The 144179-nt window shown below is 39.7% G+C and overlaps 1 protein-coding gene across 8 annotated transcripts; it reads left to right on the forward strand.

Annotated features, from left to right (window-relative positions):
* Positions 1–7734: 7734 nt before the first annotated feature.
* Positions 7735–68564, forward strand: pbx3b (pre-B-cell leukemia homeobox 3b). 8 transcript variants are annotated; one of them, XM_078789841.1, is made up of 11 exons: positions 7735–9072; positions 9521–9600; positions 55107–55348; positions 57140–57330; positions 58568–58703; positions 59499–59528; positions 62513–62678; positions 63246–63323; positions 63789–63901; positions 64599–64688; positions 67007–68564. In XM_078789841.1, the coding sequence occupies exons 1-11, from the start codon at positions 8825–8827 to the stop codon at positions 67097–67099; spliced, it is 1467 nt and encodes a 488-aa protein (XP_078645967.1). In that variant the 5' UTR covers positions 7735–8824; the 3' UTR covers positions 67100–68564. The 8 variants fall into 8 exon arrangements, with proteins under 8 accessions (XP_078645967.1, XP_057926249.1, XP_057926244.1 ...); XM_058070266.2 differs by having other exon boundaries at positions 9527–9600; XM_058070261.2 differs by lacking the exon at positions 63789–63901.
* Positions 68565–144179: the final 75615 nt, after the last annotated feature.

The raw sequence follows: 144179 nt of genomic DNA on the forward strand, positions 1-144179 counted from the left end.
AACAACACCATAGATCCCCACTTTTCCAGGGTTACTTTTTCAAACCAGGACTTCAATCAAAATTTATAATTTGACATTGTAACACAAGCCATTAAAACCAAACACCATCCTCGCCCATGGTGAAACCAAAAATAAGTAACACCTCTGGAATACACAATGTAACTGCTAAATATGCTGAAAACCTTTAAAAATGCATTTGAACACATATAAATGATGAATGAAAGGGATAAATTAACAATTAAGGTTACTTTTACCTTAATTAAATATGTGAGTCTGCCCAAAGACACGGTACTGTAGCAAGATCTACACAGGCACCACCTTTGTGTTTTGCTATTAATTATTTTTTAATTATGTTGTTTTTCTCACTTTGAGTCTCCTCTTTTCTCTGCGAATTGACCCAAAATGCAACCAAAGAAAGTTGCAAATGTTGGAATTTGATAACGAATTTAAGAAACACTGCTGTACTCAATAAATATATAATAGCAAAACACAAACGTGGTGTCCATGTTGATCTTGCGGCAACATTGTGTCTTTGGCAAAAAATCATGTTTCCAACAAAGGTAAAAGTAACCTTAAATGTTAATTTAGCTTTTTATTCATCATCCAGATTCATTTTTATGAATTTAAGTTGTTTTCAGCATGTAGAATTTTGTAAACTGTGTAATTATAAAACCATAAAAGTTGTTTTTGAGTTAACTTTTAAGATGAACTGGATTCATGCTATTTCTTATGGGGAAAATGTATTTGGTTATTTAGTTGGACATTTGGGTTGATAAGCTCCTATTTAGTTATAAGGTGATGTAAAGAACATGTGCTCACGCAAGTTTCTCTTTGACTACTTTCTCTTCAACTCAAGCTGTACCACTGTAAGGCAAATGAGATGGGTTTTCTACCAATAAAGGGCCTAAATATGGAAAATAATTTTTTAATCCGCAAATTTACAAGATCACAAATGCAGCATTATGGGTGATTCACTGTTTCTTTAGCTACTGTAATGTCAACAAACCACTGTTTTATATAGAAATATATTTCTATATATATATATTTATATATAAGATCAGACTGTAAGGTATTTATGCAATCTGTGGGCTTGCTTTCACCAACATTTTTCATCACCAGCTCAGTTTCCAAGTGAAAAAAAGACAAACATCATCCTCAAACACACAACCAAATATTGGTAGAATAATTTGTGACCCCTTTGTGGACAGTTAAACAGTGTGAAATTATAGACCCTTAACTTATCACTTAATCTGCATTACTCTCGTCACAACAGAGCAAGCCACTCTATCAGTAAATGCTAATCTCCTAATTAACAAGCTAATTAGGCAATTACAGCTTTGCTGAAGGATGGCTAAATGAAATATGACAACACAGTCACTTTGTACAGCACCTGTGGGTCTTTTCAGATGTCACCATGAGAAGCATGATGACAAAGTGTCGTCTCTGCACTACTGCATGCTCATTCCTGTGCCTGCTCAGACTCGTTTCAGTCATCCTCTCCCATTTAATACAGTATACAGTCTGTATGGAAATAGCTTGTCAAGTTATCTTTAGCATTTTGGGTTTTCTTTGTGTGCCACTGACCTGCAGCATTTAAATGAAATTGGTGAATAGTGATGTGGTCTTAGAAATGAGGTGTAAGAAGGAAAAGCTGTAACCACCGAAGGGCACAGGCCCACAGTGAACATTTGAACCGGTAGCGTTGTAGGAGCTGTCGCATACAGAAATAAATTATGTTGACACTTGGCTGAAAACAATAGTGAAGAGGCCTGCAATGCAATGCAATGAAGAATCATGCAATGTAACAGAAGAGAGGAGTAGGCTTTGTACCTTTGAGCCCTCCATGACAGGTATGTGGTGTGACTTGACAGCTCAGTATTTCAATGATAAATGCAGCAGTCTTGGAACTTCTATTCACTAAACTCTAGAGTGCAATGCGCTTGTACTCCATCGTCAAACAAATGAGGCGAAGCACACACAAAGTGCTAAAGACCCAAGAGTACTCTTTTTTTTTTTTTAATCAATGAATAATAATTTGGTTTCATCGAGATTTGCCATTTTTGATGTCTTACTTAATTATACAATCACACGAGCTGACATTTAGATTCATTTAGACAAATGAATAGACTGCACGAGTGCTCAATACTCAAATGACAAATCAAACTGTTTAAAATCCTTGCATAATGTATAATTGATCAAAATGTATTTTCAATAATTATTTCAACAAACAGCCTCACTGTTTGTCCTCAAGTTTGACTTTTTTTACTCCTGCATTACGATGAAATGTCAAAATTGATTGTCCCAAAAGTTTCATTATTTGAAATTCAACCACACATTTCTGGGAAAATGTTCCTTGGAAATATAATGTAACATGGAGTTCACTATCATAAGTGATTTCATGCACGATGCGAACAAATATTGAGAGACTTAAACTAGCTGAGCATCAAAAACATTAACATGTGAGTTTCAATTTTTTTATAACTTTTTTATTGACAATGAATCACCACAAAGTTTGAGTAGTTGTTTTTGATTTAAGTTTTATTATACAATAGGCCTTTATTGATCATTTTTACACTATTGTTAAAACAAGTCTGTTTACTGTCAATGAAGATTTTATGACAGCAACAGTTTGATCCTGAAACAAAATGAGTTCACTTGAAGACGTAATGTCAATCAGCGTCACAGTTGCTGTTGCTTCCTCGATAACAAAATCACTGACAAAATCGTCCGATTTCTTGACACTATATTTTTGTGGACTGATTAAATGTGAATATTTCCACCACATAAAAACTTAAGATTTCAGTTAGGACATCATCTATCTATTGGAGCATCACTATACCAAAATAATAGTGGCCCATGACTACCTGCCAGCCAGGCATGGTTGAAATGTTATATTTTGCACTGTATTATTCATTCATTCATTTTCTACTGCTTATCCTCACAAAGGTCGCAGGGGTGCTGGAGCCTATCCCAGTTGTCTTCAGGCGAGAGGTGGGGTACACCTTGGACTGGTCGCCAGCCAATCACAGGGCGCATATAGACAAACAACCATTCACACTCACATTCATTCCTATATGCAATTTGGAGTCACCAATTTAAAAAATCATAATGAATTAATTTTTTTCTCAGATTTTTTTAAATATCAGTATCAGCAATAATGGCCCTGTATTTTCTTGGATCGATATCAAATCTAGCAGTATCGCACACCAGTACAAAATAAAACAAATTTGTATTAAGCATTAAACACAACAGCAACAACTGCAGTCATGCAGAGAGGAATACAGGAGCTAGTGAAAAAAGGTTTAATACAAAAGACTTCTGTCGAAAAAAAAGGCAAACACAAAAATACAAAAAAGATTGCACTGTCCAGGAACAAAAAGGAAGGGCAAAGCAACAGAAAAAGGGTAACAAAAACCACAGCTTGCAAAAAAGGGCTGCTGAAAACCAAGCAGGTACCTTAGCATGAGCTGAAGTACAATAAACAAGGATGGCAAAGCCAAGCAGGAAAATACTCACAACACGGTAGGTAAGTGACCAGAAAGCTAACAAACGTGGCGAATACAAGGCAGGTTGGCACAGATTGCAAGTGAGTAACAAAGGAAACCCGGTACTGAACTGCTGCCTTCAGCCAGTTTAAGAAGGTCCTGGCACCAATTGACTGCAGGTGTGCACCGACAGCTCCGCCTCTGCAGGGCAGCATGCACTATAAGATAAGGCAGACATCATGGCGCAAATTCCTTTTTTATATGTAAATTGGCCGATCAGATGTTGTCAAATTTTAACACAGAGGTATAGAGTTACATATCTCCGTACGTACTTCTTGATAATAGAGCATAATTGATTTAACCCTTTTATGTTGTTTTTGTGTTTCAGCTTGTCCTCAGAGGTCTGTTGGAGCATCACATTTTCTTGCTTTTGAATCAATACAGCCATGACAATTGAAGTGAAAATTAGGGCTGTCAAAGCTAACACACTAAAAGTGCATTAAAGCAGAAAACTTTTAAATGCCCTATTTGTCTACAAGAGGTCGAAACACCACTCCTGAGTTAGACATCGCTGCAGAAAACGGTCTTATCAATGGTTTAGTAAGAATTGCCCTTTCCTTGGCAAGAATACACTAATTCAACGCTGCCTTTCTGGTTGATTTCATTGAAATATCTTGACAAGCTGTACAATACAGTCACCGTTCCCCACCTTGCGGTTTGTATTTCACAGCTACACAGCTTCACTCGATCATGATCTGATGTTGGCATCTTTCTGTTTGAATGCGGGAACTTTTTGCACATCATTCACAATAAAAAAAAACATGAAAACACATTTCTTTATCTTTTTTGTGCAATGTAGCATGAGAAAACAAGTTAATATGAGCTAGCTAAGAATGGACGTCATGGGAAATACCTAATTTGAAAAAAAACAAAAAACAGCCAACAGCGTTGGCTCACCATTCGTTTCAGTGTCACTCACAGACAGAAGAGTGGATACTTAACTCTCAATTTCAATAACTCACCAAAGACTCACCAAGATTCTCATTTGCTGCCAGCATTTTTACCTGAGGACAAGAGCACACGTCTTGTGTTGGAACATGAAGCCATCCCAATGAGTGCGGACATCATAAGTGTTGTTGCTGTATCGATGATGTTGTTGTTGACGGAACTATGTATGTATATGTTTTAATGCCCTGAGAAAATAAGATTGAGTAGTGTTTTAAATCATCAAAATACAACAAGATACTGCAACTATTACACGTTATCATCAGTGTACGATTTAATGCATGATCACAGCATGTATATCAAACGATGCAACGTTGTTAGAGTGTTTATTTTTAGAGGGTTTTGCTCATATTAACTTATTTTCTCATGTTATAATTAGGGCTGCAACGTTATTTGGATAATTTGATTAACTTTATTACAAAAATTAGTCAAGGATTTTTTTCATGTTTGGAAGAAACCTGCCGATGTCACCCACGCAGAGGACGAAGAATGAAGCGGGTGTTGGAGCTTGAAGATTGGTTAGAAGAAGTTGCAAGGTAATGAAAGAGAAGGAAAAGTAAAAAAAAACAGACAAAAAATGTGTAAACAACAAATGGAACACAGTGACGTGTATCAGTTTCAACAGCATGCTTTGCCATTGCCGCTGTGTGCAAACAATGAAATCCCAGCATTTGCTGGTGTGGCTGATGGATAAAACAACTCTGCGGTAAGATGCACACACCTTTCACAATTGCTACTCGTCGTATTTGAAGCCGCTATGTTGTGTGGAAAAGTTACTTGTTTGGTTGCGCCGTTCGGGCCATAAACACCTTTGCGATAATGTATTTTTCTCATTGACTTAGACGGTCCTCGACCATAATTAAGGCCCTTACTGATGCCGACTGCAGCACAATAACCATCAGACAGCATCTGTGGGAAAAGGTTTTCAAAAACAACAAACAAATTCAAATACCTTGTCTCCTTCAACGACACAAACATGGACATTGAAAGGTGGAAAAATGTTATGCGGAATTATGCGGAATTACTTTAATTTTTCGCCACACTGAGTAGCTCTGCCTCCCTCTTTGTTTCCCTGACCACACTAGGTTTCAAGTGGTGAATAGCCTTTTGCACTTATGCCTTATCCCTTGGTTTAAGGAGAATTGGGACACCACTTGATTCTTGTGAACGCGCAAAGCCAAGGGGTAAGAACAGGGCCAAGGGGTAGAATTGGGATTCAGCCTCAGTCCTATCTTATTTACATATTGTATTGTAACCACTATGCCACCATAGCGACAAGCATTCAAAGCATTATATATAAAAGATACTTTCACAGCAATGTCGGGGCAGAGCAGCGATGGTGATGAAAAAAACAATAAAACGGGCTAAAAAGAACACTTTATACTCATTAAGAAGCCAATTTAAAACAATAATTGAAGGATAAGCGCCAAGGTAATTTACACCTAACATTCTGTGCTTTGAAGCCAAAAAATCTTTATTTTCATGTCATCGGATACCTCTGCATCAGACCAGACACACTAGTTTCAGTCCTTGGTGGTCATGTCAGTGACCCTCTAAGTGCGCAACCGAGCCCACCGTGTGAGGGCTCTGCACTGAATGCACTGAATGGTGGACGTGTTCTGTTGCTAATAATAATGACACTAATAATGTTAATTGGGTCCTGTCCTGTCATCCATCCATTTTCAATACTGCTTATGCTCACTAGGGTAGCAGGGGTATGCTGGAGCCTATCCCAGCTGACTTTGGGCGAGAAGCGTGGTCGCCAGCCAATAGCAGGGCACATATAGACAAGCAGCCATTCACACCATACTCACATTCATACCTATGCATGGAAAATTTGGTGTCACCATTTAACCCAACATGGATGTTTTCGGAATGTGGGAGGAAACCGGAGTACCAGGAAAAAACCCACAGAAGCGCAGGGAGAACATACAAATTCCACAAAGATGCCCGGGCAGAGAATTAAACCCAGGTCTTCCCGATCTCCGTGTGGCCCAATTGCCATCATGACTATAGTGAATTTCTGCAAAGTAGGTTTTATTTATAAATGGAATATTTTTGTATTAGAGCCCTCCAGGCATGCACTAGCAACCCAATATCACCTATGATACCTATTATAATACCTATTATAATATGAATAAATAAGCCATTAAAGACATAAATAAGACTCATGAATATAAAGGCCTCAAGCCAAAATCAGTATGCGACTCTGTAATCAGGAAAAAGCAGAAAGAAACAAACTTGTGTGTGTTGCTATTAATGTGTTCCCTAAGAGAGCTGAGTGGTGGGCGAGCAGGAAGTGCATGTCAGGGGTTTAGTTTAGTTTTAGGGATTACTGTGCCCGGTGACCTGCATAGAATACTACACATCATCACAACGTCTTTAAATGTGTCTGAATATAATATTTGCATTGGAGTTCATTAACTAATTTTTATGCTTGAAAGTGCTTGATTTCGGCAAAAAATCCATAATGTTTTCTTCAAATTGCATATCTTTGGGCTAATAAAAAGCCATACTCTACCACAAAACAGCATAGTTTATTAATTAATATACTTTGGACAAACCGTGATAGGGAAGCTGCAAAATTCAAACTACAAAGTGGTGAGGGACAACTGCACGGAATTAAAATTTCTTAACAAAAGTGAATTTGTTTCCTTTTTTCTTATCCTCTTAATGGAATTAAGAGGAATTTCTGACACTCGGAGAAGCGGTAGGGTTAATTCAGCCTTGCTTCCTCTGATTCTTTTTCAGACATGCTGAATTGTGAATAGACTTATCATTACCATGACAACACAAACCACAATAAAGCATCTTTGATAAAAGTTTCTTATCAAGACAAGGCCTTTTTTTCCAACATGAATTGTCGTTTAAAAACTTATTCCATAATCCAGCCCCAAACAGTCATCTCAATGAAGGGCTGTACAGTATATTTGCTGCCTTGCATCCTGCAGGCCAACAACGTGTCTGCTACCATAGCAACTGCGGAGGAGCACCGAGCAGCGCCGCCTGCTTTGTGCAATTGATGTCGCTCGTAGCAACGACCAATCACAAGTTGCCATCCTTTTTTTTCTGTGCAGGGGCAGTGTGAAGATGGAGGGATTGAGTGGGTGGGCTTTGGGCATCATGCATCTGCCAAGCAATAGGACGCGCGCGTCGTCACTCTTGCTCCTTCTAGACGTGGATTGGTGGAGCCAGCTTGACTTTGCAATCATATAAACATGTCTGCCGCTCGCCTATAGTGTGAGCCAAGCCTCCGCAGGATAGCGCGCTGCTCTACATCAAACTGCATAAAAGTCTCATTATGTATTTGCCTGCCTTGCTTTGCAGAAGTAAATCTTGATTACTGCGCTGGGATATGCACATAGCTGCGCGTGCACGCGCGAGGACACGCACGAGGACGCCTTCCTTCAGAGGCTGTGCTTTCATCACTATAATCAGCAGCCTAACTACTCGCTCGTAACATTTTGGGCTTTTTCGCTGCTCCGTTGAGAAGTGACAGGAGTGTATAGACCCCTCCTCTGCAGGGCGGGGCGTGCATTTTCATTTTCTATTTTTTTTATTTTTTGGCGTGTGTATTTTTTTTGCCTGCTCTGACACGTCTGCACTGAGTGAGTGGCATTGGCACACTGTCAATCGCTCACTATCAAACAACATAAAACACACACAGGCACACGCGCTGCACCTCATAAATTTTAGCAAGGCGAGATATTTTTTAGTTTTTATTTTTGGCGCATTGCTTTAGAACAGCGCTGCATCCTTATTCATTTACAATCCTTGTTGCTTCTTTTTTTTCTAATCAGACATCTGACAACTTTTTGCACATTTTTTATTGTAAAATATTTGGACACTACCACATTTTTAACGTGGGATTCTGCACAAGACTAAGATTTTTTTTTATATATAAGAAGTATTCGCAACGTTGGATATTTTTGCTTCCCCCGAGGAGGATTTTTGTGGACATTTTTGTGAAGAGATGCACCGGAGCGCCAATAAATGAGAGATCACCAAAGGAGCAATTGTGTCCAAAGCCGTCAAATCCAACAGAAAGAGAGAAGACAGATTGGCGTGAAGATTCGTGCCGGATAAGATGGACAACTATCGGCAATTTTGACAGAGAAGTTTTACATTAAATAGTCATATTAATGAAAGATTCTACAAAAGCCGCCTCCCGTTTTGCCAATTTGGACGGCGCGTAAAGAGGAAGCGTCAATTTGGGCACACTCGCCACCAAATTCCTGCTATATTCTTTTTTTCTTTTTTAAACGTGTGTGTTTCGGACCACACTGCCGTGCAACCCTCCTTGTCTCCGACACATGTTCTAGCCCATTTCGTATATGAGTTTTTCAATTTGTGTGGCTCAGTGCACAGACTCTTTAGCGGCTCCGATGGACGATCAAGCCCGCATCATGCAGTCGATCGGCGGTGTCAGTCTGGCCGGCCACTCGGTACAAGGGGGCATGACCCTGCCGCCTCCGCACGGACATGATGGCACGGACGGGGACGGACGCAAACAAGACATTGGCGACATCCTTCATCAAATTATGACCATAACTGATCAAAGCCTGGACGAGGCGCAAGCAAAGTTGGTTGTTTTATATGATTTTGTAACTTGTACTACATCCCCATAGACAACGTTATCATTCTTATTAATACATGCTCCCATGCCGGGGTGCATTTAATGACAATCAGGTGCATTTACTGCCTCATGAAACCTGGAGCACATGTGATAGTTGTCACTGAGGAGACAGCAGATTTTGATTTAAATGTTTTGACTGCTGTGTTCAAAAGTTTGTATGCACACATCATCGGGTTGCCAAACAGTAGTCTAAGTATATGATGGAAAGGTGTATGATTTATGATTTGAAAACACATCACATTTGACCTAAACATGCTCTGACCCATTAGTGTAAAGTGTAAAAAAAAAGGTTATTACTTTGAGCAGCCAAACACCTGCAATTAAATGATACTTAATAATGCATAAGGTAACATATCAGTGAACTTATTTCAATATGTTATCTTGTCTTATACTGAAACAGGAAACATGGACTCAACTGTCACAGAATGAAACCAGCACTCTTCAGCGTTCTCTGCGAAATCAAAGAAAAGACAGGTAAGATTGTTCATACTGTGTTTTCAAGCAGTTAAACCGCATTATATGTAACGGTAGTGCCACAGTGCAATCACACACTTTTGCCTCCCATGACTGCATTTCAGGTTCGAGGCGACCTTTGCCGAGATGAATTAGTCACACTGTTAAATATGACTGTGTCACACAATTCGTATTGTATCTGCAGTATGCATTTTTAATTAAATTTAAAGTTATGTTTCCCTATCATTCACGCCGCAACTGCTTTGATAAAAAAAAATACATTAAAAAAATCAAGTTTTAAATCACACAACATATGCTCTACGCAGTGGACAAAACCTATGCTTTAAAAAGAACGCTGTGAATTTTAAAAATATATTTACATATAAAGGCTTACACGTTTGTTACTCCTACTTGAATCAAGCATTTTTCATTCTTACACAACAAATTTCCACATTTCCAAAATGACTGCAAAAAAAATCATCATACATTATGTATAAACTCTCATCGTGTGTGTGAATGCAATAGTATACCTGAGACTGATACTAATATTGTCACTTGTCACTCAGTTTTCCTTCAAAATATGTTAAATGCCGCTACATTGTATTTTAACCTGTCACTTTATATATAATGTCCATATGCATATTTTAAAGATACACTGGCTATAGACCAAAATACCATTTAATATATAGGCAATTGAAAAGAAAATAGATCATACAGGCAGCGTTGTTGTTACCTTTAACAACTGTTCTTGTAATGACGGTGATTCTGCAAAGGCAATATGATATTTAAACTATTGCTTCTTACATAACTACATTTCTCACGCAAAAGAAGAAATAGGAAGAAGACAATGGTGTGAATTTGGAGTCATTTTAGCAAACCTGATAACTTGTCAGATTTGTGACCTGTGTGCGGTTTATGAGGAAATTGGCTCAGGGGAGATCATAAAAGTTTATGAACTCCCCCCTACTCAGGTGGCGGCCACAGAGGCGCACAGAAGGTCGGTAGTAGTCGAGCCGATGTGTTCAGCTTTGTGTCGGCTCCTAAGACAAAGTAAGAGGGACAGAGGATGCAGCTTACACAATGAAGAAATACTTGTGCTGACTTTTACATTAACTGCAAAAAACTAGATATATTTTTGTACATTTTTACAATTACTACTCAGGTAATGTCATGGACTCAGTGAATTTGCAACTCCAATATAACACAGTATTTTGCATCATGTTTTAACCGAGCCTCAAAAATAGGCAAAAATTACAAAATTGCAGGTGAAAAATTATAGATGCTGATATTGATAGGTTTTCGCATGGAAACAAGTGCATGTATTACAGGGAAGACTGTGTAAGTGTTGGTGTGCGTTTGTGCATGTGCATGGGTAACCTGTGGTTTGGAGTCAGTGACAGAGCTCAGCTGGTGTGGTGGCCTTGTTGACCGCCTTGTTTTTTCAGCACACAGTGCACCTTTCACTGGCCCGTGTAGCATCGCTCAGAGGGATTCCGTAGCCCTTTTCATGTCTCCTCAAATGGCTTGGGGGGGGGCTATGGAAATGGTCTTTAATAGTGAAGCCGAAAGTGAGCGAAGAAAATAATTGTAGTGTAATTGTTATATTGTAGGACCTCGCTGTATACTGCAAATAACGTTTTGGGCTTTTACCTGCACATCGATGTTAAATATACTGGAGTGCAAACTATTTCAAAGCAGCAGTGAGACTCAGTGAGAATTAACTCACATTAAAGACTTTCAGAACTTTCTGGTTTTGTTGAGCTTCAGCATATTTTGGAATTTCTATTGGCCTGGAAGTATTAATTCACTTTGATATGCTAATCAAGCATTACGCAAAAAAAATGACATTAAGTGGCAGCATGAAGTAATTTGCCTGTCACCGAATTGAGTGTTTTTGGGACCACCCACATATACAATTTCTTTGGGTTTGCGTTCATATAAAATACATGTCAGAGGTGTCTTTCAGTCTAATAGTTTGTTTGCTGTAGAAAAGAATGTCCATTTTAAATATGCAATTCTTTTTGGGGGGACAAAGAGCACATTCATGCGATACCTATGGCCCCTTGCTATGCACAGTGAATGCATTCACAGAAAATAGCGTTTTGCATTATTCCTGTGCGCTGGGTTTATTTTAACCTGCTGTCTTGCTTTCATGCTTGGAAGAGTGGCTCACAGCGGCAACAGCAGCGGGAGAGGCAAGAATAACAAAGGTGAAAGATTACCTCCATATGGTATTTCTGACCAGGAAAAGAGAGGTTGTGTTGCAGGACTGCTCTTTGAAGTGAGGTTTAATCAATAGAAAGAGATTACACAGAACTATTACAGGCTAAATCACGGAGCGCCACTGAGAGGCTTAGTCCTCTCCACAGCTCTCTCAGCTGCATCGCGTTGCTTTTGGCTGTGTATTGACTTGTTGTTTTCCTGACCTTTGACTCATCAGGTTCAAAATCAGTTGGGAGGTCTGCAAAGTTAGTGGTGAGATGCTATGCTGCGAATGAAGTGAGGACTGCACGCATAGAATCTTGTCGTGCATGTTTGATGTGCCTTTCACAAACAGCTAAAGATGCTTTCAGGAATGCTTATCGACTCTTACATGCTATATGTGATGTTGAGCAGGGGAGACAGTGTTAACTAAATACAGGCCAGGATGAGGCTGTAATTAACCACAAGCAAGGCAGACTAAAAGCATTACCTGCAGTAAATAGAGTTAGGAGCAAGGAGATAAGCATTTTTGAAATCTACGGGGAACATTAATTTCAATGTTACCTGACAAACTTAATGAGGCTGCTTATTTCAATCAGACGGTCATCATGATCAATGCACATTTTATTATTATTATTGCTTTATTCATTTTTGTGTATGAAACCACATAGCAACAAAATATTGTGGTTTGACTGGTGTTGAAAAAGCTCCAGTGCACTCACAGGAGAGAACAGCAAGCTATTCAGCAGCAAAGACAATTGACTTTGGCTGTTTTTTGTCTCCGGGAGCCCCAATGATGCGGCTGCAGTGACTAGATAGTGTTGTGCCCAATGGCTCACACACAGCTGGGTTCCTGACTGTTTTCAATAGTGGGGCCGCATGTGTTTCCTCCTCTAAAGCGCGATGTGGACACGGGAAGATATGGCTATTATCTACGCAGCTTCCAAACACCCTCCGATTCTCCATCAACAAAAAAAGGAGATGAAGGCAAGCCAGGCAAGGAGAGAGGACACAAAAAACCCAAACAAAACAAAGGATATATCAGTTTCATTTGGAAGGCTAAATGCTTTTGTGTCGTGTATATATAGATGCCTTGCACTGCTACTATCTGCTTTTTGCACAATGATCCAGTGGTGTCTCACCATCTGCACCCATCTTGCACATTTCTCTCTTTCTCCTTTCTTTCTCTCTCTCTCTCTCACCCTCCTCCTCTGTCCCTGGAAGCGTTTTCAGCAGGCTCCTGTGCGATCAACAGCTCATAATTGTTTTTTGCACATACGTTATGCAAATGAGTCTTTATGGCAACTGGCATAACAATTAGCATCCTCCAACAATATTTTAGTAGGTTAATTGCAAAATTTCTGAATTGTACGTCTGAGTTGTTAATTAGGCATGACAGAGGTGGTGAAATAGTTATCTTCAGGCGTTGGCAACCAGCAGAGGCTGTTTGGGATGCAAAAAGGAAGGATTGATTGAAATGAGTTTACAGCAGTTGGTGTGTGGTTGCTACTTATTGTCCTCTTCTTGCTCTATGTTGCTTAAACCAGTATTACCTTCTATAAACCTGAAGCAGAATACTGTGAAAACCCCCACATTAATGATTCTACATGCATGGCCTGGGTAATTTGCAGATTTACTGTCTTTTTCTTTTTTTCAAAAAAACACCTTATTCATCCTAAATTGGTCATAATTTATAAATATGTAGGTAGAATGTACAGCAAACATGTACCATTGCTAACAAAAGACCACAATTTTTACATGTGTATGCTTCACTGAGAATGTTTTTTGGTTAAGCGCTGAGGTTTCACACTTTGTTTGGTCCTTGAATGCACCATAGTTGCTCTGAGACGTGAAAGTGAAACTCAGATTCTGTCATTCCATTGATCATTTTCCATTATCATTCATTAAAATGCATTTAATAAAGTGTGAGGCATATTGAAGAGAAAAGGAGAGGGTTGCGGAGTTAAATTGAATCTTATAATTAGACACTCTTATTGCAAGTGTTGATCTGAAATTGGAGGAGAACATCAAGTCAAGTTAGAAGGAGGGTCTGGAAGGGGAGGAGCACGCTGTGTCAAACATTTTGATCAGCATGTCGCAGATTTCACTGGTGATCCTGGAAAGTAACCTCGGTGAAAGTGGGATCTACTAAGCTCAAAATTTGACTTGGCTTGCTCTGCAAAATGTATATAGTTTTAATCTAATAACATTTAAAAACACTCGGATGCATCTTGGAAATAATTAAAAAGTTTGTGTTTGCATTTTACACAGCTTACAAAAATAAACGACTACCATATCACAGAAAAGTCAAAGGTGGGTTTTTAAAAACACTTCACACACAGGAGGAAAAAAACGTTTATTCAACAATAACCATGACTTATGAGGTGTTATGGCATTGCTTGTTTCCACAGTGTGCATAATATTCCACCAGCTTTCAGCGCTGCCGTTTCACCGAATTTGTTTTAAACATTACACCTCCAGAGTTTCCAGTAGCAGGGTGTTTACACCCGTGTCCTTCAATGGGCGCGCTGCTATGTATCTAATGCCAAGCAGCCAGTTATTAGTGCAAGGAGGGCTTGAGTGAAAGACTGGCGCAAAGCAAGTCCTCTCAGTAATGACTCTGCTATTTATAGGTCCCTATTTCATTAACTCTAGTGTTGTCTCCTGGGACAATAGACACCATGATGTTCATTTACTCTGTACACATTACACGTGGACAACTAAATGACCAATCATTTGTGAGTGTGGGGACGCTGGGAAGAATCTGGCTGTCCTTCGCTGTTGCTCAGCTAGCATGCGTTGGTATGTGTTTTATTTTCTTAAATTCCCTTATTCTTTTCTTTGGTATTGCTGTTGCGTGTGCTCATACACACCGGTGTCCCCCGACAGATGATCCATCTTTGTATGGAGAGCAATGAAAGAATTATAGTTCAAAAGCCATTTATAACACACATCTTTTGATATCAGTCTCTGGTGAAAATACATCACCGCTCTTGTCTAATGTTGTTTCTCCAAAATAGAAAAAAAGGGGAATCCAGTCTATTATTGCTCTCATTTGCAAGCAAGCAAATGAAGACCCTCTCCTCATTGCTCTGCTGTTCAGCGTTTCCTACATTAGAATGATGTATTGAAGGCAGAAATAGGAAAAAGACGGCTATGCAATGAAATTTTAATCAGCGTCTTCTGCCGCTTTAATAAGGCAAATAATTCTTATTGGCTGCTTGTGTTAAGATCTCTAATATTTAATTCATAACAAACCTTGCATTATTCCGTGTTAGCCGAGAGTTAAGCTCCACACTGCTGCCTGCCAGTGGGCAACTGTGGGGAAAATGAAGTGCAGACTGAGCATTTTCCTATATGAGTTCAGGCACACTACTATTAAATTGTTTTGATGTTGTCTCTGAAATAAAATATGCATGCACGGTGCCTTTAATTAACTATTGTACTGGGAGACTGCAATGACCCCAGCCGCTGATCACTGCATAAACACTGACTCGCCTGCCTTTGTAATTTAGCCAGCTGTCAGTAAGGTATGACCATTGGCTGAGCAAACCATCTTTTTTATTATTCTAAGTCCTTGAAGTGCATTTTTGTGTCTCAAGTAATGGAAAGATGGCAATGGGCCAGCAGGCTAGGTGCTGGCTCATGTTACACTGAAACAGCGGGTCCTGTTTTCGTCTCTCGGTGAAATGGCTTAATTGGTGTCAGAGCCCTGGGGATAAAGGCCTCTTGCTCTGAAACACAGCCACACAGGCCCTGTCTTCCCTCAACCAGCAGCAATGACCAGCGTCTGCTGGTGAACGAGCACTAAGCCGTGGCTTAACAATACCAAATGATGTTTGGGATGACAGAAATTAATATGCGCTTGCTCCCAGAAAGCTATGATTAATGACGGTGAACGGGGGAATGCTGTTCCTCTTCTTCCTCCTCCCGGATTGGCTTTGAAATACAAAACAAAAAGGAGAAATAGCTTTTTCTTGCAAAAGTGGAGGTCATCCAGAGTACATTAATGTAGCAAACATGGCACAATGCACAGCAGTAAAGTAATGTTTACAGCTATACGTGCTTGTAATTTGAATGCAGACAATTAAATGTCCTGAATATCACACTGAAAGCATTTTTCATAACATTATGCAAGATGATTTAAAGCGATAATATGGTATACTGGCACACAGGAGGTGTAGGCACTGCCAAGACCAAACAATCCTAATTTGGATCAGCACCAAATTGTAGCCCCCGCTTTCGATACCCACATCATGCAAACTGGATGTTTGTATTTTTTCATTAGTATTCATGCATTATTCACTGAAAAATAAGGAACATGTCTAACAAAACCCTCTTGTGCTGTTAACAAAAAGTTAAAATCCTGGCTACACATCTTTTCTGCACCAAAATATTGTGGTTTCTTCTTTGGCCGAAACCCCATTGCTCGTCAAAGTTTGGTAAAAATCTAACAAATAGTCAGTGGAATCCCAACCTCTTTGGCAGAGTTAACAATGAATTAGTTCTAATTTCAAAATTGGATCCTGTGTTTCACTTAAATGACACACACCCATTGAGGCAGAGCCAAGCGTGTGAACAAAATGGTGGTGTGCCGTTGCCATCATTATGACCTGTATCTGTTGTGTCCTAGGAGGAGACACATGAATATTTAATTGTGTCTGCAAGAGAGATCCCCAGACCCTTCTGTTCATTTCTTACTTTCTCTAATGTGCCCCCCCGGGTCCTTCCTCACAAAGTAATGGTGGATTAAAATGATATGAATTGCAATGTAAGGAATTTCTAAAGGCATTTATCTCTGCAAAATGCAGTTTAAAATTCACATGTTAAATTTCGACAACCGCTATTCTCCCGAATTGGTGTGTGCGCCTCATGCTGGCTTCTTGAAGTAAGCACTCCCTCTGTCCCAGCATGATTGATGTGCATTAAGCGTGCACTTTTTACATCACGGCGCTCCGGAAGATGATGTGGGTGCAAGGATATGACTTAAACAGTGAATGAGTCACCTCCTTTATTGATCCATTGTAGTGCAGGTGCTCCGTGAAGATGGTTGTCAGCTTTGACCGCCTGTGTAAGCGATAGTATGCCGACAGTGAGCTCTCGTCCTCTTCATGGCTGCATTTGTTTGATGAAAGACCCTCAGCTATGGTCCTGTTCACTCATGTCGTCTTACATTTGCAGGAGGGAGACCAATGAGACCTTCCTGAGGCTTGTTTTTGCTCTCTTAATGCAATTAAGTAAAAGCTTTGCATGTGAATGGAATCAGTTGTTCAGGGGCAGGAGGTGTGGTTCCTCTCCTGTAAATATTCAACATTAGATGTTAAATTTTGTTTATATATGTGTGTGTGTGTGTGTGTGTTGGCAGGCTGATAGGCTAATGTGTGAAGGTGAAGTGTGTGATGCTTGGAGATGCCTATGTAAGTATGCAGAGCACGACAAGCCTCTCCCGGGTGCTGAAGGAGAGCATGGAGTGGCAGAGTTAATTTATTTAATGACTGAGCGTCTTATATCTTCCAAGCCCTGATTAGAATCCATGCTTGATGAGGGAAGCGATAGAAGGGTTTGCACTGCCCCCAGGCCCTCACACGCACGGTCTTGGTGTGCTTTTTTTTTTTTTTCATACCCACCCCCTTCATGCACTTTTTTCTCAAGATGAAAAGAAGAAAGCAAGTCTGAGAACTTTCCAACTTTGAGATTCTGTTTGCAGTCATGCCACACAAATACAGGTACTTTATAAACAAGTATTTTTTCCACAAATGTTTTACAAACGTATGCATTTCCAAAACCTTTTTGTAGATGAGAACGCCTGTGTGCTTTTGTCTTTGGCTTGTATGCACCACAATCTCCTAAATTGAGATTTCATTCAAAGTAAAGACCAAAATTATTCACACCCTAGACAAATGTATGTATGTATGTGAGACAATTGTGTAGTTTAATCATAATGTTTATTCTTCTTCTTGTTATCATTATTATTATTATTATACCGGGTTCAAATAAACAAAAATTCTAAATCCTGCTAAAACATAATATACACCACAATATGATTTGCTTGTCTTATTGCTATTGTTGTCTTTCAACAATTCCTTTGAACTAGACCGGAGTTACAGATATTCAGATCCTATAATTTAAACATTAAACACCTATAAATAAAACATAGTACAGTATGGATAGAAGAAAGAAAGAGATACCACACTTTAATTCTGCACAATTAAATCCAGCCATTGCTCTTTTTTGTGTGGAGAATACAGGATTGCTTGAATGAACGTTAGTAGTTGTTCTCCAGTCATTTCCTATGACCTGCCTTTGTTGTGCTGATGTTCGGCGTTTGGCGAGTCAGTGAATGCATCTCGTTGTAGCGTGGTGGAGAACGAGGATGTGTAGTTCCGAGGTTGTACGGAGAGACTCATATGTCAATTGGAGATACACACGTATATGATGTTGGAGTTGAACACTGCTGTTGGTGTGTTAAGGTAGCAGTAAAGTTTTTTTAAAAAAGAGTGTCAGCCTGTGTAACTGTGTAACAGAGAAGTGTGGCTTGTCATGTTACACATAAGTTAATTATGGTAAAAAATGCCATGTGATTAATTAAATTAACTTTCTGTATACAGATAAGGTTTTGTAGTAATTATACTTTACCATAAGAATGTGTCTCATTTTCTTTATTTTGATGTTGTTTTTGTCTTTTCGCTAATCGTGGTCTTACTGTTGCAGTTTATAGCTCTACCGGTTGTATTGGCACACACCTGACAGCCTGTAAATGTGTTTTGTGTGGGCAGCATTTAAAAAAAAATGCCATTGGTGTGGACAGGGTTTTTTTGGTACACTGTGAACACAGTCTAAATGTGTATTTGTGCATGTGTGAATTTGCATTTGTGTGTATGTGGGGGTGGGGGTCTGTGATATAGACAAAGTGCTGGTGTGCTGTATGAACGTGGGAAAGCCAAACAGAGTGTGTCACTTTGGCAGCACAGGCTGTCAGCAATGGGAGCTGCAGTTGTAAAAATCATGACCTTCCTCTTTGCCAGCATGTCTCTCACAGAGCCAAACCTCTGCCTTGTAGATCTGGGCTGGCGGTGGGTGGGAATACAAACAGGAGGGAAAAAAACACAGTAAGAACCATAATTGTGAGGGGGCGGGGGTGGTAAAGTAATGAAATACTTCTTTGCGCGATTGTGAATGTGAAGGTGAGGCAGCGAAAGCAAATGGACGGGTGAAGCAGGGGAAAAAAAATACTTCTTTGGTTCTTCTTTTTCGAGGAGCATCATCATCAGTAATATCACACAAAGCAGAAATTATTTCTTCAGGCATTGCTGTCAAGTGTTATTCAAATAACACCAACCTCACATTTGAATAACAGCCGACATTTTGAATTAATTAATCAGACAAGATAGTCTGAGCCTTTTCTCATTAGTCTACAGGTCAGGCTGGGGAAGATGTATGCGCTGGTGATGATATACTTGTCCTTAATAGTGATTTATGGAGATTTTGGATTGTAGTCCATTTGTCAAGGGGCCTGCTAGCTGAAAAATAGGACAATGCATATTTCATTAGCTACTCTTTGATATGTTCTGTGATGCTAAAAGATACAGTCTTGTTGTTTGTCGATGCACCTTCAGTCATTCTATTTGAGCGAGACACACACACACACATGCACACACTCACATACATTTAATCTCCTTTCATAGATTTCTCACATTTAACGTTTCCTATGCAATTAAGCTATAGCTGTAAATTATAACTGTGTCGTACTTTAATTATCACAGTGTAAAAATAGAGTTCCTGTCTTTGGCGGCGTTTCATTAACTCACTCAGTATTCTTTGTCAAGAAGAGAAAAAATGCGCGGAGCTTTGGATTTTATATGCTTTAAACCAGGGGGTTATTAAAATGTTATTTGAATATTGTAGAAAAGTTAAATTATGATTTCATCTGAACACACTTGTTGATTTGCTCCAATATAGCTTGGAGTATTTCAAATGTTTGTTTTCATAGAATAAATATAACCAAAAGGTGAAAGTGTATTTTGGAGTAATGCAGATGTTAATTATCTACTGTCACCTGCCTTCACAGGTTAAATAATAAACAAATGGTTATTTATGTGCTCAGGATGCACACATGCAGACAATGCAGCGTGCATCTGTGATCTGTGGCTAATCTGAGCGTGTGCGCTGCAAGTATGTGCACGCAATTGTCATGAAACTGCGAGCTGTTGCCATTCCGCCGAGCAGCCCACACAAAATGCACCAACAGCGGTGTGACAAAACATTCAAATAAATTGCTGTCAGGCTTCCGTAACAGCAAGTGCAGTGATTTTTATCTGACATGTGGAAGCCCCACACGTGCAGCACTGACACGTAATGTCGAAACACCTGTGAAAGACGGGTGATAAAAATCAGGACATACGCATCCTCTGCATAACAATAGCCATCATTATTTGATATTATTACTCTTCTTTAAAAGTGAGCCCAAGATAGAAAGATATGTATGTGTGTGTGTTTAAGTCTGGAAAATAAATGATCCCCTGTCCTTGTTAGCATAGCTTCAGTACAATGTACAATTCAACTGAATTATGCAGCCTTTTCAACAAGTATAAAACCCGTGTTTATATTTATACAGGATTATTTGTCTGCCAGCGTAAAGGACCATGCATGTTTTTGTTTGCATGTAAACTAATTCCAAGGTTGGGGCATTTATTTATTCTGGTCCAGCATCATTACCCACAAGTGGATTGAGTAGATGACACAAGTGCGCATGTATAACCAAAATAATTACTTTGTTTTTGTGTGTTGAATGCCAAGCTTTCTTTCATTTGTACAATATTTTGGGGCTCACATGTTTGTCATGCTATTATTTGATCTACTCTTTACTGTAAGGGATTCAGCTAATGACTGATAAAGTATAATGGACATAAAATGAGTGAACAAAATAAATTCAAAATCCTTTTTTCCTAAAATTGTCTTAGATACAAAGGAGCCACTGCGGGATGCACCATCTATTCTCTACTGCATTGTTATTTTCTCCCTTATAGGTTCCTAATGAGGAATCAGCCCTCATTATGATTTTAAGGATGAGAGAGGAAAGCTTTTAATTAATGATATGTAAATGGTTCTGAATTGATTATGTTACAATATCAAGAGAGATGGGTAGTAGCTGTGGTGTAATATATTTTAATTAAGAATTAATTAAAAATGATGGCAATTTTATCGAGGCACACAGAAAATAGAAGAATTTTTTTCTCTGTCACAATTAAATCAGTCCCTGATTGAACAAACAGAGCCACTTTATTCGTTGAGGGGTTATATTTGTACATTCCCAAGAAGAGCTGTGTTGAATATTAACAAAAAGGGATGCATTGTGGTTGTCAAGTGTCGTGGTCGACCACAAGCTGGGTTGTGTGGGGTTAATGGTGATTTATCTCATTCCTAATTCATGAGATCCTCCTAGTCTGTGTTGGGTGGATCAATGGTGCCGTGTCGCCCCTTTTGAATTCACCATCTGCAATTAGATTTGTAATATGAAATTATGATGAAGACACAAAGGTGTGTTTTTTTTCCACTTATGGCGTGTGAATGCATGTCTCAAAGGATATCAGCCTATTTATGAGGTTAAAGGATTTGTGTGAAGAAGATGAGTTGTAACTAGACTTGGATCCTCGTTAACCTTTTTAATTGCTGTCGTCTTTTCTTTCATTCATTCTTCAGGGCAGAAGCAAACAGAAGACATTAGCTGCATTAATGGTGTGAGCCACTATTAAAGGGAGCGAGGTCTTTGTTTTCTGCGGTGGCATGCATGCGCTGTGCTAAACTCGGCGATCAATGGCGGAGAGGCTGCTATCACAGGACCTGGAGCAGGCGTAGCTCAGGGGGGGAGGAAGCGGGGGTCCCTGGTGGTTCATTTTGATTGGAGCGCACAGTTTGGTGTTGAAAGGCGAGGGAGAGACAGGCTGTTGGAAGCAAATCCCACCGGATCAGTTAGAGCTTTGCAACAAAAACACCTTGATTCCTGGGAACATTTGCTTTGGAAAAGGGTGAATTTAAATAAACAAGAAAACAGCCAATGCGGTGATCTAAAGCATTCCTGAAGCTTTATGTGTTCACAGAGAGATAGTGTAGCTCATGATTAGAATTCATTTGCAATTCATGTTTCATATCACGGTAAAGAGCAGCAGTGCGGAAGGGAAAATCGAATTCTGTATTGTCGACATAGTGTTTGCTAAAAAGTGCTCCTAAAACAAACAGAACATAAGCCAACAGAAGGTTACTAATGTTATAGGTTCAACGTAGAGTGTGTGTTTGTGTTTGTGCACATGTGTGTGTATGTGTTTGCTGAGGGATTTTATGAGCTAACCAATCTGTTCTGGGTGGCAGGGAGGATGTGCTGCTTGAAATGGAGGGAGTGCAGAAAGGATTATTAGTCCTAGTCCCTCCTCATACCCATGTCACATGTAACGGCTTGGAGGCAACATGAGCATCCTCCACATGCAGGGATGTACACACATGGGGGGAGGGGGGGGGGAGTGTATGCATACATCCATATACAGTATCTTGTGCATGCACACTAATGTTGGGGAGAGCATCTTGTTTTTGACACCTGCAACTAGTTGCAATACATCACTGTCAGAATCATTTTCTCCACCTCTCCACATTTGTCCGTTAGTTACCCATGGAGGCCTTTGTCAAAAAGTTGAGTAGTCTTGGCATTTGCTCCCTAGCGAGAACAGCAAAGTTCTGCTGGGAGCTGTGTAGTGAGTGTCATCACCAGGTTGTACTCGAAGCATCCAGCAGTGACCCATGGACCGCAGAATATGCAAATTTTGTTTTTTTTTTGATGCTCCACTATTCATTCTTACCACTAACCCATCACTGAAACTGAACCCTTGTACACACCCTTGGTTTGATGATATTCCGGGACTTGAATGCTGCAAGGAGCCAACAAATAAGGTAATCTGAATTGGTTGTACCTCTTCCTTGGAGATGAAGTACTGTGCTGAAGGTCCGTTATTACTCCTGGTAGTGGCGAGCGGCCCCAGTTCTGGCCATGACAGAGATGGAAGTAAAATGGGGAGGGGAGGGTCAGCATCTGAACTGAACTGGATGATGGGAGCCAGAACATGAAACAATGCCGGGGGAACGTCTGGTGGGTTCGCTGCACAGAATTACAAGCGAGGGAGCAGGCCTGCTGAGGCAATTACAGCTTAATGGGGTCATTTGGAAGGCAATTGCCAGGGGTTAATGTAGTATGGAGAGATGAGGTGAGATTGAAGTGAAATTTTGGGTTAGAAAATGTGTTCAAATGAAAAGGGAGCAGGCGGACCAGTAGCACGGTGGTTTCGTGGGGGGAACTTGAATGTCCAATCCTGCATGTACTGTACCAGTGAACCTAACACAGAATGAGTGTGTGCATACAGGTGGGTTAACAAAGGCAATACAAATCTTAACATTCTCGACCATTTTGCTCTCACATAAAAATTCAGTCGCTTTTTACATTTTTTCCTTGCAAATGTTATACAATGTCCTACAAAATAGGAGACAGTGTTATAAGTGAATGAGGAAGTTGTAATAGAAAAGCTATATGAGACACCGTAGAGAATGGCTTTAAAAGGTTCATTATACACTGTTGCGTTATCCAGTTCATTACCTTAATTGCCCAACATAATCTGGTGCTGGAAGGCTGCACTGGAGCTTTGGGAAGGAGTCTTTGCCAGGACCCCCTGGCCCTGGTCTCATCTCTCTGATCCCCTGATTTGTAGCTAGCAGACCAATCATGCTAAAGCCAAACTTTGATCAAAGCCAAACTTACTTAAGTTGAGCCATGTGAAATCCCCTGGGAGCTTGCATGTGTGGTGAAGCATAGGAAGCACTCGTGCTGCTGCTGCTGCTGCTGCTTGTGACTGTGCTGGACTATACTACATTAGAGTAGACTTATCATCAGTCCTTGTAAGTCGTACGCATTTATACATGATAATGCTCAAGAAATGAACTTAACCTTCTCTTCTCTGTGGATGGACATTCTTTGAAAGCCCACTTGCTTTATTACACTGGCCTGTGTGAATATGTGTGTGTCTGGCTGTGTAGGCTCCCCTCCCTGCTCCTCTGCACAGGGTTTTGGCCGTGAGCCGGCCACTTCACTGAGGCAGATTTTCTCAGGCTCCCCAAAGGCTATTTTACCAGGATTCCCAGTTGGTCTTTACCCATTAGCAATGTTCCAAATCATTTACAGAAGACTCTATTTGGTTTATGTGGTAATGGATTTATGGCTGACTTTACTGGCATTGAACTGTTCCAAACGTTCACTGTACATTTGGTTTGTTTAGTTTATTCTCATGGATTTGTTTGTTTTAATGTGAAACCGTTTATTTCTCTGCATTTTCTCACAGTGCTTCACTATGTGAAGGTGGTGGAGCATTGTGTCAGTGCTGAAGGGAAAAAAAGGATGATGCAGCTCTGTTGTCATTTTAGAGTGACAAATAGACAGTGGCAGACCATCAGAAAGGGGGAAGAGTGAAATGGTGTCACTGACAAACTGCTATGACCTTTAGGTCCTTTGGCCTCCAAAGTGCACGGCACATACAGCTTTTACCTCCGGACAGCTACAGTGTGAACTTGTTGGCTGGTGGTCCTTCCCTTTGGGTAAAAGCCTTTTCGATAATTCTATAATACTGTTTGCTCACTAATCACTGAAATAATTTACTGTACTCAGATGAGGTACATGCGTTTGATAGAATAGGAACCTAAGAAGATGGGTGGGGTCATTATAAATAGTATATCACTCTGAAAACTTGTACTGCGCTTAAAGCTAGAGCGTATTTCAACCCTCTCACTCGCTTCATGTCACCAAAGCATCCCATCAAAGCCTGTCTGCTTCCTGCGGAAGGTAGAAAAAAAAATCAATGCCGCAATCTTTTCTTTTTGCCTCCTCCAATCCGTAATTGAAATGGAAAATCAAATGAACGGCAAGCAGATAATTGTTTTATCAATATTCCCTGCCTGCCCTACAAGGGTCAGTGCAGAATGATCATGAGTCGGGGATATGACGAGGACAAAATGTGAAATTGAACAGCTAGGAGGCAATAAATCAGCCTTGACAACTAAGAGTGACCAGCATGTAGCTGCAGCACACACTTCTCCCTTCAGAATATGTCCTGAAGCTGCCACGCTAAATAGAGAATATTCATCTCATTATAGCTGCACTTAATATTATTGATATCAAATATCATTCGGGGAGTCAAGGTTACTTGTGCTATAATTGTTGTCGTTCTTGGTACGTGATATTGAGGGTATAATAGAGGGCAAACAATGTGGTCTGCTTATAAAGTGGGAAAAATACATTTGGGAGAGCTGGTCAAGAAGAGTGTGGAACCTAAAAGGTCGAACACAATCCGTTCAAGGATCCTCCAGTTTGTTTTGATTTTTCGAAATCAATTCCAGAATCAAATTATTAACGTCATTCTTTATTAACTATTCAAGCAATTTTAAGTGTCATTATCATAACACCTCAGACCAGGGGTGGGCCAACCTTTTGACTCGCAGGGCACATTGGGTTACATAAATTTGGCGGAGTGGGCGTCCGTATATAGGCGACATTAAACAGAACGACATACTTGCTCACATCAACAGCAAGTTAATGCATCACATAAATCGAAGTGCTAAACATAACACATAACTTATAAATGTTGGTTCCAAATGCCCTTAAGGCATTCTGGGTAGTCCAGCTGCAACAAGAATATGAAATAAACATTGGATATTAAGAGCATGTTAACCCCTCATTCTTTACTTTTCTAACGACCTCCTCAACATATTTTGCAATCTAGCAAAAATGCGACAAAATTTGGCAAAATGTTGGTAGAAACAGGGTACCCAGCATGCCTTGCTGTGAGAATGTTTGTATGCCCACATGGTGCAATAGGCAGCTTATTGCATTTGACTATTTTGGCAACTCAAGTATGCCACAATAGGATTGCAAGTCATGTTGATGATTACAGTTTCCATGTTAAAGATTTAAAAAAAAAAATCAGGAATTTGGAAAGGCGCAGTGGGCCAGATTATGAAGCTTGGCGGGCCTGATGTAGCTGGATGGCCCAAGTTTGCCCAGTCAGTAGCTTTCTAACCGGTATCCGATTGCACCTCATTGCCAATCTGGATTTCAGCAGCAGTTTCATAGACAGTTTTGGTTTTGTTTCTGTAGTTGCACTTTTGTGCTCTTATTCTTCCTTTTTCTGGTTATTGTGTGTTGAGTTCAGTTTTTGGCTTGATGCCAGCGTAAGTTGTAATTAGATGGTTTCTTAGACTGACCGTGGGCAGTAGGCCGATACAGTTTCATTGTCTATGCAACATGCTATGTTTGCAACATTGTTAACCATGTGAGTCTAAACCCAGAGAACTTTATTATCTTTTTGACCTTTTAGTGGTTTTGTGATTTCAGTTTGCACGGACACCTACTGTTCATTTTCCCTGCCTGAACGCATTACAGACTTGTTACCTGCACTTTGAGCCATGCTTCTGCATCATGGTGTCATGCAGTTTACCCAAGCGTAGCAAGCAGTTCTTCCCTCAAACTAATGTCAGGTTACATCTCATGTAATGAATAAAGTAACTATTATACGTCTTTTACTGAGATGTCATAGGATGGGTTTCACAAATAAAAATTTTTTTGTTCAAATAAGGCATATACTGCAATATATCGTGTAAGATATCGAAAAAATGGCACATTTTTTTTTTAAACATGTTAAAAGTCATGACAAATAGCCAACTCAAATAACTATCTCCTACTATCAACAAGTAAGTCAGGTTAGTCTTTTTTTCCCAGGTTAGTCTTAATAAATTAACAAATACGAATCTCATTGGGGCTGCACGGTGGTACGGTTAGCATGTTGGCCACACGGTTTGAATCTCTGTGTGGCGTTTGGATGTTATTCGCTTGCATGCATGGGTTTTCTCCGGGTACACTCCCACATTCCAAAAACATGTATACTAGGTTTAATTGATGACTCTAAAATGTTCATAGGTATGAATGTGGCTATGAATGGTTGTTTGTCTTGTTTGTTGAAAAGAATTTCATACAGACCTCGCAAGCTTGTTGCTGTGTGGAGCATCACAACATCACACATGTGCAAAAAAATATACAGATATGAATGAGTATGTCATTTTTCTGCCAGTATAGGCCTAGTCAGTTCCCAATATCTGAGTTTTCAGAATATGATGCACATTTTAATGTCATTTTAATTTTTAGCCCGACTTTTGACCTACTCTATATCAAATTGACATCTTTCTCATGTTCCTTGTTATATATAACACTCGCCAGATAAACGCCAGATAAAACTGTTGCCAGAGAATTGACATCCTTAATTATACGACGCCCATTTTCATTCGGATGCTCCAGTGTCAAGTAATTGACAAAAATATGGAGCCGACAGGAAAATGTCACAAACAATGAATGGTCACAGCTCGTAGGAAAATCAATGCCAAGGAGGTTGAAGTCAGTCCCGACTGTTATTTGGCAACGTTAAAGGAAAGGTTTATTGTTTTAATGAAGGGAGCTACAGTAATATAACATAATATAGACACAGCAGAAAAGAAAGTTGCTGTCTTTAAGTGTCAGCTATAGTCATGGTCTGAACTTCATGTGGATTTGCTATGCTTTCTTCACTCCCACCTGATATGTGCATCTGTATGGCATTAGAGTGTCTCCCCGTTTGCTTGCAGGGAAGCTGTTGTCACCTTACAAAGCCTCTCACTATAAGAACATGTACGACTGAATATTATATTAGCAGTGCACTTTTACATTTTGAAGATAAGTAAAGAAATTGTTGATGCAATTTGTGTGTATATGAGGTATGTACGATACAAGTTTTGTGCATTTTACAGTGTATATATTTACCCTTGAATGGGGGGGGGGCAATAATTGGCAGAATGTCTTACAAATGGCCAAAGTGATGAAAATCCCCCCTACTTTGTTAGGATTGCAGTTGTAAGCTTTGCACCATATGCTACTTTCCTCTTTAGCTGGGATTATGCCATCATTATTGCTGATAAAAGCTGTTTACTGCCTTGGCTCCAAATCGATGCTCGGGGCGCTCTGAAACTGGCATTCCCTCTCCAGAAGAGTTCATTCCTTGCCAGCTGCTCAGGATTCAACCTCTTTGTTTCAAATTTCACAGTTTTTGTCATGTTTATTTTCTATTTAGCCCCCGTCCCATCTCCACCCTTACAGGTTTCTCCTGCATTAGCATGCGTTTGGAACAATTTGACATTTGGTTGGCTTGCAGCAGATTGAAGGTGTCTCAGACGTAATTGGTGAGAAGATATTTGGACTACATTTCTTGCTGGCTCCAGGAGAAAATGCAGTCAAGAAGCAATAATGCCTGTTTGCTTTCCTGACAAAATGCAATCATAGAATTGAAAAAAAGCTGTGAATTGAGAATGATTGCAAAGGCTCCTCTCTCACAGTGTTAACAATCAATGGCATAATCAGTCACTCCAGTTTCAGCTCGACAGCTGTGTTAAGATAACAACTGGTTCTCACGACTATAGCAACCTCGATGACCTTCTGTGGTTCAAATTAATAACGTAAAACCAACATAAGACAACCACTCCTTAGGTTCCCATGCAGCCAGTGATAAACTACCCTTTTGCCGTACTATCAAAGACCACTCAGAGAAGCCATGCTTCAAGAAATGATCCATAATGACACATTTTTTTCTCTGCTTTTTTAAAACCCAAGCTCCAAGTCCCTTATATATGTCTCCCACTCTTCCTCTGTAGCTCCCTACTACCCAGGGAAATCATGCTGATCAATATTTCCCATTTTGGAGGAACTGCTGCAGACATTCGCATTGGATTTACTGTAGCCCTCTGTTGGACTTTAATCAAGCTATAATTTAGATCTAAGCAAACACAACTATTCATCTATCGGTCTTTGTCTGTCTATCCATCCATCCATCCATTTTAGCTGTGTGTTGTCATATGCATGTGCATTCATAATGTCTTCACAGCACATAAATCGCAGCATGCTATCCCACTACTTCTTAATATTGGTCAAGGACCATTGAACAACACAGCTTAATGCACTCTCAACCATCTTGGTCGTAGCAGGAAGTAGAGAGAGACTGCTGACATGGCTGACAACAGGGAACAAACTCTTGGTGGTTTATTAGTGTGTTTTTGAAAAAGAACACTACGATAGAAGGTATACTATATATACCTTATGAATATAGACCACCCGGTGGATGAGTGGTTAGCATGTTGTCAGGAAGACCTGGACATGTTCTCCCTGTGCGCACCTGAGTTTTCTCAGATTTCCTCCAACATTCCATAAACATGTTAATTTGTGAATCCAAATTGTCCATAGGTATGAATGTGAGTGTGACTGGTCTTGTTTAAATGTGCCCTGCTATTGGCTGGCGGCCATGCCTCTCGCCCTATGTTTGCTGGGATAGGCTCCAGCATACCCCTGTGACCCTAATGAGGATAAGCGACATAGAAGTTGGATGGATTGATATACATTATCATTTATTATATTGAAATTATGTATATACTATAAATTATTTAAAAGACACAGTCCAGGGCAATGATGGAATGTAGTATCCTACACTGGTCAAGACAGTCAGAATTCTTTATTATTATTAAATTGGAGGTGTCAATAGTGTTACTGTAATGTTCTGTGAGACACACAAAGATCAGACTCTGAGCCCCTGATGTCACTTCCTGTCCACCTCTCTTTCAGGTCCCTTAGGGAACACATTCACAATAACACAAACAAGTCTTATTTATGTTTTAAACGGCTTATTTTGTCTACTATATTAGGTAATAGCTAGGAGACCAGGGTTCAATTCCACCCTCGGCCATCTCTGTGTGGAGTTTGCATGTTCTCCCCGTGCATGCGTGGGTTTTCTCCGGGTACTCCGGTTTCCTCCCACGTTCCAAAAACATGCTAGGTTAATTGGTGACTCCAAATTGTCCATAGGTATGAATGTGAGTGTGAATGGTTGTTTGTCTACATGTGCCCTGTGATTGGCTGGCAACCAGTCCAGGGTGTACCCCGCCTCTCGCCTGAAGACAGCTGGGATAAGCTCCAGCACCCCCCGCGTACCCTCGTGAGGAAAAGCGGTAGAAAATGACTGAATGAATATTAGGTAATACCAGAGTAAAAGTGATTATAGGGGTTGATGTGAAATGTCTAATCATGTTAAAAATGTATTTAGAAGGTTATAAACAGGTTTTTATGAGCTAACTACACAAATATTCTATTTATAATTAGGGAATAATCTGTAGCGCTCCTGTAAACACTGTTTCTATCCAATGGATTGATTTAGATGATATCGGAGTGCAAAGCCAAAACAAATCTATCCTACTTTGATTCCCACATCCATGGAGTAAATACAAACTATACTTACATGTCCAAAAGTTATCATGAGAGCATTTGCACTATTTTTTTAGTGACAACTACTGGCCTGTTGTGCATACTAGCTTGGAGCTTTGTGTGAGTAGTGATTGTTTTGACAATTTTTCACTGTTTCTTTTTGTTTTTGTACTTGAAACTTCTCCAAACCATAGCCAACATACCCTCAGTAGATTTCCTCTTGCTTGTGTATGCTGATGAAGTAGAATGCAGAGAGTTGTCGACTCTTCTTCATGGCAGGTGGTGACACAGCGTGTGTGTGGTCCCCATCACAGGTGTGTGCAATTAGCCTGACAGCTAGTTCTGGATCGTCATGAAATACAAGCCTCTGGTGTTTATGTGTATGTGTTTAAGTATCTGCCTTTGCCCACGTAAGTGTGAATGCACATGTGCCTAATAGTCACACACATGTGTAAACGTGCAGACCCACAATTGTTTCACAAAGCGCACAGTGGGTGCAGCAGCATAACAGGATGTTATACACCATATGGGCTCTTGTTGAGAAGGCTGGAGAATCTGGATGTCATTTATTTAGCGCTCCGTAGTGGGAAATGGACTTGGAAGAAAGGAGTGGGTAATGTATTGGAAAATATCCCTTTCAGCACCTCAGCATTACTTGTCATAGGTCAGGCTTAAAACGTAGCTTGATACAGTTATTAACCCTAATCCAGGCATAAACACAAATCCTCCAACATCAGCCCAATTAATAATTAGCATAATTAACATGCATTTTAAACAGGGCTTGGGCTTGTCGTTGCCAAAGCAAGGGTGGAGGTAATTAGGGCTAACGGAGTAGCGCCTAGGGCCCGTACCCGTGGACGTGCTGCAGTCGTTTTCCAGTGTAATTGACAAGTGCAAGACAGGTTCTCTCGGCTTAGAGCGAAACCCCCTATGACAGAATTAATAGTTGACAAAGAGCTCTTAAAGCCCCGGCATTGTTTCTGTCACTTGTTTGGTTTGATGTCACTGTTAGACATTATGAATCAATAGTGTCATATTTAGCAATGTTTATAGCCAGCAACGGTTTATTATTTCATGTGACTGTCATGGACAAATAGTATTTATCATAGTGGTCTATAAATTACGGTAGACAGACTGTTGGTTTACCCAAACCCGCTCTGCTCTTACAGAGCCCATTCCAATGTCCGTGTACATATTTAGAGTAATTTATTTTCTCAGCCGCAGGCCCACATTAACCCTCTGCTTTCCCACACTCCTTGGAGACTTCTTGGGTCTTGACTGTTGAGTCTTCTCTGACACTTGAACATGAGGACGAAAATCTCTTTTGAAATTACTTGTCCTTGTCTTTTTTCTCAGACCCAACATTTTAGTCCTTCACGGATAGACACCTTATTTGATGTTGCCATTGCGTCATCAATTTGTCTAATTTACGCAGAATATATGAATGCTCAGAAAGTGTTGAACTGCAATGCCGTCCACTCAGTCTTCACTTCACAACAGAATCACTGTGTGAGTAATGCTATTTAGCAACAGGACACATTTGCCTTATCTTCTTCCCTATCATTAGTTTTATAACAACCTGACAATGAAACTCTCACTTTACAAACAGAGCTAACCAAACATAGGTACTGTATTAGTAGTGCAGTATCAGCATTGTATACTATAAGCATACATCAGTATTACATTAGAACCCCTGAGGCACCATGGGAGACCATTATGTGTACATTTGGTTTTTAAAAAGCGTATTGAATGAGAATGACACCAGAATCAACATGGTCAAAGTTAGATTTGTGAAAATACAGTTTTACATACTTTTGTGTGTTTTCTATACCCCAAAATGCTGAAATCAAATATATATGTATTTTACAATAAAATTAAATATATGCATTTTACAATAAAATAAAATATATGTATTTTAAAATAAAAATGAAAAAACATGTCTATTGTTAGGATTGTAAATATTGAAAAGATTTGATGCAGTGAAAATTAAAAAAAAACTGTGAAACCTCGGTTTTCAATAGTTAGCTGTTCCAAAAAGTCAAAAACTGAATTGAAAGCGAATGAAACCAAAGCAATCTAAATGATATAAACACCCAAAACTGAGGCTGATTACAAAACTGTGATGAAATTGTGTCCGTAATTGCATTCAAAAACTAATTTATACAGAAACTGAGGTTTCAATGGACAATAGTTCTATTGATTTCTCATCCCAGTTCCCAAACCAGGTCTTTTGGGTGTCTGTATGGAAAGGACCTGATTATTTGAATTGCATGTACTGCACCCTTTGACTGTTTTTCTAACAATAATGAAAACATGAATGTGTGTTGAGTTAAAAATATCCGATATTGACCGACGGTACCATGGACAATAAGGTTCCCGTTCAGCTGGGTGGTCATTACTTGCTCCTGTATGTTAAGGCGGAGGCGTATCCGTTAGAATACTAATTCTCCACTATGATTTGACAGCTGGGGTAGAGAAAGGGCCAAGCGGGCTGCCGCGAAAAGGATTTGAGGGTACTGCAGCGACCAAGTGCTTTGGGCTTGTGTTTTTGGTAAGAGGGAGATTTCATGGTGGAGGGTGCACAGGAAAAAAAAGGGAGGTGCACAACTGACCCCATGCTGTCTTTGCCCCCCGAGCAGAAATGATATAAAAGAAAGATGACATTTGGTGTCCACATTTAACTTGCATTTGCAGTCCACTTGAGAGGTCCAGTATGCGTGACCTACCTTGATTAAGCCTAGGGCTGCCCCGGACTGTACCCTTTTGACTGAAACAAAAAGTGGAGGCTCAGAGGAGAAAGCGCAGCCTGTATAATTGGGCCAAGTAGAGCTGCGGGAGGCAGCCAGTCTCCGCTTTCCCTTTTGTATATTCATGACCCCCCCGACTTGATTGATGGAAGGATAGCATTTGGTGACACTGTCATTTGCAAGTTGAAAAGGTAGTGCTGTGGCTGGAGCGGTGCTGTGGCTGTGCCTTAGAAGGAGCATCGAGAGGAGGCTCATTTCTATGCTGATGATATCCAGCCCCCTCTCATTTTCTTTGTCTCCGTTAGAGGGACATCTGCACACAGCACACAGTTGAAAAAGAAGCAAGTTGAAAATGAAATGGGACGATCAAAACATACATACCCGTGTTCACTCCGCAAACGCACGAGCGGATCAGGATTTTAATCAGTGCAAAAGTTTGCTATTTCATATCTGCATAATTGTGTCTCACATTTCAGAGAAATGGATCCGTTTGGAGTAGATAAGAAATGTTACACGGAAATAGGAGTCACACCAGATGTTTTCTGTTGTTCAGGATTTCCAATAACTAATAAATGGCGCTTTTATATTCACTTTTAAATTCACTTGTACTTTGTCAAGGTCTTTTAGTTTTTTTCCAAAACTTTAATATAGTCCAGTAAAATATTTGATGTATATATATATATATATATATATATATATATATATATATATATATATATCATAATTTATGTATTTATAATATATAATTTATAATAATATATATACAGTCCTCTTGCAACATTGCAGTTCAAATATCACAACTTCACTATATACTGGTTTTGCAAAAATTTATGATATAATTAATCAGGCTGTTCTGTGGTTGAATACTTTCTATTAGTACAAAAAATTAAGTATTCATTCACTCATTCATTTTCTACCGCTTACCCTCATGAGGGTTGCGGGGGTGCTGGAGCCTATCCCAGCTGTCTTCGGGCGAGAGGCGGGGTACACCCTGGACTGGTGGCCAGCCAATCACAGGGCTCATATAGACAAACAACCATTCACACTCACATTCATACCTATGGACAATTTGGAGTAAAAATAAAGTATGCTTAAGCAAATACAAATACAAGGCATTAAGAACACACCTCCAAACTGTGAATGGTTATTTGTCTATAGTATGTGCCCTGCGATTGGCTGGTGACCAGTCCAGGGACTCCAGCATGGTCCCGTGACCCTAATGAGGATAAGCGACATAGGAAACAGATGGATAATAATCAGAATAATGACAATCAGAATAATAACACAGGCTACATTTACAGGCGTAACCCATGCCAGGCTAAAACTTAACTCTATACCCCCGATGTCACTTCCTGTCCTCCAAACATCTGTCTGAATCTGCAGTCAAAATTATTGCTTTACAGGAGACAGTGTTGCTGTCGCTAACAGCCACACTCAGCAGAGACAATTTATAGCACAATGTGAAGTGAGTGTGTGCACCTCCCATCTTTGTACTTTATTTACACCAATTAAGGTGTAAATTTTAATCACCAGGATCAAGGCATATGGGAGACTATAAATGCAAAACGACATAGAGAACTCACTGACTGAGAGAAGGTGACAATAAGTATAGAAGTATCAATTAGTGACGTAATTATGCATTGCATGCTGGGATGTGTCACAGAGGTGGGAGTGTGAAATGTGTGGGGGCTGCAGGTTCTACACAAGCTGCAGGGTTTCACATGATATAACCCCCGCCTACCCGCCACCCACCTTACAACACATTTCCTTTTTCATACCACGGCACAATTAGACAAGTCTCAGGTCTTTACTGAAAAGTCATATTTATCATAGCTAACGGCCCACAGCTGTTTTTTAATGACCCTTAAAGGGGAACTGCACTTTTTTTTGGAACTTTGCCCATCATTCACAATCCTTATGTGAAACATGAACCCATACTTCTTTCCTTTTTCTGTGCATTATGACACCAGAAAACAAGTTAATTTGAGCTAGCTTACAATGCAAAAAAAAAAATTTGAATAAACTTTAACATCAGTATCTTGTCGTATTTTGATTATTTAAAATAGTACGGAAAAGTCTTTTCTCGGTGCATTCACACCCATACTTGTGCTAGTTCCGTCAACAACTACAGCAGCGACAACATTTACGATGTCTGCGAACGGCTGTGTGTAAAAAATGCTGACGGAAAACGAAATTGAGAGCTAGGTATCCACTCTTCCGTCCGTGAATGACGCTGAGTCTAGCGGTCAGCGAGGTGTCTTATTAGTTAGTTGCTATCAATGAGCCGAGGAAAGAAGTTTCGGTAGTGTTTTAAATCATCAAAATATGGTAAGATACTGCAACTTTTGCATGTTATCATCAGTGTACGTGTTAATGCATGATCACAGCATTTTTTTACACGGCTTCATAGTTTAAATAGGGGTATAACAATTACAGCATGTTTCACATAAGGATTGCGAATTACTCAAAAAATTCCTTTTAATGGGAAATTATAAAACTAAAACCAAAATGGCAAAAATACCAAAAAATTGAAGAAAAAGAACATTCATTTTATGAGAATAACTTCAAAAATATTAGGAGAATACAGTTCTAAAAATATCAGAAATAAAGCATAACCTTTCAATTAAAAGTCATAATTTTACAACAATAAAGTCATAATATTATGAGGAAAATGGAAGAACCCAGCTTAAAGGCTTGTATTTCAATGTAAAAGAAATACTCTACTAACTTTCAATGTCATAGTTTATAGTGAAAAACTCAATAGGTGGAAATGGAGACTTCTTCCACTGACTTGAGCTCAAATCTCAGGTAATCTGAATAAACCCAAAATGATCTAAGACTACAGCAATAAAATAAAATATTGCCTTGCCCATGAATCCTTCGGACGTATAAAATAAGACTCGCTCAGCTCAGTAAATTAAATGCAGGCAGCAATAATGCTGATCACAGAAATTCTGCCAACTAAAGGTCTGGATTTTTGTTATCATGCAGTCTTGTTCTGGAATATGTTCCTCCTTCCGGTGGAGCATGAATTCAGCATGGTGACCCTGTGATGAACTTAGTGACTTTTGATCCCTTATCACCTCAAAAGTCTTTGACAAGTGAAGTATTTAGTGCCGTGTTCCTGAATACGCTGTGGCTATTGGCTGTGGAGGACTGAGTGTTCGATCCAGCAGCCTGGAGCATCCATAGTGTGTTTATACATGCCTTGTATGGCAGCTTTCAGAAGACATTTACCCCATGATTTGCGATGAGCTTATGTGTGAATAATTAATGGCAATTAATCCTTAATTACAGTAATTAGGCAAGTCACAGGAAATTAGGCTGCAGCTGGAGAAGCCCATGTCTAGGAAGGGGAGGATTGGGGCTGGATTTAGTGACAGTAGCTCTGTGGTATTTTTGATGGCGGCCTGTCCTGTTGTGTTTTCTTGCCTGCTGAAGGAACACAACAGCACACACACAAAGCAACAAAACACCCAATAAAGCCCACTGATAAAAGTCACATTAATCTGACCTCCGACCTTATCACCACTTAAAGTTATTCTGTGTCCACAAATGTTAAGAAGCGGCGATCCAATTGAAGAGGTTGTGACTGATGAGCTAACAGTAATTGGTTAATGTTACATATCCAGCATCCCTATTCTCTCTTTTATAAATCTCATTTCTTTGTTTATTGAGTCCCTGCGGCTGCACACTTTAACACCCAGTGTGCTTTTAACACAACTTTATGAATCTGCTGTGCCTGAAAGGGACAGTCCGTGAGATATTTATGTGTACCTCCAATAAAACAATTAGCCTCTTTACAATTATTAAAGGAAACTATAGTCAGCAGAGTTGTTTGCTTTCTGATTTCATTGTTTGGTAATGACTGGACTGATTAGGTGTGTCTGTATGGCAAAGACCGAGAAGAGGAATAGGGAAGAGGCTCGCTGTGTCTCGCTCTGAGCTCATTTGTGCTTCTCCATGCTTGTCTTGATGAATTTCCGCTTCTTTCTGCTCCTGTTGCTTTCAATTACATTCTTATTCACATTCCTAATTGATATGCCAGTCTCAGTAGATGAACCATGGACTTTTTACAGTCCATTTTTCTATTCTTACACCAACATTTCTCCCCTGACAAAATGGAACTATGGATATTGCAGATTTTAGAACTTAAATTATATGTATTGCTTTGCTCAAAGATACCAGGCCACAATATTAGGTCTACATGCCTGCTCAAACATTAGATCCCTTTTTTTAATTCCCCAGCGCTTCCTGCGGTGGCTATTGTCTTTGATGGATGGATGGATGGATGGATAGATGGATAGATGGATAGATGGATAGATGGATATATAGATAGATAGATAGATAGATAGATAGATAGATAGATAGATAGATAGATAGATAGATAGATAGATAGATAGATAGATAGATAGATAGATAGATAGATAGATAGATAGATAGATAGATAGATAGATAGATAGATAGATAGATAGATAGATAGATAGATAGATAGATAGATAGATAGATAGATAGATAGATAGATAGATAGATAGATAGCAGGGCTGTTTAAGATCCCGTTTTAAATGATGACGATGATGTCTGGGTGTGTTTGAGAAATGAGAAAGGTTATCACAAATTATGAGCCTGGTGATGTAATAATATGCACATTAGATGAGCAACTTTACTCCCATCACAGATTTCATTCATTTAATAATATCTTTGATATATTGTGCTGGTGTGTGTATTGTACCAAGTTTTTTTTTTTTTCAGATTGTCATCATTCCGTGCAATGCATAATTTTTCCCTCTCACACAATGACTCTGCAGCTAAGAGGGAATGTAAGTGAGTTGAGGAGGCATCCAACTGTGATATTACATTAACCCATAGTGCTTGGCCATGTCTGTTAGTGGCTGCAGTATAAAGAGAACATGCTCTGCTCTACTATTTAGCCTTCACAAGTGCTATTAGAAATAATGAGGATTTATAGGAAGAGAAAGGGACACACTCCTGGTTCTTCCTGAACGGCAGACCAAATTTCACCCCCACCAAAAATCGGTGATGCATACACAACTACACAAATAGGCTAAGTGTATGCATTGCATAGTTAATAATACACATCCACTACCTTTGATTTTTATTGTCATCTAAAACAAGCTGAAAAAAATGCATTTTGACTTTGTAATGTGCTCATATTTGTTTTAATCAGAGCTCACCGGGCATGTTATACAACTCAGCGATGAAATAACCAATGTATGCTGTCATATTCAGAGGCCCTTAGTTTTCCTTTATGTGTAACATGAGCATGGAGACGCTGAATACCAGCAGGTCCCTTACTAGTCGAGGTGGATGCTGTTACAATGACAAGGTCAGCATGTTCTACAGGCCCGGCAAATTACATTCCTCTCCATAAGTAATATAAATGAGCTTGTGTTAGTCGTAAACTCACAGTGTGTTGCCTGCAAGCTAAAGGGTAACTACACAAGTGAAACACCTCCAAATCTCCTCTTGAGCAGGTCCGACTAAACATGGATGTCTGCAGGATGAAGGATGGTGCCCCCTGCTTAAATTGTATCTGTACATAGAGACGATTTTAAATAACAGGTGCAGTAAAAAAGAAATATACACTATATGTACATCTTTCCTAAATTAATACAATACCAATTCAGCTATAGCACCAGCACATAGCTAAAGGATTTAATGTAAAAAGCTTTAAGCGGGTTGTAGCAGTAGTTTGTGTTGATTGGAGCATTCTTATATTTACCCTGGTGTTTACTTGCACTGATAATTAATTATTAATGCTCATGCATTGCGAGGTTACAGCGATATGGCGCTCAAGCTTTCCAAGCACAGTCCATAAATGAACAGCCAACATAGTGAGAGGGGCTTCAAAGGGGCTCTCTGAAATGTTTCAGGCTCTCATGGAGGAGGCTTATTATTACAGTTGAAATGTTTTTCACGCGGCTCCCAGATTCTTTGTGAATGCTATCGCCTGAAAAATTCTGGGTGTTTTTTTTTTTTTTGTCTATATCAAGAGACATGTAAACAAAGAGACAGTAGGCACTTTGCTTTAGTATTGCAGCACTCACAAAACTTGCAAAAATTGTTTGTAAAAGACAGAGTGAAGTATGAAAAAATGCCTTTAAACACAATAAAGCAGATGATGCCATTCAGTGTGGAGTAGAGCCCCGCAGTTCACAAGGGTTCCCTTCCTGACCTGCCAGCAAATGGCAAAAATAGTTAGATTCTCTTTCAATTTCAGATCAACAGTGGCAATGAAATGTTGAAAATATTACATTAGAACCCTCCAGAATCCTCTTTCCTCAATTGCCATTGGTCACGCAGAAGCTAACAAGCTAAATGCACAATCCAGGTTTAGGCATGAAAAATATCCCCTCCACACATATTAAATGCATTTTACATAATGCATTATAAAAATTATACATTTGAAAAATGTATAGGTACTCAATGATTGTGGTAGTATGAGCCTCCCCAGGGTCCGCTGGGTTGTCCTGCTGAGTTGTCAGAGAAGGCATTTTTCCAAAATGCATCTACATAATCAATCATATATTAACCGGTGTTCACTTCCCTGCATGTCTTGGGGCCAGATTTTATATTGTACACTGTATATGTTTCATGTTTCAACAACAACAACGGTGCATTCAAGTCCGCGTGTGAAATCTTGCCAAAAAAACATATTCAGGGAAGCACAAAGACGTAAACGTGTAGAATTTGTGGCCTTTTTAGCAGCTGTTCAAGTATGCTGTACATTTTTACCTGTATTATCATGTATTACAAACAGACTAAAGGTGAATGAGATGTGAGACTGTGAATGCTGAATCGTGAATGTTCAGGTGGACATTTGAGCAGGCATTGACGTTGATGAGCCCCTGTTGTTTCTTTTTGAGGTGTCTTTGTTTACTCTCATACCTTGGTGGTATGTCTGTGGACCTACTAATGGAGGAAGACCTGCAAGGCTATCCCCTGGCCTTTGTTTGACCCCTTTGTGGAGCTGAATTCTTCACATGTTTGCAGGATCAAGTCACTTAATCTGTGGCGTAGACTGGAGCTAAAAAAGGAGTACAGGGAGAACATGGAGGAAGAGGGAGGAGGGAGAAAGGACAGCAGGCAACTGCTCCTCTCCGTCTGCATGCACAGCTAAGACATGCAAGTGACTTAGCTTAAATGTGCACCATTGTTTCATACAAAGCTTAAAATAGACAGAAGCAGTGCAACCGCCAATGTTTTATTACCACTTGCACATTAGCGAACATGGTTCATTAAATACAATGGTACTGTAAGTTACAATTCTGCATCATTGCTCATGTATTGTTGTTGCAGATAAATCCTGTTTCTGCACACCAATATGTCCTATTGGATATGCTTCCTCGCCTTGTAATTGGTTGATGAGAAAAGAATATATAGAATGCACATAATGTATTTGGTAAATTTTTGGAATTCTCTCTCATGTTATTTATCGTCAATTGCCTTGATGAAACAATCCTGAAGTGATGTGAGACCACTGACAAGCTGATGTTCTACCCCTGGCATGAGGCCGCTTTCTCCACTTAATGTCCTCCGAAAAAGTGTTACACACAAGTAGACTATAAGAGTTTCCAGTCTTGACACACGTGACAGTATTTGCATCAATTATGCAGTCTGTGGCTGTGGCAGCTCCAAGTGGGTGAAAGGAGGGGGTCGATGCTAAGGAAAAGTGTTTGTGACAAGATGCAGTGCCAGAATTTGAGATATTCTCTTAAAAATGCATTCTTTAGAAAATAACATTCAAGACCATTTACATGAAAGCAGCTGCGACGGTGAACCTGACAGAGGCAGCAACAAAGTCTATGGAGCGTTTTGACACTAAAGACTTTGCCAAATAGAGTACAGTATAGCAAATGCTCCTTTGTCTCCTCTGTATTCAACTGTATGCTGATTATCTACCATAGCGATGCTGGGGGCCACGCTGACATGAGGGCTGGGTTTGTGAATGTCACCAAAGGAATGAGGCAAATAGTAAAGTAAACCATGTAAAGGCTGGAGTGGAATATAAATGAACAACCTAGGAGGTTATGTTTTAGTGTTTTGCAAAGATATGAATTTCCACAGAACTTTCTGAGGCTTCATATGAAAGCGATGTAAACGTGTATAATTTAGTTATGATCCATGTACGACCTTGGTAGAGATCCTGAATTCCTGTGCAAATAGGTTGACGTGTTTGTTAGAGGGATGCACAGGGACAGCAGCTTAAGACGTCCTCTTCTCTGTCTAACAACCATTTGCTGAAGAGTGTGTGACAAACGCAATTTGCGATTGCCTTTAAAACCACAGCAGTGCAACACAATGGCCGCTCTTTGGCAGAGAGGATAACTTTGAAACAGTGTCCCACTTTCAGCAGACTCCAGCGCAGCATTTTATTTCACTGTGCCCAACCCTATTTCACATCCTCGTTAAACGCACTTCCAAATCTGCTGTGCCATGGTTTCTAGCCGCACATACACATGCGACTTCACACTTGCACACACACTAATGCACAAACACACCTCAGCGGGCCTGTCACTGCCTTTTATCCATTGTCAACCTTCAGCTTTATGGTTTATCTGTAGTGACACTATAGCAAGGTGCTTGACTGCTTTTTGCCAACAGACTGCAACACTTTAACTGTACTTAGTCATGCATCATTATGGCAGGCTCAAAGAAGTGTGCCTGGGAACGCCTGCAGATGGTGGAGGCTGAACCGTTTAAAGAGGGAGGTTCTGAAACAATGATGCCTATTGCATGAGGACACATACAGTATAAGGACACATGAATGTACTGTATGTGTGTACTACAATATATAAAAGAATAATTAAAATGTGCACTCTAGAGAAAATGCGTTTGTAGTGCACTTTGTTTGTTAGACACAATATATGAAATGTACTTGCAAGTCTTTGCTCGAATGAGCCTTTTATGTGTGTATTGATCAGTGATTGTTTACTGCAAGGGGTGCTGACTTTGTGAAATGCAGTCTCCTCTCTGTTCCTTATGGAGATTTAACCCTCTTGCTTTGCCTTTGTTCCCCACTTCAAACCCGCATTGTGCTGAAAATGTGATAACATTACTGTCACTTGTCACTTTCCCTTTATTTCAACACATGACAAAGCTTTTACATTCAGCATGCTGCACCACACGTGGGCATTTTCAACAGATCTTGTCTGCTATTGAAAGATAAACGCTACCTTCATTCAATAGAAGCTCATCCGAGGCTCACATAAAGCTGGCTTCTTCATGCTTTAAGGAAATGAAGAAACCATTAGCACAATATTCAGTCGCTGAGAAAGAGAATCTTATCTTTGTTCCGCATGACCATGCAGAGCCATATTCCTTTTGACATCATTATGTAAAACCAATTTCTCTTTCATATCATTTCCACTGGGCTGCATTACCACATCTATATACTCACTATTCTTTATTACAAAGTAGGTGGCCTCGAGGAATAATACATGCATGTGTTCCCTATGGCATAAAATATGCATATAGGTGCCTCATTTCATCACCAATCTGTGTTATTTCTTTAAAAAAAATCACACAGCCTGCAGCCCTTCTTTAATATTTAATTTGACAACTTTTAAATCTGTCTTTATGTGATGAAGTAATTGTTAGCTGTCGCCATAATGATTGAATTATACAATGCCGCTAAAGTGGCTCAGAGTTTGTAGGCTGTATTATTTGTTTAGCTTCAGCTCCACTGTGCGCTGCAGAGAAATAATATTCCTTTCACATGTTAATTTTCCTGCCGCCTCTATTCATCTCCTTTCCCAGGACACACACAAAGCAAAACTAAGTCAAATATGCATCGTTTCGAACATCAATACTAAAATCGTTTTGTATTGTATCTAAAACACAAAGCTAATATAATTGTACATCCACATTACTACATTCTTTATTGTTCTTTTTTGGTGCCAATTTCTTTGTTTTCTTTCTTTCTGTCAGTCAGTATCAATTTACATTTAAAATGTTAAATTATAGGTAAATGTTAATTTGTAAGTCGCACCTGACAATAAATTGCAGGACCAGCCAAACTATGAAAAATATCCAACTTATAGCCCAGGAAATATGGTAAATATATATAAGTCAAGTAGGTGTACTATAACTATATAACTATCTAACTATATGATATACATCAACATAAACAATTGGCAGTTGGAAACAACTCGAGTTGGAAATGAAGCATACGACATAAAATGGTTTGTATTACAAGTCCAATTGTAAGAACACTCCACAATAACAGTATCAATGATTGTATTACTACAACGAGAGGATTGCCCTTGCTGGCCCACTAGTTTCAAGTTTCATAGACCATTAAAGAAGCTGATCGGGCGTGGCTAAGACAACACGATTCTCAATTATTACCAACTATTCTACCATCAAACTTATTTTGAAGCGGTTCAAGGTGAAGAGACTACATAATGCTGCAATAATGGATATTTGCCACAGATGAATTCACCCTGAAAATCTGGAGGTCTTATACTCCCAGTGTGGAACAGCATGGCACGGGGAGATGTGGTCCTCCCTATGGCCCCGGGCTCCATTTACCTTCTGTATGCCACTCAAGGTTAAATGGATCCCTGTTGTGTTTTTAACAGTGTCCCCTCATGTAAATCATAGTGTCTGAACCCAGAAAAGTAATGTACGGCATATAGAATTGCTAACCTTTGGAAGTGTACAGTCTATCAATTTACTAGATCCTGCTGCATATCTAGTTCAGTATTCCAACTGCAATATTTCAGCAGCAGACCTTTAAATCCCTCCACTGCTGTAATGCTCTTTTAAAGTAGCAAGGGTAAGTGATTTGAATGGTGTTGCCGTGAAGATCCATACACATGCAGCTTTTGCTGACATTCATTTAGAAGCCACTCGGAGCGCTTGCGACTCCAAGTAACAATGCTGAGGGAAAAGTGCCAGCTGAGCTCTACAGTGAATATACCTCTCACCCAGACCGAGGGAAGGGAGATTTATGAAATCCACATGTTTAATACATTTCATTTTGTCCGAGGGATTTGTATTGCTTACCACAGTATTTTAGGTGGGAAACATTCTGTGTAGTCGCAGCTTGTATTGTCTGAGGAGAATAAACCCTGTCCGGCTCTGGCTGCTGAAGATTTGTTTTCTAGTGCCTCCCTTTCCTCACACACATCAATAGTGTATTTTCTCACATATTGCATTTTGTTGCACCGAGGTGTCAGGCGTACACACCTTTAATCTTTAATGCATAATCCCCCCGAAAACCTGCTGCATAAATGAAAAAGATAACCCTTGTATCAATGTGGTGACAGCATATAAGATAGGTAGGTAATTTAATAAAGGATTGGCGCTGGCCTCGGTGTGATATGGTGTGTGACCTCTGTGTATTCATTGTGTAGCACAGAGCGCCAGCTTGGAGACGAGTAGCTCTTCCTAGTCCACAAACCCATGCAGAGAGTCTGTGGTGTCAAACAGAATGCAGCATATGGATTAAAGAGCAGTGAGGGTAGTCAGTGAAATATTTGCTTTCCCAAAGTGTTGACACAGTAAAAGAAAAAAAAAAAAAAAAGGAACCTTGCCTTTGCTTTCCCGTGGTAATCAGGTACAAGTTATTGTGGTGAAGTGTTTGCCTTCCTAATGGTGTTTCCATTTAGCCGCAGTCTGTGTCATCGGCTTCCCATTTGGAGTGTAGGCAGAAAGAAGCTGCCTTCTCCCCGCTAACTGCTGGCCTATTGAGGCTTGGTGTGTAATCCATCTGTGTTTGTTCTGCCTGTGAGAATCAACAAAGAGACAAACCAATGAAGTGAACGAGAGGGAGCAGTCTTGTATAAACATCATAAGTGTGATCATATGATGCAGCTGACCACTAGAAAGCCATAAATATACCTTCTGGAGAGAACTTATTTTGCATGTAAAATGTACTCCAGTGTAATGCTGACAGATATAGCTTGTGACGAGTGGTAGTCAGAACGTATGAGCACACGTTAATGCCGCTGTCAAGCTCAGGTGCCAGACTGAAAATAAGCGGTTCACCTCTGTTTTCATTCAGGAAAGAGCAAGAGACAGCAGCGGCTTTCCCGCTGTATTTATTGACTTGTTTTACTAGGCTGAAACGGGGTGCTTTTAAACGGGTCTGCTCGCTCTTAAGACTCTCTAGACATTTACATTATTCCTGACTGAGTTACACACACTTATAAAGGAGCACTTCCGTAGGGCCGCTTAGATATATGCTCTCCTTCCACCTCTCTTACGTTCATACACACTCATGCACTTTATTGCCCTCTGCACCATTCTAGATTACATTACATTACATTTTCCCTTGTTAGTGCTGTGTATTGCCAACCTTGAAGATTTTGGGTTTTGCAAGTAATTAAACAGCTGGCCTGATTTAGGTTTGAACATAAACAACGACAGCTTGTTTTCACTGCTTCATGAATTGAGAATATTTGACTATAATGCCAAAAAAGGAAGACTTTTTCTCTGTTTGCGCTCAAGTTTATTCAGTAGTATAAAGCGCTGATTTCACGAGGCTCTTAGAATCATCTTTCGCTGACTAATCTGCACAACTGCAGAGGGAGATAATGAATGCCAACACCAAAGTCACAGCCAACACTATGATCCCCCCACCCAGCCTAAACCTCCAGCAGTATTTACATGCTATTTCATTTTAGAATAAACCTCTTTTCTCTCCCACTGTGAAGATATTGAACCCTTTCACCGAGATGTCTTCTTAACCAAAGCTTATTAAAAAGATGGACATCAAAGTTGTGGGTGCCCATTTATCTTATATCCCTTTAATTGGCCACCACAGGCAAAGAACAAGCCAGTCCAAAATAGGAGGTGTTGTGTGGTCGGACCATAGAAGAGAATGTCTCAGAACTCTGAGTGGATTCATTGCCAATGAATCTCCTGCATTGAAAGCACAGCTTTTTTTCTTCTGGGGGAGATGTGATTTCTCAAAAAAACGTAGGAAAATGTACTGTATGCTGAATTAACTCCACACTTATGGTTTGGTTTCTTTTTTCTTGTGCATTCTTATGGCCACAATGTCCTGTTCCTGACCTCCAACTTCACTTGAGCTTGACATCTTTGGAGCCTGACATGAGGCAATACACTCTGAAAAGGTCATGCAGTGTGATCACCGTGAGCCAACTGAGATTACATTTTGAAAACTCCATACTGTGTTGTGTTAACCCTTTTTTAAGGTCCTGTTGCAATTCATATTTCGGAGCATGAGACTATTTCCTAAATGAAACATATAAATATATTATCCCTGCCTACTACGGTGCAACTGCGTTATTTTGATGGCCGTGTTTTTATTTTGCGACAGGATGTATTATGGCATTGTTGCCCGAGTGTTGACGGAAGCTGTGCTTCCCCGACAGTACAAGAAAGAACATCTTGTTTTCACAAATGTTAAAATATGAGAGCAAATTTGGAAATAAGCCAAAATATGTGAGTTTTCTGAGGAAAATGGTAAAGCTCACGGCATGAAATCAGCATTTTATGGTTCATAACAACAGTTGGATCTGGATTATTGTGGAGTTGCCACTTTGGTAGCAATATGGTTGAATATGTACTATTATTAGTCAAACCATGCATGTTAAGGAAATGTTACGTAATTAAGCATTTTCATTGAAAGCTTAATCCCAGACGCAACTTTCTGTCGGTCTCGCTTTCAGTTCCTGTAGAGAAGACAACATGAGTATTATTTTTGTCATGATACAAGTGTAAAGTTTACCACAGGGGTGTTATTTCATGTGTAAGGGGCTCTAATATTGTTAAAAACCATATTTAGACGATCGTAACAGCTCTGACTATGAACATATTTTATATATAAATAAAGAAATCCTATTTTGTGGAAATTCACTTTTTACTGTCGATAAAATGAGGGATTACTGTACTTCAGAGCTGGCTGAGGAAGGATAATTTTTGGGACCAGGAATTTTTTTCTTTAGTTTTTAAAAAGAGAAATCATGTTCCTGTCTCATAGTAACATGTGTTACTGTCTCTGAACAATAACCATAGCTCCTCATCCAACATGCTCAAACAAAAAACTGTTTACAGTTTTTCACTTCCTCACTCTCAAACAGTTGTCATACTTGACTAGAATCATGCAGTATGCTTTCCACTCAAGTGAACAATAAAAACACAAAAACAATGCCATTAATTGCCAACATACAGTAACCAAATGCAATCAAGAACTCACGTTCTCATTAACCTGACACCTAATTATCTGCCTCCAATTTGAATCCTGACAAGCCCTGCCATCTGAACCCTCACTAGGTTGTGTTGTGTCGTGTCAGCACTCGCCAACAGCAGCCAAAGCACCATTAGGTGCCCAGGAAGACAAAGGCGTCTTGAAGCAGAGAGTCTCCCAGCATGAGGGGCCACAATGTTCCTCCCGTTAATGCCTTCCCATCCAATTAAATCTGCAACTGTTAATTATTGTAATTATGAGCATGTGCTCCCAGCTCAGCCCCCCTCCTGCCCTTCTTTCACCACGTGCAGAGACGCTACGGGAGCTGTTGTGTTGCTGCAGCACTGCCTTGTCTCTACTTCAGTGAAATCCAAGCAGGGAATTGGATTCGGAAGGGGACTCGGCACAGGGGTGACATGACATGAGGGGGACTGCATGTTTCATATTTGGTAACAGGACGAGCAAGTCACAGCCAATGGACACACCTCCATTCTCCAGTCAGCCATGAAATAGTTTGTAAAATACAATCAGTGATAATTACCACAAATGTTTTTTTTATTAATAAAATTACCCATTGGTCATGCAGTCTAATGAAATTACATAATAAGTGTTACTTCATTTACTTATAAGAAGGGCATATGATACAAGTTGTATTGTATATTGATATATATCATTACATTTTTCAGGTCTACCTCATTAAGTTGTCTCATCTGTATAGTGCATTGTACTTTTTTATGGTAATAAGAAACTGTTTTGTCAATCTCAGAGAGACGCTTGCAATGAATGTGAACTGATGTGTTGAGTGTAAGGCGAGCTGAAAAAGAGTGGATGGCAGGCCGGCTGCCTGTTAAGTCTGTGCGTGTCTCAGCATCCTCTTTGGCCTGCTTCTGTCACAAGCTGTTGTTGGCTCGGACCTGATCTGCCCACCCACTCCTCGCACTGCACTCTGCAGACCTAGTTGTAACCTGCAACATCAGGCTTTGGATGATTCCAGAAACAAGGCTGTCGTGAAGGTGCGTGCAGCCTAAGACACATGAAGTGGATGTGTTTTTTGTGAGCTTTATCAGTTCTCCCTGAGAATCAGCACATCAAGCTCAGTTGTAACCTCAGTTGCCTCACAGCAGAGTCCTTAACACGCTAGCACGCCGAGCAAAGGCTTTACAATTTAGAGCTGAATTCGTTCCTACAAAAGACACTGGGGGAAAGAGCAGCTCCTTCTGCTTCAGGCAATGCAGCCTTTTCGTGGATACACTGCAAAATCTAAATGATGGACTGTCAACTCTCTTGCAGAAATGCCACTGCAAAGAATCATCTCTGGCAGTAGATCATGGTTGGCTGTATGTTACCAATGACGTTTCTTTGTTTATACGTCCATGTAGTATGCATGCACAAAATACACAACACAAAATATCCAACAGAAAAACAAAGTGCTTAGAAGTTTAATTATTTATCTTGATAATATAGCCATAAACAATGACATTAATAACCTAAATGGCATTTTTTTTCCACACCTCGCCTTTAAAATAGTGCATGCTTGGCTTAGTATCTGGACAAAGTTTTGTCTTGCATATTATGTATGGTTATCTGTGTGTACAAGACCTGCTGTGTGACCTGGTTTCATGCAATCTCCATCTTCTAATTAGGGAGGCTGCAGAAAGGCTGAAACGAAAGGAGGACTGATTAGTTGCCTTGGGGTATTTCATAAGTGGCTTTCAGTGCCACATTTGCATTATTTGCTTGGGGTCTGAATAACAAATCAGCCTACCTTTGCAACAAATTGTGGTAAGCAGCTCAATACTCTAACACATTAAATATACAATTTAATGTCACAAATTTTGATGCCAGGAAAAATACACCAAAATGAAATGCAGTATAACCATCAAGACCCAACAATTGTTTAGATGTTAACTCTATGCTTAAATACATTAGATATTTTTTTAGGTTCCATTTGGATACATATTCTACTTTGAGTTTCTGTGGCTGTAGCTTATTCTTTGACAAGAGGACCTTGTGAACCATGCAAGCCCCATGTTGAAGCCCCATGCCGCATGTGTCCTGTAGGGTCAGTCAGTTTGCTGATCTATGGCAGAGGTCCTGTCCACTCACTTGGCCAGACTCCCCGACCGCTGCGTGCGGCCGCCACCACCAGGCCTGGTCAGCCATCACTGCACCACTTGGCCATTTGCCCACAATGAGTCTTTGAGAGTAGGAAGCAAAGTGGGCACTCAATGTCCAAATATAAACAGACGGAGGTACAAACACATGTGTATTGTGCACATGCAAGTGACAGTAACTGTTGTTTAGACGCCCCCTCCTTTCACCCTAGTTTGTCATGGGTGTCATTTCACAGAAATGTCAGTGCCACCACGGGACAGTGATTAATTTTGGTGTGCTTGGCAAAAACTCTTCAAGATTGTGGTTTGGTTGTTGTCCCTCTCCTTTGTGCCTGCCCCAACTGCCCACATCTTTACTTGTGGGTCACGAGTGGCACCTTACCTCACCTTCAACCATTCCTGCAGACATTTGTTGGGTGGTTAAAGTGGGAGTATTATTATGAAAGCAACCTGACCTGTCTTTTATGACTACTTTTTACCCCTCATCGCACCTAAGCCCACCCCTACCCCCACATGCTGCCTGTTTGCTGTGTATTGGTGGTGTGTGATGGGGAAAGACTTGACCCAGCTCTGGCACTGAAGGGCTGTAACACTTCACTGTCAGCAAAGCTGATTAGCTTATCACTCACTCTGTTGGGAGGAAATACACCATCAATCTAGACAGGGATTCCCCAGTTTAGGTCACATTCCTTCTTGAATCATTTGACAAGTGTGCAACTTACTAAAGGTAGCCATTTATTTTTAGATATTTTACAATGTGCATACTATTATGTCTCGTTTACTGTGATGCCAATGGATGCATTTCACAAATAGGCAGTACAAGTTGCAGAAAAAGTGAGATATTTATTTTAAACATTTTGTCTCAAAAAAAGTCAATAGAAATCATCACTCCTTACTTCCCCTTTGCAGAACCAGCGCTTTCATTGAGAACTGAAGCTGTGACCCTTATTTTGTTATCACGTATGACAGGATGCAGTTTTGTCTGTAGGCTCTTGACGACTGTGTGGTGTGATGGTGAGATGGAGCTGTGTGCAAATTAGAAGTGCCTCCCGAGCTTCATGGCTGCCGTCCTTTTGTTGTGTTGTGCTTGTACATCTATGGACGTCTTATTAAGACCCTCTGTAGCACATACAGTATTTACCATCAAAAGGTGAAACATGGAAATAATTCCATACTGTAAACATACTGAACTAGCAAGCTGGTGAGGAGAACGCCATCATTCTTGGCAGAAAAACAGTACCGATATAAACCAAATTGTAATTGTTATGCCAGTGTTGACCATTATTCATAACATTGGACAATAGTATGCTTCAGAAAGAGTTTATAGAAGGTCCTTTTCTGTTGACAGTGCCTCATGAACAATGTCTACAAGGACATGTGTGGACACTGTAACCTCAGCCCCATCAAAACACCTTTGGGGTCATTTAGAAGACTTGCACCAGGTCTACTATCAGTGACCCCTGATTGCATCAATATTCTCCTGGATGAGTGGACACAGACACACTTCAAAATCTTGTAAAAAAAAAAAACGTTCCCTGCCAGAGATGGGGTGACTTTTTTATTCCAATAGACAGCATTTCTATGCAAAATGAGCCATTTAACTTTATTCATTTTAGCTCACTCAACTGAGACGGTGAAACACAAAGTGGCAAATGTGCTTTGCCTCCCTACAGTGTGGTATCAGGTATGGTAATTACTCTGCCATTAACATTGGGAATAGTTAATGTGTATTAATGTGTTAATGGCATGTTAATTATTGTACATGCAATAGAAACCCCGCAGGCAGTCCCTCAGATTCTTTGTGCCATGTAGATGTAGGCCAAGGTTTAAGAAAAAAAAAACGCTTTTAAGAACATGAGTGAAAGAGAATCCTTATGTTTCATTTGTCAGAACAAAAGATTTTCAGTGGTAATTTGATCCAGCTCCCAGCTTCTGGAGCTGAAAGTCACTGATCCAGGCGCCACGACAAAAGGGATGATGTGAAGTCAAAGGAGACGTTGAACACGGCTGTGGTGACACTGGCCTCTTTGTGAAATGAATACTGTAAGCTCTCTGTAGTCTCTAGTGTGTTGCTTTGGCAGAGGGTTTTAATAACACGGTGGATTAGAAGCCTCCGATCCTGACTGCCAACGTGGAGTTAAAGCTCACCTTGGATGAGCCCCAGTTACAGGCTGGATACACGGTCTCCATCTTCATCCCCCTCCTCCTCCTTCACCGAGACACCTCCCTTCTCACACTGTCTACTGCACGCCTTTAAGAGAGATGACCTTTGCAAATATTGACAGAAAATAAATTCTGTTTCGATTGGTTAGCTTTGGGAGACCTTTCTGGATCAATGCAATTAGATGAACACGGTGTCAATATGTGGCTGGAGCTGTGCACTAAAGGCACAGGCTGGGAGCAGAGCATCAAGAGGTCAGGGTTACGGTAATGAGCAGTATGTCCTGCGGTGGACACACAGTGTGCCATCCAACATATCCACACCGGTCAGACTAGTTTTTCAAAAAAGTACACAAATCTTGACTATATCTGCAAGCGGCAGTAAATTTTCTCATCTATTGTGTGGTGTTTGACGGTGCAGTCATTGCAGCAGAATGAGGTGGAGGACCCCGACGCTGCCCCTTCTCTCCTCAGCAGGCCACATTAACCCAGCAGGGCTCTGCCTTTATGGCTCTCCTGCTCACACTTCAGTGATGAGAGTAAACAAGCAGCGGGCCAAAGGTCATCTAAGCCCAAAGAATAAAGGAGGGCACATGGGAAGAGGCAGTGGGAGAAAAGGAGAGCAGCCCCAGGCAGTGCTCAGATCACTGTCAGGGATTCAAGCAGGGAGTGATGGACGAGACAACAGGCACAAACCGGAAATTATTGTATGGGATTAAAAGCTGCATTGTCTTTATCTCACAAATGTGTTACTTGCTCATATCAGATAGTAACCGTGAAACCTGTAAAAAATGGCTAGAAGAGCTGACTGATAGAGATGGATTCATCATAGTTTCTCCTTTTGTTTCATGCACAGAGGAGAAAAACTCCACCTGTATTGTTTGAATGACAAATGAGGCTGATTAAGGACACGTTAGACTGGTATGAGGATTTCAGATTTGTTCCCCCCTTTACATCATTCAATAATTTCTGGTAATTTAGTGAACCAGCGTCATTGGAGTTCTGTGAAGTAACCAGTGCAGATATGGATTTCTCATCCTCAAGTCGCTTTGGCAAACGGAGTGCACCAAGGTGACACGGCTCATGCACGTTCCCCCGCTCTGAGATAAATCCCACTTTGACTGCGGAGGTGGATTAACACTAACTCTGGTGCCCAAACTTGTTTTAATACCCATATCATCAGACAAAAAAAAGGGATAAAGATTTGAGCAGGCAAGCAACATTTCCGAGGTAGAATTTGACTGTGGCTTTGCAAGTTACTATACAGATTTGTCAACCACACAGCAAATTAAAGATATTATCTGGCTCAAGCCTATTTGGTGAGAACTGGATGATGATGCTGAGCTGAAACTGTGATTTTTGCAATCTTAAGCTTTGCCAACAAAGGTGCAGAGACAGAGACAGATTGCGCTGTTATTTTAAAATAGTTATTCTTCCATTTTTGCTGTTTTTTCTCTCTCCATGCTTTTCACATTTTCTGTGCTTGAACAAGGGACAGACACTTCACCCCTCCAAACGTGTATGTTATGAATGACCTGCCGTCGCTGCTTGTGGCTCAAACACACCCTGGTGGACTCCTGCGGGGCCGCTCGCTTCTCAGCGTAGCCGAGTAATCATTTTTATCCTGCTGATTTCCCAAATAGAAATGGACATGTATGATAAAAATGTCACGGCCACTCCGCATGTCAGCGGACTAACAGGATTACATGTCACTTACTAATGCTGCGCTTTTTCTTTGCTGTGAATGGCCACATTATTACACACGGGAAGTTTCTGCTAATATATGGTGAGAGACAAGTAGGTCTTTATGGTCTGTGATTATTTAGTTTGAATGAAACCAGTGATTTATGCCATTTAGTTGAAAAGCCCTGTAAATTCCCTCAGCTGCATTTCCCTTGGATACAGAGTGAGTGGAGTAAAACTGACAACTGGGTTTGGTGTGGAAATGTACACTGCCTACCAGTTATATTTAATATACCTGACATGAAAAACGTGCCTGGCTACTTACAACCACCCACAGCACAGAGAAAAAGTACAAAGTGCACAGCTTGCCTTGAATCCGAGAGCGAGCGTAAAGACTGAATTAGGAAAATATGAGCCTCAGTGGCAGACAAACCACCAGCTATTAGAGCATGCTGAAATATATCAACATTGGAATCATGTGCCATTTTTGTGTGTGCACAACCTGGAACATCCCCCCCTACAATGAGAGCTTTGGGTGTGAGAGTTGTGCAGATGCAGTGTGATGTGGACGAGGGTTAGTGGAGCAAGCGGCGTATTGTCCACATGGTTGGTTTGGCTGTGCGAGCCTGATGGAGCCTTGTCCAGCATCTCAATGTCTCCAACACAAATAGCCACATTCATCCACTCCTTTCACACCATTACACCTCAAAGACTCAAAGCCAGCCAATCCATAAATAGAGGCAAATTTGTTTTTCACTGACACTGCAGCTCAACAATACATAGGATCATTGGAGGAGTGGATACAGATGGTGTCTCTATTTTGCTTATTTTTGGTTACTTTATAAAGCATAAAAGGGGAATTCAAATATTCTGGCTCGTGTTGACTCCTGTGAGTGGTGTGCAGGGTCAGCCAGTCGGTCTCTGATTGCATGTCTGCTGGCGGACACAATAGAGCAACTAATCTTCTTATTTAGAATCCAGGGGCTATCCATATCTTAATGTAGCTGTGATGAGCTGTTGAAAATCCCAAAATTGCGAGAGTTGAACTAACTGGTAATAAGAACATTTTAGTAGACACTCTGTGTTTACTGCCTGCTTGTTTTATCCAGTACATTTTCTGTTGTTGGCCGCACGGTGGCCACAGTGGTTAGCATGTAGTCAGGAGACCGGGAAGACCTGGGTTTGATTCTCCGCTTGGACATCTCTGTGTGGAGTTTGCATGTTCTCCCCCTGTGTGTATGGGTTTTCTCCTCCCAAATTCCAAATTAGGTTAATTGGCGACTCCAAATTAAAGTCGGAAATGATACCTGCATTGCCAGTGCATCCAAATGTGCATGAATTCTATCTACTGAGTGATTACAACTTGCTGACAGGCTCATGAGACAGAAAACAGCAGGTTTTAATTGCTTGAGAATAATTAATGAATGTTCCACATAGAATTCATCGGGTGCTCGTCCTACTAAGACAACAAACGCTGCAAAATTTAGGGTGCCCATTCAGATCTTCAGAGCAAACAAGGGAAAGGTTAAATAGGAGGTGCACTGCAGAGTTCCTGGCATTCAATGTCAAAAACAAAGACAGTGGAGATGTAGTTCTCTGTTTAGGATCTTTTCACAAAGTAGGAGTGCCACTTCACCATTGAGCATTTGTCAGTTTATGGATGTTGCTGTCATGTCAACCTCCCCGTACACAGTGTGCAGTGCTGTGTGTAAATAAAAGAACAGGCTTAGACATTGGCGACAGGAACACAGCACATTCTCAGAGGCGCTGACGACTTACCTGCGGGGAAAAATCATACCATTGGAGGCTATGTAGACATAATGCGTTTAATTGTTGTCAATAGATCACTCAGGCCTAATCAGTTTCCATTTTGGAAAGATGTTGCCCAATAATAATGCTCGGTGTCAGTTGTCATTGTTTATTGTTGTAGCAATGCAAAACTGATCCTTTATACTGAAGTGTTGTGGTGTTGGGTGGGTGACCTCTCACCAGGGTACATAAAGAAGTGTTATAGAAGTAGTGTTACATGTATATCACTGCATGACTTCGTCTGACAGTCTCTTCCTGTGTCTTTGTTGCTGCAGGTCTCAGTATCCGGGGTGCCCAAGAGGAGGACCCACCAGACCCCCAACTCATGCGTTTAGACAACATGCTGCTGGCAGAGGGCGTGGCAGGACCAGAAAAAGGTGGCGGATCTGCAGCTGCTGCAGCTGCAGCTGCAGCCTCAGGCGGGGCGGCTGACAATTCTATTGAACATTCCGACTACAGAGCTAAGCTCACCCAGATCAGGCAGATCTACCACACAGAGCTGGAGAAATATGAACAGGTAAGGAGTGGTCTCTGCTGTGTGAAGTTTAAGATCATGTGAGCATAAGATGAGGTGATCTGCCATTGTGTGAAAACATTTGCAATTCTAGAAATCGCAGCCTGGTTTGTACTTTTTACTCTGTTCATCCATACATTCATTTTCTATGCCGCTTTATCCTCGTTCGTGTTGCAGGGGTATGCTGGAGCCTATCCCAACTGACTTTGGGCGGAGGGCAGGGCACACCTTGGACTGGCACATATAGACAAACAGTCTTTCACACTCACATTCATACCTAGGGTCAATTTAGAATTGTCAATTAATCTAATATTTTTGGAGTGTGCGAGGAAGGCCCAGAGAAAACATGCAACATGTACACACAGATGTACAATGGAGATTTGATCGAGACGTCTCTGGATATTATGTTAGCTTTTTGGCAGTTGTACATAACTAGTCACTTCTGAACATGGGATGGCAACAGGGTGGCAATGTCATCATTGTTTAAAAGTAGCGTCTTTCCAAAAGGTGACATTGTCAGAAATTCGCTCTCCGAAAGCTGTTTTCGAAAAATACAATTTCAGATCACCCAGAACGTTGTTGCCGTGTGAATGAAACAATAAAAAAATCACAATTTCAACTTGAAAACTTCCTGTGTGAACATGCTCTTACATTGTTTGTGAGCTTTGTTTTGCAACCATGGCTTCATTTCTTATTTCTTCATGAGGATGGAATTTATTGTTGACGCAGCAAACGGACTAGTTTGACATTCTAATTTGAGTTTGTGAAATGAGTGAACCTTAGAGAATACATTTGTATTGTGTAAATTAAATATTACAAGATCACGAGCATGATTCAAGATGGCGGAATTAACAAACGGAATGTTGCTCTATAAATAAACTTGCTTTACTTTTTATAGATAAAAACGTATTTCCATCTGTGATTAAATGTTATTAATTCTGAGTTAACTATGGACAAAATTTGATTAATTGTGATCAAATATTTTAAATGATTGACATGGCGAGTAATCACATGAGTTATTTCACATTTAAGTTTGCTCTAATTATTGTGTTCCATGCTCCACGTATAGCACTATGAATTAACAAGCAATAGCTTTTGCAAGAAGGGGGAGATCACTGTAGAAATAATGCATTAGTGTCTCTGCCACTGTAAGTAATCTGTGCGCTGTGATGCTCTCACCTGACACTTTGATCCTGCCATTAAACACAGAGGCATCACTGTAAAAAAAAAAAAAAGAAAGAAAAGAAACGAAACGAAAATGTAACAGTAATTCCTCATCGAGCCAGAGAGGTAAATTAGTGTAATTTACTCTCTGTGAGTGAAGGTGGGTTGGGTGCAGGGGCATGCACCACTTTGCCTAGAGTGAATGCATCTTTCTTAGGGGTATTTCCAGGTTTTAATTATCTAAATGTAAATACCTAACGAATTTTACTCAGGGTAATGAGCTAAAGTGTGCACTACATAAATGAGTTATTCTAATTAATCATGTATGAACTACTGATTTAACGGAAAGCTGTTTAAATTCCCTCTGCATTAGGGCCAAGCCAAATTGCAAATTGGCATTTATATTCATAGATGACTTCACCTATTATGTCAAAGTAATATATAAACACTGCACTCAGATGAAGCTTTTAACAAGAAGAGCTCGCATATAATGAAGTAATGTCCTTATGAAAAGAAGTGTGCAATTGTAGAGAACAGTCAAAAGGCTTTTTGGTGTTCTAAAGAGCTCCCGCTCTTGTGACATTTACAAAACTGACTTTGGCTGCTTTTGTCTCTGTTTCTACTCGACAGGCATGTAACGAATTCACTACCCATGTGATGAACCTGCTGCGGGAACAGTCTCGCACGCGGCCCATCTCTCCCAAAGAGATTGAGCGCATGGTGGGAATCATCCACCGTAAGTTCAGCTCCATCCAAATGCAACTGAAACAGAGCACCTGCGAGGCTGTCATGATCCTGCGCTCCAGATTTCTTGATGCCAGGTCAGTGCATGTTTTTCTCAAGTTTACTGCTTCTCTTTGCCCCATATAGCCAAACCCAGTGGGTGAGGTTTTTTTTACATTGTGTTGCAGTTTTTTTTTTCCTATCTCTGTCTCACAAGAATTCAGTGGAATTCTTTGAATCCTTCAAAAAGTTATGCACACCATTAGTGCAACTAAACTATTGTCCCTAATCACTGCAGGAGCTTTAGAGCAGGGGTGTCTACTGACACCCCACTGAGGGCTGCATGCAGAAAAATCAAAGGATGCTTGGGGCCACTTTGACATTTTTATCAAAAGTGATCAAACAAAAATAACATTTATAAAGGCTTGGGATACATATTTAATTTCTTCAAACACACCAAACTTTACCATAACAGAAGTAATAAAACCTTAAAGCTACCTAAAAAAGTTTCAACTAAGCAGTACATTTAAACAAAAAGTCAAAAGTAAATTCTTGTCAAAGTGGGCTCTTTCTGGCAGTGTAAACAATTTTGAAATGATTGACATTAAAGTATCCATGCTCCTATACATGACTACTTCCTTCACACCTGAAAATAAACTGACCAAGTCATGTGTAAAACATGTTAAGAGTTACTGTAACCGTTGACAATGCAGTAATGTTTTACCGGGCTTAACACAAATTCCGGCCTACCAATCCAAGTGAAAGCACATTTGCTGCCCACTGCCTGCGCTAGGCGCAGTAAACACGGCGAAAAATAAGCAAATGCTCAAGAACGTGATAAGTAGTGCCCTTGGGAGGGACACGGACCCAGATCTAGTTAGACTTTGCTTGTTCCTGCTGGAGATCCCTGGGGCAGTGGCACTTAAGGAACAATGCTCAACTGTGCATGCCGTGATTTCTATAATGTACCGAGATGCACTCCGACTGGGCTTTGCGCTCCATCACGAAGCCCACCCATCCGCTGCACTAAACTCTGCACATTACACGCTTGGACTGGAAATTGGAGACCAACAGACCAAATTTAACATTGTATGTGTTTAGAGGTTGTGTGTGTGCTTGTCAGTGTATCACTTTGAGCCTGGTCTTCTTTGTCTACAAGAGACTCGAAGCAGGACACAGTATTGTGCTCCTCGGAGCCTCCGAGCCCATTCCTCATCATTTTCAGCATTTATGTGCAAGATTGATTGTGCAATTTGTGTGATCCAAATGGATGAGTTAATGCTGGTCCCACTAATAGGCTCGCCCGGCCTTTCTCTCGTTTTGCTCCCCACTCAGGCGGAAAAGGAGAAACTTCAGCAAGCAGGCGACAGAAATTTTGAATGAGTATTTCTACTCGCACCTAAGCAACCCTTACCCAAGCGAGGAGGCGAAAGAGGAGCTGGCCAAGAAGTGCAGCATCACAGTTTCCCAGGTGGGTAGCACTCATCGAATAGTAGCTGGTGGCTAATAAGGGTTGAGAAGGGGGAAGCCTAGAGGGGCCGTTACTGTGGGTTACACCACCAAGACACGACGTCCTCAGCTAACCTTGACATTGTGACTGCCTAATGATGCTTCAGTCAAGGCTGGTCCCAGTCAGTCATGGCAGGGCCACAGGGAGGGGAGGACCATCATCTTGGCCTCAATCAAGCACTATGCTGTCCTTCCTTAACTGCCCCAACGCCTGCTACCCTGCTATTCGTTCCCCCCTCCCCACAACACTCATTCCCATCCACCACATGCGCTCTCTCCTGCCTGTCACTCACTCAGTCATAAAATGTGAAGAAATCATCAATTTCAGGATAGAAAAAAAAACAGATTTCTGGTGCTTCACAACTATGTAATATGACCTCTCTATATTCTACTAATGCAGTTTTGCTTTTAAAGTCTAAAAGATGCAACTCTCCCACTTGAACAGCATAGCCTCCTTATTAGGTATAAACCTGAAGGCAATATCTTTCACATCTAACCCCCCCCCCCACCCCTCAAGTATTACCGAGCTCGCTCCCATGCTATTTCCTGCTGACTACTATGTCGGCTCTTAACGCAAACACGTAATATCGTTCTATGCTCGTCCTCATGAGGCACAATATCACTGAGGCATTAATCTATACCATAACGATTCATCTGCAGTGTTTTGTTCTGTGTGGGGAGGGGAGTGTTGAGGGGTATATTGAGTGTAGTCATGAAGAGTCAGATACTGTAAAAGCCCATTCTTTTTTGCCTTCAGGGGGTGGGAAGCACCATCACAGTATCTCAGGTATGTCATAACTTCTCCTGATCCACTGTTTTCATTTCTTTGTTATCTCCTTTGTTTATGTATGTAATAGCCACTTCACTGCACAGAACCCCCCCCCCCTCCTCCACACAACTACATTGACTGCTAATGCTATTATAAATTACACTAATAAGTTTGATTATACTTTACATTTTTAAAAGAGTTTAATTCACATCCCACCTTTAAACAGCACAGTTTCATTGACCGTTTTGGTCAGCTCATACTTGACAAGCACACCAATGTTCTCATCATATTTGTGTGTACTTGCTATTTTGCATTGACTATTGTTTGCCACATTGTTTTGTTTGTTGTTTGGCATCAACAGGTTGTGTGGTGTTTTGAACCTCCAATTTTTTTGTTCTATTTATTCCACTAGCCCATGCCCAGTCATATTACACCACTGAAAGATACAGGCACAAATGTAGCGTCACCCCGTCGCAGGCCGCTGTATCGGTCCTCCTGAGAACAAATCAGTCCTTGCAAGAATTAGAATGCCTTTAAAAATTCACTTCAACCCATCACAGGCCCCATTAGTGACTCATTCCTTGAAGAACGGTGACCACAGCAGACATTGTTATTGACTTATTAATGCTTCAGCTCTTTTTAAGTAAGTCTGATGCCCACCCAATTGCCAAGTGCACCCCAAGTATGTTTGCCCTCCCAGCACAACAGCCTGACACAGTCACAGTCCATTGGCAGCTAAATAAGTTGTTGATTACGCAAACAGTTCATCAAGTAAAAACCATCCATCGTGAGTGGTATGCCAATATCAGTCGGCAGTTTTGCTCAATACATCATTGCTGACGAAACACTGTGCATTATTGTTTGCAAGGATGAAATGCAAATGTGAATGACAATGACAATGGTTTCATATTTTCTTTGCATGGTTATTTAAAGGTCCATTGCTGCTGTGGATGTCTAGAAATGTAAAGAATTAAATGAATAGTAATTAGCTGCAAGTCTCGTCATTCATCAGAATCCACTATTCAGATCCCAGTGCATTGAGGGGTCCTTGCCGTGCTCATTATTTATGGATCTTTCATAACTGATGGCATTGCTTCCAGAGAAAAATGAAAATGTTGCATTTGCTTTGAAAGCTCAAGGCTGTCTAAACTGTGGTCACAGACTAATCAAGCATTCCTTTTCATTGACTGTGGAGGATTATTGATTGAAATGGTGTATAACGCAGCTACTCTGCCTGCTACGTGTAGCGGCTCTGTTGTGTTCTTGCAAACAGTCCACATTCACATACACAATCACTGGCTATAAGGCTGCTGATGTCAGGTATTCCAGCGTTAACACCCTAGCTCTGCCCTTACTTATCGGTCGACTGGATGCATGGCCTTCTCCAAGATGAAAGGGAATTAGTTCTATAGATTAGGTTGTGATCCACACCTTGCATTGCTCGATACTAGCCTGACCCGCAGAACCACTAAAGCCGTAGCTCAGGGGGCAGGAGAAAAATATATGTGACATTTAAGGGTTTGCCTCACAATGTGCCTGCTCAGGCTTATATATAGCAGTGGATTCATATTACATGTGATCACAAAAGAACACAAAATGTCTCATGCTATCCATCCATCCATTTCCAATGCCGCTTATCCTGATTAGTGTATGCTGGAGCCTATCCCAGCTGTCTTTGGGCGAGAGGCGGGGTAGACCCTAAATTGCTCACAAAATGGCTCATATTTCATCTTAAGCTGAAACACTGAATGACTTGCGTCCATTAAAATGTGATACAAATTAGAATAGTGCAAGATGACACTTGATGATTAAATGTGTTCACTACAAAAAGTCCCATTTTTGCACGTTTGGTTGAGATACAGACAATGGTGTGAATAAATGATGTGATTTTCACTTTGTGACCCTTCTAAAAACATGTGACGATTACGTCATTACAATCCACTATAAGCAGGTTAAGTAAAAGGGATGATAGCCAGGGCTTTCATTGCTTCCAATTAAACCTTGCTTGTTAGTTTAACCTCTAGGTAAAGCCATCAAACAATTGATGTCAAAGAAACCCTGCTGCCGACAGTGGGTCTCGCCTGAATGGTCATTAATTTTAATTGCTTAGATATTAAAGATTTAGAGCACCGAGATGTGCAGGATAGAAATGATCTGTTGTCCTGAAAATCCAGTTGCTTTTTATGCCACAACATTGGCTGGCTGCTGGGGATATTAAAATTTAAGCGCATGGGTGGAAATTAAATAAAGCGTCATTAGGGGCAGCTGCTCTTTGGCTGGTCCAGCAGTGGGCTGCAAGGCCAGAGAGATAGAGAGGAAGGGGTGGGGGGCTGGGGTGGGGTGGGGTGGGGGCAGCAGCACAGCAATGAGACACTCTAATTTATAGAACCATTAAAAGCACACATCATCTCATCATTATTCTGCTCTTATCGCAGAGCCAGCATCCACACTAAAGATTCATACAACTTTTTAGTGTCTGACTAATGTTAGACATTCACTTCAGTGAAATTTGCATTTCAAACTGCTCTAAATCTTCAATACTCTTCAATATTACTGAACTTTGATCAAGTTTCTTCAAGTCTGTTTAGGGTTATTATTTGTAATAATAAATAATAAATTGCAAAGCACTTATTGTCTGGTATACATTTCTTTAATTCATCAACCCTGTGTGTATTTCACCGAGGGCAGAGGTGTGTTAACAACCAGCCACACACAATAGCGTGAAGAAGTGTCAAAGCAGCAGGGGCCCCTCGTGTTTGGGTTTTGTCAGGAGACGCAGCTGAGAGCATGTCAGGCTCCCATCCATGAGAAGACACAAGTGGCTCCTTATTATGGCTTAATTAGCTTGTGTACCCAGTGGACATTGCTGCAGGGGCTGGGAATTGGGTACTTGATGGACCCAAACATGACATCTTGAAACAGTCACACTGCTCAGTGCACGCTGCTGTGGCTGCTTGACGTCTGACTCCTCTGCTCCTCCCCTCTCTTGCTCTTCCACGCAGGTATCCAACTGGTTCGGCAACAAACGGATCCGCTACAAGAAAAATATCGGAAAGTTTCAAGAGGAGGCCAACCTGTACGCCGCCAAGACTGCTGTAAATGCGGCACACGCTGCAGCCGCTGCAGTGCAGAACAGCCAGGCCAACTCCCCTACTACACCTAACTCTGGTAGGCACTCCTGCATAATAAAGAAAAGAGATGAAAAGAGACCTGCCCTGCACCTCAGGCCTTAACCTGCTGCCTATCTCCCTCCTTGCCTCACTCTCTCATGCACCATTCACACAGGCGAGAGTGACAGGCTCAGCTCCCAGCATGGGGATCACAGTGTCTCCTGTCTATAAGACACTCGGTGCCAAGCAAACTCATGCATAAAGGAAACATTCCTGACTTGTGAACTGAGAATACATGTATTTTTGGAAAAGAACAGAAAAAATATGAATATTGTCATGGGATTTGTTTTCCCTTGACTTCCCTGTCAATCTCCTGTCATTTTATATGTAATGGTATGTAGTCACAAGGAATGGTTGTGTGTTATTTTCTTTAATAAGTGTAAACATAACAGCTGGGAGCAGTTTGACTACACATTTTTATGTGCATTTTAGAGTCATATAACATAAAAAAAAACGATAATGTCTGAAAATGAGACTAGAATGTAGAATGTGCTGAATTTGGACTGGGTTGAGCTTCATCGGGATGTGGTAAGCTTATGAAGTGGTCCCTTTTTCTTGCACCCAGGATTCCAGATGAAAGATGAAGAGTTTCAGCTGGATTCTGCAGAGAGCAAAAACAGTCTTTTAACCAACATGTTTACTGGTACTGGTCTTTTCATAAGCTTCTTATTGTTCTTGTCATTTATCATGTGATACCTTCTGCCAGTGTTAGATTGGGATTAGATGATGTGGAGCAATTGGGAGCTTAAGCGACCAACCACATGTAGAACTGGCCCCTTGTGTTGTGTGATTCTCACTTCATTTGTGCCCATCATGTTGGTAAAAATATCAAATCCTTTTTCAGTCCTCCTGCATATCATCCCCATGTGTTTTTTTATTTGCGCCTTTTGCTTTCCCCCTTCGCTCTGGTACTTGCTTGCTTTATGGGCGTTTTTCCTCACTATATTTGTATGTGTCTGTTTGAGTTGACTTCCATTTATTCAGATATATGTGTGTGTGTGTGTGTGTGTGTGTGTGTGGATGTGAGCTGCGTGTTTGCCTTACTTGTGTGTGTTTTCCTTTTATAGCCCGCTCATGTTATTCAGCTACTTACATCTTCCCTCTCTAGGTTCTTCAGGTTCTTTTAACCTCCCAAACTCTGGGGACATGTTCTTGAGCATGCAGAGTCTGAATGGGGATTCTTACCAAGGGGCACAAGTCGGAGCCAATGTACAGTCACAGGTAGGATCAACAATCAGGGACAGTTCCTCACTGCGGGTGCAGAGGGCTGTCCTTGCCTTGCCTGTGTACTGAGCCATCCACACTGCAGTCTGAAGCAGAAAAAGGTGCTCTTGTGAACAGAGCTCAAATTAGCAAAATGAGGCACTCTGATACCCACAACAGTGTCTTTTGACTTATTTTGCTTTGGATGGAATATATTGGCAGACAAAACATAATTATAACACAATGCAATTAAGATGTCAGGCATCCGATATGAAAGATTCAGTAAATGCATTTGGCTTTGACTTGACCTCTTGGGTTGGTATTGGGTTTTTGGTACCTTGTTTCCCCCCTTTGTTATTGTCCTATATCCTCTTTGTCTCCTTTGTCATATTGTGATATTGTTTGTTGTTGCTGTCTTCCATTATGCACAAAGATGTGCAATTTTGACAATAATATATTATAATTTATGAGAAAGTTAAAACAGTGCAGTTTCAGTTGCAGTGTTACTTTCTTGTTTCAACAAATGATGTAAATCTAAAATAGATTCAATTGTAACTAATAACCAATTGCTAGTTATGCTTAGCACATTTCTTATGGAAGTTTTCTATGTTACTTCATAATAGCTAGTGCCTATCAATTAGCATGTGTTCAGTTAGTGCTGGCCTGCCGCCACACACCAAGTTGAACGACCTGTGCACCTTGTCTCCCCTTTCAGGTGGATACCCTGCGCCATGTTATCAGTCAGACGGCAGGATACAGTGATGCTCTTGGCCGAAACACCATGTACAGTCCACACAGCTTAAATGTGAGTACTGCATCTTGGAATTTTTATGCAATGCAACACTGACATGAGTCAAATCACTGTAGCAACTGGCATTTTTAAGATATGTTTTGTTGCAGGTCTACATGCAAAAATGAACATCTTTGAATAATTTATTTGACTCACTGTTCGATGGAATCAGAACATGTGTGCATGGCTTCTGTTTTGTAGGTTTGCCGAATGTTTTCCCCCAATCTAATCTGATCTAATATTATTATTGCCTGTACCTTTATGCACTCATAAATGTCAACCTTTTGCTTAAAGCTTTAAAGTACAAAAGTAAAAGATGGATTATTTGCTGTGTACAATCAGATGCATTTTCTTCATGTTAATTAAACCATAATAAATGAGTCATTTTCAGCAAGGAAGTGAATTTGTGAATATCCAAAGTATTCAGCAGTAGGAAACTGTAAATGCAAGAAAATGATGCCGCCTGTAACGGCGGCTTTCGGTGTCATTTCGTCTCTGCTGAAGACTTATTACTATAAGCTTTTCAGACATGTCAGCCCCAAGCTAGATCAAGTGTTTTTCACTTTCTCACAAGGTTTCTCACTTCCATGTGCACTGTAGACCTGTGCCTAGTGGCTCAGTGGAGCTTTGCACAATCCTGACTAAAATAGCAAGCGGCACTACTGAGTCAACCCTACATTATGTGGGGGGAAAAAAGGGGAGAATGGAGACCCACATACAAATATTATTCTTCAGGAAGTCATTGTTACACTGCGTCTGTTTTATAACATCAATTCCGGAAATGCTTTATAGACATATTAGCATAGACTAACCTTTAGTGTTGTTGGTGGTGACGTAGACAGAGATCCAGTAAAGGCTAGGTCATGCCTAGAGCGAGGCAAAGTCAGGCAGGCTAAGACTGGCTCTCTTGGCAAAGCCCTGCCTTGTCACTTCCACTCAGCTCCCCCCACCTCAGCCGAGCTGAGACCTCCCTCCTCCTGACTGGCAGAAGAATATGTAGCGACAAGCTGCCGGACATTGCTGAAATCTGCTTAGACACTGATTTGAGGCATCGCTCCCATTGGTTGGGGCGCAAAACAAATTTGTCTTTGCTGATTCCATGGCTCAAAGGCTGGAACAAAACATTGTAACCCATTTTTGGGTAAGGAAGCATTTTGTAAAGAGTAAACAGGTTTTCACAATGGAACCAACATACCGTACTGTGACACAGTGGAATGGTTTGGTCTGGTATAGTTTATTTGATTTAAACATACTTAACAAGTTACATTGACGAACATCACGTTATACAGTTCTACCGAATAGGAGTACAAAGGAACGGTTTATTTAATCCAGACCCTTGGGCATATCTAGTTTTGATAAATCATTCACACTATATATTTTACATAGTGTGTTCAGGTAATGGTAAAATAATTATGTTAGAATAACTAGGAACATTAAATAAAGACATACTAGAGTCAAATCTCACAATTTATGAGTCATTTTTGGATGTTGCTATTGAAGAGCTTTGGTTGATTGTTGATTATTTCATTTTTTTCTCTTATCAAATAAGCAAATCAAATATAATGACATAATATGACAAATCAGTTATTTGAATGTATTCCCCAAAATTGTCTATTAAGTATTTCATATTTAGTACTGGGTGTTATTAAGCTATAAAATTCATGTGTGAATAATAACGTCTGAAGATCATTCTTTTATTTCTCTCTAACTTCCTGTTCCTGTCTCCCTTCTCTCCAGTTGGTCATAACTGAAATGACATCAGTATGCTAATCAGTTGTGAAATTTTAGAATGACAACCACAAACGAATAATTTAAGAGCTGAATAAAGATGTTTTTTTTTTTTACATAGATAATAATGTGACATTGACACATCAGCTATATGCATTATTCTGATGAGTCTTTTTATTTTGATGCACAAACAATTCCAATGTCCCGAACTGTGTGCACATGTACAAATGGAAAAAAAAAATAAAGCATCTTAGGTATAAGGTAGCCACAGTATTAGAAATATAACAAGTATAAGAAATATATTGGGAATTGAACACTGCTGTGAAAGTGTCAAACAAAACAAAACTGGACATTATTTTTATAAAGGCAGTATTTTTGATACAACTCTTGTATTGAATCTTCATAGAAACCAAAGTGAGGGCTGGCTCGCTATTTGTTTTTACTTGAGATGATAACACCCCGCGAGCCCTTTAGCGGCATCGGCTCACAGAGTGTTATCATCTCAATTGAAGCAGTCTGTTGTCATTTTGGGTGTAATATTGTCACGTGTGTCATATTGCTGAAAATGTGATAGTCATCTCTCCCCTCGCCTCTTTGTGTCTCAGACTAATGGGGGGTGGCAAGATGCAACAACTCCGTCTTCTGTAATATCGCTGACAGAGGGACCTGGCAGTGTACACTCCGATACCTCCAATTGATCAACTCTTCATGCATTTGAGTCTCAAGCTGGGCATAGACTCTAACTGGCTGCCCAACTACTGAGGACATACAAAACCTTTTCACGCCACAGTTGTTTTTTTTTTTTTTCCTGTACATTGATAATGTCCGAAAACCAGGCCACATGCGAGGATGCCATTTTCCACCATCAAGAGCCAACATTTCTTGGTTGTCTCAGTGTTTTCTTTGTAAATCAGCTTGTTTGTTGTAGGATTAAGTCAATATCAAACAACCCTCCAATGTTAGTCACTCAGACTTTCATTATATCCTCTGTATTGAAAATGCAGGATGACGTGTATTTTACATGGCATTTTAAATGTCAACAGTATGCACTTACTCTTTTCTTTTCTCTTTTGAAAATTGCTTTTTCTTTGATTTCTTTTAATACGTTAATTAATTGGAACTCAACAGCACCACCGTTGGCAGCTCAACGGCAACATCACACTTACTTGGCTGTATACATTAGTACAAGTCAACGACTATTCAAAGTCTGGAGCATAAACAATTGTAATCAATTGCTTTACCGTAACATGATATCACCCATATTTCATAATGTGATGTTTAGTATGTACATATAAACATTTTTGTACTGCTTGTGGAAATCATCAAATCCCCAACAACAGCTCGTAACTTGCAAAGCCCGATGACACACACACACACACACAACCTTGTACAACACTTAGCTTCAGAGTAATTAAACATCCCACCAATAAATATACAGCTTTATTACCTCATTAGCATTCATACTGATTCTTCCATTCCTGTAGCTTAGAGTGCTCACATACTACCTCTAAACATCATCACCATGTTTTGTTTTGGTTTGTTTTGAGGTTTTTTTCTGTCCAACTTCTGTTTAATTTTTTGACTTATTTTGATGACATCTTGTAACACTGTAAGCCTCTTCATTCTCTATGTAATGTAATGTATATTTTAATCTTTTAATAAAATGCTGTTGCTATATTGCAGCTTAAAAAACACAAAATAAAAAGTGAACATGATAACATTAATACCATGAAGAATAGCGGAGCGAGTACATTGTTGGTCTGTGGCTTTTATGAAGGGGGTGCGATTAAAATTGCGAGAAATTTACAGTAAAACTGTTGTAAATACTGAAATAAAAACATTTTGAATGTTGCTCATCTTATTACTAAATCATACCCAAAAAACAAAGAAAAAAAAAGTCACTATTAAAACTGTAATGCATAGAAGTTTCAGTATTCAGAACTGTATATTTCCAGCTCTGTTCAACAGGGTTCAAACTTCTTTTCTCTTTTTTCTATTGTATGTGATTCTGAAACTGAAAAGTCATGACAAATGATTTGTGGCAGTGATTCTAATGTAATAAACATGTTTAGTGTTGCTTTCTAACCGAACTACACCCTGGACTGAAAAGTCTTCCTTGTGGTAGTTGTGTAATTTCAAACATGAATAAAACCTTTTCTTTCATGACAACATGCTGTTTTTTTTTCTTCACCGGTGGCATAAACTGCCAGTAAATAATAGAAACATACGGTATCCACTCATCCTAATTGGATATTTTTTTAAGTTAGCTCACAACTGAACATTGAAGTAGTTTAATGTCATGGTTTATAATTAGATATGTTTGACATTGGCTTTATCTGATACTGATATCCAATCATGCAGTAGCCATTTTCTCAAACTGCCAGCTCACATCATGTGTAAGGAATGAACACATGCTGTTTTTACTGTTATGCCTCTGGATGTGGTTCACAAGCAAGAGACTACTGCAATATACAATGTAATTGCTAGAAAATGTACCATATTGTTTTAACAATTAAGACAGGTTAGTTTGAGTAAATTCACAAATACGGATCCCATTAAATAATGCTATCAACAATACGATTTGAAAAGCTGCACATTTTTATGTGGTACAAACATCCATATAGGGGCAAAGCAAAGTACAGGGTATGAAACTCTGGACCAGTGGTTCCCAAAGTGGGGTATGTCCATTGCCGTGGAGGGTAATTAAAAAACAATTAGCGCCTAACACACAAACTTACGAGTGCGCCTGAATGACTCAGTGCGAGGAGACCAGCAAGAATGATTACTTTGTACATTAAAGGGGACCTATTATGCTTATTTTGACCTTTGTATTGAGTTGTGGACTCCTATAGAGCAGCTACACACAATAACCAGCACCGAAAGCATGACAAATAAGATTTTGTATGTTCTTTATGAATGGCTTTATGGATCATCAGAACTGATTTTTGTAATACAGTTTGTGAGTGAAGTGCATTTATATAGTTATTACCCAGTATCCACCCGTCAATGTTCTTCCACTTAACCAAAGTCAGGTCGCAGGGGCAGCAGCCTAAGCAGGGAAACCAAACTTCCCTTTCCCTAGTTACTTCATCCAGCTCCTGAAGCGTTCCCAGACTAGTTGAGCATATATTTTTTCGCTATATCTCTAATTTCTTTATTAGAAATGTCAGCCAGCTCAGGGAAATCTGACGCTTTTTTCTTCCATGTTTATCCGTGAGAGCGTATTGAATAGCAACCTGTCCGCTCATTGGTCGGTCAGTGAAACTTCCACTGTTTGGTCCTCATCTAGGGAACAGCGAAAAAAGTTGAACACTCAACTTTCTGGGATTGCGTCGCAAACCAGCGTGTGCGCGATGACATGCACAGTCGTACAATTCAACACCCACTGATTTTGCGTCTTGGCTGGAGAGAGACTGCCAATAGTTGGGAATTTGTGTCTGTTACGGCTCAATCAGCGCAGGCAGCCACACACAGGCTTCTCCTGCCTTCCTTGCGTTCATCCAATCACCATTCAGAACTCAGCCAAGATGCATTCAATGGTCTCTAAAAACGTTTGATTTTTTTTTAAACTCATGACAAAGACTTGTATTTTCCACACTTGGGTGTTAAAAAAATATTCAAGCATTGCAAAGGGAGCCACAACAAAGAGGCGGATAAGCAGCATGCACCGCATACAATCAGACCTTCTGGAATGACATAATGACGCTAGCCGAGGTTCCACTGTACTTCAATATGGTTTTATCAAAGTTAAAGTAAGTGTTAGGACACAATCAGCACAATCAGATTAGAGTAGGATAAATATGGAAAACAAGCACAGTTACTGCTATAACATATCTTCCACTATTCGATTTTACAATTTTTTTTCCATTATTGTCTATTGTCTATTTTGTCTATTATTTTCCTTCTGTACAAAACATTAGCAGCAACATTTAAGTGCTGTTTTCTAATAATGCATGCCCACATACTAAACATTATGAAATATTGAGAGTTTGAGCTCCATTACTGCTCCACTCGGCCATTTGCATTACAGTCTATTAGCACAATTTCCTTTTATAAATAGATATATTATGTACTTCCTCTAGTCTACCAAGTATTTGATTTTAAGTACTACACTCAGCAAAATTGCCCCCAGAACCCTTTAAACAGAGAAGTTACATATTCTGAGATTATGCCTATTAGAGATTTCTTGTAGGTTCATTAAAGATGGCATTTTCTAAGTAAAATGCACTATGAAAAGCATGCATCATTAAATATGGAGATTTAGAATTACATTAGCAATACACACCAAGCATGTGCTGATTAAATTAGAGAAAGATATCATTTATATTATTAAAGTAGAGTTGTTATTAAATTAGATATAAAATGTATTTTTCAGAATTTGATTTATTGCTTATTGGGCATTGTTCACAGGCCCATGTTATAATGTATTACACTAGAGTGGTGCGTATATTGGAATATAAAGGATATAATTGCATCACTGTATTGTTACATATGCAAGAAAGGTTCAAACAAAAATGTATTTAAGTACATATATATTTTTTATACATATATTTATTTATTTATGCAGTAATTACCTTAAGTGATGAATCTGGCTAAGCTTTCTGAGGAAAGCACTTTCCAAAGAGATGTTTCCAGGGTCCACAAAAATGCATTTTTGGCAATAGTATGTAGGTTGTCTATATACGTGTCTACATGAGAATGAATGGTGACCAATCCAGATATATTAAATATTACAAAAAAAAGGAAATCTGCAGCTTTCATCGCATAAAGAAACATAACATGACACTCCAAATAGGACTAAGATATAAAATAGGACATTAAGATAATGGATGTTGCCTCACTGTGCAATAGGGATGTTAATATCACCAAGGTCAATGTTATATGCACAATGTATACAAAGTATACAAAACATTAATACATTATATTTTATTGATATTCCTGATGTTATAAAATGTTATATGACAACTTCCATTTTAATACTGTGGAAGGAACACCCTGAAATGCAATTATAGAAGTGTTGTATCCCAAATCATCAAATCATGCTTAAAATGAAAATACCACAATATATATGGATACAAAATCTCATTCTACCTCTCACAAACTATTTTTTTACTTCACCGCCAAAACCAAGGAAGCTGATTGCTACTGCGCATGCGTAGTATGTGTAGTTTGAAGCTTTTGAAGCTTCTTCATACTGCCTTCAGGGGGTAATAAGTGTTTCAACCATAATTCACTTAAATTATTTTTTCAGGATTAAGCAACACACAATTATTTCTTATAAATAACGAAACACATTATTATATATTTTTTTTACTTAATAAAAAAAAAAACTTAAGACATGTATTTTAAATAAACTGAACACATACATTTTATACAGTGGACAATCCACCTCAGTCACTTTTTTGCGTGTATGGGTCACAGGTTGCTTTGTAATTCTTCAAAACAACACATTTCAGCAAAGCTCCATCTTGTGTAATGCTTCTCGGCTTGCTGTGTGTGATGGGGAGTCATTAGATTTTGGCCTGATTCACTTTGTTCTCTGTCCCTAGCTGCAACATTTATATTTCATATTTTGTGTTTCACACTGTATTTACAGCTGTGTCTTGTTTTCACCATGTGCAGACAATTTAGTCGGATTTGTAATAATACCATGTTTTCTTCTTGCAACTCTCTCCATAGACAGCACACTGCAGATTTTTGACAGGTGCACAGACATTTGCTCAGGAGACAGGGTGAGGAGTATTATTACTGCATTATTTAGTTTTCCTGAAATAAACACACATTGCCTGCCTGGCATGATGTGTGACTATGAAGTCAGCATTATGCTGTGTATGCAACAGCACCCAATTATTACTCACGCCGGCCACCAAGACATCCAGTCCTTTTTATCCCCTCCAACAAGAGGCACTTAGTACTAAGGATTTTCCATCCATACCTTCTCATTTACTCTGTATCTCCCCCTTTTATGACCTTTTTACATTCACCTTGGCTTGTTCTCCTACTTACTATCACCACAGTGGCTCGGGTTGCACTCCACAGTCTGGTTTCAGTATAATAACTTGACACTTCACATTGCATTAGTCTTAGTCCTGACAACAAGGTTATGTGACCTATAGTGTCAGAGAGCATACACCGTACTTGCAAGGAGAAGCTATTTATCAAGACAGCTTTGGGCCACCTATGATTCAGAGCAGAACAAATACAGATCAGTTATAAGCAGGACATACAGTATTTGTCCACAGCCGCGGATAAAAAAAAACAAAAAACATTTGTACTAATTTAAACCCGGGTGGTGTGCCTTATATTACAAATGTAAAGTGAGTGTGTGTATGTGCATGTACTCCGGATAAAAAAAAGTTTAAGATGAGTTGAATTAGTATGGAAAAAGTATTTCCATTTTGCACAGTTGGATCTTGAGGAGGTTCTAAGAAGAGCTTGAACATGCAAAAAGAAGAAACAGGAGTGAGGAAAAACAACAAATAAGCAATTTATTGCAACAAACCATTAACTGAAAAAAATTCCAAAAATAATTCTGGTTAGCACCCTGATTTAAACCATACAATTTTTTTACTCTTACTCTTACAAACCAGAGTCGTTAGGAAGCAGAATGGAAAAAGTACCAGAACCGGAATAATTCAAATTCAAAAGAACCCAACCTTAATTCTGACGGAATTACCACTGCGTCACAAAATTAGAGCTCATGGCCTTAAACTTATGATCCGCTAATGAACAACATTCTTCAGTTTAATGGTTGTTTGCTTCCTCATTTTTTTATTTTTGCTCTTTTGCATTTTGAAGCTGCAACTAGAACCTCCTTAAGATCCAACAGTGCAAAATGTAAAATGTTTCAATTTTGGACCGGAAACTGTCCGTAAAGGAAAACTAGGAATTTTGCATCATCGACAATCTTTGTGTGAGACATGTTTTTTTCTGTGCGTTCTTACTATATAAAAACATATGAAAAGATGCAACTGCAGCAATTACTGCATATAATGGCACAGGCCTATTCCACTTACAAAGGCTGCTATTAAAAAACATCAAAAAACCTTCAACAGTTTATTGTTTTAACATAACATGTAATACAGTATTTTGTTGTACTTTGGTCGTTTAGACCATTCCTTGCTTTAATAAATATAAATTATTTGTGATTGACAGCAAATAAAAATATTTCATCAAAAAAAGTCAGGAAACAAGATCCATAAAGTTGGCAAATTGCTGGAAAATAGAAAACAGGGTGAGGATTGGGACAATGGCTGACTATGAGCCTTGAGGATGTCATTAGGAGACGAGTGACACCACTGGTGCAGAAATGGAAAAATAAGCTGCCCACCGGCATGAAATCATATTTTGCCTTCCATCAGTCACCCGGCCACTGCCGGCCTTCACACATACTATGCATGCAGATTTTGGGTTTCTTGATAACATAGTCACACCTTATTTATCTTGTCTTGTTTATCATGGTTAATTGGATCCAGACCCGACCACGGTAAGCGAATTTCTCTAAAGTAGGATTGATTAGTAATAAACAGAATATAAATAAATAAACAACATAGAAAGCCTGTTTAGGACTTTCTAAATACAGGTGTCAACATCATTGATAAAAACACATGAAATAACACCCCAATAATTACTTTACATTCCTATTTACTCTCTTTGTTTACACATTTTGCAGGCTACGGGACCTCTGCAGGGAAGACTGCTGCTAGCATAGCAAGCTAGTGAGATAACTAGTTAGCCTCTCTAATTTACTTATTGTAAACTTAAGAAAGTGTAAAATGTATATCATATATATACCGCTGTTAGAAGGCCCATAATTGTATTTTTGCCTCACTGACATTATTTTTTTGTCAAGTATTACGATTTCCCATTTTGTTCAACTGCCCTTGAACGCATGTTTTGTATTGTGACTGGCCACACAAAGACACTCATTCCATCTGTTCATTGAACATCTGACATTATCATTCATGAGTGGTGAGTACCTTAGTACTTGTGTTAGTATTTGTGTGAGGCATATTGCTGGGTTGTATCGCAAGTGAACAATGGCAATTGAAAAGAGAAAAGGATGGTTCTGGAGCCGAGTCTAATTTAATAAGCAAAAAAATAATGAACACATTGTCAGAAAATGTCAAGAACGTCAAGCTAGCAGCAGGGTTAGAGGGGAAGGATTGAGCTACACGTCAAATATTTTTACCATTTCCTGGTGGTCCTGGACATAACCTCTGCAAAAAGAATAAAATACAATGCCTTATATGGTCACTATCCACATGTACAACAACACTTTGGTGATCTACTGTACTTAAATATACTATTCTGGGCAACAGGATTAGCATGTCCGCCTCATAGTCAAGAGTTGTATTCCATGACCGAACATGCAAACTCCACACAGAACAGGAGTGAAATGATTATAAAGTATGGTTGAATGAATGATAACTGAGTGCCCTTTAAAGGGCAAAAGAAATATCTGATATATATCCACGCATATACCCACATTATTTATTAATTTGACTTTTTTTTCCTGTGAAATCAGTGGAGTTGCTTCTTTTCAATGTGAACAAGACCTAAGAAAACGTATTTGTCAGAAGATACAGATGCAATACATTCAAATGTGCATTAACTTAAAACCATCAAATCAATGTAATTCATATTTATGTACATACAATTACCAAATCAAACCAGACTTCACCCTTTTCTCAACATTGGACGTGCAATGTGCTTCAGAAATAACACTGTGCGGTCACTACCTTTTATAGCATATGGAATAAACCTCTATCACCCTCCTATGCAGCCTTAGTGAGGGTGTTTATCTGATTCATGTCTCCCCCCCTCCCTCACTGGGTCTGTGGGGTCCAAGTGGGCCCTGTCTGCTTCCTGGTGCTGTCTGGGATTCCAAGGCACCAGGATCATTTTCCCCTCTGTAGCTGTTGTCACTAGCATGGAGCCAGCTAATTCATCTTGCTAATGGCAGGTGGGTCAGTCGGGCGCTGTAATTGTGATTTCCATGTCCTTTCCTTTTTTCTCTCTGTTGCATTTCCTTGATCTAATAAAAAACGACAAAGACCTGTAAGCGACAACATCTCTGTCATCCATCAACATCGTCACCCGTCGTAAATATTACAAATACTAACATTTTTCATTTGTTTTAATTGCTATTTACATTTGGTCATTAGTTTTTGTTGTTCTTTTTTCCTCCCAGATTTGGTGCAGTGACATGGTAATGCATTTCATTTGTGTAACATTTCCCCCCCAGTATCAATATAATGGCGTGTATGCTATTCATAGAGCTAACAGGTATTTTAGGAGTAAGAGTTCCCAGAATGAAGTCAGTCTCTCGGAGCAGTCGGAGTCGCTGGGGCATGAATCTCCAGAGAACGCTAGACGTGGAATGAGCCCGGGCTGATTTGAGTCAGGAGGAAGGTCGTCACCACACAAATGAAAAACATGAGAAGTGGTTCAAGGTCTAATCAAGTCCTCAGACTGCACTCACTGGGAGCAATTAAGTTCCTCCCTCTCGCTCAACATAGGTAACCAGATCCTCCTATTGACATTCTCAATAAAAGGTCATTTATTGTGGATGGACAAAATGATCAGGCTCCATTGCCTCACAACCTTACAACAAATGTAGAACTTGGTAATGAATCGATGTCTTAGCTTTTGACCTGGGATGCAGTGTCATTTACAAAATTGATGAGGACATACAAATCATTGAATTGATTCACATTGAGGAACATTAGCAATCATTTAAAAGTTGGCTTAGCAATGAATGAGTGTCGAGTGTATTTGTGTCTGTGTAATCAACATGCAGGGCTCTTCACCGCATGAATATCAAGACCTTGGCACAGATTCCTCCCAAACTGCTGGAATTCATTACTCGCCTTGCTCGTCTGACACAAATGATGTCCTGCTACTTTTTACAGTTGAACCTATAACCACAATAGTATATAAAGTCATCAAGAAAATATATATTTTTGTTGTGACTGATCATTTTTAAGGCTGCAAGGAGACCCGAGTTCGATTCCACCCTCGGCCATCTCTGTGTGGAGTTTGCATGTTTTCTCTGGGGACTCCAGTTTCTTCCCACATTCCAAAAACATGCTAGGTTAATTGGCGACTCCAAATTGTCCATAGGTATGAATGTGAGTGTGGTATGGATGGTTGTTTGTCTATATGTGCCCTGTGATTGGCTGGGATAGGCTCCAGCACCCTTGTGACCCTTGTGAGGATAAGCATTAGAAAATGAATGAATGATCTTTTTCAAGTACTTAAGCTGACAGCTGTTTTGCCTGGGTTCCACAAGTTGAGATGCATCAATATGTATTATCATCATGATGTAGGACTATGTAAGGCATGTGATTTTACAGTAATTGTCCTAAAAAAATGACAATATTATATTACTAAGTAGCTCGTGTAGATCATGCAACCATTCCACCTGTAAAGCCTTCTGAAAAAAAGCTCCAAAAACCACCACCCACCATTTACATGAATTGTTGGTTGTATTTATTTTTGTATTTCAGAAGAAGGGGGTCGTGGTTATTTTAGCGTTAGGACATAATGGAAAGATTGCAGTCAGATAATGGACACTTCATACTCAACAAGTAGGATCAAAACTAGCAAACTGCTGTCAGTGCTGCACTTGTAAATCACAACACACACACCCAAAGTAGGTGATATTTAAGCTTTCAGGGGTTTAAAAAACAAAAAGCTAATTTGAAGACCTTGTCTCGTTCAAAGCCACAAAACTTCTAGTTTAGACTTTACATCAAACATGGGGCATTGAAAGGTGGAAAAGGTTTTATTCTCTAATGAGAAAAAAATGTAACCCTGACAGTCCAGATGGCTTCCAACGTTACTGACATGACAAGGAGATCCCACCATGTTTTATATCTGGCACAGTAGAGGGGGGGTTCCGTCATGATCTGGGGTGCTTTTTCATTCAGTGGAACACTGGGGTTTTAGGTTGTGCAGGGTCGTCAAACGGCGAAAAGTTATGTGCAGATGTTGCAGCCCTGAGGCTCACAGACTGAGAGCCCTCGTCTGTGTGGTCACAGCTGGGTTTTCCAACAGGACAACGCTGCAGTTCACGATGCTCACTTGATCAAGCGCTTCTTCAGGGAGAACAACATCACTCTTTTGGACCATCCCGCATGTTCCCCTGATTTAAATCACAGAGAGAACATTTGAGGATGGATCTCAAGGGAAGTTTATAAAATGGCAATCTGCTCCAAATGGTGAAGATGGCTTCACGAAGGGCATCATTGTCTGGAACTATGTCCCCAATAGCCTGCTAGAAACACTTGCATCGAGCATGCTCAAACCAATGTTTGAAGTGAGAAGCACTGTAGAGGCACGATTGCTTGGACTTTGTACAGACAGGCTCCTTGACAACCTTATCTGCTTGCTGCAGCTTGCTGCAACTTGCTTCACTTAAAAGACACACACACACACACTGAATGAGCTTGAACCGGTTAGATGCAGACACATACATATCCACCACTGATGGTGGGGTAGGGCAGGGCAGGTGGAGGGTAGGCAAGAATACCATATGGAGCAGTTACTTCGTAGTTTGAGGCTCTCTTACAGTGAATAGACTGAGGCTCACACTTCACTCAAGACTAAAAATACAGAAACATATATCTGGCTGATATCTTCTCTGGAGAAACAAACTCAAATGTTTTAAGCAAATAATAATGCTGGTGTTATTGTAAGCCAGTGAGCTCGCCCTGTGAGGCTAATCTGAAATCTGTTTGATTAAAGAAACAGCCCTGTTTTCCGTCCACATCACATATGTTGTCAAAGGCTGCACTCAGGTCAACCAGGATGAGAATGGTGACTCGGCCGGAGTCAGCAGCAGTGAGAAGGTCATTAGTGATTCTAAGGAGGGCCGTTTCACACCCCACCCTCCTGGACTGTGATCCATTGGTATCACCCACACACTCCCAGACTGGTTCCACTGATAAGTCCTTCTAGTCCAATTTCTCCTCAGTCACTAGGTGTGCCTCAGGGCTCTGTCCTGGGTCCCATACTTTTCATCATTTACTGTACCTCCTCTTCCTTGGTAATATCTTCAGAAGTTCAGAATCTTCATTGTTCAATGCTGATGACACCCAGCTCTCATTCCCACAACACACTGCCAATTGCATGTACAGTAATTCCAGGTGAAAATTAACATTTCAGATTTTAAAAAGATACTAAAGTGACTTTATGACTATGTTCATACTGCAGGTCAATTCCAATTCCTTTGCTCATGTGACCTGTATCTGATTTTTTCATGTCAGTGTGAACGGCACAATCCAAATGTGACTCAGGTCTCATTCATATGTGGATATAAATCCAATATATATGCGATGTGACTGTAGTATAAAAAGGTCAGGACACATTTGTCCGACCTATCCATCGTTCAAGAGGCATGTGTTGCCGTGCTTACCGAGACTTTAAAAGGGTATTTGATGATGTAAGCAGTCATGAAAAGGCATGGTTTATCGTGCAAAACTTGGATAAAGTTACTCCCCAATGTAGGCAAAGTTGTTCTTCTCATCCCGAAATTATTGTAAAAGGTGTTAGCGCCTTCATGCTGTAAATTTGAGTCCGAAATCAAAATTGTGATAATTTTGTCAGCCATATGATCATGTCCTTTGTTTTTTCTTCGCTTGGTTATATTGTAAATCACTGCACCACCTTAAAATTTTCAAGGGTTTAAAATACACCAATAAAGGACTATGATGTATTCTTTATGCTATGATTTGAAATACTGTACACAACTTTTTAAAATTTACCAAACATATGAGGTGAATTTGCATTTAGATCAGATCGGTATCGCCAATACCAGCCTAACTAAATCTATGGTATCACACATTAGTAATGCTCACACTGCAGCAATGTTTACTTCTGTAAACACATGGAAAAGTGAATGATGCTCCGATCTATAAGTTGGACTGAACTTTCAAAGCTTGTGTATATACTTTGATATGATCGAACACTCAGTATAAATCTGATACGAAATTGAAGAGGAAAAAGTAATCTACCTAACAGACATGAATGAAAATACACTCGATATCATATGGGAAAAATACATTTTTAAAGATGTCCACAAACTCTCCAAATTGAGCTCGCATGAACAGTGTCAGATTTTTGCATTGCTAGAATACGGGGATTGTAACATTCCTACCTGCTACTGCAAGGAGGTGCATGGACGGTCAGTGTTGTGTGAAATCCCATGGTGCCTTCTGCCGTTCACCAGCTCGTCTACTACCATCCACCATCCTACATATATTTTGTTGTCTGCTGGCAGGTGGCGATGTCACACACAGGCTAACTGAATCGATAAATGTTTAACATCTTTATGCTTAAATCCAGTGCTTTTTTTCCTAGTATCGGTGCAATCAATTGATTAACTTTTAAACAATGTTAAATCGATATATGTCATCCAGAATGGCAACTTGCTGAACGTCTTTGGATCATTGATACATTGATACGTTGATGTAGTGGATGGATATTTACACCCCAAGTCTCTATATTTCACTGCAATGCATGTTGCCTACTGTACTATACATGTTGTACCTATTCTAGCAAAAAATGTATGAAATAGAATTGCAAATAATAAATTATGAAAATAAACGCATAAGTATACTATACATGTCCACAATCACGTGCTGCATTTGTTTATATTACTGCTTATTTGTTTGTAACCTCCACTCAAATGACTTATTATTGGCAACATGGCATCTTCTGGTCAACGCAGGAACAGTACAACTTGGGAAACCTCATTCTGTCGGAAAGTCACAATTTCCGGTGGACTAATTAAGATGTTAAATCTAATTTCTTCAATCCATACAAAACTGCTTAAAAGGGAGAAGATGTGCTTTTCCGGGAGGCTATTTGTCAGCTGGCAGCTTGCTAAAAGTCTGGCTTCCTCAGAATGTGGTTGCACATAGCCAAGAAATGATAAAAATAATACAGCATATGACCTTGTTAAAACATTTTTTACACTTCTGACTTGCATGGATTAGGCTGCTGGATGGATTTCTGACATTCCTGCTGAAGCTTCTTGAAGCAAGCCTTAGCTTACCATCACCTAGACACAGCCTCATCAATATTCATTTAATGTAATTATTACATCAGGTGTATATCATGTACATCACAGATGAATTGTAATCCATAATGTTATTTAACAAGAACTATTCGTATTAATATCCGCACAAGGTCTACGGTCTTGAAAAGTGAAACAATGAGTCTTTTGAATAAGTAAAGAGATGCTATTCCTAACACATTTATGCTGGCACTATCAGCAATGAATCATGGATGTGGCACGGAAGAGCTGTATTTATCTGAGAACAGGACAGCAACTGGGGAGGGTTATCAGTACTTTCACACGTCTATTGATTCCCATCGAAGTGAGATGTACCATAAAGAAGTAAACATGTGAACAGCAACTGTCACAGAATGTTGGCAACATTTTCATCCACTGATTATTTATAGAGTAATTGCCGCACACCAGTCTGTATGTGAGGTCTTTATTGTTTTATTGTGCACATCAAGTGCTTTGTTCCAATGGCTGCTACAGAAAAGCTCATTTCAGCACAAGGTGTCACGTCCATGCATGCCGTACATGTTCATTGTGCTTACTTGCAAAGTGCCATTCTTATTCATGTCTGAATGGGCATATGCCACACACAGGAGTGTTCACACAGAACTGATTGCGCTGTGAGCACGCACAGTCGGACTAAAGCACCGATGCACTGACTTGACATTTAAAGCAAAGCTCAACACTTCTTGGCTATCTTTGGAAAGTGGTGATGATGATCTTTGCTGTGCTGCTCATCAACAGTGAGAAAGATTGCAATGTACAGCTGTCTGCAGGCCACACTCATTTGACATGTTGACACAGTAGGTCCTTAAAAGTGCATGTGTCAGTAACTTGGAACTAATAGTGCAATGTGTAACTTCAGAAGATTAGCCGGGCAATGACATGAGCCGTGGCTGCTCTGGTGTTTAGAAGCAGTTTTTGAAAAATGTGTGTGGCAGTCGTACGTGAGGTGGGAGAAATGAAGGTAGCACTGACAGCTCTGCAAGAGCGGAAAAGAAGTGAAATATAAGATAGCGATATTTTGATAAAGTAATCATGCTTGGAGAGCAAACCTCAGGCATGGATATCGGCCTTTGGTGATTCCGGAGAGCTCCTCTGAACATGGCAGCATCAGATTTACAAATTGAAAATCATTAATAATTCTAACCAGGACGTGATAAATCTGGAATCACTCCCGATGAACCTGGACACACTTTCATAAATCAAAAAGATTACTTGGAAATTTTTTAAAATCTGACGTCAGGGTGTCAGCCTTACTAATGGTTTTTGTAGATCTCTCGCCGTGATATATCATTAATCTGTGATACATTTGAAGTGTGTTACCGGGGTAATATGGGATTCCTATAAATGCTGGTCTTTGTCAATACACAAGCAAGGATGGCTCTAAGTTGTGTGAGTATGAGGTTATTAGGTTGCTCTGGGCTACAACACTTGATCCAATGTTGACAATACACGGCATATATTAAACTGAATCAGATTTTTCTATGTAATGTGTCAATTTCTTGTCAACAATGTTTGAGTTTCTGAATCGTTCTTTTCTGTTAAACGTAACACCACGGTCATGTATGAAGTTAGCAATAAACAAAGTGTGAGTTTTTTCTGTGTTGTATACATTAATCAGCTTTTGTTTGCATGTGCATCACTTTCCGGATGTGTTGCGTTCAAATTACACACAAATAAATCACACTTTTTTGATAACGTGAACCACTACAGTGCGGCGTGGCGGTCGAGTGGTTAGCACACGGACCTCACAGCTAGGAGACCAGGTTTCCATTCTACCCTCGGCCATCTCTGTGTGGAGTTTGCATGTTCTCCCTGTGCATGTGTGGGTTTTCTCCGGGTACTCCGGTTTCCTCCCACATTCCAAAAACATGCTAGGTTAATTGGCGACTCCAAATTGTCCATAGGTATGAATGTGAGTGTGAATGGTTGTTTGTCTATATGTGCCCTGTTATTGGCTGGCGACCAGTCCAGGGTATACCCCGTCTCTCGCCCGAAGACAGCTGGGATAGGCTCCAGAAAATGAATGAATGAAGATCATACGCTGCAGTGTGAATTTTGCCTACGCCATCACACACAGAAGGACATACGGTATAAAATACAATAAAATAATAGTACTATATTAATAAACTGAATATTTTCATAGTTACAGCACAGAAAACCTTTTTATGACTTTCTAAATATGGTTGTTCCCTTTATTAAAACCCTGTAAATCACTCCTATACATTCCAATTTTTTTTTACACCACATTGTGCAGGCTCCGTGATCACTGTAGAAACATAAGAAACGTCTGGCACTGATAGCATATAGCAAGCTACGGCGCAAACAAGAATCTATTTTCTCTGAATTTAAGAAAGTGTTTCAAACAGAGTGAGGAAGAAGATCACGGTAAGACGCCAAACATGCACCATTCAAAACGGAATGGCCACTCCATGCACTAATGTAATGTAATATTAGTGACCAGAATACTTCATATGACTTGTCTTTCAATATTTTGTGATTAATCACTAGCCAAAGTCAACCACGGGATTGCAGCCATTTATTAATTAATCTTTGGTGAAAGAGGGAGCCATTGTCACGTTCGCGCTTGCGGGCTTTGCGATGCGACCCCAGGATGCAGAGAGCAGGACCAAAAGTGCAGATAAAAGGTTGTTTTTAATGAAGTAATGGCAGCAGCAGCATAACAGGCAGCAACTACCAAACAAGCCAAACCAAAGACAATGAAGCCACAAACGAAAGAGCACACACCTGAACTAAATAGGGAGTGTGAAATTAGAGACAGGTGTGTGAAATGAGTCTGAGAGAAAACGGAAGGGAACAAGAAAGGAAGTAGTTACAAAAATAAGGGCATGGAAAGCGGAACAGAGGCAAAGAAGGAAACTAAAGGAGCTGTCACGAGAGGGTAACGCCCGAATCGTGACAGCCATTGTGCTGTTAAAACGCGATGTAGCAAGGGATGACTGTATTAAGCAATGTTATCCTTCCTCGGCGTTGCTGCAAGCACAAACTGCATTCATTTGTAAATAGTTCTTCAGCAAGACTTATGTTTACTGTCCAAAATTGTTTTTAATTAATGTATGGAAGCATGTTCATAACCACAAATCAATATAAGCCAATCTGGCATAAACACCTGTGCATGCAACTCACCATATTTAAAGAGTGATGGTCATGTTCAGAATACGCTTGTGTGGCATTGTGTATCCACAAAATCCAGATAATATCCATACACTTGTGCATGTGTTGCTAAGACTGTGAGGAGTGCCATTGTAAAGGAGGAGGTGTTGACCGTGATGGCGAACACGCCGCCTCTGTAATCTAAATGTCATTCACTGAAAAGCATCTCCCACACAGTCAATGGATTTCATCTGAACATGTCTCCAAAAGATTCAATTGCTTTTTCTCTCCTGCCCCTTTCACCCTCTGATCTCATTCCTCCTTCCCATGCACTAGTTGCTTATCTTCTGTGATTATAGTCATTATGAAGCAACTGTGTCCGACAGCCTCTGAAGCCAGGTTCTGTTCAGCTAACTGGAGGGTTCTGTGGCTCTGCTAGGCTTATCCGTAAGTTATATCATCCAGAACAGAGAAATTCCATTTCATTATTTCTATTTATCAATTTACTTAAACATGATTTTGTTACTACACAAAGATGGTAAGCTCACCTTGGCAGAGGCTATGTTCTGTCTTGATGGGGGCGCATTCAAGGATGGTGTCAGACAACACAGATGTTCTTTTTATGTTCGAACTGTCTTTCCCTCAGCTCCATCAAGGTTTCAACAGAGGGGGGCGGAGTTTAAATGTGACGGAACAAAACTCATTTTTTGACAATGACCTCAAAGGAGACGGCTGCTTTTGTGTTTGAAGTGGAGGATGTTTGAAGTGTTGAGAAGACAGTAGAGTAGTAGGGCAAGTTCATTGGCGCCTTGCTGCGGGTATGATTATCGGTTGCTATCGGCACAGAGCCCTGGAACAACTGTCAGCATGACATGGGAATAATGATCTTCCTTTTTCAACCGCTGACACCTGAGCAACTCTGACACGTAAATACCTACAGTACTATTATACTTCAGAGAATCAACTTTTTTTCAGCCTTTCTTTTGTTGTACCTATTTTCAATCTGTGTTGAAAATTATTGAAATTTCTGGGGGATATTGTGTGTTTGTTTTTTTTTACGTAAAACTAATTTCTAGGTGTTTATTAAGTGTTGCTGAAGGCTAAATCACACTATCCATTTTTAAAGGGTTCACAAAACTTCAAACCTCGACACAACTAGTTGATCTGGAGCAGTTTTTTCATATGAACAGATTCATTTATTCATTCATTCATTCATTTTCTGCTGTTTATCCTATGCTGGAGCCTATCCCAGCTCTCTTGGGGCGATAAGCGGGATACACCCTGGACTGGTCGCCAGCCAATCACAGGGCACATATAGACAAACAACCATTCACACTCACATTCATACCTATGGACAATTTGGATTTGTCAATTAACCGGGGGTATGCTGGAGCCAAAATCCAAAATTGGCTGCTATGATGAAATAAAACAGTGCAGACTAATGGTTTCAGTTTCATTTAATGCTGACATTTTTCTATAGCTCCTAATATTAGTGACATTTTTACATTCCAAAAACTTTTAATCTGCATTTTATCGGGGCGAGTATATTTTCCTTTCCACTGTACAGTCCTTCTTTAGTCAAGGTATTTCTTTGACTATAATGTCCTTAAATATAAGTTACATTTGCCTAGTAAAACAGACAAGTTAACAGTCCTCCCCATGTGTCTTCCAAGCTTTACATTTAGTCAAGCCTCTGAAATACTCCTTTGCTAACTATTATTGTACATGGGTTGGCAGTCTATAGTCCAGCCGGTAAAATCTTTCAGGAAGGGTCATTAAGGATATTTCATTATCTCCATATTGCCAAGGTCAGGTTGTCCATATATCCACTTTACGGCTGCTGTGGGAATATGCTGCGACTGTAGTATAATAGACCAGAAAATGTCCACACCAGGAATGATGGGAAATCAATATTGGGCCTGGCTCATCAATACAAACCCCATTTTCACAAGCAGGAAGAAGGTACTCAGCTCAGGGAAGGAGAAGAAAACTTGAGAAAAATAGATTAAATCAGAGGTAGAAAATAAAATAACACAGTGTTTTATTGTTTATAAAATGTTTGTTTTCGTAATGTACAATGTGCGGGATCACTTGTCACAGAAGTGGTCTAAACTGGTTTGGCGTGATTTTGTTTTAATCTGCCAGCACTGGATCAGACAGTCCATAAATGTCCCCACACAGAAGTGTAACCACGTTAAAGTAGAAAGAAACATGGCTTGTGACAATGATTTGGCCCATTTGTTACAGCTCTGGCAGCCGGGGGCCTCAATCTGCCTTTGGTTTGTTAGAAGAATGTTGATGCTTTCACTTTATTGCACAGTAATGGCAGAAGAAATGTAGGATGCCGACAAACAAAGGGACGTTTATATCATTGCGATTAGGGAGGATGGGAGGACGTGTAAACCGTTTAATCATTACAAAGACAATTACAGTATCATGCTGTTGTGATGTTGGACATGCAAGCGAATAAACACACACAAATGTAAGCAGAAAAGTGTAAATGATATAACATAGAAAGTAAAATTGTCAGTACATACCAGCTATTTGTTGAATAAACACAGCAGAGAATGTTGTGGTCCAGCATAGAATTCACAATGTACTGTGATGGAGAAAAGCGAAAACAGCCGCTGGTTGTTTAACCAGCCACAAGTAGCCTTGGGTGTTGTTTGTTTATGCAGCGCAGCTTCCACCAAATGAATATTATACTGGTAAATAGATGCTGGAAAAAGATGGTGCGTATTAAATCTTCTCCTTCCTATTATGCAGCCACTGTATCAAAAAAATACTTCAATTTAAGATTTATCATTGCCTTTATTTGATGATAAATTATGATAAGATATTACTCTCAAACACTAGTGTTACTGTAGATACCTTGTTTTTGTGTGAACATTACACATTGTGTGCTGCATGCTAATGGCTTATTGACCATGTATAGTCTAATGAGACCTTGGGTGCAGGGGCAGCCATGATATATGAGGGTGGCAATTGGCCTCTGCTGCACTGATGACCTAATTTCAATATTCAGGGACTTGGGGATAGAAATGACACTTTTCACATTTACGTGCTATGTATTAGCCCCTGGCTTACTGTACCACTGCCCAACTCCAATACATGCATGCTGCAGTGGAGACAGCTTGGCTAGAACAAGTCCACCAAATCACACCATCCATTGCAGACACAGCAAGGTGTAGCAGACGCCGCCAGCGTGCACAAAGCGAAAGGTTTTGACTCATTCTAGGAGTCACCTTCATCTTTTCCATTCAGCTGACTTGATGCATGCATTCAGGAAAAATAAAGCAGGCACAGATTCCAAAAGGGCTCTGTCTTCAGAGATAACCTTGAGGATGTATGGCATTTAGCATTCCTCTCAACCTCAGACATGGCTTCCTGAATGCGGTCATGCCTCCCCTAAAGCACATATTTTGATCCCTGCCCTAATGCTGAGAAACAGTAATACCTTTTCATGCTAAATGGAGGAGTTTCATATTATTGTTCTTAGGGAGGTGGCTTCAAAGTGGAATTTAAAATCTGTCATCGCACGTTAGGGCGAAAGGGGAATGAAGCTCAATGACCTATTTGCATTTCTGTCTGGGAGAGGAGATGAACACAAGCGGCTGGGTGCAGCGGAAGGTTATAAAAATGCCAGCTCACTTATCATTCATTCATCCTTTATTTCGCTTGTATTAGTGAGTCGAGGTGTCATGTTTGGTACGTTGAAACGTTGCGCCAAAGAGATGAGACGCCAGGAGAAATAGGTGTTGTTTTAACCTTGAGCAAACATGAATATATTATGTGCGGTATCCCTCATAGCCCAAGTGATGTGCTCTAACTGTATTCTGGCTATGCTACTGTATATTAAGTGCAGCTTTTACTGCAGACAGGAATATAGGCTGTCAGGCTGCACACAGAGGACAGGTGAGCCGCAGCATGGCAGCTTTGCTCTCTTCCTTGCCAAGAATCATGGGAAAGATGCTATGTAAGCTTTAACCCTAAAATAAGCATCATAGATTGATAGAAAGACCAACAGATGGAAAGATCATTTATTTTTGACACACTCAAGATAGTATACAAGAGTAGATGGGACAGTGTGATGGTCACAACTACTGCTATACATTAAAAGGCTTGCAGTGTGTGTGTGTGTGTGTGTGTGTGTGTGTGTGTGTGACTGTGTGCCACAGGGACAGCGCAGTAGCTCATGGTGCTCCGACAGGTCCACTGTGTGTGGTGTTCTGCAGCATCAGCAGCCGGACAGGGGCCAGACGGTGGATTTATGATGCCAGGGAACGGAAATGACCTGCTTCTGTCATTGGGTGTGTGCCCCATCACGAGAGGCTCTAAACTATATTGGCACAGCGCTGACAGACATGTTTGTCATCCAGTCACTTTTGAAGATACCAAGCAAGGAGTATTACTCCTCTGACAAGCCCTTCCACTCAATCTGTGAGTGTGTGTGCCACCACTTTTGCCACCTCTGTTTATTTGTTTATCTTTTTACTTACAGTGTCTTTAATTTCAATGCATTAAAAATATGCCTCCTCTCTATGGATAGAACATTGTTATATTACAAAATACTATCTATAACCAAGCACAACACTGCAACCTGGAGGCGTCCTATTATCTGGAGTTAAGCATTCCAGGAGACACATAGGTAATAACAGGTGAAAAGGTTAAAAAGGTATACAAATTGATATATAATATTAGGCAGAATTGGAAGTGTGCAGGGCAGGCTCAGAGATCAGAAATCAGAGATCTACTGTATATACGTACCTGTATGCCCTGTGATTGACTGGCAACCAGTCTGTAATGAATGAATGAATAAAAATAAAAATGACTTAAAATAAAGTTGAGTTAATAAATATCACATATGATGAAATACTGTAATTATATTTTTAGCTTGCAATGACAAATCTATACAATAGTAAATAGTTCACTAATGTTGGATATATATATATATATATATATATTACATTTATGTATTTCCACCCTGAATGTGTGAAATGTCTAAATGTCTTAGATCATTATTTAATTAATGTAAATATGTAAATATGTGTGTTTCTCTTGTAAGAAATATCCTCAAACACACCTAAGATGTAGATATTATAAAATGTAAACGCTAACAAACATCTGCAGGTGGCAGCTTCCAACTTTCAAGTAGCAAAGTTTTGCATGAACAGTGACACCTCCTGGCATTCTGGAATAAAAAAGTAGAAATAACACCCAGGAAATAACACCCATACTCACATACGGCATATTGTACCTAAAAAGTAGTTAATGTTATCATGATTTTGTATTAATTTGTGTTCTTGGGTCATCTTCAACTAATGTTAATTTAAAACCTCAAGTGAGCATTATTATATTGGTGAACATAATGTTGGATAGAATTTGTATTGATTGTAGTTAGACTGTATAAACACACTAAAAAGCGATGGTTAAGTCTATATAGAGTGTAGCTTTAAACCGCTCAAGTCCACTTTTGTACTGGAGGAATGAACTTCCTCCACAGGACATCCCTTTCATTTATTAGCGTATTGATGATGATGTTGATCAAACATGTCACTCCAATAAAAATGGCAGAAATCTGATGAATGAGACCACTGAATATACACATCAATGTCATAAACATTACCGGTCCAACTACTTAACTTCAAAATAACAAATAATTAGTTAAGGCATACATGGGCTTGTATATATAATTGTATAAATTGACTTTTACAAGGTAATAGTCGGCATTCACAACAGTATGCAAAGCATACACTAAACTGTATAGTCAATTCTTAACGATTGGATTTGTTTGGGAAAATGATTACATGAGTTTAAAACCGCAAATGCAGTCAGAAAAAGAAATCTTGATAAATCCTAGACAACTTGCACTCTAACCGTAAAACGCACATAAAACTGCAGTGTAAATATTCATCAGTAACCAAAAAACACACTAATCGGGGCATAAACCAAGGTTCCACTGTACTAAGTACAATATGTTGTAGTCTAATAAAAAAAATTTGTATACTTTATGTAAACTCAATATGCTGCAGTGTCCACGTTGTAATCTTTTGTACACCGCGTGTTTTACAAAAATTTCATCACTGCCATCACTGCTGATCTGTTTCTGTCTGCCATCATTCAAACAGATCATCAAAAAATAACAAGTCTTACTCGATCACTATATACACAGTACACACAGAGCGGAATATTAATATATATATATATATATATATATATATATATATATATATATATATATATATATATATATATATATATATATATATATATATATATATTAATAAATATAGCAACATCTGATCAATCCATGTCAATTTTCCACACATTTCTGGTTAAACCACGCCCACTTCTGGTTCGCGCCCCACCTACTCCAAGTACAGATACAAATACTGATATTAGATGGGTGAACAGATACAGAGAGTGATGTACTTGTTCATACCTAATATTTACTGCGACACACATGAGCAGGAGTTTTATTTATGTCTTAAATGGCTGACTTTCTCTGATTATATCAAATGATTTGATAATACGAATGTAAAGGTGAATTTATGGGTTTCATTTTATGTCTAGAGGGCTCTAATGATGTTTAAAGATTAGAAGATTGTAAACATGTTTTATATGCCATATCTGGAACTACTTAACTATGTTGAATGAGGGATTACAGTAAAATCAAGTGCAGTGGAATAATGTCCAAATTACACATATAATCTTTCTAATATTGCACACAGGCAGCAGAATTTATTTCAGTTTTACTCTCCATCCAGTCATTTCACCTCTTTGACCCTCTTTGCTGATTTCGGCATATTAATTAGTTTATTTTGAACATATTTTAAAAGGTAAATAGTGTCAGGCAGTGCAGCACATCAAACTGTGGTACGACATGTCAGAGAGTTTTGAAGAGCGAATTTAACATTAACTCTGTGACCACATGCATATAGAAGCAAGCAGATGATAAAACATACCCGAGTTCAGGTGGGTAAAACAGAGCAAACTGCCAAGTGGATAATAAAAGATGCAGCACTAATTAAATCGCAATTGTATCTTAAATCAATCTTTTCTGGGTGCAAAATGGATGAATGATCCAAAACAACCTTTGTCTGTGGCTGATTCACAAGGCTTAAGGCTTCAGCTCATTTACTACAGTATACGCATACTAATGATTAAATAAATAACAATAAGCTTGTCACCAAATACAGTTTATGTAAAAAATATGTTTCAGAGCATTTTGACAATTTTAGCATGAACTATCTGATCTACTTATGTGACATGCAGAGCAGACACAGACTCTCTTTCACTTTGCACCCGCTTGAACTTCCAAAGATTTCCTCCATCACCCAGCAAACATCCACGCAGCCTTGCCTCACCCATCCATGCTGATGAATATTTTATAAAGATGCAAAGATTTCCTCCTTCTCGGAGTGTAATCAAATGCACACAGAGCTGCAGGGATTTAAAGAAGAGATATAAAGTCACATCTTCAGGAAGAAATCCATTTTTCTCTAGGCTTGCATTCATTTAGGAATCAATGCGGCTCTTCAGAGACTGGCTCTTTGCATCACACACATGCACATGCAACCTTTTTGTTAGTATTCTGATCTTTGAGGGCTTTAAATGCGGGTAGACAGTTGACTGCAGATACTTAGCATTCAAAACACTGTCGTGTAGTTGTGCATAAGTCACACAGCTGATTCAGTCTGAATAAAAACAAAGTAATAATTGTGAAGCATGAGTTTGTAGAAGCCATTATTGCTTAAGACTGATCTCTCAGACAAAAATGATTTTTCTTTGAACTTGATGGATTCAACTGCAGAAGGCTAACTTGGTGTATCACTCATATTTCTTTCTGTCGTCATTATCCCTTTCAAACTATAATTCCACGAGAACATTTGATACCCTTGGAATTATTGGCACAGTCTGCAATCCATTTGGGCCCTCTTGTTATTTTTATTGTCATGTTTGAAATGCTCTAATGCTGAACTGTTTTAATTAGTACTCACTTCATGGAGATCATTGTTCACGCTTGCCTAATTATCTTTAGATGGTCCAAATCGCCATCAAAGGAAACCATTATTCTGCATAGATGGGGAAGCAATGGGATTCTATCTTGGGCCCCGTGACAAGGCTATTACTGCTCTGCTTAAGCTTGGACACGCTAAATAAACACATCAATTTGAGAGGTCTGGAAAGTTAGGGATTGAGTGTAGAGGGAAGTTATCAGCTGCATAGTTGATGATATTGTATGTATATCACAAGTGTGTTTTAGCCGTAAATTGGATTTACTATTACTATTTTCTTGAAGTCCGTTGGACCACAAAGCGTCTTACTGTGGAGAAACCATTACAAAGAAATGCTGTACTTCCATGTCTGCATTTTCCTTCCGAATGGTTGTATTAGAGGGGGGGCATGATTGGTGATTTTTTTTTTTTTTAAGCATGCATCCTCGCCGGCAAGGCTAGTGAATGTGATGGTTTCAGATTTGATTAGGCAGCCCAGGGGCCTCAGCAGTCCAGCTTTGCAATGGGCCGGCAGGGGCCTTGTACAGGCGTCTCATTGCTCACCATGCCTCAGTGGTGATGTACACATCGAGTGTGACCGCCCGTTTGATTTAAACAGCAGTCCAGTCTCGATGTGGGAGTACGTTCACTCAGTGCAATATTGTGGCCCATTCATCCACAAACTGCTGGACATTGGTCACTGCCAAATACAGAGAGCTTGGCATCATATTTATGTTTGGTGAGAGGGATGCAGTGTGAGTGCTGTATGACTGGTGCACATCATTACCTAAGACATAAATAATCGTATATATTTGAACAGATCCTTGGCAGTGTCACAGTTTTCTTAAAATAGCATATTGTTGCCATCAGCTCTGAAGAATGTGGTCTCACCAGCTGAGATACTGAGCTGTCATGTACAGTAGCAATGACCTTTGTAGCCATTTAAAACTAGTTTATGTAATATTACTCATACAGCTATTGTTTTAATTATTCAAAGCAATCAATTACTAATCTTTAAGTGAGCAGTTGATGCTACAGTTTTTTAACTTAAGACATGATGTAATATGCCAACTGGAATGGAAAATTGAAGAATTTGTTCCCTCTTGGCAGCTATAACAATCTCCATTATTCTGGGAAGACGTTCAGCCTTCTCAAGGTTTTCCACACCAAACTCATCCAGCCATGCCTTTACAGACCTTGCTTTATAAACCGGGGCACACATGAATAGATCACAAAGGCACAACATCAATAGTGGTTCCTCGGATCTCCCCATCCCTGGAAAATTATTGACACATTATACCTCGAAATTCAACTGTCCATTAGGTCATATAATATTCGATTTGATCCTAATTTGTCGGAAAAAACATGATTTTGTTGAAAGGTCGCTCTATGGTACATCTGCAAAACCTACTCAGTTTTGTTGCACCTGCGAATATAAATGTGGATATACAATGTTGTTTTCTCCTGGCCACTATCAAAATGGGTCACCCAAGGCCAGAAGTAGCTGATATGGTGTAATTCACACTCGCACAATTCAAAAACATTTTTCAACCCAAAAATAAAAGAACACAACCACCGGCTAGCATATTTTACCAATAGTGTAATAATATCTTTAATAGAAGAGACTGAAGAAAAAAATGTCTATATTTGTCACAACTATGAAGTGAACTGCATAAAAATTGTCGTGAATAATCATCTGACCCAAATACTTGTTTTGATTGGTCACTCATGGCTGTCTGTTATTCGCATACATGTCCATAGCGTGGACACACACACACCAAATCAATTGTAGAGAAGTGACCAATAATGTAGTAGCAATAACCCAAGTCAAATCAGTCTGCAAAAGCAGGCATTCTTATCATGTTTACGCCTCCTACCAGTTCTTGACAATTGCATAATCATAATAATTAATAATAAAAATAAACAGTCAGGAAAGTTGTAGGAACACATTGTTATAAAGTGATGGCAGATAAACAGGCTGAAACGCTGATGTGTGCAGAGCAAGAAACATTTGAAGCTCTCAAAGATCAGAATAAGAAAAAGGGTGCATGTGCATGCAAAGAGCCAGTCTCTCAACCACATATAATTCAGCCTACCTTAATATATATTTTTTTAAATTCTACAGCCTCTGAAACACAATAATGTTAATTTTCCCATGCAGACCCTAAGGCCTTTGCTCTATCCTAAATAAGAAGTTATTTCAGTTCCTAAACGCCAACACAGCCCAATAGTGATTAGCGGCGCTAGTAAGGGCCATAATTTTGTCGGGAACGCATTCTAAAAGGAAAACACAGAGGCAGTGGATATCCTGAGTAGTACTATCATTACAAGGGGTTGAATGAAGTTCATTACCTGCTCTATCCCCTGTCTTACACAGTAGTTGTTTATGGGTGTGTTCACACTTGTCATGTTTGGTTTGGTTAAATTGGACTCTAGCCTGTTGACTGTGCTGCAATGTTTTGTTTGCTTATGTGTGAACGCAATCTTCCCAACACAGGACTGGACAACAGAGGTGGTCTGAAACCACCTGAGAGATGGGTGCTGAGTGAGTGCTGATTGTTACTGGGTCCAGTGAGGTAAGATGTGATTATGTTATTGAGTGCTAATGTGAATATTAACAACCTCAAGTTAATTCAGGCTAGCAAACAGTGAGATATAATGCAGTAATCGAATGCTTTTAATTTGATGTTCCTATGTTAGTTTTACACAATACCTTATATATGATTAATTAGATTGCTACAATGTATGCATTACTACTTTTTGCATCCAGTCCCATCTTCAGGCACAGTAAGCTACAGTGAATGCGCAACAATTCCAGGCTCTACTGTTGTCAAGGAGACTGTCAACCGGTTGCTAGTCTTGTGGTACTCAGTGCATCTCTCTACAATTGATTAATCTAAGGATTTATGGCTGCTTTTAATCAATCCAGGGGGCTTCAATCGTGCTACCGTATCGCCTTTCTCGTCAAACCGAATAAACCAAAATATTAATATTATAGTATAATTGTATAATAACTGTATTATTAATCTATTTTCTGATTCCTATCGTTTTTAACATGTTTTAGGAAATTTTTTACTTTTCCTGATCAAAGGCAAAGTCAAACCCAAGGTAAGGGCACCATGAGCATGGCTTCCAGACTTTGTGCGTAAACCTCGCCTACAGTCTGAGTGCACACTGAGTTGGCTTGTGGCACCTAAATCTGTGTATGTGAGCATGTCGCCAATAATATAATTTTGCAGAAACATTCCATAGATATCAGCTAAGTTCCTGCTATTAAAAAAAACCTAGCAAGAAGATAACTGTTTTCCCAAGTGATGCAAAATATATCTTTTGTACTACAGCTCATCAGTGAAAGACTATATTTTATGTACAGTATGCATCCCCGGGGCTTGTTAATTTTCACAATTAAATCTAGTCTAATTCAAGTAGAGTGCATGCATCTAAAGGAGAGTGTATGCAGATGCAGATGTAGATGTAGGTGTGTGTGCCACAACTGGGAATCAAAAAGCAATGAGGCTGCCAGGTGCATGATGGGGTTTTCACAGTTTTGGACCCGTCATTGCGCTGCCATGATGAAGGCTGACATTTGAAGTATGACATCATGCCAGTGGGCAGCTTCTTTGAGCTCTGTACCAGTGAGGTCACTGGTCTCCTAATGACTTCCTCAGGCTTCATAGCCAGCCTCCATCTATGCAGACCATCAACTCCCCCCCCCCCCTCCACCCGTTGCTTGGCACACCCAACATGGTTTTCTCAGCACTCGCTGTCCTTAATCAAGGAAATCAGGAGATGCAGTCACACAAATATGCAGCAAGTCATTTAATGCATGCCCACTGGGGTCATTTAGGTGAAGCCGAGTGGAAAACGTCCCCTGTTCACGTCCACATGTAGAGCAATTGTGCATGGCTGTTATAGTCACTGGCTGTTTTTCTGTGCAATAATCTCATATTGTCTGTACTTCAGCATGTAGAGCAAGTTCATGAACATGATTTCGTATTGGATCCTCTCATGAACAAGCAATGTCTCCTCAGAGCGCCACCTATTTTTTCTGCATTCTAAGTAATGCACCCCAGACCTAGAGTGATATTTTTTTCTTACAACTGCATCTAAAGGCAGGATGAGAGGCATGTAAATCAGGCAGCCCATGTACTTCTTTAATATTTAACATAGGTTATTAGACAGGGCAAAGATTTGACCCCCAAGCGCTTCTGCACATCACATGAATAACTAATGTTGGCTGATTATGTTAATCAGTTGTACTGCACAGGGAGGAGCAGGATTGCAGCAGTGCTGAAGAGAGGCTATAATCTCAAATGTATCACAAAAACACGCAGCCCGTGCCCATCATTAGCTGGAAAACGCAGCCAATAACTTTGTGGCACACAGTGATTTACACTTCATTTGCTCAGCTTGAATTGAATGCTTTCATATGGGATATTGGAGACAAACATGCTGCATTTGTGATGCTATTGGCTGTGAGCTCTCCGAACATACGTATATGTGCATAATGATCAGCCAAATGGTAGCAATAATATAGTACAGTAATACAGTAAATTTAATCAATGCATTTTTGACAGCATACACAAAAATACCCAAGCTTGGACATCATTTCACTTTGTTTTGTTTTGGGGACTTTTGTCGTCTTTCAGCCCTTTCAGTGGATTTATATGACTTGTCAATTGTTTTTTTGAGTATTCTCTGAGAAAGTATATATATACACCGTATTTTCTGGACTATAAGTCGCACTGGAGTATAAGTCGCATTTTTTGTGAGTAATTTATTTTACAAACTACTTGACCAAAACAGACATTACGTCCTCTTGGAAGGCAAGTTCTAAAAATAAAATAATAGAGAAGAGGCTGAATAGGTGTAAGATACGCTAACACAATGGTTATTCAGCTACACAAAAAGTAAACATGAACAGAAAAGTTGTCCAGTGTTTCATTTATAAGTCGCTCTGGAGTATAAGTCGCAGGAACAGCCAACCTATGAAAAAAAGTACAACTTATAGTCCGGAAAATACGGTATATATTTTTTATATATTATGTGATGTGAGCATTCTGCCCACCAAGCTTCAACATTTTTATCTTATGAGTGAGTGAACTTTAGGTCCGCTCACAGAAAACAGTTACATTTTTTTTTTTCAAAGACAACAACGCTCATTTTAAAGGATTATGAGGCCAGTGTCTGTCGTCTCTCATGTTTGTTTTGAGACAGATAAAAACATGCTCTTGGAAACCCATTTAGAGGGAAGAAGTGGGTTGATCGCAGCTATATTCCAGCCCCATCACCAGACTTGTGTGGTCCCCTACCATAAAGAATTCCAACGACACAATTTTGTGCCATGTGGGGTGAGCTGACAGGGAGTGTTATTAAAGCACAGGGTGCTGACCGCTCTCAAAGTTATTAAAGTGCTGTGAGATTGTGTCTGTGATAGCCCTGCCGGTCGGAGTGTCCTTCACACACAGGTACATTACAGTGGGGATGTGGTCATCACTGGAAGAAGAGTGAGGAGGGAGGGTGAGGAGGAAAAGAGCACCGATAGACTATGGAGCATTGTCATTGTCTGCATTATTCTGTTATTAATAAAAAATCATAGCTGCCCTAAAGAATAATAGACGCCCTCAGATAACAACTAAGTTGCATTACAGTCCAATAAAAAACATGTAACTCCAAATACAGGTACTGTACAGGAGAAATATCGTGCATATGCACATGCAGTATGTTTTTCATTGGGCAGCAGTGATAAATACATCAACAATGTTATACAGTGAGCAAAGTTATAGAGGCCTGTTCATAACTCTTCCGATTCAGAGACAGATTTTCTCACAGCTTGGCAGAGCACATCATAATAGCGCAGGTCAAACCTGCCCTTAATTCAGCCAATATTTCTGGAAAAAATACACAAAATTCAAATAACACTCAGTCACCACCTGAGACAGCAGCATAGCTCATAAGACTCGACTTCACTGAGTGTTAAATGTGTGTTTAATGAGTGTTTTATCGTAACTTTATGTTAACATCTGGTTAACTTCTTTTTACATTTGTGTGACAGTTAATGTTTAAAGATTATCTGTGCTGTAACTCCCCTGACATTACACCTTTGCCATTTGTCACTTTTAGTCATTTTTTGCAATTGCCATTAAGAGTGTGTAAAGGTTAACTTACTTTTTCACATAACTCATAGCTCACAGAGACTGTATGTCCACAATATTAAACACTTTTGGAGTATAGTTGATCCTCACTGTGTCGCTGTATCGCTCCATCACTCTATCACGGTTTTTTCAAAATTAAGTAATTGATTAATACATGATCGGTGTTTGGCCTGTTATCAGTCATACAAATAATGAAATACAAGTCATGTAGTATTTTGTTCACTAGGCATCAGTATTGTTAGACTGATGAGATATTTCTTTACATTACATTGCAACATCTTTTCCCATTCCGTGTGGAAGTGGTACGTTTTTAGCTTCCTTACCTTCACTGCATGAAAAGGGGCATATGCGAGAGTATGTGGAAAGAGGACATTGCTGGCAACTCTGTCCCACAGGGAAAACACTGCAAACAGTGGTTTGGGTCCGATTCTTGAGTCTAATATGTTTATAAAGTAATGCTTGATTTTAAATTTGAATATATGGCCGGCAGTGAGGTGAAGAATTCACAAAAGCCAATCGCTTCATTTTATTGGACTGGGTTCTTTAAATTGAAGTAAGTAAATACCTTAAATATTGGGAGCATTATAATATACATATGCACGGCGGTCATGTGGTTAGCGTGCAGACCTCACAGCTAGGAGCCTGGGTTCAATTCCACCCTTGGCCATCTCTGTGTGGAGTTTTCATGTTCTCCCCGTGCATGCATGGCTTTTCTCTTGGGACTCAGGTTTCCTTCCACATTCCAAAAACATCTTAGGTTAATTGGCCTCTCGCCCAAACACAGCTGGCATAGGCTCCAGCACCCCCGTCACCATTGTGAGGATAAGCGGTAGAAAATGAATTAATGAATAATATACATATATACACACACATACACACTAAATACATAAAAAATACATCAAAAATTACATTATGAATTTATCATAAATTTAAAATATGCACATAAAACAAGCAACAAGCACCTTCTTACTTGTTTAACCGAAAGAACTGAGACCAGTGCGGCCAAAACTACCAACAATGTGAAAAGTGTGAAATGCTGATACTCCCTTGGAAGGAACCAGGGGATTATTCTCCATGGCAACTCCATGCCCCCGCCCCCACGAAGCTCAAGGTGTGAATAGTTTCACACCTCCGGCAGCCCCAAAGATGGTATGTATCCGGAGATGTCTGATGATAGGCATTAGAGTAGGATATGTCAGAACATCCCGACTTAAAACCAGATATCTCAAAATTATTAGACAATATCCTGTGTCGGATGCAGGTCTTTGTATGCAGTGTTTGTCTTTCTTACCCATCAGTTTCAAACCTATTCTTAAGTTTAGAATAAATAAATTGTAGTCGAAGCAGTTGGCTTGGTATCTTGCTACTGATAAAGTGGCAGCCATCCGATGTGTGGTGTACACAAAGCTAGCAGCAATGTCGGAGTACGACATGTACGACATGTACGATTGTGTATGGCAGAATAATGTTAAACTGGCTGTCCTGTATATTAATTAAGTGACATACATCATAGTGACGATGGATGCTCGGCTGATGTTGATTTTTTTTTTATGCCCTATGATCGACCGACATTGGGCAGCCAGAAGCCAATAAGACTACGAACTATGCCATCGCTACTGTGAAGGATATTGCAGCATGCAAGGCATTGTTGGAAGCGTACATTTCAGCCACACCTTGGAATCCAACCTACTGTGATGTTTCCATCATCAGTGAGTGATGAGTGGCTATTTTTGCTAATTGCTGATGTCAAAGCAGAAGCTGCAGTAATTCTACATTTGATTAACTTTACTTTAAAAGGTATGTCAGATCACATAGATGTGGGGACTTAGCCACAGAGTGGCTCTTTTGACGCTCATTGCATTTGGTAAAGCACCCTCAATCACCAGTTCCATTTCATAACGCACCTTATACATAAACATTGACATTTTAGTGACTTGGTCCTTATGATTAGCAAGTAAAGATGCACATTTAAGTTTCTTGCATTTATTGCATTTATTTGGTAATTAAATACAAGTTGTCAACAAAAAGGTGACACAACCTTTGAGCAAGCACGCGGAAGTGAGCCCAAGCTCCATCCATGCATAGGTATAATCTTTTTTCACTAAAGTGTTTTTATTATGTAAATAATTAATTTATTGTGTGGGGGCTGCACAGTAGCCTAGTGTTTAGCATGTTGGCCACACAGTCGGGAGATCGGGAAAACCAGGCTTCCAATCTATGTGTGGATTTTGCAGGTTCTCCCGGTGCATCTCTCTGGCGTGCTCCGGTTTTCTCCCACATTCCAAAAATATGCACAATCAACATCCCTGTCAATGTAAACAAGGAAGTGGGGACGTTGATGAGTGATGCAGGGACACATTTGAATTAGCATTAGTGCGTTTACAACTTTGCGAAATCCTGGAGGTAGTGGATAGAGCCACTGCTGATTGCATTACTGTTTGAAATGTTACAATATTCCACCCTCGGCCATTTCTGTGTGGAGTTTGCATGTTCTCCCCGTGCATGTGTGGGTTTTCTCCGGGTACTCCGGTTTCTTCCCACATTCCAAAAACATGCTAGGTTACTTCGCAACTCCAAATTGTCCATAGGTATGAATGTGAGTGTGAATGGTTGTTTGTCTGTATGTGCCCTGTGATTGGCTGGCGACCAGTCCAGGGTGTAAATCAAAGGATTGGCCAGGATTGGCCAAAATTTGTCACAATAAATATCATGCGTTGGCATTCCAGGACATTAGAAGATGGGTGATTAGAAAATGGGTGTCTGGATAAGGTGTGCAAATAGGAATGTATTTGAACCTTTTGCTTTTGCTACGCAATTGCTAATGTAAATAATATTCAGGGTAATATGAGCAAATGGTGAGCTCCAATAACAGTCAAAGGAAAAAATAAAAACTTGATGGACCTTGGATAATAAATCTATTCTAATGGTTACCTCACACTGTTTGATATCTGTGCACAATTTAATCACTTCAATCATTGGCTGTTTTATAATATTTTTAAAGGTGTGGTAAGATTCCTCAACATTACGCAACTGTCTGACCCTTCTCAATCTGTTTCAGCTCTACACTGACATGACAGCATGGGGGGCTACTGCTCTCAATTCATCACCAGGTCTGAATATAATGGTTTGTCATATAAGATTAGTTTGTGGTCCGTAACCACCACCCTTAATAGAGTCCCATGTGTTTTATCCGAGATGTCCACCAGACCACCATTTTAGCCCTCAGGGGGGGAACACAGAGGGTGTATTGACATCTCTTGTACTTGTTTGTGTGACAGTGTTCTACTCTCAGTTATGCAGTGATCTTCTGTAAAAGCAAGAGAACCGGCACCATTTAGTGTGTCTGGCGTTATAAATGTTTCTGTTCACAAAGTTTTACTCCTTTAGATGAATCTTTGATGGCACTTACAAGCGTGACTTAATTCTGCAAGGCTTATCCTGCACATAAAATGAATTGATTGCAATCTATAATACAGTATTTCTTAATTGGTGATTAGCTGTTACTTTGTGGATCACAGGTCCTGGCAGTAGAATTCGCCTCAGTCTTTAATAAGTGCTTGACCAGTCAGTGGCGAAGTATAATGGACAGTGTGAGGTTAGGCCAGAACTGTGATAGCTCCTCACTGCGTCCCCTCTCGACCTTGACTGGCAGTATGGCTCTTTGAAAAACTAAGTGCCCATCTTAGAGTATGCCTGAAGCAATTTACGAGTCCATACACTTTCCAGTAAGTCCTACTTATTGATCCTTTTGCTACCGTTCACACGAAGCCCAGCGATGTAGAGTTCCAATTATTACAATGCAGCCTGTCATTGTCTGGGGAAAATGTGATCGATTGCAAAGGAATATGAACATTTGCAGAAAAATACCTTCATGAAACATCAATGGCTAAAGCAAATATTATTTTTGCTCAGAGGGTAAGGCGACTGTCTTGGGGTTCGAAGGTTACTGTATTGTCCCCATTTCAATTTCTGCTTTGGCGATATAACATAGAAATGGCTCGATGATGTCCATGGACATTTAAATTACAAAGTTGTATTTAACTACAAAATGCATAATACATGTATGAAATGTCGACAACATTTACAATTATAGACACATAAGTATGTGTAACAAAGTCCCAAATGCAAACAGGGCTTGGGGTTGCTTATTTACTCTGAGATGTTGTGAGCTTTCCCTGGCTGGAAAGTCTGCTCTCTAGCTGTTTACAGGGGGAGTCCTCTGGGGTGATAGTTGAGCTGAAAAGCCCAGTCAGAGCCAGTCAAAGGGAGCGTGGCGCAGTCTTGACCCTGGCTCTCCACTCATTGTGTAGTGCAGCGGTGTAATGAGGCCCTGTGTGGATATTGATATGACAGAACAAAAGGCCAAGGTGCAGTAAGGACAGCAATCCACACGTTTCACACCATTTGTTTTTCACACCGTATCCATCACATTAATGGGTCACCTTTCTGTGACAGCTCATGATTACCTGCTTACCCATGAAGAGAGAAAGGGAGAGAGAGACACCGAAATAGACAGCGAAAGAGAGAGAGAGAGAGGCCGGAAGATAAGGAGCAAAGGGTGCTCCACTGCTGAGGGTAAAGGGTGAGCTGGGGTGGGAAGAGGGCTTTGGCAGTAGGGGGATGGGAACCATGTACCATTTTTTTTTTATTCTTTCATGAAGATTGGCTACGGCCCTGTCATCATCCCCACACATGAATTTATGACAGGTCAGCTCTCCATGTAGTCACCTGATGGATGGTGAACATCTAGGTTTATTTGGGGCACAATGGAAATAGAGAGACAATTCCCAAATTATTTTCTTAACGCAACACATTGTATATGTCATAAAAATGATAAATGTCTATCATTTCTATTTTCTGGCCATTTTATGAAACCTAAAGATAGCTTTTCATTGTCTCGTTTATTGCAAATTTTAATCAACAAAATAAGTCTTGTGAGCTTGCTAAATGAATAATTATCATTTATCTTGTTTCTTGTGATATTGGATTCCTCATTCCTATTCTTATAGTCCTTCAAAAAAATTTTTTTCATCTTTAGAGCATAGAAAGCCTGTTTACAATGCTCTCATTACAGTTTTTCACAGCATTAGAGACCTCTATGTCACAAATGGCCAGGATCCCAAGATGCAGAGGCAAAAGTGACAAAAGTTTATTATAGCAGAAGTTGACTCACAAGGAGAAAAATAAATAAGCTCAAATAAAAACAGACAAAGTACAACAGAAATACTCCGGGACTTAGCCAAGGTAAAAAAAACACTAATAAACAAAAGGCGCAGCTACACATTGGAAATAGCAGGACAAAAGATACACAACAACAAAAAGCGCTGCTGGAAACCAAGTAGGAAAAATACAAAAACTAAAGGCACTGCTGAAGATCTAGCAGGCAACAAGAAGCTAACCACCGTTGGAGTCGCCGAGCAGGGAACGAAAGTAAGCACAATCAAGGTAGGCAACCAGGCAGGGAGGAACAGGAGTCAGACAAAGTACTAAGGACAATCTGTCAGAGAACAGTCCAAACAGTACAACATAAGTAGTCCCGGCATAATTGGCTGCAGGTGTGCTGAGGTAGCTCCTCCCCTGCCCCTGTGAGCTGTAACCAAAAACAGACAGGCGGCAGCAAAGCAGCACAACAGATTATGACACTCTAGACATTAAAATAATAACCCTACAGTAATCTTTGCACTTTATATTACCCAATGTAGTAGACATAATAAAAGGAAATAAGCCATTGAAAACTCAAGCTTGTGTTTTCTGCAATAAATGTGTTCCCGATGGGAATTGGGTGGTAGTTGGACAGGAAGCAAGTAAAAAAAAAAAAAAAATCCCTCCCCAACACACGAGAAAGTTGGAGGATATCATCTTTATCTGTCATGTTTGAAAGACATCTGGGGCTTCAGACCAAAGCACGTACATATATGTACTTATTCGTGTACATATCCATGACATATCCATCCATCAACAATGTGTGATTTTATTGTTATGATAGGCTATAGATTAATGGTAGCAACAACAAACGTAATGAATGTGCACGTTTGGGGCGTGGGCGTGGCTTATGTACTGGTACTCTGAGCAAGAATGCTAGCACCCAGTAGGCAGCTGCATAACTGTTGCAAATAGTCCCTTTAAGCTAATTCATTCATTTTCTACCACTTATCCTCACAAGGGTTGCTGGGGTGCTGGAGCCTATCCCAGCTGTCTTCAGACGACACGAGGGGTACACCCTGGACTGGTCGCCAGCCAATCACAGGGCACATATAGACAAACAACCATTCACACTCACATTCATACCTATGGACAATTTGGAGTCGCCAATTAACCTAGCATGTTTTTGGAATGTGGGAGGAAACCGGAGTCTCCGTGGAGAACATGGAAACTCCACACAGAGATGTCCCAGAGTGGAATTGAACTCGGGTCTCCTAGTTGTGAGGCCTGCACAATGCAGGGATCCTTTTAAGTTATTTAGGAGAAACTTTTGAAACTCCAGTCACTGCCAGCCACTGTCAAAATTAAATGTATGTTGAAATGATGCTTTGATTATCTATTACCGGAAAATTCCTTAACTCAGCAAAAGGTGCTGTGTCAGTGGAGAATAAAAGAGGAGAAAGGAAGCTCTTTGTCTTACATTATAAGTCAAAAGAGTGTCATCTTGTAGTCCTATGGTGCAGAACTATTATTGGACAATCCAAAGACTAGTGTCAGCATATGCATTTAGTTTGTAATTTATTCATGCACCACCACAGTCTACAGAGATCCTGCAAACATGGTGTTTTTCTATTAGGTTGGAAAGGATGTGTGTCTATACTACAGACAGACAGACACTTTTCCATGTGTCACTGCAATGCAGCACATATGAGGAGATGGTGTCAATACATCTTGTCTGCCCAGTGAAGGCTTACTCGGCATTACACTAAAACATGAATTATATGAGTGGAACAACAGTGTTGGGCTGGGAAGTAAATCAGCAGGGAGAGACATTGCTGACAAGTTTTGCTATTAAAAGATAATTGCAATCAAGGTGCAAGACGAGCAATGGAGTGGTGATAGCAGATAGATAGACAGCTGCAAAAGATGGATTGTTTTAATTTGCACCAATTAAATTGAAGTTCACTGGATCATCTTCAATCTTCATGAATACTTGATTTTCTGGCCACTATAAAGCTATTAAAGAGAGTGATTGGACTGTAAGACTTGGTATACCAAATTCCATGCTGCTGTACTTTCGTTAACAGAAATAATATAGAGGCGTGTACAAAAAGTAAACCGTGTATTATGTACAGTTATACCATATATTTACTGTCAATTAGAAATGACAAAGCTCATTCATAGTGACCCAATTTATAAATCGTGTGTTAATTAGCCTCAAAGCTCGTGTCACGACAGGTCATTACTGCAAAGCTGACATGACTTAAAGGGGACCTATTGTGTTTTTTTCCACTTTTCTGACCTATAAATTGAGTTAGAATGTTGTATTCTCGTGTTAAATGATGCCAAAGTTTCAGATAATGAGTTTTTTTTTGTATTTGGAAGTAAGCCCTGAAAGAAGTATAGGATGGCTCAAAATGTTCAGTTTCAAAAAGTGTAGTAAAACTGCCCCTTTGTGATGTCACAGAGAGGTGGATTCCCTTATATGGGTGTGGGTGTAAGACCGATAAACATTCTTCCATTCCCCAATCTCTGCTACTCTGTTCTGTCAACGGCATTTCACAATTCACAATTCCAGTCACAACTTGAAATGATATATACACTTGATTTATTTTTACATTTGTATTATTACACAGCGCTTTTTTGTATTACAAGGTGACAAATGTGTGCAGAAAAACTGTATTTTTAAGGTGATAAAAATAGGCAATTTTAATAAAATTCAAATTAGAATATGCAAGGTCATTTTGTTTTTGTTTCAAAAAAGTATTGAACTATAACACAGACATATTGAACCAAATCTTGTGTATCATTGCACCCCTAATAAATAAATATCATTACATTACATACCCAAAACTAAAATGAGTACAGGGACAGATATGGTCTGTCAGTCATAATGCATATAGATATTTAAAAAATAAACAGAATGTGACAATATACTGTGGCTCACAAGACACAAAGTGCATGTTTTATAGAGGAATTTATTTAATCATAAACACCCACCCTGAACTTTAGTCACCCTTTCAGAGAAAACAGTGTGTCCGTTTATTTATTAGTAAATGTCAGTGCTTTTATTCTGGGCGAACACACTTTTTCATGGTCAATTTAAACCAGATCTAAACAAAGTATATGTGCACATTTTCCCGACTGAAATATTTCAATGGTAATAGATGCTGATGCCCTCTTGATGGTAATGTTGTAACATCTAAAGGTCAGTGATCGTCATGTTTGTTAAACTCTGCTGATATATCCTGAATACACTAACATTATGTTTTCAATAACCTCAGAGCGACAACACACAACCTTTGGAGCAGAAATGTCACATATTTAAGAAAATACTTATTTGGCATTGGCAGATGTAAAGTGAAACTGTAACGCCCACTTTCACAAGCAGAAGAAGGAACTTGGAGTGGGGAAATACCACAGTAGGGCTGCAATCAATGTTCTGCAGTGGCTGCTTCAGAGCTGCTCACTCCCAGGCACGACGATAAGTGCATGTCTGTAATTTGGCAACCTTGGCCATGTAACCTTGCTAAAGCTGCTTTAACATTTTACCCTGGTAAAGCCAGAGATGCCTTAAAACATGTTCCATTTTCTGCTACTTGTTCACAGACAACAGCCTAGAGACACTATTTAAATAAATGCCTGTACTGGACTGCATGAGCACTCAAGGAGAAACACTTATTAGACTTAAGCATGCTAAGTGTCAAAAAAATATCCACATATCCATCTGGTCACTCACTGAAAAAAGCACATATTACATTACCTTTAAATATTGCTGTCACTTAATCTCCGTACTTAATAGTACAAGCTTTAAATAATAGTGCCATCATTTACCACAAACGCAGTTAGACACAAAGTGCCACTCAGTAACATTAGACACAAAATTAATAATAGTTAATAAATGAACATGTAGGAAGAAGAAAAACAACATTTTTCAACAGCCATGTCATTTTTAATGGTACCATGTCAAGCAAACTGTCATTTGCTGTTTTAGTCGCAGTATGCTGTCACAAGCTTTTCAAAAGGAATAGGCTGTAAAAAAAAAACAACAATAAAATGAAAAACAAACATACTTTAAAAAAGCTTTTGCAATCGCATTATCCCTACTAAGCTATAGATATGACGTGTATCCAAGTAGAGTAAAAATACTGCACGATATACAGTGAAGAAAATAAGTATTTGAACACCCTGCTATTTTGCTATTTCTCCCACTTAGAAATCATGGAGGGGTCTGAAATTTTCATCGTAGGTGCATGTCCACTGTGAGAGAGATAAACTAAACAGAAAAATCCAGAAATCACAATGCATGATTTTTTAACAATTTATTTGTGTGATACAGCTGCAAATAAGTATTTGAACACCTGTGTATCATCTAGAATTCTGACCCTGAAAGACCTGTTAGTCTGCCCATTAGAAGTCCACCTGCACTCCATGTATCATCCTGAATCAGATGCACCTGTTTGAGGTCGTTAGCTGCATAAAGACACCTGTCCACCCCATACAATCAGTAAGACTTTAACTTGTAACATGGCGAAGACCAAAGAGCTGTCCAAAGACACCAGAGACAAAATTGTACACCTCCACAAGGCTGGAAAGGGCTACGGAGCAATTACCAAGCAGCTTGGTGAAAAAAGGTCCACTGTTGGAGCTATCATTAGAAAATGGAAGAAGCTAAACATGACGGTCAATCTCAATCGGAGTGGAGCCCCATGCAAGATATCACCTCGTGGGGTCTCAATGATTCTAAGAAAGGTGAGGAATCAGCCCAGAACTACACGACAGGACTTGGTCAATGACCTGAAAAGAGCTGGGACCACCGTTTCCAAGGTTACTGTAGGTAATACACTAAGACGTCATGATGTGAAATCATGCATGGCACGAAAGGTTCCCCTGCTTAAACCAGCACATGTCAAGGCCCGTCTTAAGTTTGCATATGACCATTTGGATGATACAGAGGAGTCATGGGAGAAAGTTTTATGGTCAGATGAGACCAAAATAGAACTTTTTGGTCATAATTCCAATAAGCGTGTTTGGAGGAAGAAGAATGAAGAGTACAATCCGAAGAACACCATCCCTACTGTGAAGCATGGGGGTGGTAGCATCATGCTTTGGGGGTGTTTTTCTGCACATGGGACAGGACGAGTGCACTGCATTAAAGAGAGGATGACTGGGGCCGTGTATTGTGAGATTTTGGGGAACAACCTCCTTCCCTCTGTCAGAGCATTGAAGATGGGTCGTGGCTGGGTCTTCCAACACGACAACGACCCGAAGCACACAGCCAGGAAAACCAAGGAGTGGCTCCGTAAGAAGCATATCAAGGTTCTAGCATGGCCCAGCCAGTCTCCAGACCTGAACCCAATCGAAAATCTTTGGAGGGAGCTCAAACTCCGTGTTTCTCAGCGACAGCCCAGAAACCTGACTGATCTAGAGAAGATCTGTGTGGAGGAGTGGGCCAAGATCCCTCCTGCAGTGTGTGCAAACCTGGTGAAAAACTACAGGAAACGTTTGACCTCTGTAATAGCAAACAAAGGCTACTGTACCAAATATTAACATTCATTTTCTCAGGTGTTCAAATACTTATTTGCAGCTGTATCACACAAATAAATTGTTAAAAAATCATGCATTGTGATTTCTGGATTTTTCTTTTTAGTTTATCTCTCTCACAGTGGACATGCACCTACGATGAAAATTTCAGACCCCTCCATGATTTCTAAGTGGGAGAAATAGCAAAATAGCAGGGTGTTCAAATACTTATTTTCTTCACTGTATACCTTCTTTACAAAGGTAACAATTTTGATTGACATTGTAAAAGAGGTATTGATGTTACAATTTTATTATTGCGCTTCTACTTTGGTGGCGACTGCAGATAAATGCTGAGGGTTGTGTCAGAAAGGGCATCCGGTGTAAAAACGAAGCGTGACTCATTTTCAATGAGTAACGGATTAATCACAATTTCAAAATTCAGAAAGGTGCACAATTTGGTACTGATCCAAATTAGGATTGTTCAGTTTTATTGATGGTGGTTTGCGCTCGTCTGAGCACCATTCTAGTTTGTCATATTTTAATTTAGCATAAGTCTGCTTTCTGCTTAAATGCAGAATTAAGTGAAGGTGGGAGCTGTTAAAAGATAATGACAAATGATGCGGTCTCTGGAGAGATAAGGTTCCATCATTAATGACTCTTCCCCGCTCTCCCAAAATTTGAAACCCTGCAGCCTTATTAATGTTCCTCCAGTCCTTTATGTGGCTACTCTTCTCGTGCTTACAGATGTAATTTTCACAATGGTACAAGATAGTTTCTTATTGTCTGTGTGGTCGAAACGATTTTGCAACATTTGTGTATCTACTGCATTGCCCTCCTACTAAAGGTCTGGCTTATTATTGAGCCTCTTTATCTTTACTGAAGCTAAGTTGTTAATTAGCTAGACCTTGAATTAGATTATTTGCATGTCTGAACAAGGGCTAAGGTATTAATGCTCCCTTAGGACAAACTGTAATAACCCGTTCGGTGGCTGCAAAATCCCTGTGGAGGAGACTCCGTGGACGCTAGCCCCTATAAGAAGGAAAGAGCACAGCCATTTCATCCAATTAGCTGTGGATTATACTCCTGCTCTCCCTTTGAATCCTATTTGCCGTGATAAGGTGTTCTCCTACAGGGACAGAGCTGAGCTTAACTATCAGGAAAAAAAAAAATGATTTATTCACGACCCAATATCAAAATGCAGGGCCTTCCATTTTGTATAGCCTGACAAGGGAGGAAGAAACAGCTCAGAAATCAATAGAGGCACTAAAGAACGACACAGGAGAAGCAGAGCTCAGCCGAGTAAACAGCCCTAAACACTCTTAAGAATCTCAGCAGCAAGCTGCATTTCATTCCACACATCACACTTGTAGTGCTCTCCATGGTGGGGGTGTCCTTGAATTATTCAGAACCTGTTAAAACTGTGGGAATGGTTTTAAGACTAATGTAGCACAATATCATGGTCGCTATTGTTATTGCTTTGTACTGTGCAATGTTCCCCTTTATTTATCTCTTTTGGTCTGATCTTCCCAAGGGTACGCATTGTAATGTGACAATTCTACGCTGCTCTGTGCACCTCTCTGTATTACCAACATGGTCACAAGTATGATGAAGTCAAAGAGACATTTTAATACAATTTTTGTCCTCCCTGTTCTGTAGCCAGGATAGCTGTGAAGAATCCAATGACCAGATATGTGTTTTCCAAGCTCTTAGACGCTTGCAAATGATGTTTAAACACCCAGCACCTAGGGTTTAATTAAGTCCCTCTAATCGTGTTCCAATCAGAAGCTTGGACTGATGGGCTGGAATTCCTGATGTGCATTTCTGTCAGCCTTAATTGGATAATTGATTGCCAATTTGAACTTGGCCACACACTGCATACACAATAAAGCTCCTGGCCATGTTCCTGAGGATTCATTTTCCATCTGAATAAAGATGCTGCTTCGATGGGCTGAGCTCCAAATACTGGTCTCACTGAAAAATAAGCCATGTTTGCTTATGTAGACCACAGGTCCATGTATGGATGTCTTTGAAAAATATTATGCATTTTCATTTACATATGCAATTTCATCTGTCCAGTATGGCAATACAGGTAACACATAGATAAAGAGGCAATTTGTCATGGCTGGGCTTACTTTTCACTATTACTTATATGTTTTGTTTGTTAGTTTGTACTGAATACGCATTGCTGTAACCTTTTGCACGGTTCTATTAGACCAAAATCCAATTAATTCGACATATTTGAACAATTAACCAACTTGTCTGGATTTCAAATAAAGTCACTGGTTGTTTTAATTTATCTTTGTACATTCATACATTCCTTTGACCCAATTTAGTGTTGCATCGGAGGAAGTTGCTGAACTTCCCAGAATTCCTTATGGCGCTTTTGTAAGTAATCCTTAGGAATTCTGTGTATGTTGTTAGTTCTTTGTTGTCTATTACCCTCCCTTTTTACCTACCTGTTGTCCAGGAGTACGGGATTGGTGGTGCTCTACTACGTGCCATTCGGTCCTTGTACGACCGGACCAGGAGCTTGGTTCGCATTGCCAGCGGTAAGTACAGCTTGTTTCCAGTGAACGTTGGCGTCCGCCAAGGCTTTCCTTTGTCACCATTTCTGTTCACAATTTTCATGGACAGAATTTGTAGGTGCAGCCAAGGCGTCGAGGGACTCCTGCAATGTGGTCCTGATGGCCTCTCCGGACGGAGACCTTCAGCGTTTACTGGGATGATTTGTATCTGAGTGTGAAGCTTCTGTGTGAAGCAAATCAGAGGCCATGGTTCTCGGGTAGAGTGGTCCCTCCAGGTTGGGAATGAGGTCCTGCCCTAGGTGGAGGAGCTCAAGTATCTTGCGGTCTTGTTGTTGGGAAGGTGGGAGCGTGAGGTCGATAGGCGGATCGGTGCAGCATTTGCAGTAATGCAGTACCGGACCATCGTGGTGAAAAGAGCCGGAAGGTAAAGCCCTCACCTATGGTCATGAGCGTTGGATCATGACCGAAAGAATAAGCAGCTGAAATGAGTTTCCTCATGTTGGGCAGCTGGATTCACCTTAAGAGATAGAGTGAAGAGCTCAGTCATTCAGGAAGGGCTCAGCCGCTACTCCTTCACATCGACAGGAGCCATTTGAGGTGGTTTGGGCATCTAGTCTGGATGCCTCATGAACGCGTCCCTGGTGAGGTGTTACGGGCATGCTCAGCCAGGAGAAGGCCCCAGGACAGACCTAGGACCTGGGAATGCCTAAGTGTCCTCCCGGTGGAGCTGGAGGTGGCCAGAGATGGGGAAGTCTGGGCTTCCCGTCTGAGACTGCTGCCCCTGCGACCTGGACCCGGATAAGCAGAAGAGAATGTAATATTCACTGGGGCGGCGCTTTAAAACGCTTTAATTAGTGTGTCATTTGGGGCCGAACACAGAGTGTGATGAGTTTGAGGCTCACAATGTGATCATCCATCAGGCAGCGGCGATCAAGCCCCGGTTCCAACCGGCTGTACCCGAGTACCACATCAGTAAGGATTTGGGAGTGCTACGTAGCACTTTTAGTACAACAGGAACTTTTGTTGTGTGTTTTGCTGTGGCTGATGTGTGACGTGAGACTAGTGTGACGTGTGATGAGTGAGTGTTTGCGCCGCGCTTGAAACAGGCGGTGTGAAAACGAATATCACACTGACATTGTATCTCATTCCCGGGCACAGAGGAGGGAGTCGGCTGCATCTGCGCTTCAGAAGGCAGCGGATACCTGCTTTTCATTCAGGTTTTCAGTTAATAATATGAGAAGACTAGAAAGAAATGCATTGTGAAATAAAAAAGGTGAGTTGTGGCTTTGTTTGGCTTGAAATAAGCTATGAATAAATGTTCCGAAAATGAGGAGCACTTAGCCATTTTCATTTTGTAAAAGTAGCTCTTACAAGAAAACACCTTAATATAACCAGTAGTATATTTAAACATTTACATGGTGCGGTTAGCGATTCCTCTAAGTAAAAAAAAAATGTAATCGAGTTACTCGAATTATTCAAATAATTCAATAATAATAATAATAATAATAAGCCCTAATTCAGTGTGACTAAAAGTGAAAACTATTTTAAAATCGTTAAAAACACAAAAGCTAAGCAGTTTAATGCTTTGCATTTTGGTCGCTGACTGTACTGAAAATTAACTGAATTGTGGCCTTAATACCGAGGTACTGTTGACAGTGAACAAATGGGCTACAATCGCTTGATTTAACTGATGTCATTAATCTTGATATAAAAAAAAATGATGTAACAACATCTAAAATGATGATATTTATTTAATACTAAAAATAGGTAAACTAAACAGTGCCCGTACCCTTTCAATGTAATGGTAACATTCTTACAAGAGCAATGAATTGGTTATTAAAGGGAGTGGTAATTTCTAAAGTAACAATTTATGTCATTATGCTTCACACTGATAAGTCGATGGGTCTGCAGTCATGACCACTTTTAAGTAACCCTTTAAGTGTTATGTCACTGATGACATCAGCCTATGAATAATGGTGAACAGATTTCTCGATAACCGAGTGCAATTATGCACACTTACTTTGTCAGGAGCTGCACAAGGGTCAAATGGGAAACAGATCTAAGCGTTCACCATTCCTTCCTTTATGAGGCCATTTGTACATTTGGTTCCATTTAACTCCTCTGTTTTTGTTGGTGTGCTTCACTATCCAAATGACAACAAACATGGCCAAATTAAATCATTTGTGACAATAACATTTTCTCAGCACTTTTCTCTTGAACTTCAAGGTGACAAAATATTTTGACATGCCAAGGCCTAATTTTGTGTGGACAGCCCCAACTGTGTCACAGTCTTAGAAACCTCAAGGTCCACTTTGGGTGGGCTCCTACTAAGTAGTTCAAGTCCCTCTTGTCTGCCTGTCCTTATTTTTCTTGCAAGAGATTGCTTTTCCCCCCTCTTAATACAAAAGAGCCGGGTGGCCAAAAAACTGAATCCTCCTATTATAAATGGCCTCTCAGCACTGAAGTTTTAACACTAAAGCCTAACCCTTGGTGGGATTAGATATTTTGGTGACCATTTGTAAAGTGTGAAGTTTCTTTGGAGTCTCCTTGAGACAAGTGACCAGTGCAAGGCAAAGTGAAGGCCTTATCAGTCACCCCACAATGGTGCCAACCCCATGAATTATATTAGGGCCGGATGTGGCTCGCCAAGCCTCTGCATTGTGCACCATCTGGGTGACAATAAACATGTCGCCACATGGTTTCCTCCATCATTCAAGTCTAGATAGCAGATCTGGACCTTAACTATGCCTCACTATCTCCTGGATCGCTGTGTGACCTGTTAGAGAGATGGAGGTGAGGCTCAAGGATATCTCTCAAAGAGTGTGCTCCAAAGCCAGGAGGTTATTACAAGCAGGGTGAAATGAGGCAGGAGTGTTGTCTGTGCAGGGGTCTGCTCTCCGCCGTCTTCTATGTCACTATGTTGCATAGGTAAAGGAAGATCGTGAGAAACAGCTAAAAAAAACCACACACAATAAAAGCGCAAAAAAATCCGGCATTTAAGGTTATACTTTTGTCCACAATCTGTTGAGAAGTAACAAGCATCCTGGACATTATGGTATATTTCTGATTTTGAATCAGTGTCAGTTTCATTGTCTAAATTTTGACAAAAAAGTTCACAAAAAATTCACATTGTGTGTCAAGGTAGAGTTTATTTGCATGATGAATGTTTTGTTACACTGTGTACAGGCTATGCTGGTTACCATCGTGACGCATAACATTTTGTTGGAGTACACGCCTTTAATGCCACAAAATGCTTTTGGTGCACAATGAGGTGTTAGACTTTGGAAATGCAATTTCCGGTTTTGTATTACTTATTCCATCGTCTTTGTGACACACCTTTGCATGTTACAAAATGGCAATGTACAAACAATCAGATTATACATGACAGACCTGAACGAAATGTTCAATACTGTTTCCCCTGTTTAGTCATTGTGTTTGCAGTAGGGATGAGCCATTACAGATATTGAATTTTTGCTGGATACGAGTACATTTCGTCACTGTCCAAATTTGAGTTTAAAGAAAATGCTCATGATGTAGTCACTCTTCACGCTCTGTGATTTGCCAGCGACTGCCTTTCCCTAGACAACAAGTGGCAGCCACAGAGGAGCTCAGCAGTGCCTCATTCAGTACACAGTGCAATTGGGAAGTTGAAAACAGTTTGGTGTTTGTCACAATGCCTCCACTTTATTAGGTTTTCCTCTTTTGGTGTATGTCTAAAGTTACTTGGTAAATTTACTCAACAATTGGGGTATCATGACCCCATTTCTTCATTGAAATGTGTTTTTTTTTTGATTTCATCAAAAAGTCATCATAAAACAGGCGTGCTACCTACAATATAAGTATTTTGTTTATTTTCAGTTAGCAGTACATACACAGTGGTAACGGTAATCTGCGTTGGCTGGCCACAACATTAGCTACACTTTCACAAGAGCAGCATCAAGTATTTTGCATGTATGGCTGAAATAAGCGTGCTACAATATTACACCCCTCTCAATACGTTGCAGTATGCACCTTGCAATCTTAAACTCATAACGTACACGGTGCATTTTTTTTCTCAATGGGTCATTCGTGCATTCGTCACTTACAGTGTTTTTTTTTCACCTACTTGCTTTGGCCTGTTTGGCTGGTGATACACCTGGGAAGCCAGTTGGAAAACTGCTTGTAGAGCTGAACGCAGTGTTTTTGAGGAAATATACAGTCAACAAGGCTTACAGATTATTTCCCTGTTTGCCATGTTTGCATGAATCACAACTTAACACAGAATAAAGTCTCTAGGATCACTTACACACATACACAGTACGCATATAGCTGAATAATAATAATACATATAGCAAATTCATGTCAATTTCAGACTTATAGTAATAATGTAACAAATCAAATAAAATATGTGAAAATGGTGTTTTAAATCATTTCTAAAAAGTAAAATAATAAAAAAATAATTATTAATGATTACTTATTAAAACCTATTATAAGAATGAAATAGTTGACTGTGTTCCCCTTAATGATGTTCATTACCTCAAATGATTCAACTATCAAAGTATTGATATGTTTAATGTCTTAGACATGCCAGTACAACCATTCAATTGAAATATTTATTGCTGATCAAACATTTCATCATATAGCACTCTTTGCACTGAAGTTGGACTTTGTCTTGTTTAAAATTAGAAACAACCCTTAAAGGTTTGTTTGATCTGACTGATAGAAGGGTTCAACTTACCTTTATCGGCCTACCTCTCCGGCAGTGTGCTTCATGTTCAGATACATTCTATTTAAAAAAGTAATGGTGTCGGCCTCTAATTCTAATGCAGTCACCAACCTGCCAACAATTGAATTGTTCTGCCGGCTTAAAAGGGGAAATGATATCAGTAGGGGTCTTGACTCTGGTAAATCCTCCTACTTCAGCTGCTGCTGTTTCACTAAAAGTCTGTTGTTACTGATAGCGTGTGAACCATGAAAAATGAATCATTCACTACCAAAATGATGCATGTGGCTAAGAAACACAAGGTTCTATGAATCTGGCAAGAGGAATAATTGGTTAATTTGACTAAACACGATAGCCCCTCAATGATGAAAGCCAAAGTGAAACTTAAATGAAGCGTGATAAGGGTGGGCAAAAAATAAATAGTGGAAGACCAATGAAGAAGTGAAAAGTGACGCATAAACAATGGCATTTAATACAATTTCATAAAACCACTTATCACAGATGACAGGGGTTCACATGTAATCACTGTAAGTGGAGGCATAGATGGGGGCTGTGGCGCCTTCCCCGCTATGCCAGAACACTTCTCGATGACACGTTTCCTGCTTCTTCTCATTAATCCCCGAAGCTACATTCATTAACGGTCACTCCCTCTGTTCAGGAAGATTACACACACGAGTGGCGGTAGGTTAGCCTTCACAAAAATAACCTGCTGCTGAAACTCAACCTGATGATTTGTATACATTACTGATACTTGCAGTGATATTAAGTAGCCAACACCGAGACTCGGAATATGTGGATTAAAACATTTCGTAAACATGCCTGGCAACTAGACTCTTTCTGCACGTTTTGAGACTGTATTTCACCCGGAACTCTGGAGTGCAGTTGACAAGGAAGGACAGTTGTGTAAGGATGACCGTCAGGGGGGAAAGGTCCAGGAGGAGATGATAAATACAAAAGATTTACAGGTCCAGGGAGTGTCAGATGCACTGTGGAAAATAGTGCTGGCTGTGCGGTTATCAAGATGGGCCAGTTAGTGGCTTTTGGAGAAGCTCATGTTCTGAATGGGGCTGTAGTTTCGGAGGGCAGCCTTTATGGCTCACCAGTGCACTGACCACAGCCCATTAACTCAAAGAGCCTCCACAGGAGCACTGGAGCAGGGAAAGGGGCCATGACCTGCCAGAGACCATCTTATTACTTTAACACATTATGTCTCCCACTGCGATCTTTTTATTTAAGTGACTTCAGCTGAACGCATCATCTCAGGCTAAGTCGGGGACAGACAAGGGGGCTTCTAGACAACTGCCAAAGAAGAAGGGTGGGGGGTGTCAAATGAATGATTGAAAGTGTCTGCTTTTCGGTGCTAGAAAGGGAGTACAAGGATGGACAGTGAGCAGAAAACGGTTAGGGAGGAACCTGCCTGCAATGAGAGCTGTTTATGATGACAAGAGGCTGAGATGACCCCAGAACAGCCCCGAAGAGGATTCACAAGTTCTCATTGATGACCTTTTGCAGCCCTCTGATGGCCACACAGCCCATATGGTGAAGAGTACAGGGGCTGGTCCTGGCTTGAGAGGTGATTTATTTTACCACCATGCCACTCTTTATGGGCCTAACTGCTAGATAGATATGCCCTCATGGCTAACTGGCATCAAGAGGAAGGTACGTACACATTGCTTAAATGTTAACTGACATACACTCTTGATAGATGTCCGCCCGTGATTTTTTTTAAATGTTACATTGAGTTCAGAATGCTTAATGGTGCAGAATAGATGTTTCATTCAACAACTGAACAACGGGAAATTGTCTCACAACCAATGCCGGACCCAACAAAAACAACCACGCTTGAGAGAAGCCCAAATTATCTTACGATGTGACCACTTTTGTTATTATTGCTATATGTATTGTTTATTATTAGTAAGTGATCCTTGAGACATTCATTCATTCATTTTCTACCGCTTATCCACACGAGGGTCCCGGGGGTGCTGGAGCCTATCCCAGCTGTCTTCGGACAAGAGGCTGGGGGTACACCCTGGACTGGTGGCCAGCCAATCACAGGGCACATATAGACAAACAACCATTCACACTCACATTCATACCTATGGACAATTTGGAGTCGCCAATTAACCTAGCATGTTTTTGGAATGTGGGAGGAAACTGGAGTAAAACCCACGCATGCACAGGGAGATCATGCAGACCTTGAGACATTAGTCTTTAATTATTTATATATATAAAAATATATATTAATATATATTTATTCATGTATATTACACAATTAAACAATGGCACAATGCCTCCACTTTATTAGCTTTTCTTCGGCTCGTCTCTACGTTGGTTTATATCTAAAGTTACTTGGTAAACTTGTTCAGAAATACAGCCTGTCAAATTTGATCTCAGTGGGTTTTGCAGGAAGTCCCCATCAACAATAGTTGCAGCCATTGGGCAGTTATAATAATAATATAATAATAATAAATTTAATGTATCATTATTTTGCATTGTTTTATGCATGTAAACTATGTCTATGGGCTATAAAATTAATTTTTTGTAAATGGAGTAACTGGATTTACATAATTTTATATTGGAAAATTTGCTTTGGTTTTGGAATTTCGTCTGACAAATTCCCAACGAAAAATGAAGTCTTGCTGTGTTTTTCTTCTGTTTGGTCTTAAAGTGCATATTAGCTCCTGGAAGAGGTGGGACTATGGACATTCCACCATTGCTGATTTATTTCCAACCATTATAATTACAAAGACAAATGTGTGATTGTCACATTTACAGAGGAAGTCCCATCTTTTTTTTTCCAGCCAGCCAACCAAACAAGCCACACATTAAAAATTACCATTTCGTACTTGTTAGTTCACAGTGTCAATTAGAGAAGGGTGAAACAGATTGATGCCAAGGGCTAAATGTGTTTCTACGGCATTTTGTGCTTTGTAAGAAACACCCACAAATTCACAACACCCAAATGGCTCACATCAGAAAGATTCAATCCTTCAGGAAGTGGAAGTAACCGATTAGATTATGTCATTGCCACAATCTGTTAGGAAAAATAAACACTGGGCCTTTTCATTAACCTAATGAAGACGAAGCACGTTGATGAGCTCTTAAGTCAATTAACGATATTTAAAAACATGCGGCACAGCCCCAAGGTAAATTAGCATGCACAAGAGTGAGGAGGACCCAGGTTCAAACAAATTGTGCGTGGAACCCCCTAGTTCATGCCGCTTGACTCTCTCCTAATGCGCACCCCTCCTCCTCTGGTCAAACACGCCTTCATTAGCCATAATTAACTGCATGGTTTTCTCTTTTTGCATTACCAAGAGAGCTCAAGTTGAAAGTGAGGATGCTGGGGAAAAGATATGCTAAAGTGTCCTCGGATGGCCTTTTGCTACTGATGACTTACATCATTTTTCAGGGTTGTCTAATGGTTTGAAGAGAACGTGATGCAGTTCAGGCTTAATATACTTCTGGATATCAAGCTGAGAAGCCCAGTTGCATTGTTTTCATTGCTTTCTTCTCTTTCCTTCAGCAACTTATTTTGAATCCTCTTGAGATTTAGACCTCTTTTGCTCTGCTTCACACATATAAAAATTCCGACACACACACTCACTTGGTCTCTGGGCTATACAACCAGGTCTGAAGAGATTGCAGTTCATTTCGACCCACGCTGGATGGAGGCCTCATTTAGTGGCTGCTGGCAACTCAATCAGGCTGCCTCACACTGATGAGTGAGTGACTACTTTCAGAGCACCAGTCAATATGTGTCTGCTGTGATAGAATGTCAGCACCCTGTGTTCGCCTGACCCAATGTTATGGCTTTTTTATTTTGTCTAATCAGTGATATATGAAACAACACAGACATGTTTTCCACCTGCCCGTGTTCAGTTTGGCCCATGCAACTGCTGCAATTGTTGGGATTAAATAAATATTTATTTTGTAGTTTATTGCTGTCTGGAACAGGGTGTATATAAGTTGACTCCCTTTTTTTCGAATACGTTGGACGTAAGAAGAGCAGCTATGTTTGTGTGTCCAGTAAAGACAATGTGTACATGTCCTCGCTATTACTTTCTACGCTGTGAGTAAAGAACAGCCAATATTTTGATGGTGGTCAGACGAAGCAAGCTCACTTGTCCCCTGTGTCCTTTATTTCACACAGCCGACTGCACATGCTCGGCAGTCTGACCACCTCTTGACCCGCTTGTCACTCTGATGGCCTCTGCTATCTGGAAGTAGTTATTTTATATAGATGGGCTCCCTCACCGCTGGTCCTTTATCGCAAAAGATCATTAAAGCGATTACCCCATGACGAATTTCAGCAGTCTCTTTAAAGTAAAATTTTATTGAACATTAAGGGATTTTATGATTTATACACTTATAGGTCAACCACCACTCGTGTGTTCAATATATACCGTGCACCATGAATATAATTTTATGCCTTCGATTACACCATGACTCTAAAAATGTAATATTTTTAATAATAAAAAGACAAAATATGAAGTTGACCAAAACTACTGCATGCTGTAATGTAAGATAACATGTATTTAAACATTAACCCATGAATCCTCACATTTGTGTTTTCTATTTAATTTGATTTGTTTTTATCGTATTGATTATATCTTAACTGTGCTACTGAATTTTTGTATTGGCTTTATTCAGTTCCCCTTTAACTTACTTTTACTGCATTGTATGAGATGGATTTATGTTTTTATGTCTGTTAAATCTGGTTTATTTATTGCAATTTATTGTATGTACATTAAAATAAACTGTCCCTTCCAAATAAGCATAAACCCAAATAGAAGCACTGTCATCCGGGAGAGACCTGGAGTAGAATCGCTACTGCTCTGCATTAAGAGGAGCCAGATGAGGTGGCTTGGGCATCTGGTTATGATGCGGTCCAGACAAGGCCTTGGGGAAGACCCAGGACAAACTGGAGAGACTATGTCTCCCAACTGGTCACACCTCGGGATCCGTCGGGTTGGGAATTCAGAGTTGAGTTTTAGCCTGGAGTGGGTTAGTGCCACAAAAGTAGCTTATGTTATTATTATGCAAATTATTATTATGTTGTTTTTTTTGTGCATATTGTGAGATAATTCAAACCAGCAATAAAAGCCTGTTACTTGTGCTTGTGTGTCTTACTAAACATTACAGTACCATTATTGACACCTAATGACTAGTACAAAATACTACATAGCAACAATTTTTTTAATGCCTTATGTTTATATTTTAGTTCATTTAGCCATTTTGAATATGCTTAATTCAGGCAAAAATATATATAGCATTTGCGTCAATATGTCAATAATATGTGCATGATAACTTATCGATTTATGAGTGCTCATGTCAAACTTTATCCTAATGCCACTCTACAAAATACACATTTTTGACCTGGAATTACTATAAAATGAATGAAACATTGAATTATGTTTGATATTTCAAGTTAATTAACGTAATAAAGTTTATGTTTTTTAAGTGTGCAAAAGTAGGGGGTACATGGCTTCAGGTCAAATGTCTCAGGGGTACATGACTCAGGGGTTTGGGAACCACTGCACAAAGGCAACAGTCTGGACACTCCTGGCCTAAAGCATTAAGTTACATCAGTTATATTAGCAGCTATCAGAAGGAAGGTATGGGAAGTGGCTTTGCCTTCAATGTGCATGAACATTAAAATAAGAGTCTCTGAAATATAATGGTAATGAACATAAACAGATGAAATTATTCATTGTCACGGTCCTCAAATGCTACTTTGTATATACTTTATATATATGTCTCTCTCCGCTCATGTGTCTACCAGCATATACATTCAGGAGAGATCTTCATTTTATTTCTAATCAGGCTTTATTTAATATTCTCAAGCAATAAAAATTTCAAACTAGCTTGAAAAGCCATTGCTCGCTTTTCACTCTCTCCCAACGGTCTTTTAAGGATGTTATTTCATTAAATGCTCTCGTTGATGAGCTTCAGATCATTTATGGGCGCATTTGATTGTCATATTCTACATTAGCTACGGAAGATGTTTCACTTATACACTACATTTTTTTGTGTGCATGACTTACTTTTTGCAGTACAGTTTTCATTGCAGAATGGCCAACAACTCCAGCCATGTGCAACGTAAGCTGGAAAGCTGTTTTTTTTATGGCCAAAACAACACTGATACCCTATTTACGTCATTGCATCTCATCAGTAATATTGCCCTTAGCAAGTATATCACTGTCCAGGCTGGGCCACTACCTCACCGAGTTTATGGCCCACCGTGCACTAACTGAATTCTCTCTCTGCGAGATATAGCCTGGAAATGGCAGCAAATAATTGCAAAGGCTGAATTTGTCATTACGGGTCATAATGAGATTCTCCTCGTGAGAGGCTTTGTTTGGTGGTGTGAGAAGAAGCCTGGTTTTAAAGCCTCATAAAAGAAAGTGTCACTATGTACAACATCAGCTAGCCAGCACCCACTCTTTATTGTGTATATCATTTTAACTATTTTATTTACAGAATAATTGCATTCTAGTTTATACTCTCAGGGGGGAAGAACCATTAATTAAATTAACACATTTAGATACCTTCATCAATTACTGTAACGGTATTAGTTGTGCGACTCTACCTGAGTTTGTGTAAGCATCTACATGAAAACGTATGGGTAGAGTATGTATGTAGCCAAAGACAAAACAACAGAACAACAATGTATCCCACCGGACATTTTCTTGTTTTATCGTGTGCAGTCACATAGCGGTTCATGGCTTCACTCTATCATGGTTTTTCAAAAATATATTAATTCATAAATCATGTGGTTTTTGGCCTATTATTACTTTAAAAATATGCATAGTGATGCAGATGCTATGCATTTTTCCCTCAATTAAGCATATTCGAACGCAACATGGGCTAAATTAACTAAAATGAACTTAAATATAAGGCATTCAGAAGACACATTCAAACATGCTGTGAATGATACTGTATGTAGTACTCTACACTGGTCACTAGGTGTCAGTAATGTTATTGTAATGTTGGGTGAGACACACACACCAGATTTAATAGCTGGGATAACAGATTTTTATTGCAGGTTTGAATTATATCACAAAGGGCACATAATTCCTAATAAAAATACAGACTCCTGTTACAGCAGTCATCCACGGCAAATGTAAACTCAACTCTGAACCCCTAACATCACTTCCTGTCCGCCTGCCACTCAGCTCTGAGGCAAAACATTTATATCGAGACACACCAGCAAGTTTTATTATAAATGGCTTACATGCTCTTATTATGTCTACTGTATTTGGTACAAATATTTGGTATATTTCGGACGGGTAACCACTCTAAACAAATAGCATAAACATGCAAAAACCATGAGATTTGCAACCGGATGTCTACCACCTCCGCCGACCCAGCCATTCCCTCTATTGCTTGGAGGGGTCTTGCCAGCTCCGCCAGGCCTGCCGCCCCGGACGACCTCCAGAACGGTCCCGTCGGCGATCCACCTCCGGTCCCCCCACCATCCATCCCTCTTTGACTCTGAACTTTTTTGGGATGTCTGGGATCCGTCCTTAAGGGGGGGGTACTGTCACGCCCTGCATAGACTCCCGCGTGGCTCCCAGTTTGCTTAAGTTACCTTTCGGGCTTTAGTTTCCGTTTTGGATGCTCTTGTTTTGTATTTGACTTCCTGTTTTGCCTTGTCTTCCTCGGTTGTGCTTATCACCCACACCTGTCCCTAATTTCTCTTGTCTATTTAGTTCAGGTGTGTGCTTCTCCCAAGGTGGGATTGTTATCATTTGTCCGTCTGCCTTCCTGAGTTGCTTTATCCTGCTGCTGCTATTGCACGCAATAAATATTTTTACCTGCATTTGGTCCTGTTCTCTGCATCCTGGGGTCGAACCGTAAAGCTCTCAAGCCCGACCGTGACAATAAATCTACATTTGATTGACCTGTCAACCTTTTCAGGTGTGTTTTGTATACGGACATAGTAATTGTATCCCCTTTGCTTTTTTTCCTCTCACCCAATTCTCAATACTTTTTTACATTATTGCTAAAACTAGACTAAAACATTTTTAGTCTTAGTGACTCAAACCTTTTATAGAGTTTTTGTTAACTAAGTCTGGACAAAAGCTATGAAATTATGACTAAAATGTGACTAAAACAAGAAGAATTATGGTCCAAAAGACTACAAGTCTAAAAATAAAACAGCAGCCAAAAACAACAGTGATAGATAGCTAAATAAATAGAAAGCTAGATAGCAAGCTAGCTAGACAGATAAGTGAACTGGTGATAGATTCCCATGGGAGTGGAGTAGAGAAGAAAAAAAAATAGCACGTGAAAAACTATCCCCCCTTGAGTGCTGCACGCTCTCCAACTATTTAGGGCAGCCATGTCCAGCAGTGGATTTGAATATGCATGACTATCCCAGCTACCCTTGCAGCACTTCCCCGTGTCCAGGCACCAGCCTTTTCTGAGAAAGGATACACATGCATCTAATTTGAATATGTTAAAAGGCCCTGTCATACATCATAAATACATGCACATTAGATAATATTTATGGAGTAAAGGATGTTGAAATTCTTGCAAAAACTATCCCAGGTGACATAAGAGGCCTGAGAGCATGCATTTTATACAAGCGCATGCCTCGGTTGTCTGTAGAAAATTCGGAACATACACAAAGGTGCCTCTTAGCAGCCTATTAGCATGTTCTCAACTGGAAACCGCAACTGGAAGTCATGTACCACCATCTCCATAGCCCTCTATGATGTCATCAGCGGTTGACTGTAGGTCATTGCTAACAGAATTATGCCATACGTATGTCTCTGCTGTGTCTTCAAATGTCTTATTCTTATTCGATATCAAGGCGGTTGATATTCATTACTGCGTGTGCCAGTGAACGCTACATACCTATTTTGACAGACATATTACGGGTACTGAGGTGCTGAACTATTGTGGATTTATGTGTAATTATCTTTATTGCCATATTGAATATAATTATTATATGAACTACTTTTAGCAGGAGACCAGGGTTCAATTCCACCCTCGGCCATCTCTGTGTGGAGTTTGCATGTTCTCCCCGTGCATGTGTGGGTTTTCTCCGGGTACTCCGGTTTCCTCCCACATTCCAAAAACATGCTAGGTTAATTGGCGACTCCAAATTGTCCACAGGTATGAATGTGAGTGTGAATGGTTGTTTGTCTATATGTGCCCTGTGATTGGCTGGCGACCAGTCCAGGGTGTACCCCGCCTCTCGCCCAAAGACAGCTGGGATAGGCTCCAGCACCCCCGCGACCCTCATGAGGAAAAAGCGGTAGAAAATGAATGAATTAACTACTTTTAGCAAGACGTGTCTCAAATCAAACACTCTTTGGGCGTGGCTACTACTTGCAGATTTTTGCCATTTGCTAGTAGTCCCAGAGCCTAACTTCCATGAAAAGCGTAGTTTCCTTAATCATAATGTGGGAGATCATATAAGCTGGCTATCAGTCAGACCATACGTCTTGCAGGGCATCCATCAAATCCCATTTCAAGAACTTGATGCACACACGCGCACACACGCAAACACACTGGGCATGAGTCGAGTTTCTGCATATAATCCCCAAACCAAGCAACAAGGACTTGTAGACCTGGGAGCTGGAGACCTTCACTTTGCATCCTGGACTTGGAAGGTGGCAACATATTGAATGCAAAGCCATCGTCCTTGGTCCCTGTGCTAGATGAACTAATTAAATACTAAGGAACGAATAAATTCTTAATGAGCAACACAAGCTTGGCGTGGAGTTTGGCACTGACCAGCTCTCTCTTATTAGGTGTACTTGCCCATATGTGCCTGAGTGAAGTGCACATTACAGTTTTCCCTAATGTATCCTCATCTGGGGATGTTAGCTGAACCTACACTGTAGCAGTTTCCAAACTTGGCAGATGAGCCAGCTCCTCTAAGACATTTCCGAGCCTCAATAAATATTTTATGCAAATTAAAATTCAATTCTTTGCTTGGTTTAAGCAATGTCTCCTGTAACTAGTGTATCCATGAAAGAGATTACAACATTTGCTGGTTTATTTATAATTTAATTTTTTATGTTGTGGCTGGCGGAGGAGAAAGACAGAACACCTGTGAGTGTTTATAATGTCCCATCTCCCTCACAGCTGCTCCTTTTCAAAACACCTCACTGGTGCAATAATTTCATAAAATTTCATGATTTACCATCTGGTAGACTGAGCTATAAGCACATGCAATAAGCATTTGTATGGCGCCGGTCCCAGAAAGGTACAATAACTGTATATTTTAACTTAATGGCTTTCCGGAGCATGCAAATTTGCACTGAGCAGATTGCAGAGATGCTACAATGTAAGTCTGGCCCCGTCAGTCTGTCTCTGTAATGCCGTGCAAGCCCCCACCCCCCCATACTCCCACCTACGTATATATGCATCATGTGTGTAAAACAACAGCCCAAGTGGTTCATGTCAGAATCTAGATATCAAACTCTGGAGAAGGAGAGAAACAGTAGGAGGTACAAGCAGATTACTTCCCTTTTAGCATCTAATGTCTGCGCAGTTGGGTAATTAAAATGATTACTACAACAATTACACCAAGTAATTAGAAACTAATTACGCTGGCATTTTTTGTGATTACAGGAGCAGAGGAAAATAGTGTTCAAAATTAAATTCATTGCATATTCATGGAAATGAAATTAAATAGTGCTGGGTGGATGAGATAATAGAAGCTCGGAGAATGGTGTTGAGAGTGGTTTGGGAACCATCTGTAGCTAATGCTCTAAGCAGGCATTTTGTTAAATCAGTGATAATCGTTTAATGGCCTTCAAAGAACTTTATATATAAATTAGTATAAAATGCACTAAAGGGTGTGCTGTGTTTTTTCCTGTGTTGCCAAGAAGGATTAATCCTTTTAGCTGTGTAGCACAATAAAAACATTTAGCCATTATCTCCTCAAATAAAAGAACACAAGCTCTTTATGCCATCTTTGTGTAGCTCCCTGCACAAGATGAGGTAAAATTAAATAATATCAAATTTAATATAGTGCTGTATTCATTTTTTTTGCCGCCCTGCTTTCTTCCTCCGAACTCAAATCTATTGATAATAGTCATGGCTTTAGCTGCTACCATGATCATGTAATGAGATTCTTCAGATTAAATAGATTTCCTGTTAAACTTGGGGCCTCATAGATGGGGTGTCAGGAATGAATGGTTATTAACATTTAAATATATCACAGAGTGGGAGCGGTAGAGGCGTGAGGGAGAGAGATGAGAGAAACGAGAGAAAGGGAGACAGAGAGGGATGGGGGGGAAAAAAAACAACAATATGAATTTTTCATTGTTATCGAGTGTGGATTTTCCTCCTCACCAGATTTCTGTTGAAGCTGATAAAAGTAATTTGAGAGACACAAGTGGATCACCTCACAGTCATTATAGCAGAGCGGCTTCTTTGTTTATGGTGTGAGGCCGCTACATCTCCACATGTAGGTGTGCCTCGTGCTGGAGATTATTACAAGATGCTAAAAACATTCAATGCACTGGCTGGCGTGCTTGGAAAGGAACTTGTGAAATGGATGGTGTTGCAATCTATCATCATCTTGTCATTGTTTTTTCTCTTTATTTGATTTGTTCTTCTTGTTGCACAAAGACAAAAATAACATGGAGAAGCAAGTCAGAGGGATCCAACTTGGACTGAATTTAAACTTTAAGAGACCAAGATAGATATGGCAGCATTTGTCATTGTTACAACACTGGAAGGAGAATGAGAACTTTAACATGTACTGTATACAGTCAGTCCAAGATTTAAATAACCCTGCATAAGCTGTATTAAAAGATCCCTCTTTATAAATAAGAATTCCCAGATTCCAGATTCCATCTCGGAAATGATGGCACTGGATAAGCAGCCCTTGATCATTGTTAAAGATACCGGCTTTTGTCCGCTATAGTAAACTCCTATAGCCACAGTTTGTACCTCAAAGTAACTTTGTTTCAGTTACCTACAGTATTGCACAGTATATTTAGAATTACATTCAATCATTCTGAAACCCAGTAATATTTTTGAGCTACAATACAATTAACAATTCAAGCCTTCATGATGCATCACAGGTTTCCACCAGAGTAAAATACAACTACAATCATAAACATGATGATTGTTGAAATGATAATGTCTGACAATGTCAATAAAACTGAGCATCATTACCTTTCTAAATGCAGAATTGTTGGATTCAATTGTGGATGTTGCATTTATTGTGTAATTGGGTCGTCATTGAGTCAAGGCAAGGCAGCGCCACTTCATGCCACTAAATTCTCACACAAAATAATTAAGCTTGTGTGGTACTCAAACACAAGAAGACATTTTTTTTCCCATAAAAATCATCACATCAGTGGGAGGACAGGTGTGCTATTTACATAACACGGTGACTTGACTGCCAACGAGCAGTCTCTGTATTAAATGTCACATATCAGCTTTCACTTGTCTCCTCCTCAAGTCGAGCAGTCCCAACTGACATCCATCAAAATTTAGCCCTGTCCAGGCAGGGATATGTTGACATTATTCACAGAGTACATAACAGCTTTGATATTTGATCTAAAGTGGTCAAAAATAAATGTTTCCTCTCATTTTCTGGAGCATCACTCTGCCTGGAATCACACATTGTAACAATTCAATGTGTGGGGATCTATCTGCATGAGGAATGTGTAGAGGAGTATAAAGAAGATGTATTGTAGAATGAATATGATCGGTATATGCAACAAAAACATGTTTTTCAGTAAACTGTTCAATTGAGCCAAGTCATTATCTATCCAGAGTATTCATATTCATTCACACTTTTATTCATTTTTTAAAATATTTTTATCCCGTCCTACAGGACTAGTAGCAAATCAATAGCAGGACATATCAAATCAAACAACCATTCAAAATCATATTCACACCTATGGGGAATTTAGAGCCTCCCAGAGTTTGGACCAGATCTACACCCTTGCAAGGGTACTGGAGGGTACATGGAAGTTTCACCAACTGGTCTTGTAGACTTTGCAGACTTTGCCAAGACTTTCCACTATGTCCCTTACTGTGTCCTGTGCTCTGGGAGTACAGGATTGGTGGCGCCAACTGCCATTCGAAACAAGAGCCTGGTTCACACTGCCAGCAGTAAGTCAAGCCGGTAAGTGGCCGGGGACGGGGAAGTCTGAACCTTTACTGAGAAGCCTGCCCCCCGCGACCCGGGTAAGCGGAAGAAAATGGAATGAAAAAATGGAACAAAATAGTTCTCATCATGTTTGGACTCTCGGTGCAGGGACTGAGGCACTAGCAGCGATTGAGTGAATAAATATCCATTCTAATGTCTTTCTCAGTGCAATGACAAAAATGAAAACAGCTGTCTAAAAATGAACATAAACGGCACTGCTAACAATAAAGGCACTGCTGAACACGTCGTGAGGGGTTCAGGGATGGTGGCAAAGGCGAAGTAACAAGTCAAGCAGTAGAGATGTCAGAGTCTTGAACAAGTTGAAGTCATGTTTTTTGCTCAATTGGGACTCATGGGTCAGTAGACTAAGAGAGACAATGGTGTGCATGGTGTCTTCCTGCTGCAACGGTGAAGTGAACAAAGTATGTTAACTGCAAGGTGCAGGTTGAAGCTCCTCACTCCACCCCACACTGGAGGGAAGGGAACCAAGGGAGGAAACAGAACAAACGGTAACAAACGCAACAGTACAAAAATAAAAGCATGACTGCAGAAATGGAACATGTCATTACTGTGTGTTTTAGAAAGGGTAGAAAGAGTAAAATACAGTGGAACCTTGTTTTTTGTGATTACTCAATCCTAAAGGGTCCATCTCAAATGTAAAGCATTTTTCAAATTTTTCCCATGTAAATCCAATTCATTTGTTTCAGAAACCCGGAAATGTCAATAACACACTCTTTTAATATAAAACAATTATACAGTAGATTTGCATGCAGAAAACAATTAGAGAAATGCATGAAAATGATTGATGAAAGGAATAAATGACCATTTAATGTAATTTTTTACCCAGATGGAAGACTCCTGTTGATGAGACAGTAGCGAGGGAGGGGAACATTAGGCAACTTTGTAATAACTTATTTCTCAAGTAATAGTGTTTCCAGTGTGATGACATCATAGAGGGACAACTGAACTGGTGGGGATTGACTTCCAGTTCCTGCTTCTAGGTATGTTTTGGAATGACAGCGGGACTCATACAGTGTATTAATAACATGACTGATGTAACTATCTCACTGATGCATGGGATTTATTTCGGAATGATGACTTGTTTGTGTAACATTTTCATTTTAGTTTGCCAACTGAATGAGCTTTACAGGACATTGTAGTATTGTGCAAACTAGTATAGTGATATTTGGTTTTGGATGGATCGCAGATGGCTGTATAAACAAGCACTACTGGGAATAGTCTATCCACATCTTGACCGACCGTACCAAAGAGTCCAACAATTTGTTACTTGCAATATTGATTAACAACCAAGACAATGTTTGAGAACCGAGGCAAAAGTGTGGCAAAGTTTTTTGTTGAAAATGAAATCATTCAACAATGGTAGCGTTGGAAAACTGAGGTTTCACTGCACCGACTTTCTCACTAAGCTGAGCAAATACACTGCCATTATTTGGGTACATTCAGCCATGCATTGGTAATCCTCTTCCAGAATTCACTTTCCTTCATTTAAAAGTTTGCTGTGATACACTATAGCAGTGAAAAGTGGGTCGTGGATTCATTCTGGGTGGGTCGCAGGCAGCTAGTTGAAAATTACATTAAAATATGTATGTAATTTTGAATTTCATGAATGACTAATGTTTTTTTATTTTTATTTTATTTTTTTCATATAATTATAATATTGAAGTGAAATTGAGCAGTACTTAGTCTTTGATAAAATGCCTTAATACATTCATCTAAAATGCACTCCCGACATGTAATTATGTGTAATAATGTTTCGAAGATTGCTGGACTTAAATAAAAATGTAAAAATAATAAATCAAGAAAAGATAATAATGACTCAAAAATGGATTTAATGACCACTGAAAACGTGGGTCTCAGATTGAGACCAGTTGAGAACCCCTGTGCTATAGTATTCACGAGTAGTATTCTTTTTGTCATTGTATTAATTAATTTGTGTGTGCTGTTATGTACTTCTCTTAGAAATGTCCTGGTACTACGCACACTTTATTCCCTGACAGTGTTAGCAGTGCTGCAATATCCTGCTGGATACTCTTGTCTAACATTCCTGAATTATCAAACAAACAAGACAAGAGCGGGAGCAGGCTTTCCCTGGAGTTTAGCACACTACAAGTCATCCTTCATGCTGGGCCAGTCTGGCTCTGAGGATGCGGATGCAGGTGTGTTGGCAGTGGACAGTGGAAGCCACTTCTCCTGCACTGCTGCCCATTTGTTAATGACCCGGCTGTGGGAAGCTAGTCCTTTGTGTGCGCCATTATAAAGCACTCAAAGCCTTCAGGATGGCAGTGAGCTCACTCCTCAGCCCTGGGGCACTGGGCTGAGAATAAGACACACCTCATGCTTTGTTTTCCTGCTCCTTGGTGGATCTCGCACCAGAGGAAAGAAAGCCAGAGTATTCGATGAAGGATCTTTCCATTTAAAGTGAATCCTCAGTGTTAAAACTAGGAGTGTAACGAAATATCTATAAATCAAACTATCATGATATTTAACCCTGTGATGGATTATCATGGTTGAAATCACAGGCCTTTCATAGCGTAGATGAGATAATGCTGACTTTGCAGGATGTAAGAAATGTCTCACGAAAGTACGAAAGACGGGCAACACAACAGACATGCACAGCCACTGCATTTGGCTTTATCTCACCAGCCAAAGAGAAGACGACGTTACACAACGAGCTGTATACAGCTCTCTTGTGAAATGCACAGCGTAGGAAACAAGTTTAGGATTGCAACGTGCATACTGCAGCATATTGAGAGGGGTGCAATATTTGACCATTGCCGTACCGGAAGTGTTCGATACAGCTACTGTGAAGGTGTACCTTGATAAGATATTCCTTTTTTAATAATACAGTCATCTTCACAGGCTGGGCATTTTGTATTCAACAATAAAGATCTTAATATTGACAATGTACTGGTCAATATTGAGCCTATCCCAAGAATGGTGCAAGGAATGGAGCACACAATGGCGCATGGCTGCAAAGATATGAGGAATTTGCAAGGGCAGGCCCATTAAAAATTTCCATGAATATTTTTTCTTCTAGTTGTAGATACAATTGAGAGTATAGCTACCATTGACACTGTTGTTTACTGTCTGTTGTGATGGCTAATAGTAGTAAGAATATTTGTTGAACAAAATAATAAAATTAAGGTATTCACACAATCAATTGAATGAGTATTGGAGAAGCAGAAAACAATGACAACAAATCCTTCATTAGTTTTTACTGCTGGTCTACCACAAAAGCAGTATTTGCTTATCGCCTACGGTAGAACATGGCCGGTTTGTTTCCATGTTGAAAATGTCTATTTTATTATGCATGAAACTCTGTCTGGAGGGTTACTCATCTGCCAAAATACACAGCTTCCTTTAGACCAGTGGTTCTCAGTTCATTTCGCTCATGCCTCCCCCAACAGAAAACAGAAATGTTTTCACACACTCCTGATTTGAAATAGTATAGAAACTGCTAATAAAATGCAACACAATGGAGAGCTGTGACACATAGAAGTGTATTCAAGAGTCAAACTGCATGTTGAGTACAATAAATGTGTACTTGTTGGCAGTAACTGTTTTTCACTGTCAAAACACAACTCACCAAGAATCTGTCAGTTTTATCACTGTCTTAGATTTATTTTAAAGTGTGATTAATTGATTTAAAAAGATATAATTTCAGGCAGCCGTCCTGAAAAGGGAGACATCCCCTCTACCTCTGGTTTCTCTGGGAAATGTCTTGTGAGTGTGATGTATTCCGCTTGTATATATAAAGTTTATAACAAGTACATATGTTGGCTCACACAAAAATACACATGACCAATATTATATTTATTGCTGTGTATACATATATACCATACCCATGTTATATACTACACATGTCCTTTTTACAATTAGCATGCCAATATATGACCAATATATGCTTTTATAACACTAAAAGTACTCGCAGTAAGTATACTCAGGTAGAAGGCAGTCCAAACAATAAATGTCCTAAGTTTCATGATTTCACCCTTGTGCTTGCTTCAAAGGGTCTAATTTTGTCAAAGTACAGTCAGAGTAGATTAAATTCATATGTAGTCCCTCTGAATTACACCTATGTATTCATCTTGACGTTATCATCAATGTTTATTCCATTTTGTCAGGCATGTGTTCCAGATTTCACTGGTCAGACCAAGAACTCATAATATTTTGATTCCAATTACTATTGATTTTGCAATTGGTTTGCTGCAGGATGTGGTTTTATTGCTAATATATTTAACGTGCAAATATGAACACTTGCTTTACTCATTTATAGGAGGGTCTTAAAATCAAACACATGGACTGCTCGTGCTCCCGGTAATGTCCTGAGTAAAGAAGACAATGAAGAATTGTTAAAATTGCCTCTTATTGAGAATGCGTACTTTTGCACAACACTCATAGATTATGCTTGTCCATACTTCCAGATTAGTAAATTGTTACATTAGCATTTGCGTGCAGATGATGTTGACAGACAAACAATGAGCATTGAATGTGAATGCAATTACTGCCAATAGAAATTAAATAGCAATCTATAGCAGGGGTGAGATTCTTGTGCCTGCACCCCGAGAGCTTCCCTGACCTTCCTGAGAGGGCTTCAGCTGAGTGATGACAGTTCAACATGATTGAGTAATGCATAGCAAACCTGGCCTGGTGAAGTAGATTCATAATATGTAATTGATCATATAATAACAGTTGTGAAAAGACAACCTTAACTCCATCCACTGTCATAGCAGGCTTGTGTTTTTCATGCCTGGATGGAGGCTGCTGGAAGATGTGGGCTCATTCTACCAAAATTACCAACATTACTCCCTCTATTGCTCTGCTTCCTGTCAGCCTGCTCTTTATCACAGACCACGTCGATCTCTTTTTTCGCTTGACGGACTGCGTGACACACAATTGGCATGAAGGTTTAGAGGCAACCTCGTGGTATTGAGCTGTGAAGTAAAGGTAGCTACCAGGCTTCCTAAATACATCCATGCAAGAGCAGGCATGAGGAAGGCCTCACCGCTGGGTTTTTAGTCTGGCTGCAGGCCTGTTAGATCAAATGAACCACTTCATGCTTCTACACCAGCAAAGTCAGCCTGGGACTCTGTAGTAGAGTAGGTCACAAGTCACAAGATTTGCAGTCAGCTGGATTGAATGCTGAATGCTGACCATTAAATGACCATTTTGAGAGAAATTGTCTTATAATTGTACTTATAACACAATCTTACAACACAATAATTCAATGTGTTTTATTGGTTATAAAATGTCTTTGGCCTCCCTCATGTGATAACGTGATTATCTATAATTATATTTATTTTACAACATCCGTAAGTCTGTCACTGTCTCCATCCCTTATAGGAGATCTCCCCTCCCATATGTTGTTTCTTACAATAACTAACATTTCAGCATGAATAGACATTTCTTTTCACATTTTTGATTGCTCAATTTGATTTGATTTTACTTTGATTTGTTACACAGAATGTATATCAAACAATGCAACATTGTTAGAGTTTTCTTAAAGGGCTTCATAGTTGAAATCCCAATTGCAGCAATGTAAGCGAGCTCAAATTAACTCATTTTCTCGTGTTATAATGCAGAGAGAAGGGAAAGAAATATGTCTTTTTAAATGTCTTTTTGAATTATGTTTCACATAAGATTTGTGAATGATGGGCAAAATTCCCCCCAAAAGTGCAGCTCCCCTTTACGCCATCCTGTACTGGAAAAGGCTGAGGAAATCGTAGAGGATGTTTTATCAACTCTAATAGATATTCTTGACTTTTAGTTCATACTTTTGCTATTTACAGGAGCTTGTCAAGTTAGGTTGATAACATTTTAATCAAAGAATAATAGCATAAAATCTTTACTCAGACTAAACACTTTTGTATCTTACTGTAGAAGCAATAATAGTTGTTACATACCAGTAGTCTCTGTGGTCTTCTCTACAATCATGCGAATAGTTGTGACAATGACATTTGGAAATATTGAGTAGTACCTTTTTGTCTATCAATTCAATCAGTTATTTACTTTGTACACTTTGCAAGCACCATATAATATGGTTATGTCACATAGGTATCAAACAAGTTCATTTGCCATCAAAATTTGTATCAAGGATTTGAAAGACGCATTTTGAGTATCATGATTAGCAAGAATTATTTGATGAATGTGAAGCTTAGGTTTAACAAAATATTCTCAAAAAAAGTAACATTTCAAAGTCAAAACTCGACTTAACATCACAGTCTAGGTATGGAACTTGCTCGCAACCCAAGCAACACCTGTATTGCATATTAAAATAAAACAATAAAATTAAATATAATGATGAAGAACTCATGCAAAAGTGATTTGCACCCCAGATGAGCCTGAAACATAATTAACATAATTAACATAATTAATTTAACACTGTTAAGTGCCACTCCAATGTAAAAAGACATTTTTATACTGGAACAAGTGACAACAAACCTGTAGGGACACTGCCAGAGTCTTAGAACTTTGAATGAGAGGCCATAAATTGTGGTTTAAATTCTGGTGTTTACCTATATCTTCGAAAATTCTTAAACCGTTTTTGGTCCATTGTTCAGTCGTGTGAGGGAACATCACACATTTTCAGTGGACCCTACAGAGGCTTACTCCTACTTGACAGTGTGTCTCACTTAAGTGGCGAGGTGGGGGGGGGGGGGGGGGGGGGGTGTTGGTTGTAGGTCTCTAAAGTGAGATGAAGGTACACACTGGTCAAATCGAAGGATAAAGTGCTAGCTATGGCTGCACTTCTTCGTAATGCCCCGCGGCACCTCCACCATTAGCATTCCCCACTGCGACTTGAGTTCATAAGACTAATGGAGTTGCTACCTGGGGACATTAATTGTGCGTGACACCACTCGGGGGCTTTGGTGCACTCACACTAATATCACAGTGCCTGTCTGACAAAGCGCCCAAAAAGATTACAAACAAACCCCAAATAACTGCCAGTGTTGTGCTGTTGCTTGACAGAAGAGGTGCGTGAGTTTGGGGGTCGAGGGGCCTCCGATTGTCTTACAGGATGTTCTACAACCTGACGAGTCAAGTGTGATGTGAACCAAAAGGATGACTTCATCATTACAACTCCCTTAAAGTGAAATAGCTTGCATCAAACGGCCTTGCTGTGACACATGCATGACATCATCCTATAATAATGCAGTCCTGGACTTAAACAAGTGCATCGCAGGCCCCAAGAGGATCTTCAATCCAAAGTAGAGCCGTGCGCACACACTGATGTCAGTGACTATAAAAGTTACAGCATATTAATGGAGACTGAACTTTATTAGGATGATATGAATACATCATAAGAGTCAGTCTCAAAAAACATTAATTGTCCTGTAATAATATTTTTAATAATATTCTAATCATATTCAAATGTATTTATAGTCTTTACTAACTGGTTGGCTCAAATATATATCCTGCGATTAATCTCATCAATATCTCTGCTTATAAGTGATTTTTGACTTTTTTCAAACTTTCGAATTAACTGAATTGAACATGCGTTGCAATGTACGTATAGTATATTTTATGATTCATACGATTCTTGAGAGTTTGAGTTGAAAGTATCAACCACATGAATGATGTTTAATTGTTTGTGCAGTTTTCTACTTTAGTCAAATACATACCTGTCTACATTTGAGGGACATTTTCTGGAAAATAAACAAAATTAACAAAAAACTATACAAGTAAACAACACTCTGGTTTCCTCCCACATTCCAAAAACATGCTAGGTTAATTGGCGACTCCAAATTGTCCATAGGTATGAATGTGAGTGTGAATGGTTGTTTGTCTATATGTGCCCTGTGATTGGCTGGCGACCAGTCCAGGGTGTACCCCGCCTCTCGACCAAAGACAGCTGGGATAGGCTCCAGCAGGATAAGCGGTAGAAAATGAATGAATGAATGAAGTTCAATGACTACTTTAATGACAACACAATAAATCAAGTTTAAATATGAATTATATTGAACATAAAGTGTAAAACAGAACATGAATATATACAATACTGTACTTTTTTATACACTGGTACCAAATTACTAATTATTGGAGCTGCTGCTACTGCTGCTATGTTTTTATTTCTGAGTTTGGAAATGTTCATGCTTGGTGTGGGCTTTTGTTTCTATGTCGCTATGTGAAATCAACGCGCTCAGGAAGGAAGTTCCAGTAATGCTTAAAATGCATAATATGGCAAAGTATGAAAGTATTATGTCATCATGAATGTACCTGTTATTACACAGTTACAGCATGTATATAAAACCATAAAACATGTGTTAATGTCTTACATAAGGATGATGGGCAGAATTTAAAAAAGTGCAGTTTTCCTTTTAAGATTTGTCAGCTTGTCAGTTTTGTCAGTGTCCACTAGAATACGTTCTGATTCTGCACTCTACTGTGCAGAACTGTAGTTCTTAGTTTGTTTAACCATAAATTAACCATTGTTTAAGCCGCAGGGCTCAAAGCATGTAAGAAAGTAGCGACTTGTCGTCTGGACTTTATGCTATTGTTATAATTTGCTTTGAGTGGCGCACCATGAAAAGCAACAGACATTGTTACCCTTCACCAGCCTGAGTGTCGACATACCATTGTATCATCGTTCTTTTTTTTCCTCAGAGCCAAGTGTTCTGTTAATATCTTGACGAGGAGGTTGAAAGGCAGTAGCCTCTCTAGAGAGTCAAACCAATTTATATTTCCATAATTACAGTTCTATTTACTTTTGGACCTCAATAGTGGGATTTGTCATTTTTGATACTTTTTTACCCCCACATCCATTCTCTTCATCCCCTAGAAAAATCATTATGCCTTTTTGTCATACCATGTACGAGCAAGCCATAATAAAGCAAGAGCCATGTAATGAACGTCAAAACTATTTCCATCAGATATTGTGAAATATGGGTTCAGAGGACCCATTCAGAGAGATAATATGATAATTTGATTTTTCAGATAGGCTGAAAGGAAATGCCTTGTCTGGACATTTTGAAAAGCAGAATCCATTACTTATTCTTAATTCACCCTGGCATAAATTAAAGGATTTCTGCAGGCCATTAACTCATCCATTAATACCAGGGTCAAGATTATTGAAGCTCAGGCTAAGGCAATGTGAAGGGCCATTTCTTCAAGATGTGTCATCTCGTGATTGCAATAGGGTGCTATTAATTGTAAAATCATCCTTTCCTGTTACTTGAGATAAACAGCAGGGGAAGATAATAGTCATGCGACCTGATAATCTTATTGCAAAAAAATTAATTTCCATTTCATTTGTTTTGTTGTGTTTCAGGCAATTCCAGTCTCGCTTGATTGTTTCTCAGCATATGAGGTGTAAGGACTGACAAAACTACCGAGAAGGGGGTGTAAAATTAGTTTGGTGTAACTACCAAATTGAAACCCGCTGACTATTTTTAATTTAGATTATTGGAGTGTTTGATGATAGGGAGATAACATAAGGGTGTGGACAAATTGATGTCCCGCTTGCCACTACGGGCTTTCTAAATGCTCACCTCCTTTGTGAGACCAAATGTTTTTTTCATATTTCAGTTTGCTCGAAACTTGGGCCACAAGGTGCCTACAGCATGTATAAAGCTGATCTGCACAGGAGAGCGGTGCCGATTTGGGACCCGTGCAAAAGAAGATGAAATTAAGGCAAATAAAAATCATATTAAAGAATATTACAGCCTAACAGCCATTAGTCTACAGCTTGCTGTCAGCTTTTGATGGATTCCTCACTTAGTTCAATGAATGGTCTAATGACAATGATAAAATCACATGCAACCAAATAGAAAGCCGTGTATTCCACAGACACACTTGCATGTAATATTAAGAACAATTCACTTGTATTTACAATATTTCATGTGGCTCAAATTTATTTACAAACACCCTACAGATAAAAAGACTTCAACATATCAGGATGCTCTCACTCTATTTTTCCCCTTTTCTTACTGTTTGTGTGGAAAAGCATGGCTGAGAAATTATACTGCTGTTCAGATGCTCACAGTTTATGAATACGAAGCTGGCGTTGCTGGAAATTCTCCAGTACTCTTGTGCTATTATTGCTATCCTTTTTCAACAATGCAGTCTGTAGAAAGCACCTTAGATCACGGAAAGGCAAGGCTAAAAACTGTATATTCTGCATTTGTGGATAGGCTGACTGCCACTGTAGTTTAGGAATAAATTTGACTGTTATTTACTAACTTCCCCACTCGACAGTAAGAAATCTTTATCGTGGTTAACTTGTTCTAGACCAGACCGTGATAAGTGAATTACAGACTGAATGGCATGAACATGAACATTCCAGTAACATTACTGACACCTATGACCAGCATATACTACATTGTATCATCACAGCATCTTTGAATGCATCTTCCGAATGCCTTATAGTTGTATCTTATTTCATTTAGCTGTGTTCACGCTTGAAAATGTTTAGTTTCGGCCAAAAAATCCATAACATATACTTAAATAATCAACAAACTCAAATAATAGCCTGTATTCAACCATGAATTTTATTCAAGATGTATTCATTACTATATTTTTTAACAAAACATGATAGTGTGAAATCGAAATTTGAAGCGTTAAGTGGCAACTCCACCAAATGTAGTTTCTATCTACATATCTGTCTTTCTATTTATGTGTTTATGTGACAGATTAATTGTACATGAGCAGAAATATAGAGTAATAACTTCAATTTTTTCAACCTTGAGTAAATAGCTTTCTCCACCCTGTAACATGACACAACAAAAATAAAAAAATAAACAATATGAAACTCTTCAATCTATTTAATTAAGACAGCTTAGTAGTTGCACCCAGTCACAGGGTGTTTAAGCTAATTAAAGTATTAATTACAACATTAATTAAATGACATAATTGCCTTTCAAAACAATGACTCCTGTACCCCTGGTAAGGTAAAGGGTTAATTTACTGTGGAACCCAGGCATGCATTATTTACATGCTTGGATGAATAATACATTTAAGAAGTGGGCTTATAAATTTACCGGTGCAACGGAAAGCCAAGCTCAGATGCTTGGCGAGGATTTTTTTATTTTTTGAGCTATGGTCACATCAGTGTGGACTAAATCTGTTTCAGTGATATCTGCAGGCACCGCAAGAATAAAGCTCATTGTGTAAAGAAAACTACACTTTATATATCCATTCAACGCTGCATAATAAATTACCGGATATCACTTGTACGTTTAAAGACAAAAATGAAAGAAAAATTAGCACGGGATAAAGCCGGGATGGTACCTCGCTATGCTAAAAAACACATTCCATTTCCATGGGCCAAGGAAAAAAATTACATCTCAGTCTGACTAATCAAGGCGAGCGAAATGCTGCTGCAATAAATTACTCCACTGTGAAATAAACCACACAAACAGACTGATGATAATAAATGTAAATTATTTCTGGGGAGAAATGTTCCTGGTACATGAGTAATATGAACCATCAGGAAGGAGTCTTCCTTAACATTAATTACAGAAAATGACAAGTGAGCTGACAAGTAGGAAGGCTCATTATCTGAAAACATATTCACAACTTCGCAATTTGCGCAAGATGGACTCCAGCTAAATTAATCTCCTTTCTTTGCATGAGCCCCTTCTAATTTTCATGTTATTAACAGGTTTGCAGTATCACTCAGTGCTTGTCACCCTAATCAGATTTTTCGGCGTATACGGGAAACTGTGGTGTCATTTGAAAAGGATCAGGCCTCATAATGTGCTCTCCATCATGCGTCTGAATCTACAAGGTTGCTTTTAATAAGGTTCCTTAATCATTTCTCCTTTTTGTTCAACTTTTGGCCCGGTTGGCTTCTATTATCACTCCTTTCATGAGGAGACATCATTAAAATGGGTGCAGCCTTATCTGGGAACAGGAAGAATGAACAAAGACATGTATTTGGCCACTGCATGACTCAAATTTTACATGACCTTCTATTTATAAAGGTGATATTATACAACTTTTTCTTATAGTTGATATTCAATGCATGATAGCTATTTTGGCATGTTTGATAGCTAAAATGGTTTCTTGGCTTTCATTATAACACACAAAAAGTGAAACCAGCAATATCAGTTAAAATGTTTCATGTTTATTATAATATTTACAGCAGATTCCCACACAATCGCGACGTTTGGTCAAAAGTTATTATCTTTTTTCTCCGAAAATAGGTCATTTTCAGCAGACGTGAAAGTTTGTTTGGCTATGGAGAAGGTGGGCTGGGAGATGTACTTGAAGGATTTGTGCACTGCAAAAAATGAATTTCCATTCTATGTGTGTTTAGTGCTTACGTATTTATTAGTATATTTTTGTATTTCATAGGCTTTTGCGACTATAAGTTAATACATAGGTATATTAAGTTAATATTTAACTTCATACCTCTTTGCTCGACAGTTATGTACTGTAATTATTATTAGTTATTAAGCACGCCTATGCAAAAAATACAACACTAATTTCTATGAGCTTCTTTGTAAAGATGGTGCCTGGCAAGAACCCTTTTCGTTTTGGGGAAGCCAGGAATTCAAATGTGAAGTTGGAAGTTGCCCCCTGAACGCCTCCCTGCAGGTTTTTCCAGGCCAGTCGGAAGAAGGCTACACCAAGAACACACTGGAGGGATTACGTCTCACAGCTGGCCTGCGAATGCCTTGGTGTTCCCCCAGTGGGACTGGAAGAGGTGGTCAACGTCAGGGAAGTATGTGCTTCCCTACTGAGTCTGCTGGCCCCCGGACTGAGATAAGCGGAAGAAAATGTGTGGGCGGATTGGTGGAAGTTATTTTCTCCAATCACCTATTCTTCTAAATTGGCCCATCAACCAACAAGTACAATCCTGCTCAGTCACCGGCAGAGAACTTTCTAAGTACCAGAACCAGTTGTGTCCTGCCACCTTGCATTATATAAATAGCAAGGATGTGTGCTTTTTGTTGACCACATGTCAACATCTCATCTTTTATTTGCAAGACCACAAGAATTAATTAAAAATAACCAAATTACATATGTTGAGTATGAACCTATAAGCAGACCTTAGATTGATAATCATAATTCTGAATCAAGAGGCATTAGGGTGTGTTAAGGCAGTGCCGATATCTCAGTCTATACACATCTAATGTTATACAAAACATATTGAAGTGCACAATTCCACAGCAAACATGGTTTTCAGTAATGTACGTGTTGTTTGCTGTGAAATACTGTATAATAAATCAGAAAATATGAGCTAGCTGCATGTCCAAAATGTAATCTGGAAATTTGCTGTATTGCAAACCCAGTTTAATTCACAGGTAGCCTCATGATAGCTGAAGCAGAAATGCAATATGTCATGCAAAATTAGTTCACAGAGAATAAGTTTCAGGGGGAAGCAAAATGTTATGAGGGAGTCCATAATGGCAGAGGCAGCTTTATCTGTGCTGCTCTCTCACAGAGACTCTAATTACATTTCACAGATTGTACTACAATAGCTGCTGGTAACCTTTAGTGGATGGGCTTTTCAATAATGCAAAGTACACATTTTCATATCTATTTTTCCCCCTGTGAGTCCCATTTATTAATTTGCTGAACACAATAAAACAAAGGCTTGCATAATGTGCTCCTTGGCTCAAAAAGCAGCGAACAAGATAAAAATACAAAACCATCTCTCATGTAATGAAGAACGGGCATGCATGCAAACCATTAGCAAAGAGCCTGGCATTTCCAATTTGGAAGACAACTTGGTTTCAAACTGGAAAATTGTTATTTTCTGTACTTTTAAGTCACCAATTGTTAAAACCCCAAATAAAACATACTTTGACTTCAAATTCATATCATAGAGCCAGTAGCAGGAGCGCAACCAGGAATTCTGGGCCTCTTGAAAAAAAAATTAAAAAACTATTTTGGGTTCCCTGGCAGGGAACTGGCTTTTGATGCTTCCGACTTTTGCCCATCCCTCTATTCTGCTTATCCTATTCAGCATTCATAGGGAAAATATCTCAGTTGACTTACGATAACATCTTCTGTACCCATTTATCCACTCTTTATAATATTTTCATGTTAAAAGGACTGTATCCCGCCCGCTTTCTGCTCTGGAACAATACAATTTTATCCCCAAATTAAAAAAATAGTGTGCATAAATGTTTCCCCCACATGGTGCACCTGGACTTGGACATGGATGATAAGTACAACATCTTTATGAATGTCAAGGCCGTCCACCTGTCTTGCCTAAACTGGGGATGAAACTGAATGAAAATTTAAATTCCCCACTCAACACAATGTGAGCCAAAGTGGTGAGACCCTCATCTATTTATAGCCTGCTCTTCTCCAGCATATATAAAGACAATCTAACTGTGTATCGGATGAATGACATGTCAAGTCGCCCATAAATATGGCACAAACTTTGTGGTGGTGTAGCAAAGAAATAGCACAGATGTAATGTGCATTTTATGATGACCGACTGAAAACGGCAGTGGACCACTCATTGGTCTATGATAACAACAACATGACTGCAAAGCTTTTTTTGTGTGTATATAGAGACTAATGGCAAGCAGTTTACTTTGTACCTGAGCCAGTCAGAGGACAGAAAAATGCTGATGTCACTGTGAGCTGACCCTGTAAGGCAAATATGAAATGCGATTTGGCTGATTTTGGCTGATTCTGGCATAAGCCAGTAAATGCCTCACAAAATTACAAAAGCTGATCAGCTGTGGCTAGTCCTATTGTAGCCCGCAGAGATCAATCCGTGCAGTGTAGTGTCTTGCCCAAACTGATGTCTTGGGTATCACGCTCCATCCACAATCCGCAGGTGTGCCAAACAAAAAACAATCATGTCTGCAATGTAGAACTTAACTACCAACACACGTTACAAAAACTATCTGGCTGAGTCTGTTGTCGGGGTCTTGGAATTGTTCTAACTTTTTCTCCCTATGCATGCATCATTGCTGTTTATGACACTGCTTGAAATGTGGAACTATTCAGTATGAGTCTAACAAGGCTGAACACACAGTCAAACATACTAAAAACACAGTTGCCAAAAGTATTTACTTACAATTCCATGCATATCTAGCGTATTAATACTGTTGCTGGAAGAACACACATATTGCTAACAATTGTTTTGTACAATTTCTAACTACTTGGAAATTTTGAAAATACAATTTCAAACAACAAAATTGCAGAACGAACAGACAGCGACAACCCAACAACAGGTAGGCCTTCCACATCTAACATAATTACATGTGCCGTGTATAGCCATTTGAAGCTAGAGCCTTGAAAAATCTAATCAGTTGAATAGATCCAAAGTTGACCTTTTAGCGTGACAAACAAATGTATAATGTATTGGAGGAAGAAAAGTAGACATAGACATGAAGACGGCAGCAGGGATAGGTACCATTAAATAAAAATAATAGTTTCTCCTCCTCTTTGGGTGAGATGGACCCATTCTTCATTCCA

The sequence above is a fragment of the Doryrhamphus excisus genome, linkage group LG3 (assembly GCF_037039965.1).
Source record: "Doryrhamphus excisus strain RoL-2023G ecotype Guam linkage group LG3, RoL_Dexc_Guam_v1.1, whole genome shotgun sequence".
NCBI classification, from domain to species: domain Eukaryota; kingdom Metazoa; phylum Chordata; class Actinopteri; order Syngnathiformes; family Syngnathidae; genus Doryrhamphus; species Doryrhamphus excisus.

Coding starts and splice junctions, on each gene's coding strand:
- pbx3b (XM_078789841.1), top strand. CDS start 8,825: ATGAGTTTTTCAATTTGTGTGGCTCAGTGCACAGACTCTTTAGCGGCT. Junction 9,073..9,520: donor CTGGACGAGGCGCAAGCAAA/GTTGGTTGTTTT, acceptor TGTCTTATACTG/AAACAGGAAACATGGACTCA. Junction 64,689..67,006: donor ACAGTCCACACAGCTTAAAT/GTGAGTACTGCA, acceptor TTTGTGTCTCAG/ACTAATGGGGGGTGGCAAGA.